The sequence below is a fragment of the Primulina eburnea genome, chromosome 2 (genome assembly GCF_022965805.1).
Source record: "Primulina eburnea isolate SZY01 chromosome 2, ASM2296580v1, whole genome shotgun sequence".
NCBI classification, from domain to species: Eukaryota; Viridiplantae; Streptophyta; class Magnoliopsida; order Lamiales; family Gesneriaceae; genus Primulina; species Primulina eburnea.
Window position 1 is genome coordinate 11,321,444 of NC_133102.1, and position 144,179 is coordinate 11,465,622.

At 37.2% G+C, this 144,179-nt stretch overlaps 6 protein-coding genes and 1 non-coding gene across 16 annotated transcripts; 4 read left to right on the forward strand and 3 right to left on the reverse strand.

Moving 5' to 3' along the window:
* Nucleotides 1–3,800: 3,800 nt before the first annotated feature.
* LOC140822964 (periodic tryptophan protein 2-like) lies at nt 3,801–101,375 on the reverse strand. 5 transcript variants are annotated; one of them, XM_073184005.1, is made up of 8 exons: nt 100,099–101,374; nt 99,531–99,782; nt 99,337–99,429; nt 98,776–99,147; nt 98,238–98,582; nt 97,667–97,894; nt 97,367–97,563; nt 3,801–3,817 (listed from the first exon to the last, which is right to left on the reverse strand). In XM_073184005.1, the coding sequence occupies exons 1-7, from the start codon at nt 101,287–101,289 to the stop codon at nt 97,393–97,395; spliced, it is 2,652 nt and encodes an 883-aa protein (XP_073040106.1). In that variant the 5' UTR covers nt 101,290–101,374; the 3' UTR covers nt 3,801–3,817; nt 97,367–97,392. The 5 variants fall into 5 exon arrangements, 4 of the variants coding, with proteins under 4 accessions (XP_073040106.1, XP_073040105.1, XP_073040104.1 ...); XR_012116080.1 differs by lacking the exon at nt 3,801–3,817 and adding an exon at nt 96,476–97,027 and having other exon boundaries at nt 97,156–97,563; XM_073184004.1 differs by lacking the exon at nt 3,801–3,817 and adding an exon at nt 96,476–97,027 and having other exon boundaries at nt 97,361–97,563.
* Nucleotides 5,974–6,079, forward strand: LOC140824857 (small nucleolar RNA R71). Its single transcript, XR_012116476.1, has one exon. It is a non-coding gene; the product is annotated as a small nucleolar RNA R71 (small nucleolar RNA).
* Nucleotides 35,062–36,853, forward strand: LOC140824584 (transcription factor MYB1-like). Its single transcript, XM_073186155.1, has 3 exons — nt 35,062–35,373; nt 35,462–35,591; nt 36,393–36,853. The coding sequence occupies exons 1-3, from the start codon at nt 35,223–35,225 to the stop codon at nt 36,754–36,756; spliced, it is 645 nt and encodes a 214-aa protein (XP_073042256.1). The 5' UTR covers nt 35,062–35,222; the 3' UTR covers nt 36,757–36,853.
* On the forward strand, nt 81,902–82,496 carry LOC140824110 (uncharacterized). Its single transcript, XM_073185710.1, has 2 exons — nt 81,902–82,243; nt 82,359–82,496. The coding sequence occupies exons 1-2, from the start codon at nt 81,902–81,904 to the stop codon at nt 82,494–82,496; spliced, it is 480 nt and encodes a 159-aa protein (XP_073041811.1).
* Nucleotides 85,211–90,241, forward strand: LOC140822963 (uncharacterized). 2 transcript variants are annotated; one of them, XM_073184001.1, is made up of 2 exons: nt 85,211–85,501; nt 88,804–90,241. In XM_073184001.1, the coding sequence occupies exon 2, from the start codon at nt 88,855–88,857 to the stop codon at nt 89,548–89,550; it is 696 nt and encodes a 231-aa protein (XP_073040102.1). In that variant the 5' UTR covers nt 85,211–85,501; nt 88,804–88,854; the 3' UTR covers nt 89,551–90,241. The 2 variants fall into 2 exon arrangements, with proteins under 2 accessions (XP_073040102.1, XP_073040103.1); XM_073184002.1 differs by having other exon boundaries at nt 88,810–90,241.
* On the reverse strand, nt 87,177–88,018 carry LOC140824111 (uncharacterized). Its single transcript, XM_073185711.1, has 2 exons — nt 87,905–88,018; nt 87,177–87,824 (listed from the first exon to the last, which is right to left on the reverse strand). The coding sequence occupies exons 1-2, from the start codon at nt 88,016–88,018 to the stop codon at nt 87,177–87,179; spliced, it is 762 nt and encodes a 253-aa protein (XP_073041812.1).
* Nucleotides 101,376–111,276: 9,901 nt separating the features above from the next.
* Nucleotides 111,277–114,707, reverse strand: LOC140822965 (cytochrome c oxidase subunit 5b-1, mitochondrial-like). 5 transcript variants are annotated; one of them, XR_012116081.1, is made up of 7 exons: nt 114,399–114,705; nt 114,211–114,287; nt 114,049–114,099; nt 113,297–113,402; nt 112,684–112,750; nt 112,498–112,577; nt 111,277–111,593 (listed from the first exon to the last, which is right to left on the reverse strand). XR_012116081.1 is itself a non-coding variant. In XM_073184008.1 (7 exons), the coding sequence occupies exons 1-6, from the start codon at nt 114,547–114,549 to the stop codon at nt 112,545–112,547; spliced, it is 495 nt and encodes a 164-aa protein (XP_073040109.1). In that variant the 5' UTR covers nt 114,550–114,707; the 3' UTR covers nt 111,277–111,593; nt 112,498–112,544. The 5 variants fall into 5 exon arrangements, 4 of the variants coding, with proteins under 4 accessions (XP_073040109.1, XP_073040108.1, XP_073040112.1 ...); XM_073184008.1 differs by having other exon boundaries at nt 113,275–113,402; nt 114,411–114,707; XM_073184007.1 differs by having other exon boundaries at nt 113,275–113,402.
* Nucleotides 114,708–144,179: the final 29,472 nt, after the last annotated feature.

The window sequence follows — 144,179 nt, forward strand, 5'->3', positions numbered from 1 at the left end:
ATGTCCCCTACCAATGAAACATGGTACTCACATTGCAGATACTAGTCTCCAACTCGAGCGGCCTATATCCTTCTTAGTGGCGGCTGAATCGACTAGGAACCGTTTAGAATATACAGTATTACAAATATGAGTTTCATGATACTCATCATATGAGCATCTCATATTCTTTCTACTATTTGTATATTCAAGGGCTTTATCTATGCAGCTAGCATGGGTATACAGATAAAGATTTGCCAAAGTAATAATTTCAAATATTATTAAAATAAAGACTGCTTATACATAGAGTTTCATTGTGAACACTCGGCCAACACTTGGCTCGACGGGCACCTACTCTAACAGGCGGCCATTGCCTCGTAGAGAGAATCGTCAACCGCGGCAGTCCCCAAGAGTTCATTGATTGTAGTCGAGTCGTACGATATATGTTTTCCCCGAACAAACACCCTACCATCACGTGCCTCGGGGGCATTAGCATAGAATTCACGCACCACCGAGACTACCGCCGCATGAGGTTGATCACAGAATTGGTCCCATCCACGCTTTCTCATATCGACAAGAATACCTAATTGGCGGTCCTCATATTGTTTCCGAACCCCCCGCTCGGCTATAGGATTCCTATGAATTTTAGCATGCTCGTATCGAGCCCTAGCCTCCACACTAATAAAACGATGTCTATCAAACGCGGGAGACGATGAAGAAGAGCCGGGGTTACCTTTTGGTCTTTTAGGAGCCATAGGAATGGAAGGATGGAAGAGGAAGACGATGGCCGGAGCAAAGACCCGATTGATGAACTAGGCGTGTGTTCCTACGAAGAAGAGTCGCCTTGCCGAGGTTTGGAGAAGAAATCGACCACCTGCACACAAAAATTGAGGGAGAGAGTGAAGAGGAATTAGGGATTTTGAGGGTAGGGGCGTGCAGAAAATGAAAGGGGGAAAGGGGTTCGCGACTTAAAAGGCAGTCGCGCTCGAGCGGTAAAACATTACCGCTCGAGCGCCGAGTCCTCGGGAAAAAAAATTTCAGAGGCAGATGTTCGCGCTCGAGCGGTAAAAAATTACCGCCCGAGCGCCAAGCTCTCTGGACATTTGTATGAACTTCGCGCCCGAGCGGTAATAAATTACCGCCCGAGCGCCGAGCTCTCGGGACAATTCACACTTTTTTTTTTTGGTTTGTTTTTTTTTTTTTTTTTAAAAAACATAAAATTACACTAAAATCAAATTGAATGCAAGATTAAGGAAAAAAAGAATAGTTCTCAATTTATAGTCGAGAGCTTGACTGTCTGTCCGTCTCAGTTCAGATGATCTTGGAACCGTGTGATTCCAAGTTGTGGCTCAACAGTGCCACCCATGTAGTGCTTGAGGCGCTGGGCATTGACCGTGAATGTCCCGTCCTTCCCATCTTTCAATTCGACAGCTCCCGATGGATAAACTTGCGAGATCACGAATGGACCGGACCATCGCGACTTCAATTTACCGGGAAACAAGCGCAACCGGGAGTTGTAGAGCAGAACACTTTCACCCACTTTAAATTCTCTCTCGATGATTCTCTTGTCATGAGCCTTTTTGGTTTTCTCTTTGTAAGACAGTGCAAGATCATAGGCCAAATTTCGGAATTCCTCCAACTGGTCCAATTGAAGCAACCGCTGTTCACCTGCATCAGTAAAATTAAAGTTTAGCGCTTTTGTGGCCTAGTATGCTCGATGCTCTAACTCAACAGGTAGATGACATGCTTTACCAAACAAAAGCCCATACGGTGTAGTGCCTATAGGTGTTTTAAAAGCAGTCCTATACGCCCAAAGAGCATCATCTAACCTCACCGACCAATCTTTCCTACTGACACCTACTACTTTCTCCAAAATTCGCTTAATCTCACGATTCGACACTTCCACTTGACCACACATCTGTGGGTGATAAGGGGTAGAGATTTTATGTGTGACACCATATTTGCTCAAAAGTTTTTCAAAGAGTTTGTTGCAAAAATGAGTGCCACCATTTCTAATGATTGCTCGTGGTGTTCCAAAACGGTTAAAAATATTTTTCTTCAAAAATTTTAGAACCACTTGAGCATCATTAGTGGCGTATGCTTCCGCCTCTACCCACTTAGACACATAATCCACCGCCACCAAAATGTATTTTTTCGTGAAAGAACTGGGGAACGGTCCCATGAAATCTATCCCCCATACATCAAAAACCTCGCACTCAATGATATTATTTAAAGGCATTTCGTGACGGTTAGAGATGTTACCTGACCGTTGACATTTATCACAATGTAGCACATAAGAACGAGCATCTTTAAAGAGGGTTGGCCAATAAAAGCCACATTCGAGTACCTTAGATGCCGTCCTTGTTGGTCCAAAGTGACCAACTATCTCACGGTCATGGCAATGGTTGAGGATCTTATAAAACTCTTCCTCAGCAACACACCGTCTTATCATGGAATCTGCACAAATCTTAAACAAGAACGGTTCCTCCCAAAAATAGTATTTCACGTCAGAAAAGAATTTCTTTCGTTGGTGAAAAGATAGGTTCGGTGGAGGTGTGCCTGTAACAAGAAAGTTGGCGAAATTTGCATACCATGGACAATTTCTCACCTCAAATAGTTGCTCATCCGGGAACCAATCATCGATAGCATGATCAACAGAATCATTACAAATACATTCTAATCTAGACAAATGATCTGCAACCACATTCTCAACACCCTTCTTATCTTTTATTTCTAAATCAAATTCTTGCAACAATAGAATCCACCGAAGTAGGCGTGGTTTTGCATCTTTCTTAGCAAGTAAATGTTTCTGTGCAGAGTGGTCAGTGTAGACAATGACTTTAGACAAAACAAGATATGCATGAAACTTGTCAAGTGCAAACACTACTGCAAGTAACTCTTTTTCGGTGGTAGCATAATTCAATTGTGCCTCATCTAGAGTCTTACTTGCATAGTATATAGTGTGGAATACCTTGTTCTGTCTTTGGCCGAGGACAGCACCTACCGCAGTATCACTAGCATCGCACATGATCTCGAAGGGTATATCCCAATCCGGTGCTACCAAGACAGGAGCCGTCACCAAGCGCTCCTTCAACTTCTCGTATGCCTGCAAACAATCAGAATTAAAGTCAAAAGGTACATCTTTCATGAGTAAAGAAGATAGAGGTTTGGCAACTTTAGAAAAATCTTTGATAAAACGCCGGTAAAAACCGGCGTGGCATAGAAAACTTCTAACTCCATTTATGGACGCCGGAGGTGGTAAGTTCTTAATCACTTCAACTTTCGCCTTGTCCACCTCGATTCCGTGCCCCGAAACCTTGTGCCCTAGGACAATTCCTTCTTGTACCATGAAGTGGCATTTCTCCCAATTAAGCACCAAGTTTGTCTCCTCACATCTCCTCAACACTACCGTCAGATTCTGCAAACAATCATCAAAAGAAGAGCCAAATATCGAGAAATCATCCATAAAAATTTCAAGAAAAGTTTCTATCATATCATGGAATATAGCGGTCATGCAACGTTGAAATGTGGCAGGGGCATTACATAGACCAAACGGCATGCGGCGAAAAGCAAAAGTGCCGTAAGGACAAGTGAAAGTGGTTTTCTCTTGGTCCTCCGGCGCAATCATAATTTGGTTGTACCCCGAATACCCATCCAAGAAGCAATAAAACTCATGACCCGCTAACCTCTCCAGCATCTGATCAATAAAGGGAAGGGGAAAGTGGTCTTTACGGGTGGCATCATTCAATTTTCTATAATCAATGCACACACGCCATCCCGTAACAGTCCTAGTGGGTATTAATTCATTATTTTCATTTGTGATAACAGTAATCCCACCTTTCTTTGGCACACATTAAACAGGACTTACCCATGCACTATCAGATATAGGATAAATAATACCTGCATCGAGAAGCTTAATCGTTTCAGCTTTCACTACCTCTTGCATCTTAGGATTCAATCTTCGCTGAGGTTGCACAAGAGGTGAGTACTTCTCTTCCATCAAGATCTTGTGCATGCAGACTGATGGATTGATCCCTTTGATATTCGCCACCTTCCACGCAAATGCACCCTTGTGTGCTTTCAATACTTCCAACAGTTTGTCCTCCATCACATCTATCAAAGCAGCAGAAATAATGACAGGTAAAGTGTTATTCTCACCTTAAGTACACGTACTTGAGGTGTGGAGGCAATGGCTTCAGCTCAAGTGTTGGGGGATCCTCGATGCTTGACCTTTGAGGGGTCAAATCTCTTCGTTCTCCCAGATCTTCTAGTCGCATCCTCATTGGCCTTCTCCATGGTTGGTTGGCATTAAAGTGTGCCACAATTTCGGCTCTTTCCTCATCCAATTCCTCTTCTCCCAGTTCAGTATCGCTAGTGGCCTCCAAAGGGTCCCTAAGAGCATTCTGCACATAGTTAGACGCAAGAGAGTCAAACGCATCAATTCTAAAACAACTATCAGAATGCAGTGTGTGCTTAAGTGCATTAAACACATCAAAAGTAATCTCTTCGTCGCCCACTCTCAATCGCAACTTCCCTTCTTGCACATCAATCAGTGCCTTGCCAGTCGCAAGGAACGGTCTACCCAAAATCAGAGGCATCTCCTCATCCTCATCCATATCAAGCACCACGAAGTCCGCAGGAAAGATAAACTTGTCCACTTTCACTAGCACATCCTCAATCACTCCGCGGGGGTACTTGACAGACCTGTCAGCCAGTTGTAAAGACATCCTCGTCGGCTTAGGCTCTCCTAATCCGAGTTTCCTGAAAACAGATAAGGGCATCAGATTAATACTTGCACCAAGATCACACAACGCTTTACGAAAAACAACATCACCAATCATGCAAGGGATAGAAAAACTCCCTGGGTCTTTTAGTTTCGGTGGGATTTTGTTTTGCACCAAAGCAGAGCAACTCTCAGTCAAGTTCACTGTCATGTGATCCTCCAATTTTCGCTTGTTAGCTAAGATGTCCTTCAAGAATTTGGCATAACTAGGCATTTGCATTAAAGCATCGGCAAAGGGAATATTGATATGCAATTTTTTAAACACCTCAAGAAATTTACCGAATTGTGCATCTAGTTTTGCCTTTTTCAATGCTGCAGGGAAAGGCGGGGGGATAACAATCTTAGGATGTGCCGTGGGTGCTGGTGTAGAGTTAGATGACTTACCTTTTGACGCCTCAGCATGCTCATCCGATACTTGGCTTTTCTCTTTCTCTCTAGGCTCCAAAATCTTTCCACTCTTCAACTCAATGGCCTTCACTTGCTCTTTTGGATTAGTTTCGGTGTTGCTTGGCAAGGTGCCCGGCTCTCGATTTGCTATCATCTTGGCCAATTGCCCAATCTGAGTTTCGAGCCCCTTAATCGACGCATCTTGATTTTGAAGTCTAGTTTCAGTGGATGAAATAAACTTAGACATCATTTGCTCCAAGTTGGACTTTTCTTCTCTAGGAGGATCGGATCTGTACATTGGTTGTTTGCCATATTGTTGTCCTCCTTGCGGTCTAGTTTGACTGTTTTGACCGCCCCATGAGAATTTAGGATGTTGCCTCCACCCAGGATTGTATGTGTTCGAATAAGGGTCATGCCTTGGGCGGTTTTGGACTCCCACTTGATGCACAGGTGCTCCTTCGGGCACATAGAATGGATTGTCATCTTGACAGTCTTCCACATAGTGCTCACCCCCACATTTCTCACAGAATACCTCTTGCAAACGCATAGCCGTGCCACCCATGTTCAAGCCATCCAGTTTCCTGTTTAAAACATCAAGTTGTGCAGTAATAGCAGATAAATCAGTTACCTGGTGAATCCCTGCATTTTTCAGCTGATTGTTCCTGTCAGATTGAGGGTGATAACTGCTAGCAGCCATCTCCTCCAGTAGCTCATACCCTTCCTCGGCAGTTTTTCTCAATAGATTTCCACAAGCAGCAGCATCTATCATCGTACGATTAGGAGTAAGCAAGCCATAATAGAAGGTTTGAACGACTAACCCAAGTGGCAACTCGTGATGTGGGCATCTTCGTAATAGATCTTTGAAACGCTCCCATGCCTCATATAGTGACTCTTGATCGAACTGAGCAAATGTTGTGATGTCTGCCCGCAGCTTCATGGTCTTCGATGGAGGAAAGTATTTGATAAGAAACGCTTTCGCCATGTCCTCCCATGTAGTGATCGAACCTACAGGTAAACAATTCAACCAAGCTTTAGCCTTATCACGCAAAGAGAAAGGAAATAAACGCAGTATAACAGCATCATCAGAAACTCCATTAAATTTAAAAGTATCGCAAATCTCAAGAAAATCCGCGATGTGTGTGTTTGGATCGTCCACAGCAGTTCCTCCGAATTGGACTGTGTTCTGAATCATCTGGATTATAGCTGGCTTGATTTCAAAGTGATTTGCCCGCACAATAGGTCTCACAATGCTAGGGCGTGCACCATCCAAAGAAGGCTGGGCATACTCTAACATTGGTATGCGGCGTGGCATCTCAATATGTCTCTCTTCACAGCGCTCCTCCTCATGCTCTTGCTCGTGTCTCTCCATCAGTTCCTTCAGTCTTTGCTGCTGTCTTCTCCTGCGAAAAGTTCTTTCAATTTCAGGGTCGAACTCAAGCTCCACGTCAAGTGACTTTGGCATGCACTAGACAAGATACCTGGAATAAAATATTGAGTGTTAGCTCAATAAAAATAAAATACACTAAAGAAAATAACTAAAAATATAATTGTAGATTAACAGTCACCGGCAACGGCGCCAAAAACTTGGTCGAGCAAAACTTGTATGGTGAATTCCCCACTAAAATATGATTTTGTATGCTCAAAAAGTGATCGCAAGTGCACGATATCAAGTAATAATATAGTGTATGTGAATACGAGTATCGTTCCACTGAGGACTGTATTTAACAATTATTGTTTTAGTTATTAAAACTTTAGCGACGAAAGGTGATTGATTGTGTTATAACTACTAAAATGCAAGAAAATTAAATAACCAAGTTCAAAGATTAAATGATAAAATATGAATGCTAAATCAATTGGTTAAATTTCAAATGATAAAAGAATTTGTTGGGAATTCTGGTTCACCTATCCCTTATTAATTAATTTGTTCGATTGTGTTCTACGCTTCCGACAGGATTTCCTATTCAATTTAACACACTCTCTCGAGCTATGCCAAACTAATTCACTCAATGAAGTAATTAAATGTCTTTAATTATTTATCAAGAATGAATCGCATTTCGATTAATGAAACCCCCTAGTTTTCGACCCTAAGGACTATGACTATCGGCACGTATCCAATTTCATACATCTATGCAAATTGTAGATCCGCGAATTATACTACTCGATCCTATCAGTACTAGTTATTCTCTCGAACTCACTCGTGATATAAAATAGTCGTTAAAGTCAGCTACGCTCAACGACACAATGAAAATCGTAGAATAATCAAGGATAAATCACAAACCGAAATATAAATTAACCAACTAAAAGTTTGGGGTAGGATCCCCTTTAATCCCAACAAATATTGAGTTTAGCTACTAGAATTCATCGTAAAAATAAATGCAACAATGTTTAAAACGAAATAAACTAGATTAGAAATACTAGGCGAGACGAAATCTGCGAAGAACGGTGCTCGGAATCTTCAAATCTTCAATCCAAGCGCAAAAGTCCTCTCTAAACTCGATGACGGCTCTCCAATTTTTGTCTGAATATCTCTGAATAATCCCCCCAATTCGTCCCCAAGACTTACCATATCGTTCCCTATCATCAAATCAGGCAAGAAATCGCGAATAACACTTTCCAAAAATAGGTGGCGCTCGGGCGGTAGAAAAGTACTGCTCGAGCGCCACACTCTCTGTAATTCTCCTTGGCATATGCAGCATTCACGCTCGGGCGGTAGAAAACTACCGCTCGAGCGCCGACCTTTCTGTCGAAGTTCCTTTGGGGCTTTCATCTCGCGCTCGGGCGGTAGAATTTCACCGCCCGAGCGCCAATCCTTCTGTACAAGAACTTCGGCATTTCTCTTTTCGCGCTCGGGCGGTACAATTTCACCGCCCGAGCGCCAACTCCTCTGCCCTTTTTGTCTTGACTTGGCACTTGGCTCCGATTTTTGGTTGTTCCGGCCTTTTTTCCTGCAAATTAATCACGCCCGAGTGAGATAGGATAAAATGCAAATATTTACTCTAAAATGAACAAAAAGTAAACGAAATGCATACATGCACCATGCAAACACAACTAAACCAATGCAATAAAACACGTAAAAACGACACATATCAACCAGACCTTATTTGACACTCATACTACCATGACCGAACCCTAGACAAGCTACTGGAACCGCCTATAAAGCCCATGCACTTGCAAACCCCTCAATCATAGCCTATATGCCTTGCGCCCCCAAGCCTTTCTCTACAGCATATTCCTCTTAAAACCAGCCTTTGATCTCTCAGCCTACAACTCCAACTCAGCCCCCTTAGGACCCTTGGACATTCCCTAACAGCAGCTAGCAGCCCCACCCTTCGAGGAACCCGAAAACCGAAAACCTAGCTTTCCCTCAAACCCCAAAGCGTGCAGCCCTCTCCTAGCTTGTGTCCAGCCCGTGCACAGCCCATATAGAACCATCCTCCAGCACCTTTAGGTCTCCTAGACATGCTCGAACAACATCTAGAAGCCTTGGCCATCAAAGATCCCAGCCGAAGAGCCCTTGCCCACAAGGACTCTATTTTCGTTCAACCCTTAACTCCTCCATGTCCAGCCCTTGTGTAAGCTTGTCTAGGCCCTTAAACCTTTGAAATTCGTCCTTTCCCATATCCCTATGATGGCAGCCCCTTCATGCACCATTAACATGGGTTTTGATTCTTAATAACATGGGTTTTTTTGGCACAACATGGCATAAAAATGAAAATAATACAAGGGTTCATATTTTTTCATGCAAACATACATCAAACACATAATATGATGTGATAGATGAGAAAAGGAGATTAAGGCGTGCATTTGAATTTATTACGCACGAAAATACTTGGCGATACGAGGAACGTTGGCGGAGAGGCGACTTTTGATGAATTTTCCTTCAAGCCGTGAGTTTCCTCCTCCAATTTGTGTGGTGTGTGGGCGTGTGGTGCGTGAGGGGGAGTCCTAGTATGATTAGGGGGTGAGGGGCATGGGTTTATGGTGCGGTTAGGGAGGTTTTTGGCTTTCTATTTTAATTAAAACACATAGTATAATCCTAGGCCCATTAACCTATTATAATAGACCCAATAAGCCCATTAGTTAATATTTAAAATATTTTATTCAGAAAAGTTTGTGAAAATAATGGTCGGGTTCTCGAAAAGTCCATATTTTGTTTTTATCAAAAACCTATCGCTGGTTTAAAATACAACTCGGCGTATAAAAACACCTTAAAACACATCATTTTCAAAAATTCTATTTAAAATACACCCCACATTAAAAAAATAAAAATAATTATTTTATAAAAATATTTTCCCTTATATGGTCCTCGGTCTCCGTTCCTAGATCGCGTCTTGAATAATCTTTAAAACACAGTTTTATGCATTCTAAAGTAAACCCTATTTTTAAACATGTAATCATGCATATCATTATTAATTCATTCCATTAAAACCATTGAATTAGTCATTTTTCATTTTTCCTAGATTTGCATGTAGTTGAGTTACGTTATCGTATTTTTGCACCTTACATTAACCATATCCTACTGGTTCTTGCAGATACTATTAGTGATATCAAAAATAATCATGTGGTGATGCTATTAGGTGCTTTTACCATGATTTGAGGAATTCAGTCAGAAATAAGTTCTACCATTCTTATGATAAATGGTTTGATGCATAGAATCAGACTGATTAGCGCAATCCCGTAAGGGACACATGTTGTCTCGAATCACATACGTTGTGAAATCACGACTAGTTGTAACCCTAAAATCATTTCAAGTCACATAAGTATTGATTTTTGTGTTCCCATGATTATAGTTAAATTCAAAAAGTTGAATTTGGTGATTGTAGTTTGATGAAGAACAAACATTAAGCTTATAAAAAAGTTTGTGAGCGGATCTCATATTTGGAAGCTGTGAGGGTTATCAGGACTGCTAAATTAGCGAGGAGAGTGTGATTGCCAAAATTTTGTTAATGTATTCCAAAACTTGCAGTTGTAAAAATTCGAGTCAGTGGATGATTGACTTCGACAAGTTGAATTTGACAAAGTTGTTTTCCAAAAGTTTGACTTTATGTCATTACAAAGAGTTGTTTATTCTCATCATATCGGTGAGTTTTGATATTTGATTGTGATTATGACAAAACCACAATCGTGGACTAATTGATGGATTATGTTTGGAGTATCCAAGTGAAACTCTAACTAGTAGAAATCTTAGTTAGGCAAAATACCAAGTAGGAGTTCCGACTCATTGGACTAGAGTATCCAAATCAAACTATAACTAGGAGTTTTGACATGCTGATTTATATTGTCTTAATTAAACATTATCTAGATTAGATTGTATTATCTAGATAATAATCTAGATCTCGTAGTTTGTCAAAACTATTAGCAAGATTTCTAATAGGATTATATTGGATCCATGTTATCATTAAATATGATATAACATATCAAATGTTGATGTTAGACTATTTTCTCTCTCCTCCCAACTACACAGATCGATCATCACCTTGTATTCTTTAACCAAGTCTCGGTCGTACACCACATCTCACCGTTGTACGTCTGTAAAACCATCGTGCACTTTTATTCACAATGCACAAATTTTCTAGTGCAAACTAGAATAGGATCGTAGATGTCAATCATCGACTTGATTATTGGCGATTGAAGATCAATATATTCCATTTAATTTTAAGTAGAGATATACAACAAGAACTATCTCTGCTGATCTCAAAATAATTGGAGCCAAGTGATTTATTCACTAAAAATATATACGATAAACACCTTATTGTTGGAATTCAAACCATACGATTGCCCAAGCAATTTTGAATGTCAAAATAAAATTTTAAAATTTCCGCTATGCTTTCGGTACGAGAAAACAATGCGAAAAAATGGTACACCAACAGTTGTATCTGAGCCTAGGTTTCTCTATTTTTTATGGTTTATATATTTATTATATAAATCATATTGAATTAATTATTTCTAATCACATAAGAAAAATATTTCGAAAATAACAACACCCAAGAAAATAGATTATTTTTTAGATTAAAAATTTGTTTGCTGCCCGAAACTGTTCAAGCAGTGCATGCAGGCAGCTACTGTCTTTCTCTCATATTGTAGCCGGATATTGCATAAAACTTGATAAAAAAAAATTCTGGTTCGGACAAGGCTTTTCTTTTTGCTCTGCCTTAAACAAGCTTTTCGATGAGTTCAGGCATCTTATGACATGGAGCTGCTTGAAAAGTTCGGGTAGCATAAGGTGCATGCTAGGGGGTTGCCCGAGATGCTCGAAAAATCAAACATGCTATCTCTTACTAGCTTGTTCATTCTTATTTTTTGGGAAATATGTCGACTCTAGCATGTCATAAGTGTGATTGGTTAAAACTATCTTGTTTTTTTCTGTTTGTTGTTGAAAATTTGTTAACTTGGACATTTGCTTACCATTTCCAGTAGATGAGCCCACTAGAAAAACAAGCTTTTCTTTCTTTACGGTGGTTTCATAAGTCGTATGCAATTTTACTAGCTCTTCAAAGCTAGCTTCTAGCTTATTCATATTGAAGTTCAGCACAAAATCATCAAATGAGGAATGAATGACAAAAAGGAGATGTCATCATGGAACTCGTCAAGAATTATTAATTCCAAACCACCACCTTCTCAATAAGCCAAATCATATGTATATAAAGATCATGGACCAAGGCTCCATATTGCATGCATGTAGCATGAGTTCATTGATAGTAGATAGCCTGACTGTACGAGTCTGAGTACCATACAAATCTTGCATGTGCATGTAAATGTTAGCAGTGTGTACAAATTATTCGAATTACCTCTACAGTTCATTTGAGTTAAAAGAAAACATAAAACACTTGGCTTGTAGATCATATTCCTATCATCTCTCAAACTTCATCAGTTGAGCAGGACTGATATTTCAAGTGTCCCATCTGGCGAATACTTGGTAATTATTTACACATCTCTTACCGATGTGAAAAAAAGTTAATTTTCTTAGCCACTCTTGATAGTTAGGTCCGATTAACTTATTACTGTTGTCATCTTTTTGGGGATATACGCTTGAAACTATGGAAATGTTGTTGAACAACATCAAACAAAGAAAATGAATAAAACCCTATATGAGATATAGATGTGAAAGCCTCCCAAATATTTTTACCTAAACAAATAGGGATGTCCTACTTAAGTGAAGAAAGTAGTGGGACACAAATTGAATATTATATTCATTTTGTGCTACTTTGTTTTCTATTATTTCTATTATCCTAGGAAACAAAGGTTTTGTTTCAAAAAAGGTCACCTTCTTAGATAAAGAGATTCTATTGGATAGAAAATGCAAGATAATCGAACTCGAGGAGATTAGAGAAATATCCATTCCTGATATAGTTAAGCCACACCGATCAACCTATTAAAAAAGTACATGATCCTAATATATCTGAGAGGATCTCGAGAGCACGTGTGAGGTATGGTCCGCTTATTAATTAAGGAAGGCCGAGATAAGCCTAACCTTAGATGTGATCCAAGAAACTTCAAAAAAACAATATCTAATGTTGATTCATCCAAGTTACTTGAAGTCATGCAATCTGAGATTAACTTTATGTATTCAAACAGTGTTTGGTCCATAGTGTATCCACCTGAGGGAATTTTTCGCATATGACGCAAACTGATTTACAAAAATAATCTAGGGCGGATGAGAATGTATTGACCTTCAAGGCTAGCCTTGTAGCTTAATGATATACTCAAAGGAAAATAATCAACTATGAGGAAAAAAGTTTCTCCTGTTGCAATGTTCAAGTTCATTAGGATTCCACTAGCTATAACAATATGGTATGACTATGAAATATGAAAAATGGATGTAAGGACAACATTCTTTAATGGTAATATTAAGGAAGATTTACATGTTTCAACCTGAAAGATTCATATGAGTAGGAAGTGAGCATAAGGCATGCAAACTTCATAGATTGATACACGGTTTGAAACAGGCATCGAGAAGTGGGAAACCAAGATCCGATAACTCTATCAAAGATCTTAACTTTGTTAAGAATCACGATGAACCACGTGTGTACAAGAAAGCTAGTAGGATTGATGTGACATTCCTAATACTTTATATTGACGACATTCTACTTACTGGGAATGATGTAAGATTGCTGCAATCAACTAATGTATGGCTAGCATGTAAATTCTCCATGAAAGATGTAAGTAAAAAATCCTATATATTATGCATACAGATCTATACAGATATATTGAATATGGTACTAGGGCTCACCCAAGCCATTTATATTGTTATAATACTAAAATATTCTCTATAGAGGATTCCAATAGAGGATATCTACTAATATGTCATGATGTGACTTTATCCAAGTCTATGTGCTCTAAGACTGATGAGAAGATAGAAACCATGAAAAGCATTCCCCACTTGTCAACCATTAATAATATCATGTATATTATGATATCTACACAACCTTATATAGGTTTTGCACTGAATGTAGAAAGTAGATATGAATGCAAGCTGCATAGATAAAAACCTTGAAATACTATGGTAGAATGAGGTCGTACATATGATGACGATCATGAAACGCATTTAAAAGTTATTATATTTTTTAAACTTATTCCTAGCTGAATCAGCCGTCTAAAATAAATATAAAGAACGCTTGAGTTTCAGACTGATACTATGTTCACTTAAAATATAGGGTTCGGGTCCAGCAAGTTATACTAGCACGAATGCAGACCTTGAATTTACTCTGACCTGAAATCACAAATAAGACCATTATAAAGGAGTGAAGGGTGTCCCGGCGTAGCCCTTCTGACGCTCAAGTCAGGTATTGAGAATAAAATAAGAGAGGAGCTAGGGACATTGTTAGGAATCAATATAGTGAATGAATGAATTGGACGCTCAAACTTGATATTTATAAGAGCGTACATGGGATCCATCATGGGCCACTCACCTAGGTTAGGAATGGGCCGGGGGTCCAAAGTCTTGTCTGGGCCTGATCTTCATGGGCATATCCATAATGTATCACCAGTCTTTCCTTCTCAAGTTGAACTGAATCCCTGGTTCAAAGTTTGATTAATTGCGTTGTCCTTGGTTTACAACATATGAGTTGTGCATTCTTTCCGTACTGCTCACTAGTCATAAAAAATTTGGAAACAAATTGAAACACCTTCCCATTTAGAAGGGCTAGATCTTGATTGGGCTCCCCTATAAATAATCATCCACTACCCACTTTATTCTCCTCTCTACACTCAATATTCTCTCCTCCCTTCATTCACTAGCTCTCCCTCGCCTATGCAACACCCATGCCTAGCGCCCTTGCATAACCCATGCCCCTGTCTCACCTTCTTCCCTCCCGTGCACCTCACCCTCCTTCCTCTTGCCCGCTCGCAAGCCTCGCCCACCCGCTTGCTTCTCCCGTCCATCACAGCCATCGCCCTCGTTAGCTTCACCGCAGTCTCGCCCCATCCTCGAAGCATGCACCTTTGCCCCTGCACCAGATCTCGCCTTGCCCCTACACCAGCCTCCATATCCCCTATAATCAGCACCCTCGCCTAGTGCATCCCACGCCCGCTGTCGCTTCCTCTCCGCCTCTCTTGCCCTCGCCCTCGCCCTCGCCCTCGCTTCGCCTCTCGTCCCCAATAACTAGCCCCGCCCATGTCTCTCCATCGCCTCACCTGCCCACGCCTGTTGTGTCCTCGCTTCTCGCCCATGATAGCCAACCCTTACCCTTCTCCTCCCTGGCCTCACGTGCCCACGCCCGCTGCTCCTTCTCCTTCCTCTCCCCTCACTAGCCCCTTTGCCCCACGTCTCGCCCACCTTCTCCCTTGCGTGGTCTAGCCCTAGCCCACGCCCGCCCCTCTTTCTCCCATCACCTCGCAGCTTCACCTCCTCTTTCCTCTCAAAGTGCCTCGCCTCCTCGTCATTTTTTCTCCTCTCCCCACACAATATTTTCTCCTTCCTTCACCAACTAGCTCTCACATTCTGCTTCCTATTTTCCCTCATCTTCAAAATCCTCTATTAGGCTTCAGCCATAGTAGGAAAAATGTGAACTTATCGGTCTCCACTCTTCAAGTTCTTCAGCTTCATCTTCAAGATCTTATTTTGAGTAAAATGTGAACCATCACTCTCCACACTTCATACTCTTCACTCTCATCACGTCAAGGTCATCTACTAGGCTACATCCTTCACCCTCACCACCTCAAGCTCCTCTACTAGGCTTTGAACCCTCACACTCCATACTTCAAACTCCTCACCCTCCCCACTTTAGGCTTCTCTAACTGGGGTCCAAACTTCACCCTCGCCACCTCAAAGTCATCTACTAGGCTCTAATCTTCACCCTCACCACCTCAAGCTTTTTATTAGGCTCCAACCTTAATAGTAAAATTACGAACCCTCACCCTCCATATTTCAAGTTTTTCACTCTCACCGCCTTAAGCTCATTTACTAGGCTCCACCCTTCACCATCGCTACCTCAAGCTTCTCTACTAGGCTTCGGCCTGTTAGAGTAGGTGCCCGGCAAGCCAACTCGTGGCTCTGGTTTTATTGACTCTAATGCAAAACAATCTTTATTTTAATAATATTTTAAGATTTTATTCGATCATGACATTATACTTTATCTGTATACACATGCAAACTGCATAGATAAAGTCCTTGAATATACAATAGGTACCATGAGGTCTGCGTCACAACGTAAGATCATGAAACTCATTAGGAAGTGTACCGTATATTCTAAACAGGTTCCTAGTCGAATAAGCCGCCTAAAACAAGGATAAAGGTCGCTCGAGCTTGAGACTAGCATTTGTGGTGTAAATGCCATGTTTCATTGGCAAGGGCATGGAGATGTCCATTCACACAGATGAGTGATCATATGATGATGCACTGAACAACCCTCCTTGGACTATCCAAGTGGTTCCCACTTATCGAGTGGAATAGTCCGCAGTTATGGTTGTACATCATTAGTCCTTTGACCCGGGACAATGTAGGGGCTATATGTACTAGCATGCACTTTGATCCGTATACCGACTCCATTGAGGGTCATCAGGTGGCGAGGTTGGGTGTAGTTTCGAAATACGTAGGAGCAAATGCATTGTAGTCGGGGATTCACCGTTCGCCTATGGGTGAAGATATCCTATGTGATCTGATGAGTTAATAGTGCAAGGAGTCTCTGGCCAGAGCAAGAAATGTGCTTTAGGAAAAGGTGTTTTCCTAGTTGCACATGCCATGCCACTATTAGTACTCAAAGATAAATCACATCGTTATCGAATTCATATGCAACTCTCGATATACCAATGGTTGCAGATTCGATCGGGATATATATGTGTTGAAGGGACTGTACTGTACGCTAACCATGACTAAAGGTTCTTGCAGGCACTATCAGTGATACCTAGGGGATCATGGAGCGATGCTACTAGACGCTCTTACCATGATCCGATGGGTGCAATAAAATATAAGTTCTGACATTCTTGATCAAGGAGTTGATGAAAAGAATGGGGTTAACTAGGGTAAACCCGAATAAGAATAAATGTTATTCTGAATCACATGGAGATGTGAACTCACCGCTAGCTGTATCCCTAAACTATTGAGGGTCACACAAGTATCGGATTTCGTGTTCCCATTGAGATAGTCAAATTTCAAAGAGTTGGAATTTGACGACTATAGTTTGATGGAGATCAAACAAGAAGCTTATAAAGGAGTTTATGAACTGATTCCATAGGATGGAAGAAATGGAAGTTGGCATGATTGATAAATAAGGAAGGAGAGTGGAACTGCCTGTTTTGTGAATGAGTTAACTAAAACTGGTAGCTGCCAAATATGGTAACTGCCAAATATGGTAAGTTCTAAATTTGGTAAATGAAAATTTTGATCTTCGAAATTTTCAATTTTCATTATATGAACAAGATTTGTATCCTTGGTAAATCGGCGCTCTCGGATTGTCGATTGAGGTTATGATGAGTTCGAAATCATTTTTTTATTAAATTTGAAATTTACTAATTAAATGATTGTGTTAGTAGTGGTGACTACTAACATACACAAATTCTCTTAAATATTTTAGAGGAGTCTAGAATTAAATTAACTAATGAGTTAGTTTATAAATTAAATAATAGTTATTTAATTTATAAACTTGTGCATTTATATATTTTATATGGTGATATAAAATATGTGTATATGATATTATTATATCATGTATTATTAAAGGTTAATAAATACATTATATATTAATAATATGAGAGTTTAAATATAATAAAATTATAAGAGTCCTTGTGGGAAAGGGACTCCTAATTAGATTAGGAGTCTCATTCTATAAATACAACATTAGGGCTCATTGTTGGATGATGAAGTTTTGCACACAGAAGAAAACAAAAAAAATTCTCTCCAAAATTCCTTCAAAACCCACGGCCACTTTTTGGAAAAAGGCAAGTTGTTTTTGCTTAATTATTTATTAAGAATCATTAATATTTGTTAATGATAGATTAAGAACCAATTAATGTTTGTAAATGTTTCGGCCACTTCCCTTGTTCCATCGTCGCGCACTTCATCTCCAGATTTTGTACATTCGGAGGATACAGTCTCAACGCACAAATCGTTTGGATTTTCTAGTGCAAACCAAACGAGGAAATTAGTTTTCGATCGTGGACCTAATTAGGCGATCAAAGAAAAAGAGCCGTTCGTAGTGATTTACAAGAAGGGCTATATCCGTTTAAACATCGGAATAGTTTGGTGTCCACCGTTAAGAACGCATAGGTATAATTCTAAACACCCTATGGATGTTTTTAAACACACGACGCCCAAGAACAAAATAATTTAAACTTCCGCTGCGTCTTTGTTGCGAGAATACGATGTCCCAACAGTGGTATCAAAGCCAGGTTATTCCCAATCGTGTGTTTTAATTAAATTGTGTTGAGTTTATTATTTCTAACCGCGTAAGATTTTTTATGAAAAACGCCCATATATAAAAAAATTATTTTTGAAAAATCTGTTTTTGAAAAAAAAAATAATAATTTTGCCGCGCGGCGTGCCCCCAACGCGCGCGCGCGCACGGCGCCGCACGGGCCTGTGCGCGCGGCCAGCGCACATCCGCGCCTGCCAGCGCCCGATTGGATCGGGCAGCGGGCTGCTCGAGAACGTCTCGGGCCCCGTGCTGGGTCGTGGGCTTGAATTGTTCGAGCCCGGGGGTGATTTTTTGATTTTTTAAAATTTTGGGTTAAACTGATATTTTATGAAAATGAGGACGATTTTACCCCTAATTTATGGTAAAAGGTGTTTTACAAGAAATTTAATTATTTGAAATTAAATAAAAGTGTTTATTTAATTTGATAATTATGGAGGTTAGTGATAATTCACGAGATACACTTATTGATAGTATGTGATATTATCGGATTTATATAATATATGATATTATATATTAAAAGGATGATCAAGAGCCATAACCAATTTGCTAGGTGTATGTTAGGTTTTTACATGTTGTAATTTTTGATTATTTGATAATTAAAAGTGGACCTGGTTTATGGTCCGTTCTCACCCCCTAAATTTGTATCTCAATGTGCCATGGATATTTAATGTCAATATTAGAATTAGTGGGAGATCAAGTTTTGAAGACGGTGGGCCCGAGATCCTCGAAAGAGTTTTGAAGATCGAAGACATGTAAATTTTGAAAGCTTATGTAATAGCTGCATTTGCATCCCTGCATTTCCTTAGGCTATGGACATGGATCCGTATGTGGCTCGTACGGATCAATTAGCTCTCGGTTATCGATCATCCTTTATTATTATTTATGATGTATGTGATATATTATAAATAATCAGTATGTGCGTTATCATTAATACAATAACAAGAGTTGCAAGAATCCGGCAATCATACAAACAATCATGGCACGAGTTTTAAAATTAATGATGAGTCAAATTTTTAAAATTAAAATCCCTCATTTTGGATGAGATCCAAAATTTAAATCAAGTCAATTAAAATGATAATTATAAGAAAGTTTAATAATTCCTGCCTTCCATCAACGGTGGTTGCATGATGAAAGCTACCCACGGTCAGTGTCTGGCTCATATTATTGGGGAGACCTGGACGCCGGAAAGCTGTGACTTCCACTGACATATTTGTTGTGAACTACGTGGAACTCCCATGAATTCGGCTCATATTATTGGGGGATCTCATGACGACCGTCCACTAAGGTTCAACATTGATGGGCCGGACTCGACACGTGAAGAGAAAAGGGATCATATTATTGGACCCTCCTCAAACATGAGGCAAAATTGCGTAAGGGTCGCAAGGAGTTGCAATTGAGATATACCTTTTGGAAGTTATGATTGGTTGATATTATTAGGGATCATAATTCAGAGGGTGGTGAAAATGTCAAAATAGTAGGGGACAATTCGTAAAAACAAAAGTCCATATTTTACGTCTTACAAATTATTTTAAAATAGTCGGTAACGTTTATTCTATTTCTATATCAGTATATTTATGATTTCGTCGCGTAATTCATATCTGTTATTAAAACAAGATAACCAAACACTAATTTTCAAGATTGGCTGGGAAAATTGTTCTAAATTTGGAGAAAATTGCATACACACTAATGTCAGTCTTGCTGAACTGACAAAGCGTGCGAGATGGTTGGACCATAGTATCAAGCTAAAGTGTAATATGCTCACTTCTATATCAAATGAACTGTAGAGATAGTTTGAGAAAATTTTTAATGATGTTGACATTCAAATACACATGCAAGAGTTGCATAGTGCATGAAACTCGCATAATAATGCACGCCACTTTCAAGGAACACATGACTACACGCATGCAAGATGGGGCTCTTGCCAATGAGCATGGTGTAAGTATGATTGGGTCTATTGAGAAGGTGGTGGGCCTGGAATTTGACAAAGTCCGATAAGTCAGAACATATTTACTACACTGCAAGAAGTCTGGACATAAGATATTATCTGGGCCGGAAATGTTTTGGCAATGATAAGTGAATGTCCAGGTAAACACAATTTCAACAACAACCAAAAGAAAACAAGATGTCTAAACTAAGCACATTTGTGACACGTTAGGCTAGGACATATTTCCCAAAGAAGGATCCACAAGATAGTGGGAGAGGGCATGTTTGACTCGTCAGACATAAACTCTCTAGAGACGTGTGAGTCTTGTCTGAAAGGAAAAATGACTAAGGCCCCTTTCCTAGGGAAAATGGAACGTGCACATGATCTGTTGGATTTGATCCATACAGATGTGTATGGCTCGCTAAGTGTTAGCATGAGATTTGGCCATTTCTACTTCATTACTTTACCGATGACCATTCGAGGTTTGGGTATGTGTATTTAATGAAATACAAGTCAGAAGTCTTTGAAAAGTTCAAAGAATTCAAAGCAGAAGTAGAGAAACAATAAGAAAAAAGTATTAAAACACTACGATTAGATCGAGGTGGAGAATACTTGAGTACTGAATTTCAAGACTACCTTAACGAGAATAGGATTCTCTCATAGTGGACTCCGTCTGCCACACCCCAGTTGTATGATGTGTCAGAACATCGTCATCGGACATTGATGGACATGGTCCGATCTATGATGGGATTCACTGAGTTGCCGCCTTCCCCTTGTGGATATGCACTTGAAACAGAGGCAAGGTTGTTGAATCAAGTCCATACAAAGGCAGTGAATAAAACTCCATATGAGATATGGATGGAAAAGCCGCCCAAATATTCTTATCTAAGAATATGGGGATGCCTTGATTATGTGAAGCAGGCAGTGAGAGACAAATTGGATAGTAAAGACAATTTGTGCTAATTTGTCGGATATCCAAATAACTTTATTGGATATTACTTATATTATCCCAGTGAAACAAAGGTGTTTGTTTCAAGGTATGCCACCTTCTTAGAGAAGGAGTTTCTATTGAATAGAAAAGGCAGGATGATAGAACTCGATGAGATTCGAGAACCACATACTACACAAGAAGCATAACCCACATCCCAACAGCCAATCAAAGAAACACAAGCTCTTAGAAGATCCGAAAGGATCTCGAGGTCGCCTAATAGGTTGAGTCTGCTTCTTGAAGAGGGCCAAGATGAGCTCATTCCTGGATGTGATCCATTAAATTTCAAGGAAGCATTGTCTGATGCCGATTCATCTAAATGGCTTGAAGCCATGCAGTCCGAAATAGACTCCATGTATTCGAACCAAGTATGGTCCTTAGTAGATCCACCTAAGGGAATTGTTCCTTAGGATGCAAATGGATTTACAAAAGGAAACTTGGAGCGGATGAGAAGGTGGTGACCTTCAAAGCTAGATTGGTAGCAAAAGGATTACTCAAAGGCAAGGTGTTGACTATGAGAAAACCCTTTCTCCGGTCGCAATGTTCAAGTCCATTAGGATACGGCTAACCATAGCAGCATGGTATGACTATGAAATATGAAAAATGGATGCGAAGACAGCGTTCCTTAATGGGGAGATTAAGGAAGAGATTTACATGTCTCCACCTGAAGGATTCACATCAGTAGGAAGTGAGCATAAAGTATGAAAACTTCAGAGATCCATTTATGGACTCAAACAGGCATCAAGGAGATAGAACCTCAGATTTGACAACACTATCAAAGAGTTTGATTTTGCCAAAAATCCCGAGGAACCTTGTGTATACAAGAAAGTTAGTGGGAGTTCAGTGACATTCGTAGTACTTTATGTGGATAACATACTACTCATTGAGAATGATGTAGGGATGTTGAAGTCAACTAAAGTAGGGTTAGCTGGTAAGTTCTCCATGAATGATATGAGTGAAGCATCATATGTATTAGGAATACAGAAATATAGGGATAGATCAAAAGGATGCTAGGGCTCATTCAAACCACATATATTGATGCCATACTGAAGAGATTCTCTATGGAGGAGTCCATGAGAGGATATCTCCCAATGTCTCATGGTGTGAATCTATCCAAGTCTATGTGCCCTAAGACTGATGAAGAGATAGAAACCATGAGCCGCATTCCATATGCGTCGGCCATAGGCAGTATAATGTATGGTATGATATCTATTCGACCTGATATTGCATATGCACTGAGTGTTGCAAGCCGATATAAGTCGAATCCCGATCTACTACATTGGAAAGTAGTAAAGGACATTCTTAAGTACTTGAGAAGAACTGAGAATTTGTTCTTTGAACACGGGAGTGGAGAACTAAAATTGGAAGGCTACACTGATTCTAGCTTCCAATTAGATGTGGATGATTCGAAATTGACCTCTGGATTTGTATTCAAGCTCAATGGTGGTGTTGTCTCTTGGAAGAGTTCCAAGCAAGACACCACAGCGGATTCAACCACTGAGGCCGAATACATAGCTGCATCGGATGTAGCAAAGGAGGGTGTTTGGATGAGGAATTTCATCCAAGAGTTGGGTGTCATTCCTCAAATAGTTGATCCAGTCCCGGTATACTGTGACAACACCGGTGCCGTAGCGCAAGCGAAGGAACCGAGGTTTCATCAGCGATCCAAACATATACTGAGGAAATTCCACATAATCCGGGAGATTGTGGGAAGTGGAGACATTTCGGTAGAGAGAGTCGCCTCCGCAGATAACGTTGAAGATCCACTGACGAAGCCCCTGCCAGGACCATTGTTTGAGAAGCATCGCGAAGCAATGGGTCTAAGATCTATGGGTAGTTGGCTATAGGGCAGGTGGGAGATTGTTAGAGTAGGTGCTCGGCAAGCCAACTCGTGGCTCCGGTTTTATTGACTCTAATGCAAAAAAAAATTTATTTTAAAAATATTTTACGATTTTATTCGATTATGGCATTATACTTTGTCTGTATACCCATGCAAGCTGCATAGATAAAGTCATTGAATATACAATAGGTACCATGAGGTCTGCGCCACAACTTAAGATCATGAAACTCATTAGGAAGTGTACCGTATATTCTAAACAGGTTCCTAGTCGAATCAGCCGCCTAAAACAAGGATAAAGGTCGCTCGAGCTTGAGACTAGCATTTGGGGTGTAAACGCCACGTTTCATTGGCAAAGGCATGGAGATGTCCATTCACACAGATGAGTGATCATATGATGATGCACTGAACAACCATCCCTCGGACTATCCAAGTGGTTCCCACTTATCGAGTGGAATAGTCCGCAGTTATGGTTGTACACCATTAGTCCATTGACCCGAGACAATGTAGGGGATATACGTACTAGCATGCACTTTGATCCGTCTGCCGACTCCATTGAGGGTCATCAGGTGGCGAGGTTGGGTGTAGTTTCGAAATACGTAGGAGCAAATGCATTGTAGTCGGGGATTCACCGTTCGCCTATGGGTGAAGATATCCTATGTGATCTGATGAGTTAATAGTGCAAGGAGTCTCTGGCCAGAGCAAGAAATGTGCTTTAGGAAAAGGTGTTTTCCTAGTTGCACATGTCATGCCACTATTAGTACTCAAAGATAAATCACATCGTTATCGAATTCATATGCAACTCTCGATATACCAATGGTTGCAGATTCGATCGGGATATATATGTGTTGAAGGGACCGTACTGTACGCTAACCATGACTAAAGGTTCTTGCAGGCACTATCAGTGATACCTAGGGGATCATGGGGCGATGCTACTAGACGCTCTTACCATGATCCGATGGGTGCAATAAAAAATAAGTTCTGACATTCTTGATTAAGGAGTTGATGAAAAGAATGGGGTTAACTAGGGTAAACCCGAATAAGAATAAATGTTATTCTGAATCACATGGAGATGTGAACTCACGGCTAGCTGTATCCCTAAACCATTTAGGGTCACACAAGTATCGGAATCTGTGTTCCCGTTGAGATAGTCAAATTTCAAAGGGTTGGAATTTGGCGACTATAGTTTGATGGAGATCAAACAAGAAGCGTACATAAGATCCATCATGGGTCACTCACCTAGGTTAGGAATGGGCCGGGGGTCCAAAGTCTTGTTTGGGCCTGATCTTGATAGGCCTATCCATAGGGTATCAGAGACTATCATTTGTGATGTTGAGTACCTTATTTCAATGTTAGGGACATGAGGATATCCAATCATACATGATGAGTGCTCATATGATGTGTTACTGAATAACTCTCCCTCGAATTTTCCAAGTGATTACCATTTATCTAGTGGATAAATATGTGATTATGGTTGTAAATCATTAGTACTTATTAACAGAGACAAAATAAAGTCTCTACATACTATTCCTGCACTTTGACACATTTACGGGCTCCGCGAGGCACATCAGATGATGAGGTTAGGTGGAGTATCGACATACATAGTAGCTAATGAATTGTATTCGAGGATTCACCGCTCACCTATAGGTGTAGATATTCTATGTAATCTGATGAATTAATAGTATAATGAATCTCTGACCAGAGCATGAGATTTAATTTTTAGGTAAAGTGGTTCTCTAGTTGCACATCAGATGCTACTATGAATACTCAAAGATACATCGCATCGTTATCGAATTCATATGAAACCCTCGATGCAATAAGGATATATGAAATAAAAGGATCATATTGTACGTTAACCATAACCGTCAGTTCTTCCAGGTATTGTCAATGATACCTAGGGAATCATAGAGAGATGCTACTAGACGTCTTATCATGATTTGATGGGTGCAATTAAAAATGAGTTCCGACATTCTTATGGTCAATGGGTTGATGCATAGAATGATGTTAATTACGGTAAGCTCGTATAAGGACACGTGTAATCTCGAATCACATGAGTTGTGAATCCACAACTAGCTGTATTCATGAACCATTGAGGTAAGACAAGTACTGATTTCTGTGTTTCCGTTTATCAAATTCAATTAGTTGAATATTTTAATTGTAGTTTGATCGATATCAAACATTTAGCTTATAAATTTTTTTTAAACGGATTCTATATTTGTAAGTTGTGAGAGTTAGCATGACAGCTAAATTCGTGAGAAGTGTACGACTATATAATTTTATGAATGTGTTCCAAAGTTGACAGTTGCAAAAAATTTGAGTCATTGGATGATTGATTTTAACAAGTTGGCTTTGACTTAGTGATTTTCAAAAAGTTTGAATATATATAATTATAATGAGTTGTTTACTCTCGTTACATTAGTGATATCTGATCGTCGATCGTGATTATGATATACGATGGTAATGGGTTGTATGATAGATCAAGCTTAGAGTATCCTACTTATAGTCTAACCATTAGGAGCCATAGTTAGGCAAAAAATCCAATAGAAGTTTTGACTCATTGGACTGGAGTATCATATTCAAATATAACTAGGAGTTTTGACATTTTGATTCGGAGTGTCCTATTCAAATATTATCTAGATAATATTGAATTATCTTGATAAGATTACTTTGTCTAGATAAGATTATATTATCTATATAAGACTCTAGAAATCATAGTTGGACAAAACTACTAACTAGATTCCTGATAGGATTTTGCTAGATCTATTGTAGTGCCCAAATTCAGTACACGTATAATCCATACATTTATTTAATTATTAAAACATTTATTTAATTTTAAAACGAGCCTTAGTAGTGCACGATTTATTTAAATGTATTATTTTAAATTAATTATGTTTATGTGATGCACGTTAAATTTTTTTTCGAGTTTCATGTTTCAGGCGATTATTCGAGGCGGGAACGAGGAAAAGACCGGTGACGATTTTCGGCAATTTAAAATGCAGTATTTTATTTTATTTTATTTACTTAAGGATGAGGCGATTTAATGATTTATTGAGTTTTAGCGTTTTTAAGCCTAAATCATTTAGTTAGTAATTTTAAGAGTTTAAAACTTTTAAAATTTGTATTTTTGTGTGTTATTTGAATTAAGAAGTTTATTTAAAATTAGTGTGTATTTTACTTTAATTAGGGGAGACTTGTTAAGTTAGTGTTTTAATTGGTGACTAATTATTTAATTAAGCATTATTTTAATCCCCTAATCTAGCCACACACACACTACACGGTTTTCATACTTTTACACACACCGAAACCGTAAAACACATAAACACTACCACAATTCAGATTTTTATTATTTTTGAAGAGTGCGAAACCTAGGGTTTCTCCATCTAAGAAGCGGCCACCCCTCTCCTTCACACCTCCCAGCAAATTTTCTTTAATTTCGTTGCAAGATTTTAGCGCCACGTTCATCCCGGATCAATCCTCGCACCATCTCCGCTTCGGTATCGTCGTCACGGTATTTTTAAATATCAAAAGGCACGTATAATCTTTCATTTGCTGCATCGATCATGTCATATTATGTGTTGCGTTGTTTTATGCGTAAACATATATGTGTGACATTCGTCGTTTGAGCGGAAAATGGTTTAGATCAGTTTTGAAATAATTTTAGATCTGAAAACTCCTTTTTGCTGTCATTTTTAAAACTGCGATTTTTCGATCGTGATTTTGAGAAAACTTTCAACATGAAAATTGTATAACTTTTTGATACCTTCAATTTGACAGTAAATTCGAAATATTTGGATAAAAATTGAGTGAGTTATGACGTTTTTCGTGGGACTGCTCAAACTGCATTTTCAGGATATTATGTATTGATGCGTTCTTGAGGTTTAATTGTTGCAGGCTTCATTGGGGATCGAAGGGTGAACGTTTCTGTGTCTAGTTATGTTTAGCATGTTGTTGGGATGTATACTGAGGTGTCGTTTCACGTCGTTAGGCTCTTGAGAGAACGAGTAGCCGTGCGAACCATTTTCTGTCGAAAGTTTGTTTAAGGATTATTGAGTTATTTGGGATATGTGGTTGTTTTGGGGGCAATCGTATAGGCTCGAGTCATTGATGTAGTATCCTAAGATGGTCTCGTGATGTCGACTAATTATCCGTACAATCGAGTCTAGGCTGTTAAACAAAACCTGTTCAGAATTTTCGGATGTTGGCTTGTTCCGCAGGTACTCGTACCCACGGACGGACCCTGGCACGAGGTCCGTGCCTTTGTTTCCTCCTTAGTGCCATTTTTGCGCACGGACACGGACCCCCTCACGGACCAGAGCACGGGGTCCGTGCCTTTTAAATCTTTTAGGTGTCAAATTTGTCCAAACACACGGAGCCCCACTCGGACCTAGACACAGTTTCCGTGCCCTCCTTTTTCTGCACGACACATTTTAGCCCACGGACGACCCGGACTTCTACCTGGAACTAAGCACGGGGTTCGTGTCCTTCATATTTTGGGGAAAATTTATTAGCATGTTTGGGGTTTGATATCATGGTCTAGTGCAATGATTTACAAGGTCGAGTCATGGGAATTTAAGAACATCCTAAGGAAAGAAATGAACTCGTAAGCAAACATGATTACCTACGTCTAAGTTATGCAAGTTAAGCATTTGAATTCAAGTTAGTATGTGCAGCAACGGCCCCAATCGAAGTCCAACGAATCCCTCAACGCCAAGTAAGTATGTTGACGTGCAAGAAAATTATTTTCAAGTTTTTGAAGTATGCTAAATGTCTTGTGATCAATGTATATATGAGGTTGGAAAGCGTTAAATCATGAACGGGGACCAACCCACCCCGTTAAAGCAGGAACGAGTTTAGATAAGGATTGGAAAGCGTTAAAGCATGAACAGGGACCAATCCACCCGTTAAAGCATGAATGGGGATCTCATGTATGCGACAGTGGGTTTGCCCCTGTCATCCTAGTACTGTGGTTTAGTCTGATCAGGAAATTATGTTATGGGCCACTTGCTTTGAAACATATCTCTACGCAAAATAATGAAGTTCATGTATGTTTATGTATGCACAAGTATGCAAGCATGTTTATGAAAGTTTTCACGTTATGACACGCCTATGATATGTATGAATGTTCAAGTTCAAGTTCAAGTTTCAAGTATATATGTTCTATTTTAAAGTTGCATGTAGTTTTATTACGTAGTACTCGTTATCTTCCAGTTTATACGTGTTGAGTCTTTAGACCCACTAGACTTGATCGATGCAGGTGAGGATGTTAATTAGGAGACTGACGGTGGGGACCGAGGAGCAGGCTTAACTGAGCGGGAGGCTAACCCGAGGACCGTCATGTTTTACGTTTTATGCAAATATTTAATAATTTTGTCAAACTTCAGCTTTCAATTATTTTGTTGCTACAACTCGTGAGACGTACAGATTACTTCTTTTAAAGAATTTTGAATGTTCACGTTTATTTAAGAAAATTTTTAATTTTTCCGCAAATTTTAAGTAGTAAAAAGTAAGGTACGTTACATCTAGGATATCATTGAATATGAGATAACACATTAAAGGTTGATGCTAAACTATTCACTCTACTCCCAACTACACCATTTGGCCATCACCTTGTATTCTCGGACCAAGTGTTGCTCGTACACCAACTATCACCACCGGACGTCCGCCGCAACGCTTTCATGCTCCCGCTGCATCCCCATTGTCGTCGTACGTGCACTGTAATTCTCGACACACAAATCTTTTAGATTTTCTTGTGCAAACTAGAAGAGGATCATAGATATTAATCATGGACTTGATTATTGGTGATTGAATAAAGAAGATTCTAGTTTATTATTCGTATGGACATACAACAAGAGGTATCTCCACCAATTTAAGAATAATTGGAGCCAAGTCATATATTGACTAAATATATATTCGATAAACATCCTATTAAAATTATACGATTGCCAAAACATGATTTTGAATATCAAACAAAAATTTAAACCTTTTATTGTATATTGATTATGAGAAAAAAGTACACCAACATTTCAACATGAAATTTTAATAATTAAAAAAAACCATAATGTTGAAATTCGATTATCTAAATCACTAGCTATTGTGAGATCACATTGAATAAAATTATGAACAATGAATTCTACTTTCATATATAAATGTCAATATATGATTAAGAAAAGTGAAGTTTCTTTATCAAAAAATTGTTATACTCATATAGTAAATAAAGATCGTCTTGTGTATGTATTTGAAGCACTACTCTATATATATATATATATATATATATATATATATATATATATATATATATATATATATATATATATATATATTTGAGACCCTCTTAAAATATGAACCCTGAGTCGACCGATTTATGAGACTAACCTCAAGTACGGATAAGTTAGGCAATAGGCAAGAAGAAGCAAGGAACCGTGAAGAAGTAAGTCTTCATAATATAATATGTAGATGGTAAGCAAACGAATGAAAATATTTTATAAAGCCTACAATGTAATTGTTTTTTTAAAAAAGAAATAATGCTTTTGTGTGGTTGTGTGGTGACAGACTTGAATTATTGTTCTTGGTAGAGCAAATATTTACGGATATTTGGTAAGTGTATTTTGAGTATGAGTATGTAATACCCGAGAATTTTCATCCCGGTAATCTGTAATTATTGATTTATGATTTGATATGATTACGAGGGGATTAATCGGGATACGATTTGACTCAGCATGAGAAGATGTATGTGCGAGGACAGTGCCTTTCGCGCACATGCCCGACGTGGTGCGCACATGCGCAAAAGGGGCAGAAGACCTCGCGCATGAGGGCACGCATATGCGCGAGTTGTGCGATGAACCAAGTGCAATTCCAGAGAACCTCGCGCATATACGCCGAGCAGGGGCGCGCATATGCGCGAGGTGCTGTGTAGATGACGCGCCGAGACATATGGTCTCGCGCATATGCGCCGAGTGATGTCGTGCATATGCGCGAGACGTGTTTTGTGAAAGGACGAGCCACGTAGCTTTACCATGCAACTGATGTATATAATTTGCAATTCCCTTCATTTCCTTCTCAAGAAAACCGAGAAAGGTTCAGGGGAAAGTTGTGAAAAATCCCTACGCCTTTTGTGAAAGATCCGTCCGTCAGAATTTGAATCCGACTTCAGTATTGAGTTCCTATCGACGCAGGCTACAATGGGACGTAAGTTTTATTGAGTTTTGGTATCATTTGAAAATATGATGTTGTAGGAATTTGATATGATTCATATATGATGTTCTTGACATGTTAGAAATCATATAATCGAAGTCAGATTGGAAAACAGACTGATTATGGAATTGTTATGATTTTCTGATTATAATGATTTGAAATCGGACAGATTTGAATTATGAATGAATTACAAATTGTATCGGATATGAGTTTTGAATTGTAATTGATGTATGTTGATATGGTATTGACGGGGATACTGAGATTGTGCCGTTATACCGTGATTTGAATTAAATCCAGATTAATCAGATTCAGTATTAAATTGAGAATGGAATATTGATATTATGGTTCTCGATATGTCGTTTCAAATTTACAGAGACAGTCTTGAGTTCAGAATGGTTATTGCTTCAGACCGAGACTGGAACGAAAGGTATAAGTCAATGTGATATCGAGATATCGACTCAAGTAAGATATACTTGAGTTTCCCTAAATCACATACTTATTGTTGTTATATGCACTGATTTGATTTTATATGTTGTTCTATTGATTTATAGGAAGCATGTATTAGACGAGTATTAGACAAGTGATCTTGTGACAGAAGTGCCTGATAGTGGTGGGATCACTACGGGCACATTGAACGATGTCACAAGATAGTGTATTGGCGATAGTGCCACAGTCTGTGACGGATAGGTCAAGACACTGGATGTTTGGTTATATCGACGTGGATAGAATCGGATTTTCTTCTATTACTGTTGATCGATATAGGAATGTCAACGTCAGGAAACCGGGATCCCTAGACTAGGATTGAGTCTAGTCTGAGTCGTGGAGTCACGAGTATGATTGATAGTTTTATATTGATTATGTTTCAGACTTTGATATATATAGGATATCTGCTTCATGCTTTATATTGATTATATGATTGCATGTTCGTTGATTTATACTGGGATTATATTCTCACCGGAATTATCCGGCTGTTGTCGTGTTTGTATGTATGCATGACAACAGGTGGGACAGGATCAGGGTCGAGGAGATGACGAGAGATCATGATTAGAGTGGAGACCACGAACTTTGATGTTGTTGTAGATAGGGTTTGAACACTTGATAGCTCACTACAAGAAAAGTGGGTTTCCGGAGCGTGCAATATGCGCCGCGGAAAGGTATCCGCAGCGTGCATTGCACGCTGCGACGCACGCTGTAAAGTCGAAAGCCGTCTTAAGTTTGACACTATTGGCGACGTGCGATTTACGCTGTGGTTTAGTTTAATAACGGCGTGCAGAGTATGCTGTTGATAGTTAAACTATTGGCATCGTGCATATGTACGCTGTTAATACAACTTTCTGCAGTGTGCACATATACGCCGTTAATAGTCATAAAACAAAAAAAAAATATAAGCGACAGTTTTCGACAAAACCGTCGCAACATGGCGACGGTGTAAAACCGTTGCTAATTTAGCGACGGTCTTAAAATGTAGCGACGGTGTTATAATTTCGCGATAATTCCAAAACCGTCGATAAATTTTGTGTAATTTTTTTTAAAAAAATTTACTTTTATAATTTAATACATTTTTATAAAAATACAATACAACTATAATAATAATACTCATGATCTTAATTAACAATTAAAAAATTAACCAAAAATTGAAACAAAAACAGGTATTTAAATCGAAACTTAAATCATGTAAGTAGAGAAAAATTTTAAGTGTTGTGAAGAAAAATGGAACGGAGATCGGGAATAAATAGAGAATTTACGATTTTTTAACGACGGTTTGTTACTAAACGGTCGCCGATGTAAGTCTATTAGCGACGGTTAATCGTCAACCGTCGCCGATTTGAATCGGCGGCGGTTTGTTCTAAACCGTCGCTAAATGTGGCCTTAAATCGGCTACGGTTTCTTGTAAACCGTCGCTAAATGTGGCCTTATAATCGTCGCAATTTTAAAATTAGCGACGGTTTTACTAAAGCGTCGCTAATTTAAAATTCGAACTCATTTTCTACAGCGTGCTTATAATATGCATGCCGTGAATAATACTATTGACGGCGTACGATTGATGTACGCCGTTAATTTCAGAACACAATTTTTTTTAAAAAAAATGATTTACTTTTTGCAGAACACATAAACTTGCATGCCGTTAATAATACTATTAACGGCGCGCCTTTATTGTGCGCTGTCGTTTATATAATTTATTAACAACACATATAAATGCAAGATGCGGATATTACTATCCGCAGCGTGCTTTTGATGCACGCCGTTCGTAATAATATCTGCAGCGTACTTTTAATGTACGCCGTGAATAGTATCAAGTTACTATCTGCAGCGTTCTTTTAATGCACGCCGTCCATAGTAATATCAGCGGCGTGCTTTTAAGGCACGCTGTTAATAGTAACGACGCACATATGGGTGCACGCCGTGAAAAGTAGTATTCGCAGCGTGCGTTTAATGCACGCTGTTGATGACGTGCTGCAGAAAATCATTTTTTTTGTAGTGGCTAGTTGTTGAACCTTAGTCTGTATTGAATGTATGTTGTACAGGACTTGTACCTTATTTTATACTGATATGTATATGAGGATGATTTACTTTACGTTCCGCATTTAAAAAAAAATTAGACCTTGTTTATTATAATTGATTAAATTTTCCCAATGACGATTATGAACTTGATTAGCGTCCGGGTCCCCACAAAGTAGGTCTTTTGTGAGACGGTCTCACGAATCTTTATATGTGAGACGAGTCAATCATACTGATATTCACAATAAAAAGTAAAACTATTAACATAAAAAATAATTTTTTCATGGATGACCCAAATAAAATATCCGTCTCACAAAATATGACCTGTGAGACAGTCTCACACAAGTTTTTGCCTTTGAATATTTGTTATATTGAATGTGTAGGATCGTGTGCTCGGCACCTGCTTTAAGCACAATATTCTCCAGGAGCTGCAATAGCTCGTGTTCTAAGAATGTTCATCGATGAATTAAATCGGGTTTGATATTAAATCAAGCGAAAAATACTCGAAGTAATCTTTCGTTATTTTATATCCTATGTAACTGAATAATTGAAAATAAAAGGAATCAGTTGTGACATATATCAGTTCAGTTATGGTGAAAACTGAACTGTAGGATGCTCTAGCTGATCAAATCAGTTTGAAATGAGAGTTAAAAATTTAAATACACAAGATGTTAATGGATGTTTGGAGACTTTAACTGCTCCTATGTCACCCCTTCTACCACTTCGGGTAGGATCCACTAGAAGACTTTGATTTATACAAATGATTTGTACAAATCTACTCAGTTTAGGAATTACCCAACTACCTAATTGAACTCGTAGACTAGACTGAAGGCAGCATCTTCCAGCCAACACTTGTTTAACGTCTATGTGTCAAAGACTACATAAACAAGTTTATTGTCTTTGTGCAAGACTATATTTGAGTGGTGGTGTGTGTGTGTGAACTGATCTCTGATTACAACATGAAAGTGTTCTCAAACACTGAAGGAATTGTGCTTCTAATCTAAGCTGATAACACGATGAAGTGTTCCTTCTGGGCTGATTGCTTCTTGTAATCTGATATGCAATATGCGTGCCATTTTTATCTGTATCTGCACACACTTTTTTTTTTATATTGGTCTTCACTGATCTTCTATTTATAGGTGGAAAACTGATCGTACAGTGAGACTCAATAATTGTATTTTTTGCAGCTTGAATGCGTTCTTTGATATTCGTGTCTCGATTTTTCCGACATCTATGCTGGAACATTTTGTCTTTAATTGTTTCTGCAACGTTCATTATTGTACCTTGATCGTATAACAGCTTTTGTATCGTTGTGCGTAGCTGGAATCCACTTAGGTAAGCTTGTCTTGATCTACGACTGATTGATACCTACCTGATGCGCCTAACTGGTCATCTGAACTAATATTCAGTTGGGCTGGTAAAATCAGTTGACTCGTCAGTAGAACTGATTTCACTCTTTCAGTTGAACTGGTCAGCTGAGCTCTTAATCAGTTGAGCACTTCATCAGGTGGCCGGGCTTTTGAAGATATTATGTTGAACTGTCCATCAGCTGGACAATCAATGGAGCTGTTCTTTGATATATCAGTTGAGCTGATTCAGTTTGGGCAATCAGCTGGCACTTTCAGTTCGCATATGTTAGCTTCAATTTTGGCTCGTTTAACTGATCAGTTCGAAGCCTGATCAGTTCCAGCTTCCTGCGTACTTAGATAAATCATTAGAAACAAAATAACAAGTTTTTTATCATCAAAATCAAGATAACGAACATAAAATGTTCCAACAGAAATTATTTAAAACTAGAAATATATGAAACAAGTATGCAATAGGAATGTTTTGGGCCTATAATGGCGTTATCCCTTGATGATACACAAAATATAATTTATTAAATCTGTCATTACGATAAAATATTTGAAGTAATTTGAAATCAACCCGTCTATATTACAAGCATGATGTGAAAAAAGCATAAATGTGATTTATGGAGGAGTTAAAAGAAACTCGTTATTGGGCTAATTAAAGATTTTTTCTATCTTATTTTAATATTTTATTTCAATCATTGATTGCGATTACTGTAAATTGTATCATTAATCACGTGAAACAGAAAATTTGGAGACTTCTGTCAAAAGTACAGTCTAGAAATAAAAATAATGGGCTAGGTACAATCGAAAAAAATATGTAACATGCACAATTATATTACTTTATGATATTTTATTTATAATAAAAAGAAAATTATATTTTAATGATCTATATTTGTCTTTTTATTATTTGATCTTTTATGTTGCCAAACATTAATTTTAATTATTTTTATTTTTTTACAATTTTATTCTTTTTATCCGAATGTATACTGATATGTATATTGTGACATCAACTATTTTTGAAACTAATAACAACATATAATAATATAGATTATCAAAATAAAAAAAAAATACAATTTTCTCTCATTTTAAAATATAATCAACTAAAATATATGCTTCTATCTATTACAATAAAATATCTCATGCACCAAACAAAAATATTGATGTGATTCATGGAGGAGTCTTCAAGAAACTCGCTGTTGGGCAAAGGCTTTTTATATATATATTTTATTTCAATCATTGATTACAATTACTCTAATTGTATCAATCACGTGAAAGTTTGAAACAGAAAAATCAGAAATTTATGTCAAATCTATAGTTCGTACAGACTATAAAATAAAAAACAAGAGCTGCGTAGATTTTCTCATTATCATCCTTAGATATTTCCTGCCTTCATCACACATACGTACTGAACTTCATAAAGAAAGATTAATCCAAGAAATGCATTGCAGTAGGAAAGCAAACGCGGGGAAGAACACTAATCCTAGTGGAGTGAGGAGAGGTGCGTGGAGCAAAGAAGAAGATGGACTTTTGAAGAAATGTGTAGAAACTTTTGGGGAAGGCAGGTGGCATTTAGTTCCTCTCAGAGCAGGTAAAAATAATCACATGCATGTAAATTTGTTACACAAATATTTCAGACCATCGAAGAATTTCGATTTGTCTGGTTCTGTGATTTGCAGGTTTGAATAGGTGCAGGAAGAGTTGCAGGTTGAGATGGGTGAATTATTTGAGTCCAGATATTAAACGGGGTTATTTTACGACGGATGAAATCGATCTCTTGTTGAGGCTTCATAAGCTTCTAGGAAACAGGCAAGTGTTTATCCATGGAAATTGACATCACACACGCACGATTAATATGTCATTCATGTATTGGATGTTATAAAATATGTTCGAAAATGATATTTTATTGATGAATAGAAATATATACAAAGAGTGAATAATATATCAAAATTATATATATACAAAATTTTGTCCTCTTGGTATATTCAGATTACTCATTTACCACGCAAGCTGTGGCAGCCCCCCAAAAAAAAAAAAGATATCAGAAACAAGAGCATATGACAGGCATGCATGAAGCAACGAATGTTATGATTAATTGGCCTTCTTAATGTATATGTTTTCCAATTTTTAATTTACCTTCTTGTTGAAAGTTTCTAGTTCTGACATTGGTTTTGGTTTCTGTCACTCAGTTTACTGTTTCACTTCAAACCTTTTAATTTTAACATTTTTTATCGGAGTGTTGACGTGACAACAAAAATAATGATTTATGAAGAAAATGTTGATGAAACGATAAATATTGGCAACTTGTATGATGTCGGGTCAATATTCCAATGAAAAAAGATAAAAATAGGAAAAAAAATACAAGATAAATGACTAAATATGTGGTGTCGGCATTACTTAATTTACGGGATATTGGCATTACAAATTGTACTCCACCTTTATATTTGTGAAGTATTTAAATCATAAAAGTGGAGTGTGAGAAGCAATTCCTCTTATTTAATTAAGTTGATCAATATATACACGTAATTATAGGAAAAAAAAAAAAAAAGAAGAGAACTAGCAAGTTGTTTAGTCTTATCTTTTTTTGTTAAATATAGAATTTGAACGCAGATGGTCGTTGATTGCTGGTAGGATTCCAGGGCGAACTGCAAACGATGTGAAGAATTATTGGAACACACACATCATGAATAAATCAGTCGAGATCAAAACCAAGATTATAAAACCAAAACCGCACAATCTGGCGAAATTGGCCCTATCAAATAAGAAGAAGCAGCAGCAGCAACCATTAATCAGTGAAGAAACGCCGCAGCAAATTAATTTACAGTGCTGTGGCATTGGAACGACCCCGCTTTTGATTCAAACTGGAAGATCAGATGCTGGAGACAATTGCTCTAATCAAATCAATGGTGGCGATGAGCTAAATGAAGAACTCTCCATGGATATTTGGAAACTCTTAGGATTTGATGATGTTTGAGTGTATAAAATTCATTTAAATTGTCACTTTCGGCGAAAATGAATATAATAAACCAGTTTTTTCCTAAAGTCAGGGGATCAAAACACATGACTATCACAAGCTGTAATGAACATGTGAGAGAAATCACAGCATGCATATGACATTAAACATGACGTATATACGCCTCTATGTCGGCTTTGGTCGAGATTTGAAACAAAGTTACAAGAAATGACTTGATTATTGTGGCACAAGAGATGGAATTTGATTTCTTGGACATATATATAAATTAATCTTAATAAAAAAAATAGAGGAGGTGTAATGCCCAAATTTTGATATAATATGCAGGCAGTAGTTGTGATGGTTCTTGGCTTTACGTTATCATATGAATGGTAATGATGTTATAGAATGGAATAGATAATGGATGGTAGAATCAAAGGTGGAATTTGAGCTAAATAGTTAATGGATCGGAAGTGCAGAAACGGTATGAAAAATGTGGCAGTAGTTGTGGTTTTTAGCATAATGTTTTGTATATTGATCCAATTGATGTGAGGCCACTTCCATTACATATTTAGCTCAAATTCCACCTTTGTTCTACCCATCCATTATCTATTCCATTCTATAACATCATTACCATTCATACCATAACGTAAAGCCAAGAACCATCACAACTACTGCCATATTATATCAAAATTTGGGCATTACAGGAGGCACACGTGTTTTTGAAATATTAAGTTCATATCAGATCACTCCAATAGTCAGAGCCTATTTTACTGTGGATATTATTTATTTTATTTGATTTATGAAATATTAAAATTATATTACGTTTATATCTAAAAGGCTTTTCATATCATTCTTTTCTTGTTACATAAATCAGCATTTGTAACCAAAATTAGAAAATACATTGTCGCAATTTTATTTATTTATAATTTGTCTGTTGTTTAGAGTCCTGATAATGTAGTACGTACGTAGCTTTTATCAAGTCGATGTTATTTTTCGCATGTTGTTTTATTTAGGACTTAATGGATTATTTCTTTGTTTTCTCACGTTGGTAATTAGCCCTACGAATGAGCCTCAGGTTGTAAATCTTTTCAGGTTCGATCTATGCTACATCAGGTGTGCTTATGACATCCGTGTCAGGTTTGGTGAGTGAGTGATTTATACCAACATTGAGAGTTTGAAGGTCGAGTTTGGAAAGGGAAAAAAAGAGTGATATAAAGTTGATAGTTAGAGATGACAATGAGACGGGTATGGGGTTTAAGGTCGAGTTTGGAAAGGAAAAAAAAGAGTGATATAAAGTTGATAGCTAGAGATGATAATGAGACGGGTCTGGTCAAACCTCAGACATTCCTTGTGATGACCCAATTTTACTCCTAAAATCTCAACGAGTTCAAGCCAAGATATTTCAATATTGTCAACTCATAATACATCAAATTTTAGTTCAACACTAGCTCAAATCTTTCAACTCAAAAATTTCGGCTCATGAATCCGAATTTCAGCTTCATAAGCTCGAACCAAGCTCAATTGATGTAAGCCAAGAAAATTCCAATAATTCAAGCTTATGAAGCAAAAAAACCCTCAACTCAAGTACCGTAACTTTAGCTCCATTAAGCTCAAAATTCATCTTTCATCTGAGCTAAAATTGGACACATTTATGATGTAAAAAATGACTCTGCATCTAACCTCGGTGTCCCTTGGATTCAAGAAAACTTTGACCATAATTATTATTTGAATTTGGCTTCAAGAAATGTATTAAATATACTCTTTCAGATGGAAATTTCGGCCTATACAATATGCAAGTTTTTTTTGTCATCCAGATATTTTTTATGACCACAAAATCTGATCTCCACTGTTCTAAATGTACGACATGATGTTCTCGATAAGCTCTCCAAATTAAACTCAAACCCATGGTTAGATTTATGTAAAAAACCTTGGCAAGAAGACTGCGTATACGGTTAGATTTATGTAAAAAAACCTTAGCAAGAAGACTGCATATATCTTATATTTGTGAGAAAACAACTTCTATTCGTCGTCTATTTACTGCTTCAAATGACTTCAAAACTCATCTCCACCATTCAACATTCTTTGCCTTTTCATATATACGTGTAACCAAATTTCATCATGATCTGATAGTTAGATATGTCGCAGGCTTATGCGAGTTGACTAATTTATATACATATGGAAATCTGAAAATTTCTTTCACTCTCATTCTTTTGAGTATTCTTTTAGTGATTTGTGGTGTATCCAATAGAACTACACATTGTAGAAAATTTTCTAGATTCTCAACCAAGATTAGCCGACAGTAGTAGGTGACATCGCATGCACCACGCTGCCGAAGAGTTCAAAGAACTTCTCTCCAAATTCTAATATCACTCAAGTTCATTTGTAAATGTAAGTGGACTTATATATGTTTTAAAAAAAGATATATATGTTTAAAATTTGATCGAATTACTATATATTTTGTTATGCTTCTTTTTTTACTAGTTTTATTCTGAGATGAAATCTTTATGTATTGATTTGATTTGCTCATTTGTCATGATTTGAGTAATAGTGCATTGAGAAAACTTGTGAGAGAAAAGGCTTTAGATGGAACTCGTTTACGAGAAAAGGCCCCAGATAGATCGAGATAGCCCATGGTCATTATGATAATCAATATATCTTTTGTTATGCTTCTTTCCCTTTACTCTTATTCATTATATTCCGATGTGATACCCACTGCGTTGAGTAATTGGGCATGGGAAAGTTTGTGAGAGAAAAGTCCCCATAGAGAACCTATATACGGGAAAAAAATCCCAAAGGAAACCCAAGATTGGGATAGTTCATGGTCATTATGATTAAAAAAAATGCCTTCAGGGTTATATGTGATTATCTTTTGAAATTATATGAGTATATGATATGATCTTCTATTCCAAATTTGTCCTCCGTTCTGCAGTTCGACCTTTTTAAGATTATATGTATAATTTGTTATTCTATTATTCGATTGGCCCATTTGCTGATTGTTTCACGAAACATTTGCTCCCTTACTTTCCTCCTAAGATAAGAATAAAGATCAGGTGGAGGAGAATGAACAAAACATGTTTTGGGACTGGTGAAGAAATCCAAGATATGAAGATCAAGTTTATTTTTTTAAATTCACAAGTTTCTCTTTTTAAGTTCATTTGTAATTCGCTTCCGCTTTTCGTACTTTTTTTATTGCAAAGAGAGCTTCCGCACTCTTTGGTTTATGCATTACGAAGACAATAATCTTTTATGAAATAGACTGGTTTCGGCTATTTGATTTGCTATGAGGATTATTATTTTCAATTTAAATTGTTAAACAATGTTGGTTTCATACACTCCAGTCTTCGAACGTGACAATTACGTAGTTTCAGAGTCGCCAGATTCATATCTAGCTGGATTTTTATAGACAAAATTTGACAATGTCAGATAGTGCAATCTAATCCGAATTGGTCCAACGAGTAAAACTCTCCATGAAAGTTCTCTTCGTTAATTGTGATGTCACCCTCTAAATCACGAAATTCAATTGTATAGGCCTTCAAAATCGTTTCTTTGTCGTTTATAGTAAATTATGATTTGCTTAAAAATTCGAATGGAAAATTCAAATTTCAACTCCGTAAACTGTTATGTAACCCTTATGACTCGTATATTTTGATCCATATGAAAATTCCAAACTTACTATTTTTGAAAAATTTCTCAAAAAATCTCGTGTAAACCGAATTTGTACCAAATTTTTACCGTAATCCTCATTTTCATTCGATTTATTCAAAGAGATGGTTTCCCCCTGTATTCATGCTCAAGTCACTCATTTGATGCGACATCTTGCTATCAACAACCAAGACTGGGAGATTGCAACCGTTAAGCTCAAAATGGTTAAAGAAAGACAAGAGAAACAAGAACACATTGAGGCCAATAATCTACTCCAGATCGATGTGCAATGTATCATTCATCACCTTGACCAAGCCGAGAGCCATCTCGCTCTAGCCCCAAGCATTCATCTCATGTTGTACATCTAGTCGCTATTAACCGAGATTTCTGTAGTGAGATCAAGTAGGACTTGTTTCCCGCTCTCGTCACAAGCTTGAAAGACCTCGAAAGCAAGTAAGAATGCTACATCACCAAGATTCATTGTGCTATGGATAGAGTTCAGGAGAAAAATATTATTTGCACCTTGTTGTGGATAACATGGAATAAAGAGTGTAAGAAAATTTTCGAGATCCTGAATAAGAAACTCATTTCTAAACCAGTATTAGTACTACTAGAAGAATGCAAGAGTTTCATCATTTACAGAGATGCATCAAAAGGAGGAATGTGATGTGTGATCATGCAAGATGGATGAATAATTGCCTACACTTCAAGGAAATTAAAACATTATGAGAAAAATTACCTAACAGATGATTTTGAATTTGTCGCGGTAGTATTTGCGCTAAAGATCTAAAAGAACTATCTATATGGTCACAAATGTGAATATTTACCGATCACCAAAGCCTCAAATAAATGTTCACACAAAAAGAATTAAACATGAATCAGAGGTGGTGGATCAAACTCTTGAAGGATTACAACTTAATGATAAACTGTCATTTGGGTAAATCAAACAAGATAGCGGATGCCCTAAGCCAAAAGAACATAAGGAAAGTGAACTTAGATTCTCTTTCAGTGCAACCCTGACTTAATGAATCAGTCAAACTAAATAAATACCTAGATCTCTCCTTGATAAAAATAAAGGAACAACTCAAAGAGACGAAATCTCAAGAATTCCAGACTAATGAGAAGGGAATTATGCGAATGAAAAGGTGTTTGTATGTACCAGACATCGAAAATATTTGACAAGAAGTGATGTCTGAAACACACAAGTCAAAATTTTCAATCAACCCCAGTAGTACCAAGATATATCGAGATTTAAAGAACTTTTAGTGGAATGGAAAGAAAAAAGATTCGCTTTTGTCTCTAGATGCCAAATTTATCAACAGGTCAAAGTTGGTCTTCACGATTTGCAGGAATCCTACAACTACTACAAATACCAGAGTGTAAATTAACTTTGGGGTAGGATTTCCAAAGTCGAGCAAAATCATGATGGGATTTGGCTAATCGTAGAAAGACTAACAAAATTTACGCATATCCTATATGTCCGTATGAACTATAATTTGGAGGAAAAGCTGATATGAAACGACCCTACTTCTAAAGTCAGTTATTTTACATTAGTATTTTTTTCTAAACCATGCATAATTAATTCATCATAAATAGGCTAGCATAAATAATCAAATAAACAGAATTCCATAACATACAAAACCATTCATGCAAAATAAGCAAATAAAGTAATAAAGTCTAAAATTCAACTCATTAAATTCTAGCATCATAACAGTCAATAAATAAAAACGATAATCCATAAAATCATCAAAATTCTTTAACATATGCGAAATTTCTAAGTCCTCGGGTATGCACAACGCTTTCCGGGTGACTCGATAGTCCGCTTCTCATGACTCAACATCGTCATCACAAGCAATCATTCAAATCTAATGAGTCTAATGACTCAGCATATTCAAACCTAATATAGCAAGTACGTAAATATACACTCACATGCATAAAAATTAATTTTACTAAAAATAGATTTTTCCATGTAATCGTGAAACCTTAAAAAATATGCAAATTTTTAAACGATGCTTACATATGAACATTTTCCATTTAAATTATCATTTTTAGGTGAAATCCGATCCTCGAAAGTGACAACATTCATTAGATCGATCAATCTATAAACTATAGTACTAGGCCGTCGGGTTCTACATCCACTTCTTCGACGATATCACTGACTATCATAAAAATAACTTGCTCGTTCAATTTTTCAACGGATCCATTATCATTGAGATTCTCGCCCCTGTTTTCGACGGTTCACTCCCTTTTCATTGCAAGTTCACCGTTCCCGTTTCCAACGGATCCCTTACTACTTTTTTGTCACGATCAATTCACATTCCTCAAAATATTTTCCTTTTCTTTATTATTTCGTAAAACATTCATGACTTTCCATATTCTTTTAAAATTTCCAAAAATATTCTTCACATCGTTCATATACGTCGAGATTGCTAGAAATAGCAAATACGTTAAAACTAATATATATATATATATATATATATATATATATATATATATATATATATATATTATATATTTCATAGATATACTTTACAACTTCTAAAAATACATCCTTCATGATGTGGAATTGTTTTAGGAAGTTGCAAACCACCATCGACTTCCCTCGAACCAACCGCTCACGATTCAACGCTATACGTACCCGGACGACCTTACACTTTGACTCAAGGAGACGACTCGATTTCAAAACTTTAAAAACACTCAAAAATATCCAGTAGCTTGCTGGAAATTTAATCTTAGGACCTATATTTCAAAAACGAAGCGATTCGCTTACCAAATGGCTCATTTACCACAGTTTTCGCGTTTTTGGTTAAACAAATTACCAAACTACCCTTCTGACTCGAAACAACCCAAGACCATACCTTTTATTAACATCCTAAAACCCCATTTAAGCTGCTGGAAGTCCCCAAGCCCATGCCAAAATCGAAAGTTGGATTAACTTTTTAACCAGTTCGGACAATTGACGACCCCGAACGGACTACGGCTCGGAACGACCCCGAACCAGGCCCCAGACCCCTTTCATAGACACTGAAAAAGACCATGATCATTCCCTTTCGGACACAGACCAGACGCCCTAAGCTCCAAACCCATCACAACAGTAGTCCACCGAATGGCTCTTCGCAGGCAGCCGAGGAACAAACGCTCCAGCGGCTATGGCTGACCTTGACTCGAATTTTCGCTCACACTAGACTCTCACCAGGAACCCTAATACACATCCCAAGCCCCTAGACCAGCCCTTGAACCGACCCCTTAGCCCTAGGAAACCCCATACACCAAAACAGCACCACTTGTGCATGTTTGTGGTGTTTCGGATACAGTTTTCGACCGACCCAAACAATCTCTGACCGAACCATCCCTAGGCCATCCTAGGATCCCTATCCTTCTCTCACAACCATGGATAGAGTCCCATGTTGTCCCCATTGCCGTAGGAACACCAAAGCCGCACCTTTCCCTTCACGGCCATCACGCGTTTTGCGTGCAGGGCTGGACACACCAAAGCCGCACCCTTCCCCTTCACTTGTGGCTTTCCATTGTGACTTTCATACCTTCAAACCTCCTCTTAAATGTTTAGACCAGCCCTTGAATACCTTGGTTTGCATCCCTACTTCAAGAATTCAATAAACATCGAAAATCTTATATGGAAACGTTAGATACACAAGCATGAGATTAAAAACAATCACTTTTATAAGTTGTTCACACACATCAGCATACATGCAATAATATGGATTGAATGGTGCTTGAAAATGGGTTTGAAAACATGGCTTGATATTTTATTCTTACGAATACGGTAGACAGCGCGACGAAAGACGAACGGGACACAAAACTTTCCTCCTTCCCTTGCTTCAGGACTCTAGTATGTGTGAGTGTGTGCTGCCAAGTGAAGTGGTGTGTGGTTATTGGGTGGGGTAGGGTAGTATTCTATTTAATTAGTTATTAGTGGGCTTAAGTTTACTTAATATGCACTAATTATTTAATCATATCTTTATTAATCTAGGAACATTAAGGAATTAACTAATCCCATAATTAATCCAATAAAAAGTACCAACAATTTAAGAAAATATTTGGTGCCGCTCGTTTTTAGTATCGCACGCCCAAAACTACTCGTTTTCTAGCAAATGTTCGTTATCGATTAAATTCGTCCCTTACTATATAATTAGATTGCCGTTTTCCTAATTTGGACATACTAAATCTAGAGTTTCTATTTATAACTTTCTAAAAATAGAAACCTTATCAAAATCGTCCCCGGTTCTCTCGTCTTTGTCGTACATTGCGTATTCGACTATAGAAAGTTCACATTCATAACATTCGATTAAATAATCATTAAACCATGCTAATACTTAAACATGCTTGTAGACCACTTATTTAAATAAATTCAAATAAATTTTCATGAATCCATGTGGTTAGTGCGTTCGGGTTTTCGGGCTTTACAATTCCTCCTCCCTTAAATAGAATTTTGTCCTCGAAAATTTTCTAGTATTTGATTATTGAAAAGTTTAGGCTCACTCATTCACTTCATGCTTAATCCGCTTGGCTTAAATTTTGCGATCTATCACGCGTTCGCTGCATACTTTTATATGCTATCTTCTATTTTTGTACATTTATACCAAATTTCTTGATCACAAGGAAATCAAAATTTTAACTAACTCTACATCCTCTATCAATTATAAATCCTTAACTACCTTAAAGTTATTTTATCTTCCTAGAGATTACTTTAATTGATTGACTTTATCTTAGGTAATCCTGATCGTATAATTTAATTTCTCAAAATATATTCCTATTGCCAAACCCAAATTTTCGCATTTTAGCCATCCAAGTTTTCGGATTCATACAGCTAAGCCCCTATTTTTTTGAATTATAGAAAATCACCCTCAATATTTCCGAAAACTTGCAATTAAGTCCTTCAAATTATTATAATTCAGTCCCTAAGTTCATGATTCCTAAAAATTCAACCCACAACATTACTTCGACATTCTCTTCCTACACAATGTAGAATTCGAAACAAGCAGTCCTCAATCACCAAGTTTAATTTGCCTCAACTTAATCTTAGGTAGTGCAAAATTCGAGATATAGAAAAACTAAATTCTTCTCATGTCTCTGAAGCATAATTGGATATACCGTCTAAACAACGAAACCAACATGCATTTAAAATAAAAGGCATCTAACATTTTTCTAATAAAATAAAGTACTTCTAAACAATTAAATAAATAATAAGATAATAAAATTTTAAAGCAATAAAACTCATAGACATTGAGGCGTGATTTCTCAAGCCCCTCGACAGCATCAGACATAACCCTTTTAAAGAACCACCGCTCTGATAACAACTGAAACAACCCTACTTCTAAAGTCATTTATTTACACTAGTTTTTGTTTTTGTCTAAACCATGCATAATTAATTCATCATAAATAAGCTAGTATAAAAAATCAAATAAACAAAATTCCATAATATCCAAAATCATTCATGCGGAATAAGTAAATAAAGCAATAAAAGTCTAAAATTTAACTCATTAAATTCTAGCATCCTAACTAAATAAAATCGATAATCCATAAAATCATCAAAAGTTTTCAACATTTGCGGAATTTCTAGGTCTCCGGGTAAGCACTGCGCTCTTCGGATGACTCGAAAGTCCGCACCACGACTCAACATAGTCATCACCTGCAACCATTCAAACCTAGTGAGTCTAATGACTCATCACATTCAAACATAATATAGCAAGTACGTAAATATACACTCACATGCATAAAATTAATTTTACTAAAAATAGATTTTTCCATGCAAACGTGAATCATTCAAAAATATGCAACTTTTTAGATCATGCTTGCATATGAAAATTTTTCACTTAAAATTATCATTTTTAGGTGAAGTTCGATCTTCGAAAGTGAAAACATTCATTCGATTGATCAATCTATAAACCATAGTATTAGGCTGCCGGGTTCAACGTTCACTTCTTCGATGATAGCACCGACTATCATAAAAATAACTTCACCATACAATTTTTCAATGGATCCACTATCATTGAGATTCCCGCCCCTTGTTTTCGACGGTTCACTCCATTTTCATTGTAAGTTCACCGTTCCCGTTTTCAACGGATCCCTTCCTATTTTTTTGTCACGATCAATTCATATTTCTCAAAATATTTTCCTTTAATTTATTATGTTGGAAACTAAATTCTGGAGTTTGACAAAATATGAACCAACTGAAAATTCAAACAAACTGATCAACCAACTGATACGCGCAAGTACATTCAACAACTGGACTTAATAACTGAAATCAACTGACTGATCAGTTGATATATTCAGCCATATGCTAAGCACTCTTCAACTGAACATGTCTCGGGAAAGACATTCAACCGACAAAGAGATATTAAAGCCGCACATTAATAAAGACAGCTTAGAAAAACGCATTTTGGCAAAAGCAGTTAAGACACCACATCACAATAAATGAAGCAAACAATGTCCAAGGAATAATCAAGAAGAAATCAACGGATACAAAGATTCAAATTCATCTCAAGTTACCGTTGGAGAAAAGAAGCTTATAAATATGACAGAAGAACAGGTGAAGGAGGTAACTCGATTAACAAGCTTACTGTCACTCAGTCAAAATCTTAGCTCACTTTTACTTGGTATATTCGTAGCAGTTAAGGCTACAATTTGAGCTCACTAGTAAGTTGTAATAATCGTTGAAATACGATAGTGCTAAGATCAGTTACGCACTGAGAACATTCTGTTAAACTAAGAGTTTCAGTTTTTGGCAGTGTTAAGTCCAAACTGAAGTGGGTCAGTACAATTCTTGTATTTGATCAAAGTCTTTTAGTGGATATCCTATCCTTGAGATAGAAGGGGTGACGTAGGAGTAATTAAATTCTCCAAACATCCTAGAAACAACCATTGCCTACTTTATTTCAATTTCGTATTCTATCTTTCAGTCAGTTATTTTCCGCAACTACTTTAGTTTAACTGATTGTCATTGACCAACAAGATTCCGAGAATCAGTTTGTCACAAAACTGAACTCAAAATTAGAAAAGATTAGTTTTAACTGTGAGTGTTTATTCAACCCCCCCTTCTAAACACTCTTGATACGTTAATCGATCCTTTCAAGTGGTATCAGAGCGGTTGAATCTTGTTCTTGAATACTTTTGATCTATAAACTTGCCAGCATGATTTCATTCAACAAAATTCCTATGTTCTCCAGAGAATAATTTGATGATTGGAAAATCAGAATGCAGGCTCATTTAGCTGCACAAGATGACGACATGTGGTATGTCATAACTGATGGGCCCATGAAAATTCTAAAAACAAATACAGCACTTGCTATAACAGAAGGGGCACCGCAAAGAATAGAAAAGCCCAGAGATGAATGGACAACTGAAGATAAAAGAAAAGTGAATCTTGATAATATGGCTAAAGACATTCTGTACAAAACGCTGGACAAAGTAACCTTCAGCAAAATAAAGATGTGTAAGACATCCAAAGAAATTTGGGAGAAGCTGATCCAGCTGTATGAAGGAAATGATCAAACCAAGGAAAATAAAATTTCTGTTGCTACTCAAAAGTTTGATAACATCAAAATAAAAGCAGGAGAATCAATGCACGAGTATGATGAAAGAGTAAGCAGTGTCATCAATGAGTTAAATGCACTTGGAAAAGTGTATACCAACAAAGAGATTGCACTAAAGATAATGAGAGGTCTTCCCAAGGAATGGGATGTCAAGACCATGTCAATGAGGGAGTCCAAAGATCTAAACCAGATTGAGCTTCATGATTTGTTTGCTGATTTAAAGGCTTATGAGTTCGAGCTGCAGACCAGAGAAGGAGAATCATCTACCCCTGCAGCCACAACTGCTCTAGCTGCTGTCAGAACTGAACCAATCAGTTCAATCGAAAAATCTGCTGATCAGTTGAGTAATGATGCTATGTCATTGTTCATCAAAAAATTTGGAAGGTTCATGAGAAATAATCAAGGGAACTTCCAGAAGCCATACCAAAGGAACAATTCCAAAGATGAACCAAATGCCTGCTACAACTGTGGCAAATCAGGCCACTTTATTGCTGATTGTCCTAAACCGAAGAAGGATAGTCAAGGTTCAACTGATAGAAGAAAGAAATCATATGAGCATAAAAGAAGACCCAAAGAAGACAAAAATTCCTTCAGAAAGAAACATGAAGTACTCTAAGCTGAAGAAAAAAAATCCAAATGGGCAGAAACTGACAGTGAGGAGTCAGAACCAGAAAGCTCATACATCTCCAGTGATGATGAGGAAGTCAAGTGTTTGATGGCTAATGATGCAGAAGAAGAGTCATCTAGCCAACAGGTATTTGATTTCAGTTCAACTGATTTTACACGAGAAGAACTCATTCTAACACTACATGACATGGTAAATGAGTATCAGAAGCTTGCATCATCATTTGAAAAAATCAAAGCAAAGCAATCTGATCCCACAGACAATAAAACCAAAACTGATGAATCGGTTGATGGGTTGAGTCTAAAAAGGGAGATTGCTGAGTTAAAAGCATAGATAAATAAAAATCAATCATTAATCTAGAAGTTGATGCTTGAAAACTCAAAACAGACTGAGCTCATTCAGTCTTGGAACAAGTCATCAACTGCACTAAGTGAGATGCAGAATTCACAAAAATCAGTTTCTGATAAAACTGGTTTAGGGTTCAACACTCAAGGAGAAATGTATCCAAATGATACTCAACCAAAGCCAAAAATAGACAAAGGAAAATACATTAACTTTGTCAAAGCAACAGTGGTACAAGAACAAATTGTACCCAGTAAACTGATTGAGCAAACTACTAAGAATATGAGTAAGACTAGAAGATATGGGATTGGTTATAGCCAAAAAATTTCAACTGATTCACAAAGTTAGTCATCAAAAAGGTTTCATAAGAACTATTCAAATAGCTATTTCAATTACTATAACTGCAAGCCAGTTCAGAAGAGATATAGACTGAATAATCAGTTGAATAAAGCTAAATCAAATATTGTATCATCTGTACACTACACACCAAGCACACAAAATCCGAGAAAAACCATTTGGAATACAGCTACTGGAAAGTCTGTTAGACTAATCCAAGTATGGGTTCCTAAGGGACTAATCAGTTCAGGATACCATGTTATATTATGTGTGTGATTGCAGGTAACAGGTACAAATAAGAACTCAATATGGTATTTGGACAGTGGTTGTTCGCGGCATATGACAGGAGATGCAAGTGTGCTATCTCAACTGATCAAATACAGTGATCCAAACATCGGTTTCGGAGAAAATTCCAAAGGTAGAACTGTGGGTAAGGATAATCTTATCCATGGTAATTTTACTTTTAAAGATGTTCTATTAGTAGAAAACCTGAAGTATAACTTGATTAGCATCAGTCAGTTATGCGACAGTGGATTCTCAGTACAATTTGACAAAAATTTATGTTCAGTTAAAACTTCAACTGATATAGTCATACTAACTGGCAAACGTTGTGGAAACACATATAAAGTCAGTTGGAATGATCAAACTTATACACCAGTTTGTTTTATTGCTTCCAATTCATCTAAAAACTGGTTGTGGCACAAGAGACTAAGTCATCTAAACTTTAAATCTATTGTCTTTTCTGAGTAAACATGAACTTGTAACTGGTTTGCCCAAAATAAAATTTTCAAAAGAAAAACTTTGCTCAGCATGTCAGTTTGGAAAACAAGTAAAATCTTCTTTTAAAAACAAGGGCTGTAAATCTTCATCCCGATGCTTAGAACTATTGCACATGGATCTCTTTGGTCCTATACCAGTCATGAGTTTAGGGGGAATGAAATACACCCTGGTGATTGTTGATGATTTTTCAAGAATTACTTGGGTTATCTTTCTCAAATCAAAAGACCAAACTGCTGCACTACTGATCAAGCTTTTCAAAAGAATTTTAAATGAAAAATCAGTTGGAATTGATCGAATCAGATCTGATCGAGGAACTGAATTCATCAATCAAACTCTTTCAAATTTCCTAGAAAATGCTGGAATCAAGCATGAGCTCTCAGAAGCCAGAATTCCTTAGCAAAATGGTGTAGCTGAGAGAAGAAATCGGACCCTTAAAGAAGCTGCTAGAACGATGCTTGTTGATTCTGTTATTTCTCAAAGATTTTGGGCAGAGGCAGTAAACACTGCGTGTTACACTCAGAATAGATCAATGATTAATAAAAATCATATGAAAACACCATATGAGATCTGGCATGGAAGAAAAGGTATAATTACTTATTTCAAAATATTCGGCTGCAGATGTTTTATTTTTGATAATGGTAAAAATTATTTAAAAACGTTTTATGCTAAATCTGCAGAAGGAATATTTCTTGGATATTCATCAGTTAGTATAGCTTATAGAGTCTTCAACAAGAAAACCTTAAATGTTGAAGAATCTGCTCATGTTGATTTCGATGAAACTGAACTAACTGATAAGCCAACTGATCAAGTTGAGCTAGTTGATTGATTTACAGATATCAGTTTGGAGGATGATGATGAAGAAGACAATCATATTAATCAAAACAATCTCCAAACACCCGAACCAGAAGTGTCAGATCAATCAGCTGAACCAGAAGCCATTCCTAATGATCAGTTGATAGAGCAAACTGATGAAATTCAGTCATCAACTGAAGAAATTGTTGATACAACAAATACTGAGTACATATGGAGAAAATCACATCCACCTGAATTGGTAATAGGAAATCCATTTGATCCAGTAAGAACTCGCAATCAAATACTAAACTTATTTATCTATTCAGCTTTTGTTTCACAACTAGAACCAAAGAAAACTGATGAAGCTCTTGCTGATCCTAACTGGGTAAATGCAATGCAAGAAGAGCTAAATCAGTTCACTCATAACAATGTCTGGAACTTAGTTCCAAGACCAGTTTCAAAAACTGTTATAGGTACAAAATGGGTGTACAGGGACAAACGGAACGAGGATGGTTCAGTTGTGCGCAATAAAGCGAGACTAGTAGCACAAAGATATAGGCAAGAGGAAGGAATTGATTACGATAAAACATATGCACCAGTTGCAAGACTGGAGGCAATCAGAATATTCCTTGCCTATGCTTCCTTCAATAACTTCAAAGTCTATCAAATGGATGTCAAAAGTGCATTCCTAAATGGTCAACTACAAGAGGAAGTATATGTTGAACAACCCACAGGTTTTGTAAATCACAACTTTCCTGATCATTATATTATTTGAACAAAGCCTTATATGGTTTTAAACAAGCTCCCAGAGCTTGGTACGAAACTCTTTCAAAATTTCTAACAGATCATGATTTCTCTGTTGGATCAATTGATAAGACCTTGTTCAAATTTGCTAAGAATGATCACATTTTATTAGTTCAAATTTATGTTGATGATATCATATTTGGGGCAACTAACCCCAAATTATGTGAGAAATTTGCTAACTTGATGCAGGAAAAGTTCGAAATGAGCATGATGGGTGAACTAACATTCTTTCTTGGACTACAAGTGAAGCAACTGGAGACCGGTACATTCATTAGTCAGACTAAATATACAAAGGAGCTGCTGAAGAAATTTTGCATGGAGCCATGTTCAGCTGCAAATACTCCCATGAGCTCATCAGTAAAATTGGACACTGATCAAGGGGGAATATCAGTTGAGGCGACATTATATCGAGGTTTAATAGGCTCATTGCTGTACCTAACTGCCAGTCTCCCTGATATTGTATTTGTTGTCTATATGTGTGATAGATTTCAAGCAAATCCTAAGCAATCACATTTCTCAGCTGCTAAAAGAATTTTGAGATATCTTAAGGGTACACAAAATGTTGGGTTATGGTATTCTAAAGAATCTACTTTCAATTTAGTTGGATATTCAGATGCAGATTATGCAGGATGTAAGCTTGATCGTAAAAGTATAAGTGGATCTTGTCAGTTTCTAGGAGACAGACTGATCTCTTGGTTCAGCAAGAAGCAGACATCTATAGCTACCTCAACAATTGAAACAGAATACCTTGCTGCTGGTAGTTGCTGTGCACAAATGATCTGGATCCAGCAACAACTGAGAGATATGGAGTAATTACAAATGATTCGCCCATATTTTGTGACAAGACAAGCACAATTTCCATCACCTATAATCCAGTTCTTCACTCAAGGACAAAGCATATAAGTGTCAGACACCACTTCATTAGAGATCATGCTTTGAAGAAGGACATTAGACTGGAGTATATATCAACTGAGCGACAAGCAGCTGACATCTTCACCAAACCATTACACGAGACTAAGTTTTCTTACTTTCGCAATATTCTTGGTTTAATTGATCTGGCTTAAAATTATTACTAATGTTGCTTTACTAATAGAATTATCTGCAGAAAATAAGAACACAACAAATTGAAAATAATACTTTATTAAGAATACCATCGATCCCAGTTTACAGAAGATATCATAGAACCAACTAAATCCTGCCATTCTCTAAACCAATTATTCAACTCATAAATTTGGATTCTAGAAAATGACCTAGTTGTAGAAATCTTCTCAACCACATGCCATTCCTTCCATAACATTGCTTCTAAAAGACATTTGTCATCAATCAGATCTGTAACATGCCTAACTTCAAGACGATCAATGTATTTTCTTGTTGTTGCTGCTTGAGCACGAGTAGGAACAGCACCACTATTACTTACCCTCTGCAAATCATGAATCTTGAACCATGTTGACATCACTTTCATCAAGACATATTCTTTCATTGTCTTCTTCAATTCTTCTAAATAAGGACTTAATTGCTCATTAACTTGAATATGCGAACTACTGAATGCATCAGAGTTACTTGAATCCGACATATTGAACTGTTATTGTCTCACATTTTATTTCTCTCGTCTTACTTATAGAAAAGTGACATTAAATGTTGAAGAAACCAAAGAGTCTCAAGTCAACCGAAGCGTTTTTCCTATTTTACCCAAACTTTTTATCAGTCGTTAATTATCAACTGATATCAGTTTTTCATCCATTACTTAATGCTTAACTAACTTCAGTTCATAGTCAACTTATATCAGTTTGTCTTTCATCAGTTTAGATTCGCAATTCATGTATAACAACTTATGGAATTTATCATTTGCAGAAAGAGAAGAACAAAGATAAGCACATATAAATACTTCATTCAACGATAAATATTTGCTTGGATTACATCATTATATTTTTCTTCTACAACAATTATCCACATTTCAACCAAGCGGATAAAGGGCCGGGAGATGTCTTGACAAAGCTTTGACAATCAGCTATGCGCTTCAGGATTTTCAGCTCCTTTCGAAGCATTAACTGATAGATATGACCATCCTTAAAGACATCTACCCACACAGCTATGTTTAAGTGCTCCCGCACTTTTCTCAACTCTGCCACCAGTTTGGGAGTAGTAGCCTCTCCAGTATTATACAGGAGCTCAAGCCTCTGTAATTTTTCCCAGTAATGAAGACTCTTATAGAAGACTTCATCTTCTGTAGCAGCCTTCCTATTCTCCAGAGAAAACGGCAAAGCACTCGAGCTACTCGCATCTGCCATTCTTTCTGTCTTGAATATTTTCACTAATATGATTGAAACTAACCATGTTACTCCTATTTATAGGCGAAAAATCATGGAAACTGAAGGGCCATCAATGTTTCAGCAAATGACTATCTCTCTAATCTTTAAATTTATATCGTCAATTTAATTATTCTATGCAACGATTAAGGGGGAATATCAGTTTTTAAGAAGTTAACTGAGAAGACAATTGTTTGTGAACTCTCAACTGAAATGAATTAGTTTCCCAACTGATCGTTCAGCTGGATATTTTACAAATCTTCTCACATAAGTTAACAAATTTAAAACTTATTATATTCCAAATCAACTGACGTAACTGCAGTTTCATAACGTGGCCTATTTTGAACCGTTCATTTCTTTTTCACAAATGCCCACAGCACACCTACACATAGTTTTACTCAAAAATTTAATGGACTGACACGTGTCCCGAATTTGAACACTGTACTAAGCCCGCTTCAATTCAGTTTTCTTCTTACGCATACAATCAGTTTCTAATACCATACTAATTCCAGAGCTTATCATTTACGAAATTCAGATCATTTCATCTGTTGAAATGTCGAATCAAATCCCAGCTTACATGTTGAACGCTATGGCCATTGATTTTGACTCAGTTTTATCAGTTCAAGAAGCTGATGTTAAGAACGTTTTTCTGAAGATTGAATCTGCTGGTCTCAGGATGTTTTTGGGACAATCTTCGCAGAAAATATAACCCAAGGAAATAAATGAATTCTATATGAAGGGGTTTGTCACTGCTGATTGAAGCATCTCTGTAACTGTCAATAATCAGCTATTGATCCTATCTGAAGAAACCTTCGGAGAAATTTTCTCTTTGCCAACTGATGGGTACGTCAACGTCTCTGAAATCAAAAGATCTGATATTGAGGAAATGCAATCTTTGCTGTCTGCTGATGGGCGGAAAATCAAAGTTTCCGATCCAAAGAAAGAACTGAAATCAGAAATTCAATTACTAGCCGACATTGTGGCAAAGGGAATATTGGCTAAGGCTGGATCTTATGCTGCCCTTACACTTGAGAAATTCCAGGTGATGACCATCATCATGGGAGAAAAGAAAGCCAACTGGAGGCATATTATTTTCAATATTCTGAAGAATATGCTTCAATCAAACAAACAGTCAAGAGGCTTTGCCATCCCAATCAGTTATCTTTTGAGACTAAAGGGATTGGTAGCTGACAATGCTGGAACATCATCAAAGTTCAAAGTCTTCACTACTAAAAACATCTTGCCATCGAAAACCAAATAGGAGATTGGATCGCAATCACCTGCTCCAAAATCAGCTAAGAAGGCCAAAACTTTGGCCCAACTAAAAACTGCAAAACGAAAACTGATTCTCAGTGAATCAGATTCGGAGAAAACTCCTTCTCCTAAGCTTGTCAAGAGACCGAGGGCGCAAAGAACTAAACCAATAACAGCAGTGGAAGTCATTCCAACTGAGAAAATTACTCAATCAGCTGCCCAACAGCCTATTCATGCTATCCATTTGAAAGTAGTCACACCTGATGATTCAGTTACTAAAGAAAAGGCACCCGCTAAGGTAAGAGCTCCTTTGACTCTTGTAAATCGACCTACCATTTTGCCTCGGGCCAGATCTAAAGGTGTTATATTGAGGGAACCAGTGGAAACCCCTCACTCTGGTTTGGATATTCCTCACATTCTCACAACTGAAAAAGGAATGGCAAGCTAGTTGAAGAACCAAGACCATCTAATGCCATCCAAACTCACACTGACCTAGTTTGGGAACAAGTAAATGCATTTGCCACATCAAAACTAAAATCTTTTGATAGTTGGAAGAGTTTTAGGACTGAAATTTTTGCCAAAGAGCTGAAGCACAAATCCCAACTGAAAAAGTTTATTACACTTGAAGAGATTGTGCTGAAAATAGTCAAAGCTGCTACTATTGGCCAGGCATTGGAAAGGCAAAAATATTTCTTTGATCAAATTCGAGCCAAAAAGCTGACTAGAATGATTGCAAAGCTGAAATCCAACTACAATCTCACAGGTCCAACTGCATATAATGATAGAGTTGTGTTCACCCAACTGGACACAGATCTCAGTAGTCTACAAGGTGAAATCAGATTTTGGGAACAGGATCAGGAATTGATTATTCCTGACAAATCCTCCAATTCAAATGCAGAAAAATATTCATCCTCCTCCCAACAGAACAAGCCATCTCCACAACTGGCTCCTGAAGAGCCAGTTCAGGATAGGCCTCAATCTTCTCAGGTTGAACATCAGTTGTATTCTGAAACTGAACTATCTTTTGCAAACATTGATAAAATCATTCAGGCTGTAGCTCTGGAAGCACAGCTAGAAGAATACATTCTGAATCAGTTGCTCCTTAAACTGAACAACCAGAACAAGAAGTTCATATATCATCTAAAGAACCAGTTGAGTCTCTTGTTGCTGAAAATAAAGAACAATCTGAAGAACCCATCCAAACTTCAGAAAAAGAACTAACTTAATCGGAGAGAACTCAATTAATCATTGAGAATTTTCCACCTGAAGAGCAAGCCCTGGATTTGGAGCAAGAACAACAAGAGGTACAAACTCTTGTAGTTAAAACTCAAAATGCAGAAAAAGTCATTGAATCAGAAGTCCCTGATCTTACAATTGCTGAAATTGGAGTCCAGAACAGAACTCTAGTAATTTCTGGCATATCATCTAAAGATCAAACACAGGGAACATCTGATCAGTCACCTCCTCTTCAATCCACAGATATGGATCTTGTTCTTGAGGAAATACAGAATATGCAGCACAATATGCAGCAAATGCTCACCGAAATAAAGAGAATTCAATCCACACAATTTTCTCATACTGTCAAATTGGATTCCTCGATTGAATTTAATACAGCAAAACTGAAAGCCATCCAAGCCAACATGGAGTCTCTTACCCAAGTTGTGGATGAGATGAAAAACAACAGAGGTCTAGCTCAAAGTCTATTTACAACTCAAGATATAATCAGCAAACGAGTTGAGCGATTGGAAACTTCTGTTTCTAATAAAATGGAACTGCTGCAGACTTTCTTACAAATTGCTGCCTCCAGTATCTCCTCAGATGTCAAAATTATGTCCACTGACGTTCGAAGATTTTCTATGAATATGGATGAGTTTGGCAAAAAGGGGGAAGAAATCAAAGAGCATCTTGAGAAACAACAGAAGAAACCATCTTGTTAAAAAGAAGTTAATCAGATTATTAGATTCAGCTGTTATTAATTCAAGACTTCTATCAGTTCAAGAAATTCAATTTCTTATCTTTTCTACAATGAGTTCAGACGTTCAGTTAATATTTACCAAGTTTTGTCAAACACCATAAAGGGGAAAATTGTTGAAAACTAAATTCTGGAATTTGACAAAATATGAACCAACTGAAAATTCGAACAAACTGATCAACCAACTGATACGCAAGTACATTCAACAACTGGACTTAATAACTGAAATCAACTGACTAATCAGTTGGAAACTGATCAGTTGATATATTCAGCCGTATGCTAAGCACTTTTCAACTGAACATGTCTCGGGAAAGAACAATCAACCGACAAAGAGATATTAAAACCGCACCTTAATCAAGACAGCTTAGAAAAACGCATTTCAGCGAAAGCAGTTAAGACACCGCATCACAATAAATGAAGCAAACAATGTCCAATGAATAATCAAGTAGAAATCAACGGATACAAAGATTCAAATTCATCTCAAGTTACCGTTGGAGAAAAAAAGCTTATAAATATGACAGAAGAACAGGTGAAGGAGGTAACTCGATTACCAAGCTTACTGTCACTCTGTCAAAATCTTAGCTCACTTTTACTTGGTATATTCGTAGCAGTTAAGGCTACAATTTGAGCTCACTAGTAAGTTGTAATAATCGTTGAAATTCGATAGTGCTAAGATCAGTTACGCACTGAGAACATTCTGTTAAACTAAGAGTTTCAGGTTTTGACAGTGTTAAGTCCAAACTGAAGTGGGTCAGTACAATTCTTGTATTTGATCAAAGTCTTTTAGTGGATATCCTATCCTTGAGATAGAATGGGTGACGTAGGAGTAATTAAATTCTCCGAACATCCAGAAACAACCCTTGCCTACTTTATTTCAATTTCGTATTCTATCTTTCAGTCAGTTATTTTTCGCAACTACTTTAGTTTAACTGATTGTCATTGACCAACAAGATTACGAGAATCAGTTTTGTCACCAAACTGAACTCAAAATTAGAAAAGACCAGTTTTAACTGTGAGTGTTTATTCAACCCCACCTTCTAAACACTCTTGATACGTTAATCGATCCTTTCATATTATTTTGTAAAACATTCATGACTTACCATATTTTTTTTAATATTTCCAAAAATATGCTTCACATCGTTCATATACGTCGAGATTGCTTAAAATAGCAAATACATGCAAATACGTTAAACCTTCTAAAAATAGCATATATCATACATATACTTTAAAACTTCTAAAAATAACATTTTTCATGATGTGGAATTGTTTCAGGAAGTTGTAAACCACCATCGACTTTCCTCGAACCGACTGCTCACGATTCACGCTATACGTACACAGACGACCTTAAAATTTGACTCAAGGAGACGATCGATTTCAAAACTTTAAAAACACTCAAAAATATCCAGTAGCTTGCTGGAAATTTAATCTTAGGACGTATGTTTCAAAAACGACTCGATTCGCTTACCAGATGGCTCGTTTATCACAGTTTTCGCGTTTTTGGTTAAACAAATGACCAAACTACCCTTCCGACATGAAACAACCCAAGACCATACCTTTTATTAACATCCTAAGACCCCATTTAAGCTGCTGGAAGTCCCCAAGCCCAAGCCAAAAGTGAAAGTTGGATTAACTTTTTAACTTACGCTCAATTGCCCCTTTTTTTGACACGTTAGGACAATTGACGACCCCAAACCAGGCCCTAGAAACCTTTCATAGACACTGAAAAAGACCATGATCATTACCATTTCAGACACAGACTAGACGCCCTAAGCTCTAAACCCATCATAACAGTAGTCCACCGAATGGCTCTTCGCAGGCAACCGAGGAACGCAGCCGAGGAACAAATGTTCCAGCGGCTGTGGCTGCCCTTGACTAGAATTTTTACTTACACTAGACTCTCACCAGCCCTAAGACATGTCCCAAGCCCCTTGACCAGCCCTTGAACCGACCCCTTAGCCCTAGGAAACCCCACGCACCAAAACAGCACCACATGTGCATGTTTGTGGTGTTTCGGCTACAGTGCACGACCGACCCAAAAAATCTCTGATCAAACCATCCCTAGGCCATCCTAGGATCCTTATCCTTCCCTCATGACCACGGCTAGATTCCCATGCTGTCCCCATTGCCGTAGGAACACCAAAGCCGCACCCTTCCCCTTCACGGCCTGCACGCGTTTTGCGTGCAGGGCTGGACAGCCCCCTTGCAGCTTTCCATTGTGACTTTTATCCCTTCAAAACTCCTCTTACATGTCTAGACCATCCCTTGAATACCTTGGTTTGAATCCCTACTTCAACAATTCAATAAACATCAAAAATCTTTTATGGAAACATGAGATACACAAGCATGAGATTAAAAACAACCACTTTTATAAATTGTTCACACACATCAGCATACATGCAATAAAATGGATTGAATTTAAAATTGGTTTGAAAACATGCCTTGATATTCTTACGAAATATGGTAGACGGCGCGACGAAAGATGAACGGGACACAAAACTTTCCTCCTTTCCTTGCTTTCTCTATGTCTCGGCCCGTCGTAGGACTCTAGTGTGTGTGAGTGTGTGTTGCCAAGTGAAGTGTCATGTGGTTATGGGGAGGGGTAGGGTAGGATTCTGTTTAATTAGTTATTAGTTTTCTTAAGTTTATTTAATGAACCATAATTATTTAATTAAATATTTAATAATCTCGGTCCATTGAGGAATTAATTAAGCCCATAATTAATCCACTACGGTGCGTTTGGTTGCCTTGATTAGGTGGGTTTATTTTTTTAACACACCTAATCACATGTTTGGCAGGGATGATTATTTAACCAACTCAATCATTCTTATGAATGATTAGGTTATATTAGGTGTGATAAAATAATCACTCCTCACCCCCTAGGATTATTTATCCCACTTTTAATTCATCTTATTTTTCCAATTTTACCCTTCGCCTAAATCCAAACTCACCACCACTTCCCTACCCCGACCACTGTTTCCGACCGCCGCCGCCGACCGACCACTTCCGACGCCGACCACCGCCGCTGCTACTGCCTACAGACGACACCAACAACCTCCTATCGCCGACCGCCGCCGACTGTCGTTTCCGGCCGACGCCGACCGACGCCACCGCCGACCACTCCTCCACCTGTCGTCCGATTGCCGGCCGATAGCCGAAACGCCACCGCCGCCGTTTCCAGCCGGCTGACCACCGCCACAAAACTAGAAAGACAATTTTGTCAATTCATCAAAATATTATTATTTATCTCATTCTTAAAAATCATACCAAACATAATATTATTTTATCATTATCTACTTCAATCATTCTTTTTATCATTTCTCTCTTAATCATTTCATTATTTTATCCCTCCAACCAAACGTAGCCTAAAAGTCACAACAATATTTAAGAAAATATTTGGTACCACTCGTTTCTAGTATCACATGCCCGAAACTAATCATTTTCTAGAAAAAGTTCGTTACCGACTAAATTCGTCCCTTACTGTAAATAGATTACCGCTTTCCTAATTTGGACTTACTAAATCTAGAGTTTCTATTTATAACTTTATAAAAATAGAAGCCTTATCAAAATCGTCCCCGGTCCTCTCGCCTTTGCTGTACATCGCGTATTCGACTATAGAAAGTTCACATTCATAACATTCGATTAAATAAGCATTAAACCATGTCAATACTTAAATATGCTTCTAGAACACTCATTTAAACAAATTCAAATAAATTTTCATGCATGCATGCGGTTAGTGTGTTTGGGTTTTCGGGCGTTACATGATCACCCTGTACATGGATATCATTGTGAGATTACCTGGTGTTCCAATGAGCGTTTTTGTACGATAGAGATCCAAGATTTGTGTCCTGATTTTGGAAAAGTTTCGAGAAGTCATGTGAACTAAAGTCACTCTCAGCAAGGCTTATGATCCTTAAACTGATGGACAAACTGAGAGAACAATACGAACTCTTGAAGATATGATGAGGGCGTGTGCCCTATACTTTAGAAAAAATCGGATTGAACATCTACCCTCGATGGAGTTCGCTTATAATAATAGCTATCACATCAACATTGGAATGGCCCTATACGAGGCTCTGTATGTATGAAAGTGTAGTTTACCACTACATTGGGATGAGGTTGGAGAAAAATCTATCACAGAACCTGAAATTGTCCAAGCAGTTGTGGGTAAAGTATTTATCGTCATGGAAAGACTCAAGGCTACACAAGATCGACAAAAGAGCTGGGGCTGACTTCAAAAGAAGACCGCTAGAGTTCGAAATCGGTGAAAAATTTTTGTGAGTCTCAATCATGAAGAAGTATTCCGATTAAAGTAAGATACGAAGTTGAATCAAAGATATGTCGGACCATTCAAGATTTTAGGAAAAATAGGTACCCTAGCCTACAGACTAGTTTTACCGCCAAATATTTCAAGAATCTACAACTCTTTCACATTTAACAGCTAAGAAAATACATTCCAGACACGAGCCATATTCTTGAAGCCAAGCCACTTCTGATAAATAGAAAATGGAACGAAGAACTGAAATATGAATAATTCCCTATCCATACAGTGGAAACCAAAGACAAGGTACTGAGACAGTTCATCATTTAATATGTCAAAGTACAACGGTCTAACCATACCGAAAAAGAAGCAACCTAGGAGTTAAATGAAAAATGTCCATCCAGTACCCTTATATTTTTAAAGATCAAACAAACTCAGGTTTCGAGGACAAAACTTCAAATAAGAAGGAATAAATCTGATTACTCGAATTTTTATACGTAAAATCTCCATGAGCTAAAGCCAGTATATTTCAATATTGTTAACTCATAATAAATCAAACTTTCAACGTCAACACTAGCTCAAATCTTTCAACTCAAGAACTCGAATTTCAGGTCCATTAGCTCCAACGTAGCTATAATCAGCAAGCCAAGGAAATTCCAATACATCTAGCTCATAAAGAAACAAAACTCTCAGCTTAAGGGCCCTCAAATTTAGCTATACTAAGCTCAAAAATTGAGCTATATTCTGAGCTAAAATTGGACACGTTTATGGAGTAAGAAATGACTCTACATATAACCTATGTTACTTTTGGATTGAAGCAAACTTTAACCACAATTATGGCTTGAATTGGGCTCCAAGAAATGGATTAAATGTCAACCCTTTCAAATGAAAACTTTGGCCTATATAATGCTAATAGTTGGATGAAAACATGCACACCAAACTCGAGTAGCAATAGGATAAATTCGAGCCACAAAAAATAGTTATGTTCGTCATCCTGATACTCCTTCCAATGAACCCAAAATCCGATCTACACGGTTCCAAATGTACCACACGATGTTCTTAATATGTTATAAAAATTCCATCTCAACCAACAGATAGATTATGCAATACAATCTTGGCAAGAAGATTGAAGATTTTATGCGAGAAAACAGTTACTTCTGTTCGTCTTCTAGTTACTAATTCAAATAAAATCAAAATCCAATCTCCATCGTTTACAATTTATTTCCATTCCATATACACATGCCAACTAATTTCATCTTGATATGATGGTTAGATATGTCGCAAAGGCTTCTGCGCGTTGACTAATTTATAGACATGTGGAAATCCAAAAATTTCTTCCACTCTCATTCTTTTGAGTTCTATTTTGGTGGATTGTGGTGTATCTAAATAAAGCGACACATTGTAGAAATGTTCAAGATTCTCGACCAAGAGTAGCAGACAGTAGTATGTGACATGCAGACACCACATTGTTAAAGAATTCAAATAATTTCTCTCAAAATTCTGAAATCAGTCTAGTTCATTCGGAAATGTAAGTAGGCTTATGTATGTTTTAAAAAGTAACATATATTTTAAAATTTGATTGAATTACTATATGTTTCTCTATGCTTCATTTTCTTTTCTAGTTTCATTCTGATTTAATATGCTCGTTACGTACCACTCTGATTTGCTCGTTCATCATGATTTTCATAACGACGCATTGGGAATGATTGTGATGGAAAATCCTTAAAGGGAACCTGTTTACGAGAAAATGCCCCAGAAAAATCCAAGATCGAGATAGATCATGGTCGTTACGATAGTCGATAAATGCTTCGTTCCCTTTACTACTGCTTGTTATGTTCCGATCTGATACCCTCTTCGTATATGGAGTAATAGCGCAAGGAAAATCCTATGTGGGAAAAGGTCCCAAAGAGAACCCATATATGAGAAAAGCCCGAGATGGAACTCAATATCCGGATAGCACATGGTCATTATGATAAGAAATGCCTCTAGGGTTATATGTGATCATGTTTTCATATGATATGAGTGTCTAATATAATCTGTATATTCCAATTTTGTCCTATGTTCTGCAATATGATCTTTTTAAGGTTATATTATATGTATAATTTGTCTGATATTCGATTGGCCCTCACTTGCTGAGTGTTTCACAAAACACACATCCTCTTACTTTATTTCCCATATAAAAATGAAGATTAGGTGAATGAGGATGAACAAACATGTTTTGGTACCGATGAATAATTCAAAGATACGAAGATCAAGTTTCTCATTTTAAGTTTATTTGTAATCGCTTCTGCATTTCGTACATTTCTTTTTTGTAAAGACAACTTTCGCACTCTTTGATTTATGCATTGTAAAGACAACTATCTTTTATGATATAGACTTATTTGACTATTTGATTTGCTTCGAAACTTGTCTTCAATGTAAATTTTTAAACAATGTCGGTGTCATACGATTCGCTCTCAGGAAATGACATTGCTCGCCCCATCTCGAAACCTGACTGGTCTAATTCTTGTTGGACCCATTAAAATTTATAAAATAATATAATTTAATCACTACACAATAAAAAGCTTTTAAAAATTAATAAATTGTAAAAGTTATTTTTCAAATTTGTATTAATAATATTTATGAATAAAAATATTGAATAAATTAAAATGTATTAATTTATATTCAACTCATAACAAAAAAAAAATATTCATAATTATATATTTTAACATTAAACATATAATAATAGAATAAAATTATTTCAATATTAAATATTATGATCTAAAATTAGAGATTAATGTGTTTGTTTTTAAATATAATAAAAATTAAAATAGATTATTAATAATATATATACAAATATGATCGAACTCTGCCACCATCATCATTCGAGCTTAGCTCAAGTCACCATGCTCTCGGCTGCTCGGGTAGTCCATCATCTGTGTCTTTCCTGAGTAGATAAGTATGTTTTGATCAGTTTCCGACCTTAAATCTATTAATAATGGACCCTTATTTATGTAAATGGACACGAATAATAAATCTTCCGAGTCTGATATAAGGGGGGTATCTGTAAGATCCAAAACGCGATAATGTAATCCAACCACATGCAAATTTAGGAAAAATGGAAATGCGTAACTAAAATATTTTAATTACATTAATAAAATGTGGTAGGTATATCTACATGTTTAAAATATGATTTTTTTTATTAGAACGCATAAAACAGTGTTTTTAAGGGTTATTCAAGATGCGATCGAAGAACAGAGACCGGAGACTATAAATGAGAAATATTTTTATTAAATGATTATTTTTAATGATTTAATATATATGGTATATTTAATATGTTATTTTCGAAAATAGGGTCTTTTGAGGTGTTTTTACACGCCGAGTCGTATTTTAAACCGATAATCAGTTTTTTGACGAAATAAGGATTTTCTAGAGGCTCGGTTATTATTTTCGAAAACTTTCCTAAACGAAATAAATTTCATACATTCTAATGGGTTGAATGAGCCCATTATACAAAGGTTATTGGGTCTAAACCCCTACCCAAGTATTTTATTTAAAACAAGCTTCTAAACCCTAGTTTTCTACACTAAAACTCACGCCTCACACCTAAGACTCCTAGGGTTTTGCTTCTCGCTCTCCACTACACACGGCCACACACACACTAACTTCAAAGGCTTTCACGTGAATCGGAAGAGGAAAAATGCAGCAAGTTCCCCGTTTCTCCGCCAATGTTATTCGCATTTCAAATTGTTTTTCGTGCGTGAAACACGAAAAGACACGCCTTAATCTTTCTTTACTCATTGTTCATACCATATTATGTGTTTTATACATTTTTGCATGAAAAATATGATACTCTTCCAATTATTTTCGTTTTTATGGCATATACTTGTTAAAACTTTGATTTTAATGCTTTTAAATCCATGTTTATGTTGCACAAATGGGCTGCCATGATAGGGCTATGGGAAGGGACGTTTTTCAGCATGATCAAGGGTCCATAGAGGCTTGGCTAAGGGCTGGACAAGAAGGGTAAAAATGTTGAACGAAAATTTGGGTTGTGGAGAAACTAGGGCACGACTTTAGGGTTCTTGAAGGGTGCGGCCGCTAGCTATGTTTGGGGCGTGTCCAGAGGCCCCTGTGGGTCAAGTGATGGTCCTAGACAGGTTGAGGGAAGTCTGGTGCGAAAGCTAGGGCTGAAACATGAGAAGGGTGTCGTGCAAGACTTAGGTTTATGGGTTGAGGGCTGTGGTCGTGCGTGTGATGTAGGTGGTACGAATTTGGTCGGGCATTACGTTTTAAATCTTGAGAGGAGATCCAGACAGCTGCGTTGCCAAGATCTTACTAATAAGATTCGAAGCTTCAAAGAATTCGGCATGCATAGCAATAAAGTTAGAAGACATTTCAATGTTATTCAAGTGCTAAATTATGAAGAGGATGTCAAATCAAGACCCCGGACCCGAGAGCTCCGTGCTAGGGCAGCAAAACTTCGCGTCGAGCACGTGCCTGGCGCCCGAGTGGCAAAATGTCGCGCCTAAGCGCCACACTTACTGTACAAGATGGCGAGTTCCAGAACCCTACGCGCCCGAGAGGTAAAATCTTACCGCCCGAGCGAGCCAGTCTAGAATACTCTGCGCTCGAGCGGTAGAATCTCGAGTTCGAGCACGCGGCGGGAAAAACCTAATTAGAGTCCTAGTTAATTATGTAACTTATCTTTTGATATCTTTTAGATTTGTAAACAATCACCGATTTTATTCATTGTAAACAATGAATCTTGAGTTTTAATCATATTTTATGAGTTTTTATCTCAAATTTAAAGCTTGGCTTTGCATACACCTTTGTGTGTTTCTCAAATCAAATTTATAAAAGTTTAATACTTTGTGGAGTTTGTCGATTGTTCTTCACTCGGATTGTCAAAGACGAGTTCTTTGAAGGTTCGTTTGAGATCGATTGTTATCATCATTAATATTTGTTGCTAAGTTATTCGTGATTTAGAGGTGAATATTATAACAATTGCTTGTTTCAAAAAGATTGGGACAACACGCCGTTCTTTGTTTCGTCGAATCGGGGGCGTGACTCTGTTTTTGAGCGCTATTGCTTTTCGTGATTGAAGAATCGCATCATTTGAATATATGTTTAAAAGGAATAAAATTTTCATTTCATATTCATTGCATGAGCTATGTGATATTGAGGAGTATTGTAATGGTTTGATAATTGACATAATGCATGATTATATGTGTTGGTTGCATATGAAACGACATGTTAAGTGTGATTGTGATACATGTATTACATATGGGAGAATGACAAGTCGACTGTATTCCTATGTCATGCATCGGTTATATTTTATTCCTAGTGAGCTATAGTTGTACACTTGAAAGTCTGGTATAATTGATGATTAGGTCTAAGAAGAGGATGGACTTAATTTTTATGATGCTTAATAAAATATTATCATTATCATTTCAGAAGAAAGAAACGGAAGAGGGAAGAAGAAAGGAAGGAGGAAAAGAGAAGAAAATAGAAGAAAAATCTATACCCCTTTCCGAAAAATTCCAATAAATAACCAACTATTCACCTTATATCTTAAAACAATATAGCAATGGAGGTGATGTAAAAGGAGCGATCAAGAACAAGAAAATCAAACCAAGATTTTCCAAAAAACGGCAACGGAATCCCGTTTCAAGCTAGGTACTTTTCGCTCATCTTTCTTATAGCTACACACCAAACTAGAGGTTGACTTGAACACAAAAGTTATACCTCTTGTTGCATAGATAAGGTACATACCGTCCGTCGTCCCAAAATATTGACGGAACTAACATTTTCGGAATGCCGGAGTACATTAGTTCTTCATAAAACGATATTTAAATCTGGTATTGATCGGATAGGAATTTAAAAATACTTTCAACATAAGAATTAAAGATGTTACAAAGTTATATAAGCTGGAAAAATCCGGCCGCGCGTGGTCGCCAGAAGGCCAATCACGCGTCGGAACGGTACACGCGCCGACATATCGCCGTTTTTTCGGTGGCCGAACCTTCCTTGTGATATTTCCAACTTTTTGGCGAACTTTCGTAATGTTTAGAGATATTTTCTAATTAATATGAATTTTGCGAACTTAAGTAAAATCAACCGGGTTAAATTTTGAACAAAAATAATCTGGAAATGATCCACTATTACTTAAAAATCTAACATATAAATATCATTCATAATATATTTTTAGGACTTGCTCCAACAATTCGATTTACTAATCAAGCCTAAACTGTAAGTGATCATATGAAGAAATTCCTATTCATTCTTCTATTAAAGCCTTTGGCGTTTGGCCTTCCAATTTGAATAGCATTTATTTAATGTTCAAATATCATTCACAGTTCATTTCGATTACTGATATATTTTCTTGCATATTTATGAATGGATTGATATATCATTAATGAATGGAGTCATGGATAACGGATTTCGGCCTGGAAATTGCGTCCACTGGACAACGTGGCTTCGGCCCGGAAAGTGAGTCCAATGAACAACGGGTCAAAAGTTCCGGGTATATGGTTCATCTGAACAACGCGCACCGAATATTTCGGTCCGGAGAATGGTTCACCCGGCTCGTAAAATGATCTTATAAGTGCTCAATTAGAGCCACCAATGTTAATTTATATAATTTTCATTTATCTATTAATCTTAGTAATTTTAACATTTCTTAGCATTCATAACATCTAATTTGTTATGCATATTACTTAATGCCTAATTATTATGAAGCGGTATTTTACTTTGTTTAAAGCTAAATGCTAATTTAAACTCACTAAGTCCTCAAAGACTTAACTCTCTGTTTCTTTTCGTCTATTATAATTTCCAGACACAGTAACCCTAGAATTGGAACATGAGGAAAATAACTGTAGCTGAAATAAGAGCATTTGAAAGTTGTGATGATCTGTTTATAAATAAATGTTTAACTTCCACTGTAAAATAATTGTATATATTTGAAATAAGAATGTAAATATTTGTATATAATCTTTTAATAATAGTAGAAAATATTTAAATTTTTATCTACAATATTTTTTTCCCTAAGCAGTTCAATAAAGAAATATTGTAAAAAATGTGGCACTTAGTAAGGGAATAATTATGAATTCCTAAATTGGGCGTCACAAAGGTGGTATCAGAGCCAAGTTTCTTAGAGTCTAAAAACAAGAGCCAAAGGTTTATTATAATGTCATACGTTAATCTTTATGTTTCCCTCATAACTGCAATGTCTCTTTTCAGGATGACGGAGATTAGTGGGACATCAAGAAATAAAAAAACTATAATCATCAAACAAATGGAGGAAAAAATAACAAAATTAATCAAAGAAAACTCGGATTTGAAATGCCTAGTAAATATGTATCGGGAACATTTTGAAACCTTTGAAACAACTGAAACATTTCATGGATTTATCGAAGAACGGATGAGGGCTGATAATCTAGCATATCAGGGAGAATTCGGGTAATGTACTATATGAAAGAGACCGCACTCTTATATATTTACTAGATATGCATGAATTCTATGACCGATGTTTGATTAATTTCTTAAAAAGAGTATCACACCCTTCGATCTACATTGACCACTTAATCATGCATGGGCGTGAACTGGTTTATCAATCTATCCAAGGAATAGAATCTGGTGTTATCAATCCATCTTACACAAATCTAGATAATCAGACCACAGCTCCTCCCATCACTAACACATTCGAAACCGGAGGTAGTAGCTTGACTAAAAATATTCCACAGTACGTACCAGCCCCTTTTGTAGAATATCCTGGAGTCATGAACACAACAATAGATCAAAACCCATGTATGATAAAAGATTATCTGTTGCAGTCACCGGAATTTGTGGGGACCCGGCTCTAACTCAATTGTATTTGGGATTAATTGGATCTTTGCTAGAAAATTTGGGTCAAAATTTTACTTTTAATATCAAAAAAAATTGTATATAAATCATACATCAGTAATATCTCTATTTTATTTCAACAAACGTAGGTACATGTCTTGTTCCATTACAGTAATACAACTAGCTAGTGTTTATAACACATTACATATCAAATGTAAAACTACTAATTTATCTTCTACGCCCGAATTCACCACGCTATCCAATCTCAGTCACGCTCTCCTTGACCCTGATTATGTCCCACCTGTTGTCATGCACACATACAGACACAACAACAGCCGGATACTCCGGTGAGAACAATCCCAGTATAAAACATATATACATGCATGTCATGCAATAATATAAAATTATAATACATGAATCGACATATATGACACATTAGTGAAGACAGATAAAACATATTTGACTCTTATTCTTTGACTTCGACTTATATCTAAGTCTAGGGATCCCGGTGTGAATAAGGCATAACAAGTCTCCCACCTACTATCCCAATCGAGGCTGGCGGTACGTCTTATTCCTAGACTTCGGCCCTGTCTGTATCGAATATCTACAATCGGAGTCGATCTTCTCCTATGCCTCGATACTACCAAACGTCTAGAAACTTGGCATATCTGCCAATGACTCTCCTATCTCAATGCTTTTATATAAATCAATATAAAGCACAAACATAGCAATGTATAGAAATCTAGTATGTGGTTTGTGGGAAACTCAAACCGGATCTGATTCGAGTTATATTTCCCCATTCAAACATTGAATTATACCTTTCTTGTCTTAATCTCGGTTGAACAAGTCGAAATTTTGAAATCTCGATATCAAATCTATCAATACCAATCTGAAAAAACATATATAGCATGTACCATATCAATCTCCAACTCAAGGTAGGATATGTGTGCGGATCAATATGAAATTTCATTAACTTTCGACGGCATAACGGCGTAGTCTCTATATACCGATAATACCAACACGAGAATTATATCATCAGCTCATAACCATCACAATCTATACATCATAATCTCAAAATCTGCATATTCTCAATTCAACACATGCTGGAAAATGAAACGATAGCATATGATACCCGTTCTTTGATCCGTTTTCGATTCTACGATGTATATTATCTCGAGAATACATTGTAGAACTCAAATCATAATTTCCCTAACATCTCAATTTTAAAACATGCTAAAATGTAGTAATACTTACATCCTTTTGTAGCTTGTATCAAGAGGAGTACGGAACCGAAGTCAGATCGAAATTCGGGTGGTTAGATCTTTTACAAGCTAATTTCTTAGCTAAGAACATTCTTGAGGCTTTCATGGAGGTTTTGTCTCGTTCCTGTATGTGCAAGGGTGAAGAAATGAAGACTCAGTACTTATATTGCATGGCAAGGGACACATGGCTTATTTTTCAAGTTGCACGTCTCACCGCGGGTGCGCTCGCCTGCACCGCGAGTGCGCTGAGCACACTGGATCACATCCAACAATTCAGAAGACACGACCGTGGGTGCGCTAGGTCTTGTACTGCGTGTGCGCTGACTCTACTGTACCAACACCGCGGGTGCGATCATGTTTCTGGTGCGGTTGCGGTGTCTCTTTGCCACTAAACTCAACTTGCAACGTCGCTTCTTCCTGTCTGTTCTTCCATTCCCTTATTCATAATACATGACAACTCAAAATTATCAAACTAAAATCTCGGGTATTACATTTCTCCCCCTCTTAAATATGAGTTCGTCCTCGAACTCGCAGGCAATCAATCATAGCATGCAAAAGAAGCAATATAATCAAAAGCTGAATAAATACTCACGTCATGGAAATAACTCTGGATATCTCTGTCTCATTTCTGATTCTGTCTCCCAAGTCGCTTCTTCAGTGCCATGATGATTCCATTGGACTTTCACTAGCGGAATAGTCTTCGTTCTGAGCTGTTTTTCTTTCCAATCAAGAATCTGAGTTGGCTGTTCAATATAACTCAAAGTGTCATCAAGCTCGGCTTCATCAGGCTGAATGACATGAGAAACATCAGGCATATATCTATGCAGCATCGATACATGAAAGACATCATGTATCCCAGATAGAGAAGGAGGAAGAGCAAGTCTATATGAACGATCACCAATCTTCTCAAGAATCTCGTATGGACCGATGTATCTAGGAGAAAACTTCCCACGTTTACCAAATCTGACAATCCCTCTGAAAGGAGAATCTTCAAAAATACTCTGTCTCCTTGTTCAAACACTAATGGTCTACGTCTAACATTCGCATACTTGGCTTGTCTTACCTGAGCTGTCTTCATTCTCGTCTGAATTAGTTTCACTTTCTCAGTCATCTCTCAGATCATATCAGCCCCCAGTTCTGGTACTTCTGATATAACATCCCAATACAGAGGAGATCTGCACTTTTTGCCGTATAATGCTTCAAACGGTGCCATCTCGATGCTCGTCTGATAGCTGTTGTTGTACGAGAATTCACAAAGAGGTGGTGAATCTTGCCAACTAGTGCCAAAATCTAGCACTACAGCTCTCAGCATATCCTCTAATGTCTGGATAGTCTGTTCTGACTGTCCATCGGTCTGAGGATGATATGCAGTACTCAGGTGCAATGGCGTACCTAAAACCTGCTGCAAACTGTGCCAGAAATGTGAAGTGAATCGGGGATCACGATCTGATACGATAGATTTCGGCACACCATGCAATCTGACCACTTCTCTGACATAGATATCTGCCATCTGATCATGTCGGTACGTCATTCTATACGGAATAAAGCATGCTGATTCGGTCAATCTGTCAATCATGACCCAAATCGCATCACAGCCCCGGGATGATCGTGGTAACTACGTAACAAAATCCATGGAAATGTGATCCCATTTCCATTCAGGAATAGATAAATTTTGAAGTAAACCTCCGGGTTTCTTCCTCTTGGCCTTCACCTGTTGGCAATTCAAACACTTAGATACAAACTCTGTAATGTCTGATTTCATCTGTTTCCACCAAAACTGTGTCTTTATATCGTTGTACATCTTTCTGCCGCCAGGATGAATACTGAACCGACTACGGTGCGCTTCTGACAATATTTGTTGTTTCAAATCTGAAACATCTGGCACTACAAGACCGTTATTCACATATAAAACATGATCAAGTACCTGATACTCTGACTGATGTCCTGATCTAACCATCTCAATCGACTTCTGAACATTCTGATCATTTTTTTGTGCTTCTTTAATGCGAACAATCAAATCTGGTTCCACTTGAATCGTAGCAAGTCGTAATGGTCTACTATCTGTATCGAATACTAATCCAGAAAAAAAACAATTTTCAATCAACTTCGAAACACCTATCGTCGACAAGGATAGAGCACATACCTTTTGACTCAAGGCATCCGCTGCTACATTAGACTTCCCTGGATAGTACTTAATTTCACAGTCAAAATCTTTCAGTAAATCTAGCCATCTACGCTGTCTCATATTCAACTCTGACTTTGAAAACAGGTATTTCAAGCTCTTGTGATCAGAATAGATTTCAAACTTTTCGCCATAGAGATAGTTTCGCCATATCTTCAGTGCAAATACAATAGCCGCAAATTCAAGATCATGAATTGGGTAACAAGTCTCGTGTGGCTTCAACTGTCTCTAGGTATAAGCAATGACATGTCCTCGCTGTATCAGAACACATCCTAGCCCTCTGTGAGATGCATCACAATATACAACGAAAACACCAGTACATGAAGGAATAGTCAGCACTGGAGCACTGGTTAATCTTTTCTTCAATTCTAGAAAACTGGACTCACAAGCTTCTGACCAAATAAACGGAGCATACTTCTGAGTTAGCTGTGTAATCGGCTTTGCAATACTGGAAAAATCTCTGATAAATCGCCAGGTAATAGCCTGCCAGACCCATAAAACTGCGTATCTCTGGCACAGAGGTCGGTCTAGGCCAACTGATCACTACCTCGACTTTGCTCGGGTCAACAGATATAACGTCTCCAGATATGATATGCCCCAAAAACACAACCTGTCTCAACCAGAACTCGTATTTCGATAATTTAGCGTATAATTTTTCTGTTCTCAAAATTCTCAGCACAGTTCTCAAATGTTCGGCATGCTCATTCATGTTCTTGGAATATACCAAAAAATCATCAATAAAAACAATAACAAAATCATCCAGATATTTCTGAAAGACACGGTTCATCAGTCCCATGAACACAGCTGGAGCATTCATTAACCCAAAAGGCATGACAACAAACTCATAATGTCCATACCTGGTTCGGAATGCTGTCTTCGGTATGTCTGCATCTCTGACACGGATTTGGTGATATCCAGATCGTAGATCGATCTTGGAATAGACAGAAGATCCCTGCAACTGATCAAATAAATCGTCGATACGAGGCAAAGGATATTTGTTCTTCACCGTTGCTTTGTTTAGTTGGCGGTAATCAATGCACAATCTCATCGAACCATCTTTCTTGCGAACAAATAGCACTGGTGCGCCCCCCAAAGAGATACAATCGGTCTGATATAACCTTTGGCCAGTAAATCTTCGAGATGTTCTTTCAATTCTTTCAATTCAATAGGTGCCATTCTATAGGAAGCTCGAGATATAGGAACGGTACCTGGTATAAGATCAATGCTAAAATCTACCTCTCGGACTGGAGATAATCTTGGAATCTCGTCTGGGAATACATCAGCAAATTCGCATACTACTGGGAGATCTGTCAGTGCTGGGCTCGATTTCCGTAGATCTACTGAATAGACAAAGAACCCCTCTGCTCCTTTCTATGAAAATCGTGTCATCGTCAAAACAGATACTAATGGAATCCAAGATCTGGAACCCTTACCGTAAAATTTCCACTCGTCAGCCATCTCTGGTCTGAACCTGACAATCTTCTAGAAACAATCTACAGTGGCTCGGTACTTGGTTAACATATCGATACCGACAATGCAATCAAAATCAGACAACCCAAGCACAATGCAATCTAAGTCAATCTCGTGACCTTCGAACTGTAGCATACAATGTCTAACCGAAGTCACGGATATAAGACCACTTCCCAACGGGGAAGAAACAGACACTACCATATTTAATGATTCGACAGGCAATGAATGTAATAATGCAAAACGCTCTGATATGAATGTATGAGATGCACCCGTATCAAGCAATACATAGGTAGGATAACCGCAAAGAAAATAGTTACCTGCGACAACATCGTCTGGTGCATCTTGGGCCTGCTCCTCTGTCAATGCAAACACCTGAGTTTGCTGTCTAGAAGACTGGCTCACTGTCTGGCTACCTCTGGCTCGGGGCTGGGTCTGTGGAGGTGTTGGCTGAAAAGAATGGACAGATGATGCTTGCTCTCAGGCTGAGGTACTGATACAGATGATCCTGCACCTTGGAATCTCTGTGAACCTCTCTGTGGACAGACTTTGGCGAAATGTCCCTGCTGTCTGCACATGTTGCATCGACCCATCACACCCTGACACTGCTCGATGGCATGTCTGCCTCCACAAGAACTGCAATATACTCCTATATACTCTGTACTCTGGCCAGAACCCTTCTGCCGTGACCCACTGGAGCTCCACGAACTGCTCCCTCATCTTTTGAACTGTTTGCCTTTCACTTTTAACTGGTCTTTCCTCCCACTACTACTACCACCACTCTCAAATCTGGGAGGGGGTTGAACTGAAATTTGTGGCGGTCTCGGAGTCGGAGCAGCATACGAAAGTCCTCGTTGCTTAATCAGACCCGCTTCCGCTCTGTTGGCTCTGTTCAAGGCATCTGCAAAATTGTTGGGTCTGCCGGTATTCACCAAGGTAAAGATATCCGGATTCAAGCCATTGATAAACTGATCTGCAACGGCCTCGTCACTCTCTGCGACGTGAGGAGCAAATCAGAGCAATGTCGAAAACTTTGCCACATATTCCTCGATATTCAGATGTTCCTGTTTTAGATTGGCAAACTCGGCACCTTTATCCTTTCTATAGGATACGGGAAAGAAGCGTTGATAGAACTCTGTTTTAAAAACCTTCCAAGTGATCTCTGTGCCACGATGCTCCAATGCTCTTTTTGTGGTAAACCACCAGTTCTTTGCGACTTCATGCAGTTGATGCCCAATTAACTTCACTCGGCGTTCATCGGTATATTCAAGAGATTCAAATAACATCTCAATGTCATCTAACCAGCTTTCGCAATCCATAGCGCTCTCAGTACCTTTCAATGTCGGCGGTTTGAAGGATTGAAACCGTTTCAATAGTGTCTCCATCGGTGTTGCAGTAACATCCATCGGATCATTAGAAGTACTACCTTGTTCAGGTACCGGACGTACAGGCACTGTTGCTCTTCGAGAAGGCATATCTGATTATCAAACGGATTAGTACACAATCTATACAATCTGTCTCAATCCTCCTCTGATCATATAACTCTGATCCAGATTCGGTTCTGATTCATCTTTGCAAATACATGATGTAATCAACTCAGATAACAATACAATATGTAATACTGAAGCAATAAATCATGCTAGCACAATAAAAGCAAGGAAGAAAATTCGATCTATCCCCGGTAACTCGCTTCTAGTTCAGCCTAAAGGATCTATTGCTCTGATACCACCTGTTGTGGGGACCCTGGGCTCTAACTCAATTGTCTTTGGGATGAATTGGATCTTTGCTAGAAAATGTGGGTCAAAATTTTGCTTTTAATATCAAAAACAATTGTATATAAATCATACATCAGTAATATCTATATTTTATTTCAACAAACGTAGGTACATGTCTTGTTCCATTACAGTAATACAACTAGCTAGTGTTTATAACACATTCCATATCAAATGTAAAACTACTAGTTTATCTTCTACGCCCGAAGTCACCACGCTACCCAACCTCAGTCACGCTCTCCTTGACCCTGATTATGTCCCATATGTTGTCATGCACACATACAGACACAACAACAGCCGGATACTCCGGTGAGAACAATCCCAATATAAAACATGTATACATGCATTTCATGCAATAATATAAAATCATAATACATGAATCGACATATATGACACATTAGTGAAAACAGATAAAACATCTTGGACTCTTATTCTTTGACTCGACTTATATCTAAGTCTAGAGATCCCGGTGTGAATAAGACGTAACAAGTCTCCCACCTACTCTCCCAATCAAGGTGATGGTACATCTTATTCCTAGACTTCGGCCCTGTCTGTATCGAATATCTACAATCGGAGTCGATCTTCTCCTATGCCTCGATACTACCAAACGTCTAGAAACTTGGCATATCTGCCAATGACTCTCCTATCTCAATGCTTGTATATAAATCAATATAAAGCACAAACATAGCAAGGTATAGAAATCTAGTATGTGGTTTGTGGGAAACCCAAACCGGATCTGATTCGAGTTATATTTCCCCATTCAAACATTGAATTATACCTTTCTTGTCGTAATATCGGTTGAACAAGTCGAAATCTTGAAATCTCGATATCAAATCTATCAATACCAATATGAAATAACATATATAGCATGTACCATATCAATCTCCAACTCAAGGTAGGATATGTGTGTAGATCAATATGAAATTTCAATAACTCTCGACGGCATAACGACGTAGTCTCTATATACCGACAATACCAACACGAGAATTATATCATCAGATCATAACCATCACAATCTATACATCATAATCTCAAAATCTTCATATTCTCAATTCAACACATGCTGGAAAATGAAACGATAGCATATGATACCCGTTCTTTGATCCGTTTTCGATTCTACGATGTATATTATCTCGAGAATACATTGTAGAACTCAAATCATAATTTCCCTAACATCTCAATTTTAAAACATGCTAAAATGTAGTAATACTTACATCCTTTTGTAGCTTGTATCAAGAGGAGTACGGAACCGAAGTCAGATCGAAATTCGGGTGGTTAGATCTTGTACAAGCTAATTTCTAAGCTAAGAACATTCTTGAGGCTTTCATGGAGGTTTTGTCTCGTTCCTGTATGTGCAAGGGTGAAGAAATGAAGACTCAGCACTTATATTGCATGGCAAGGGACACATGGCTTATTTTTCAAGTTGCACGTCTCACCGTGGGTGCGCTCGCTCTGCACCGCGAGTGCGCTGAGCACACTGGATCACATCCAACAATTCATAAGACACGACCGCGGGTGCGCTAGGTCTTGTATTGCGGGTGCACTGACTCTACTGTACCAACACCGCGGGTGCGATCATGTTTCTGGTGCGGTTGCGGTGTCTCTTTGCCACTAAACTCAACTTGCAACGTCGCTTTTCCCTGTTTGTTCTTCCATTCCCTTATTCATAATACATGACAACTCAAAATTATCAAACTAAAATCTCGGGTATTACAGAATTTGAATTTCTTCCTGACCTCATGTGGGAAAACTTTGTATTCGGAGTAGATGAACTTGTTCCAATGACTATCTTACCTAAAAGTGAAAATGTTAATGAGCCTAGTTATGAACCGGACCCAGTTGAACCACATACATCACTGCCGAATACGGATCAAAATGTTACCATGGGAACCACAGGCACAAATGAAGGCACGAGCCATACAATTTTTATAGATCTCTCAGATGACGAGATATGAAGAAAATGAATATTTGGCACTAGTAGATAACTAGTATTAATAATCATCATCTTTTGTAGGTATGATAATTATCAAATTCATCGATTTTTGTAGGCATGATATATGACCCAGTTTTCTAGTTCTGTTTCTATTATGCTTGGTTATTGTAAATATTTGAAACATGTCTTGTTTATAAACAAAACCGACTGTTTACCCTATGACATAACTATGTACATTTATGATATATATATATATATATAAATATAGTGCAAGATATGTTCATATTTGATATTTATGTGTTTAAAATGACGTCTTCACAAAATAGTACTCAATCTAGAATAAGACAAGAAATTCTCCCTCAAGATGACCACAACTCGGCAACTAGTGAAAATTCTAGAAGCGCTCAACACAATCCCCCCCAAGAACAAAACGTACAAAATATGTTTGAAATAATGCATAGCTCAAGAACATCACATTGAGGCAAATGATCGAGCTCTTGAGAGATTTTTGAGATTCAAAACCGCCAAAGTTTGAAGGAAAACCAGATGCGTATCAAGCAGAATCTTGGCTAAGTAAAATCATCAAAATATTCTCTATTCTCAATTATTCTGAAGAACAAAAGGTGAATTTTTCCACTTACTTATTTGAAGAAGCAGCTCACAACTGGTGGCGTACGGTGGAACATAAGTGTACAAAGAATCACACCCCAAAAACGTGGGAAAATTTCTGCAAGAATTCGAAGGTAAATATACAACTCAAGTTATATTAAATACCCGAGAACGTGAATTTATGGATTTAGTCCAAGGTGACATGACCGTAGCTCAATATGAGGCAGAATTCCACCGTCTTATACATTATGCACCACACTACATGGAAGATGAGGTAAGAAAAAGAAAAAAATTTGTTCAAGGATTAAATCTAGATATTCGTTGGGCAACATTGTCCACAGAAGTTGCCAGTTATGTTTATGTTGTCAATCAAGCTCTACGAGTAGAAGAAGACATCAAGGCACTTCTTAAAAAAGAAAAAGAAGAAAAGAAAATCAGGAAGCCCAACCTTTTTGAAGATAACAATCGCAAAAGAAAATTTGAAAAAAGAACACAACCAATCAGGCAAGGAGAAGCTGTCAAAAGAAAAGTTCCAAGAAACAACAAAAAGTGTGGATATTGCGGATTACCAAATCATGAAGAAGAAAAGTGTTGGAGAAAGGTGGGAAATGTCTTATTTGCGGAAGTGAGCAACACTGTATTCAAGATTGTCCAAAAAGAACGCAGAAGACTCAACCCACAACAAAGCGAAAGATACCTGCTCGAGCCTATGCCCTCTTAGGAAACAAAGAGGAGGAAGTTGACCCCACTGTAGTCGTAGAAGGTATTGTTACCATATTATCCAGTTCTGCAAAAACTTTATTTGATCCAAGAGCTACTCATTCTTTTATCTCAAAAGTTTTTGTACATAAAGTACCCCTGTTATCTGAGCAGCTACCATATAGCTTCGAAATTAGCTCACCTTTAGGGACAACAATGATTACTGACATCATTTACAAAAACCGTCACTTAAACTCTCAAGAAAAATAATATCTAGCAGATTTGATTGAATTACCTATCAAGAATTATGGTATTATTGTTGGAATGAACTGGTTATTTAGACACCAAGCCCAACTCAATTGCTACACAAAAGAAGTTTATATTCAAACTTCTCATCCAATCATTTCCAAAGCTAACCATACCATGGGAATAGTATCAACAGCAGAAGCTAAGGCTATACTAAAAGACAACGGACAAGGATTTCTAGCTTATTTGATAAATAAGCCAAAGGATCAACTCAAGATCTCAGAAATCTCAGTTGTACAAGAATTTCCAGATGTTTTTCTTGAAGAAATCAATACTTTACCTACTCAGAGAGACGTAGAATTTTCCATTGATCTAATACCTGGAGCACAACCCATATCTAAAACTCCATACCGAATGGCACCTTCAGAGTTAAAAGAATTAAAACTTCAATTACAAGAGCTCGTGGACAAGAAATACATCCGGCCTAGTACATCTCCATGGGGTGCTCCTGTATTATTTGTCAAAAAGAAATATGGAACCCTAAGGATGTGCATTGATTATCGAGAACTTAACAATATTACCATAAAAAACAAATATCATCTACCACATATCGAAGAATTATTTGATGTCTTACAAGGGTCTCAAGTATATTCAAAACTTGATTTGCAACAAGGATATTACCAATTGAGAATTAAGGAGGATGACATCTCCAAAACGGTTTTTAATACCCGTTATGGACAATATGAGTCTGTGGTAATGTCATTCGGATTAACCAACGCTCTTGCAGCTTTCATGTATATGATGCATCGAATATTTCAACCATTCTTGGACAAATTCGTTGTCATATTCATAGATGATATTTTGATATTTTCAAGAAGTCATGAGGAACATGCTCAACATCTACGATTGATTCTCAAAATTTTGAAAGAACATCAATTGTATGTTAAATTCAGTAAGTGTGAATTTTGGCTAGTAAAAGTGTCATTTCTTGGCCACTTTATCTCTAAGAAAGGACTGGAAGTAGATCCTGCAAAAATAGAAGCAATATCTCGCTGGAAACAACCAATCAACATCATAGAAATTAGAAGTTTTCTCGGCCTAGCAGGATACTACCGAAGATTCATTAAAGATTTTGCGAAAATTTCTGTTCCCCTGACAGGCTGACACAGCTAACTCGCAAAGACAACCCTTTCTTGTGGAATGATGAGAGTGAGAAATTTTTTGCAAATTAAAAGAAATTCTTACTAGTGCACCTGTATTAGCTTTACAAGAAGGGACAGAAGGATTTGTGGTTCACACAGATGCCTCAAAAGAAGGCTTTGGATGTGTATTAATGCAAAACGATAAATTTATTGCATATGCCTCTAGAAAATTAAAGAATCACGAGTTAATTATCTCACTCATGATCTGTAATTAGGAGCAATAGTGTTTGCATTAGCAAAATGGAGACATTACTTGTACAGTTCCACTTTTGATATTTATACAGACCGCAAAAGCTTTAAGTATTTATTTACTCAAAAAGAGCTGAACATGAGGCAAAGAAGATGGATTGAATTTTTGGAATATTACGATTGTTCAATTCTTTATCAATCAGGTAAAGCTAATGTAGTGGCTGATGCTTTAAGTAGAAAGATTAGCATGGCTTGTTTGGAAATGAAAGAATAAGAGAATGGTTACACATCCATTCACATGGGCACTTGGGCAGATTGAGAATCGAACCTGAATTTCATACCAGAATTAAGAAAAATCAAGAATTGGGCCAAGAAGTTTCAAAACTCTGTACTGATACAAATTTCGTCACCAATTCACAAGGAATACTATTCTATCATGACCGTATTTGTGTGCTTAGCTCAATGAAAAAGGAAATAATGGAAAAATCACATCAATCTCGGATCAGCATTCATCCATGAGGATCTAAGATGTACCAAGAGATTAAAAAACACTTCTGGTGGAAAGGAATGAAACGAGATATTGCAGATTTCATTTCACAATGCCTATCTTGCCAAATGATAAAGGATGAACATCAAATACCAGCAGGTCTTTTGCAACCACTTCCTATACCAGAATGGAAATGGGATCAAATAACTATGGACTTTGTGACCGGATTACCCCATCTCCCAGGAGGTTTTAATAGCATATGAGTGATCGTTGATTTCTTAACCAAGTCAGCACATTTCATACCCATAAGTCACAAATATGGGGTGGAAAAACTGGCTGAACTCTATCAGAAGGAAATTATACGGTTACATTGTATCCCCAAGTACCATAGTATCTGATAGAGATCCGAAGTTTACGTCAAGATTATGGACAAAACTTCAAGAATGCCTTGGTACTAAATTAAATTTTATCACAACAACACATCTGCAAACTGATGGTCAGTCTGAACGAACCATTCAAATATTCGAAGACATGCTTCGCGCATGTGTGCTGGATTTTGGGGCAAACTGGGGAAAACATTTGCCTCTAGTTGAATTTTCATACAACAATAGTTATCAATCCTCAATAAAAATGGCACCATATGAAGCATTATATGGAAGAAAATGTCGCTCTCCTCTTAACTGGGATATGGATGAATGGAGAGGCATAAAGAATGGACAAGAACGAGCAATGAGGCCTAACATTATACAAGAAGCTATTGACAAAATGCAACTTATCAAGCAACGGATACAAACAGCTCAAAGTCAACAGAAGAGTTATGCAGATAAGAAGCGGAAAGATTTGAAATTTGAAGTCCGAGATTATGTATTACTAAAAGTATCACCAATAAAAGGAATCAAGCGTACTGGAAAGAAGGGAAAGTTGCATCCTCGATTTGTGGGACCCTTTGAAGTTATAGAACGAATAGGCACTGTGGCTTATCGTCTATCTCTACCCAAAAAATATCTATGGTATACATAATGTATTCCACGTATCACAATTAAGGAAATGCAAAGTAGACTCATCCCAATTGATTGCCCACCAACAGATAGATCTGGAAGAAAATCTAGCATATGAAATACAACCTGTGAAAATTTTGAACCAAAGAATAAAGGAACTTCGTGGTCGACCAATTCAGTTGATAAAAGTGTTATGGAAAAACGACAACATTGAAGAAGCAAAGTGAGAAACAGATAAAGATATGAGATGTCAATATCCGCATTTATTCCAATAACTCTTAAACCTGGGGACCAGATTTTTAAAAGAGAGGATGTTGTGACACCCCAAACACAAAGGTGCATAAATGCATTAGTATGACTAAATTTTATTATTTTTATTTTTTAACCACACTATTTTTCGGTACAAATTTTATTTGTCCAAAGTATCTAGAAATATCTTAAAATACATCACAATACAATTAAAAATTTATCAAGTACCATGAGGTTCTCATTCCAAAACCAAATACCCAAAATATAATAAAATATTATAATTAAGCTCAATATATATATGTTAAGTAATTAAGTACAATAATCATTAAGTTCAATGTAAGATAATTTATGATTAGTTTCAATACATAGGTTTAATGTAATATAATAATTAAGATTCAAAGTATATAAGAATATTAAGTTTTGGATAGACATAATCTTTTCTATTTAATAAATAATAAAATTAATATAGATAAATATGAATTCACGGCTATATATAGCTGAACTCTTTTCTCATTTTCAATTCACCGAGAAGAAAGAAACGGGAGAGAAAAGAAGAAAGGAAGGAGGAAAAGAGAGAAGAAAAATCTATACCCCTTTCCGAAAAATTCCAATAAATCACCAACTATTCACCTCATGTCTTAAAGCAATATAGCACTGGAGGTGATGTAAAAGGAGCGATCAAGAACAAGAAAATCAAACCAAGATATTCTGAAAACGGCAACGGAATCTCGTTTCAAGCTAGGTACTTTTTGTTCATCTTTCTTATAGCTATACACCAAACTAGAGGTTGACTTGAACACAAAAGTTGTACCTCTTGTTGCATAGATAAGGCACATACCGTTCGTCGTCCCAAAATATTGACGGATCTAACATTTTCGGAATGCCAGAGTACATTAGTTATTCATAAAACGATATTTAAATCTGGTATTGATCGGATAGGAATTTGAAAATACTTTCAACATAAGAATTAAAGATCTTACAAAGTTACATAAGCTGAAAAAACCGGCCGGGCGTGGCCGCCGGAAGGCCTATCACGTGTCGGAACGGTCGGTGCATGTACCTCACGCGCCGCCGTATCGCCGTTTTTTCGGTGGCCGAACCTTCTTGGTGATGTTTCCAACTTTTTGGCCAACTTTCGTAATGTTTAGAGATATTTTCTAATTAATATGAATTTTGCGAACTTAAGTAAAATCAACCGGGTTAAATTTTGAACAAAAATAATTTGGATATGATTAGCTATTATTAAAAACTTTAACATATAAATATCGTTCATAATATATTTTTAGGACTTGCTCCAACAATTCGAATTACTAATCAAGCATACACTGTAATTTATCAGGTGAGAAAATTACTATTCATTCTTCTATTAAAGCCTTGGGCGTTTGGCCTGGAAATTTCAATAACATTTATTTAATGTTCAAATATCATTCACAATTCATTTCGATTAATGATATATTTTCTTGAATATTTATGAATGGATTGATATATCATTAATGAATTGAGTCATGGACAACGGATTTTGGTCCGGAAATTGTGTCCACTGGACAACGAAGCTTCGGCCCGGAAAGTGAGTCTAATGGACAACGGGTCAAAAGTCCCGGGTATATGGTTCATCTGAACAACGCGCACCGAATATTTCGGTCCGAAGAATGGTTCACTCGACTCGTAAAATGATCTTATAAGTGCTCAATTAGATCCACCAATGTTAATTTATGAAATTTTCTTTTATCTATTATTCTTAGTAATTTTAACATTTCTTAACATTCATAACATCTAATTTGTTATGCCTATTACTTCATGCCTAATTATTATGAAGCGCTATTTTAACTTATTTAAAAGCTATATAATAATTTAAACTCACTAAGTCCTCAAAGACTTAACCCTCTGTTTCTTTTCTTCTATTGTAATTCCAGACACAGGAACCCCATAATTGGAACATGAGGAAAATAACTGAAGCTGAAATAAGAGTATTTGAAAGTTGTGATGATCTGTTTATAAATAAATGTTAAGTTTTGCTATAAAATAATTGTACATATTTGAAATAATAATGTAAATATTTGTATATAATCTTTTAATAATAGTAGAAAATATTTAAATTTTTATCTACAATATTTTTTTTCTAATGGTAAAAATAAAGATAACAGTTCAATAAATAAATATTGTAGAAATGTGGCATTTAATAAGGAAATAATTATGAATTCTTAAACCGGACGTCACATAGCTACTACAATAAATTAAATATGGATACTCTATGTTCGAATTTATAATAACTTATTTATGTAGTAGATAACTTATAAGATTTTAAGATAAGCATATATTTTATGTCCAATTAGATGCAGTTTATTAAACTTCTTCCATTTGAACACCAACACAATCTTTTCCTAACTATTTTCACTTTTATAAATTCATTGTACTTTAATATTTTTTTTACTTTTTTAAGCACAATTCTAACTTGAAATAATAATAGTATGATCAATATCTAAAAGAAAATAAAAAATTAATATACTCATCATATTTATATATTTTAAAATTAAATTATTAAATAAGGCTTATACAAATATGAATACATAATTAGTTTCTCTGAAAAAAATATAAATATGTTGGACTACAAACCTGAATAAGATACGTAAGAGGTGTCCTACCCTGTAGTATATATGAAAATATATAATTTCTTCTTTTCCGTATTTTTTTTTCCTTTTAAATAAATTACTATAAAAGAACCTCCTTTCGTCTTACAGCGTCGGTCATATTTGGGCACTGGTTTTCTGCAGCTATCAAATCCTCCGACCGGACGGTCACTTTCGAATCGAGTCGGTTCACGGGTTCATATGAATTTCCGATCTCTCAAAGCCCTGTGCCCTATTACTTTACCTCGTGTTAATTCTCTGCAAGTGTAAATCTGAGAAATTTAATCGCCGCACGGAATTGTTTTGCTGGTGTTATAGTCGGCGGAGGTCGATCACTTTGCGATTTAGTGTTTGAGGTACTTGATTTCTGGTTTTTTGTTTATTTAGTGATTTTTTAGTTCTTCGGGGGCCTAATTGTTTGTGTAATTTCTGTTTTCGGTGGTTTGATTTGGGTAATTATGTGTGAATTCGGGTTTTGATTTCTTATATGGAGAAGATTTTTGAGAGTTTACTCGTCATGATTTGTTCGTGTTCGATTCTGGTATCTGTAAAGTCAATATACTGCGTTGATTAGAATTCTGAAAAATTAATTATCTTTTTAAAGAACATAATGAAACGAAGTTAGCTGTGATTGGTTTCCGGTGACCGAATTTTTAAGAAATTTTATCCTTTTGTTTTTAGTTGAATGATATCGGAATTAACATAAAGTTTCATCGAAGAACAAAAATCACCAGATCTGTAATATTAGATAAATTTTAGAAAGAAAGATTCTTTCTTTTCTGTTGTAAATTATTTGTCTTGTTGACATGGATAAAACCTAGGTTTTCAATTTAGCAACGAGATTCTTTAATCCACACAAAGCACAAGGAAAATTTGAATTACACTTTTTTTTTCTTGGTATTTCTCTCATACAGAGGTTATGCATTAGGGCATCTCCAACCCTATTCTCCATTTTTTCATTCTCTATACTCCAAAATGGAGTATTGCATTCTCTATTTAAAAAATCTTCTCCAACCCATATTCTCTAAATTTTATAAATTCTTTATTTTTTATATTTTTTATTCCAAATTATTTAATATAAAAATAGTAATTATGTAATATGATATTAAACAAATTAAATTAAATGTGACTCATTTTTTTAAAACATAATTCATTTATTTTGACATCAAATTTCAAGCCGCATACAACATTAAAACACATACATAGATCGATATAAAATTATCCCACTATCCCATTACTACCCACTAAAGTATTTGAATGACATCCACACTACCCACTATCCCACTAACATCTATCCTTCTATAAAATACTCTTTCATCCCTAATTCATTCTCTCCAAGCATAATGAAGTCATCTCGACGTGGTCCTGGTTTCTCAATTGAGGAGGACAAACTTCTTGTGACAATTTATCTCGACATCTCCCAAAATCTTATTATTGGCATAAACCAGTCAAATGATAGCTTGTGGTCTCGAGTGGCAGCCAGTTACAACGAGCAACTCACTAGTCCGTCAACAGAGCATCGTACTATGAGGGCCCTTCAATGTCGATGGTCCAACATAAGTAGGGCTGTCCAAAGTTTTAGTGGATGTATTCGTCAAGTGGAACTTAGACACCAAAGTTGGTGCATCGGAAAATGCCATTCTCCAAAATTGCAAATACACCCTTTAACTTTTTTTTATATTAATTTCATATATTTTAATGTTTATTCAATACTTTTACTAAATCTTAATGATTTTTTGGTATTATTTAATTTATTTCAAGTTTTCTCATTTTTTATTATTTATTTATTTATTGTAATTGAATTATTTTGATGAAAAAAACAAATGAAAATAATAATTAAATAAGATTGTGAAATGATACATTACATGTTTTTTTCAACACAAATCGAATTAGTTAACTTGAGATAAATTAAACATGCATACACATTAAAACATAAAAAACAGTTCACATTAAAACATATAAAATAGACGATCATAAAACAAACCAACAACTTAAAACAAACACTCACAAGCAATACACATTGACATATTTTTATTCCACTGCAATGATGACTAAACAGTAGTACTCTCCTAGATCGGACCCGGATGGAGAAGTTCCGCCGAAGAACTGGCCAAACAGATTAGAAGATCCGTCGGCTCCATCACCTTTTGCTGCTCTTTTCTGCCAAATGTTTTGTTGTTCTTTGAGCAAGTATGCACGGAATGATTCATCAACAGACATAGGGTTCATCCGTAATATTTTATTTTCTTCTTTCCAAGCCAATAGAGCGTTCCTTTCTTTCTGAACATCAATGAGTTGTTGTCGATGGGTCTCGGCATTCTCCATTGCAGTCATCATTTTCTCACTGCATTTGGCCATGGTGGAAATATCGTTTGAGTAATCTTCAGTGGCTTTTCTTTTGGCTTTTGCTTTTTTTATGCCGATTGGTCGCTGAGTACTCCCTGATGGGCTATCTTCATCTAGGTTTACATCAAACCCAGATAGTCCCGGAAAATCTGGTGTTGGGGATTCTGTGTTGGGTGAGTAGTCAGACTGGGAGGAGTTCATACAGTTTGATATGAAACCAGGTAAGGTAGCGTTGGATGACCTAAACTTCTCCTGGTCTTTTAGTAAAGACCGAACATGATCCAATCTCCATGTTGACCCAGATTGCTTAAATAATTCTTTTGCTTCTTCAAGCTTTAAAAACGTGTTAGTTGTATGTTATTTACACACTAAAAATTAAAATATTTAAAGAATATTTGAACATTTGTACTCACAATGTCTTTCTCCGATGCACCACTTTGGTGTCTAAGTTCCAATTGACGAATACATCCACTAAAACTTTGGACAGCCCTACTTATGTTGGACCATCGACATTGAAGGGCCCTCATAGTACGATGCTCTGTTGACGGACTAGTGAGTTGCTCGTTGTAACTGGCTGCCACTCGAGACCAAAATGCTATCATTTGACTGGTTTATGCCAATAATAGGATTTTGGGAGATGTCGAGATAAATTGTCACAAGAAGTTTGTCCTCCTCAATTGAGAAACCAGGACCACGTCGAGATGAATTCATTATGCTTGGAGAGAATGAATTAGGGGTGGAAGAGTATTTTATAGAAGGATAGATGTTAGTGGGATAGTGGGTAGTGTGGATGTCATTCAAATGCTTTAGTGGGTAGTAATGGGATAGTGGGATAATTTTATATCGATCAATGTATGTGTTTTAATGTTGTCTGCGGCTTGAAATTTGATGTCAAAATAAATGAATTATGTTTTAAAAAAATGAGTCACATTTAATTTAATTTGTTTAATATCATATTACATAATTACTATTTTTATATTAAATAATTTGGAATAAAAAATAAAGAATTTATAAAATTTAGAGAATATGGGTTGGAGAAGATTTTTTAATAGAGAATGCAATACTCCATTTCGGAGTATAGAGAATGAAAAAATGGAGAATAGGGTTGGAGATGCCCTTAATCTTTAAACCCTCTCATGTTATGCAGTTTTTAGAATATTTTGTTTGCTGGGTTCGGCTTGTGTAGACATGTTAATTTATAACTAAACTGAATTTTTTGAGCTGTCTGAATTGTAGAGAAATACAGTATTATTGTTTCTTTTATGCATTGAAACGATGAACAATTCATAACTAGCTTCTTCATGAAATGAAGCCTCAGCCAGTTGCGGCTAACTAAATTCCAAAAAATTGCTCCACTTCTGAAATGCCAAAAGATGGAAGGGCATCTTTTGACCGGGCTAGAGTATCTCCTTATTCTTGCAGCTTGAAGGACACAGGTGGAAGCTCATCGCCTCTTGTTGGGGATGAAAGAGAATGGGAAGAAGCCCGATGCCCCATTTGCATGGAGCATCCACACAATGCTGTCCTGTTACTATGTTCCTCCCAGGAGAAAGGTTGTCGCCCTTTCATGTGCGACACGAGCTACCGACACTCAAATTGCCTTGATCAATATCGAAAGTCATTTTCATCTTCAACGTCGGCAGGACAGAAGTATGACCTCATTTGCCCCCTTTGTCGGGGATGTATCACAGGATGGGTTGTCAAAGAGCCTGCAAGGAGGTTCATGAACTCGAAAACAAGATGCTGTTCTCTAGAAAAATGCAATTTCAGTGGAAATTATACCGAGCTAAGGAAGCATGCTAGACTTGAACACCCCTCTGATCATCCATCAGAAACCAGTGCAATCCGGCAATCAAACTGGACAATGTTGGAGCGACAACTAGATATCAATGATGCACTTGTGTACCAGTTGGATTTTGAAGATGCTTGGGATGGGTGGCCTAGCTGGGATGAGTTGGGGGATGCTGATTTTTGGAGTGATGGAACCTTTTTCGATTTCCCTATGGAAGAAATGCCTGATTTTGAAGCTGACGTGTTTGGGAGTCTACCTCTAATCTGATTCCACTTTGTTCACATCTCTGGAGACAGAGATGAGCGATTCTGATTTCTCAGGAGAATACGACAGTCTTCATTGGAGATCAACGGCAGACAATTCAAGTCCAAGCTCTAACAATCAAAGTAACTCGTTGAGTTCAGTTCCAACATCGATGTATAACAGAGAAAATAATCCAACCATTTCCGAGCCCAGTCAAACATCACTCAGTCAAAGAGGGAATCCCTTGTTGATTTCCAGATCAACATTGAGCTATCCCATAGAAAACAATCCAACCATTTCAGGGTCGAATCCTAGGTCAAACAATGGAGGAGGAAATTCCTTCTCGATTTCAAGGTCAATAGCAAGGTATGATAGAGAAAACAATCGTACCAATTCAAGATCGCGATCGAGTTATGAAAGAGAGAATTACATTACTTATTCAAGATCGAGATCAAGTTATAGAGGGGAAAATGCGTCAATAAATTCAAGAACAAGCAGTCGCACCGAAGAAGACGCCCGTTTTGCAAGACGAGCTGGATTTAGGGACTTTCCTGCTGTTTCAAGACAACGGTCGCCTTGAAGAACAATCTAAAATTGTACCAAAAATGCATCTTTTGTTGTTTCTTCGAAATGGGATTTAAGTTCAGGATGTATTTCATTTGGACACGTGTAGCTTTTGGTTTGGTTTCTTCATATTGAATTCCATTTGGTATTCATGTAGTCCATTGACTTCTTTTTATTAGGGTTCGAATTTATATACGGAATGGAAATATATTTTCTTTATTTAATTGATATAATTTCTTATCTTAAATAATTTCCCTAATATTATTTATTTCTTGTTGATTTGATTGAGTATAATATTTAATTATGGTTTTGTCTTTCTAGATAATTATGTTAAGATTTTATTGTGATATAATATCTTCCTTAAATTTAATTTCTTATTGATAATATTATGTGGAATATTGAGTTTGCCTTTTCTAGATATTATATTTATGATTATGATTTAATGAGATATGGTATCAATGTTTAAAAAGAGTTTATTTCTAATTAAACTCTCACATTCCTTGTGAAATAGGTTTCCTTGAAGAATAAAAGTCCACATCTATAAATAAGAGATCAAAGACATTGTTGAAGCTCTCTCTCTCACTCTCTCTTCTCTCTCTTGTGCACAAGGCTTCTCGATTATTCATACACGCACTTTGGAGAGAGCTCTTGGATTGATGATTCATGTATACTTTTAAGAGAGAGCTTTTTCGATGTATATGGTTTTCACTCTTCGCTTGGAGGTTTTCATGAATGCATAACTTATGCACTTTTGCACGTTCAGAATTTCAGAGAAAACCTTATTCAAGAGACGTGCTGTGTTTGAAGAGTTGTGACAGGGTGTTGCCGTGAATGTTGGGAACATCTCCAGACAATATCTGGGAAGATGTTGGCCAAAGATTGCTTCTCTTGGATCTACTGTTTGGCAACACGTTTTTGCTTTCTTGTTTTAGTTTTATTCTGGTTGTTTGTTTTTAGAAAGCATTTGTTTTCTCAACTTGTGTCATAATCACTAGTGTTAGGTTTTTGTGCAAACATTGTGGTTTTCTAGTGATTAATTTTTGCCATAAGGCACCGCACAAGTATTTATACTTGTGCATATTTAATCTTGTCCATTTATTTATTTCAAGTCAATTTGTGTTGTAAAATATAATTTTCCGCTGCATGTAGATGTTGTCCGAGATGTTGTAACATCTGGCACAACATTTAATTCTGACAAAACACAAATTCACTATTTCACATCATATTCTGAGATTCTTATTATTTGTGATATCTGTCGGACAAAATAATCCTTACAAGTGGTATCAGAGCCAACTCTTGATATACTAAGTGCTGATTCTGGTTTTTATTTTTTTTGACAGACATATTTAATGGACACATCACTTGCAAACAGAGCACTTCGACCACCAGCTCCTAAACCTCCTGTCCAACAACAGTTTCGACCAAGGAATGAAGAAAAACGCTGGTTGCAAGTGAATCCTTTAGGTGTTGCCACACCTGGCCGCAACATCTGCAAAAATTCAGTATGTTTGAACTCCACAACTTCTAGAAATTTAAGTGGTGATGATGGATCAGATACTGATTATGAAGAACTCACTCTTGAGAGTGTGCAAAAGCTGTATGAAGAGCTGTTTGAAGATTGGACCAAGACAAACAAGTTGAACTCAAGTCTCATGAAGGAGAACGTTGAACTAAAAGCCGTAGTTGCCAAACTTGAAGTACTTTTGAGCAAAAAGGATTCGGAACTTGGTAAGACCAAAGAAGAGCTTCAAAAGGCAACAGAAACTTTGTCCAAATTCAATTCAAATACATCCAAGCTTGAATCCATACTTTTGATGGGAAGAGATGACAAGAAAGACTTAGACTTCAAAGATAATGTGTTTGAGATTGGTGAATCTTCCAAGTCGACTATCTTTGTGAAGGGAAAGGATGATACATCTATACAACCACAATCCAAACCGCCGATCAAAAGATCTCCTTCAAAAAGACAACATGTTGAACCTGTGCCTAAGAAAAGAAAACGCAGGTATGTATGTCATTATTGTTTTAAGCCTGGACATATCAGGCCATACTGTTTTAAACTCAAGGATGACTGCATGAATCGAAAGTCGAGCAGGATGTTACCCCGAATGTTGTCCAACATTTCCCGCAACACCTCCCACCATCGACCTACAGTAAGACAAATTTGGGTATCAAAGGTAAAAACTCACTGTAATGTTGTCTATACTTCATTGAAAACTAATACTGCAGATCATTGGTACTTTGATAGTGGAAGCTCACGCCACATGACAGGTTCAAGAGAACATCTCATCGATTATGTTGAACAAAATTGTGGTAGAGTGACCTATGGAGGGGGAGCTAAAGGAAAGATTGTGGGAAAGGGAACTTTGAATGTGGAAGGAGTACCAAAGCTCCACAATGTGCTTCATGTTGAAGGATTAAATTTGAATTTTATAAGCATAAGCCAATTGTGTGATGATAATTTGCTTGTTAAGTTTGATAGACATGCTTGTGAAGTTTTTGATGAAACTGATATGTGCATTATGACAGGTACAAGGTCTTCGGACAATTTCTACCAAATAGGTGAAGAACTTTCATGCAAACATGCAGAAGTTAGTGAACTCGACCTATGGCATCAAAAACTTGGACATGCTAGTTTCAAAACCCTGAAGAATTTGAGTATACGAGGTATGCCTAACCTATCATCTAGTACACCATATGTTTGTGGAGATTGTCAAAAGGGTAAGCAAACTCGCGTGTCACATCACATGTTTCCCCACTTTGGGACAACACGTTGCCTCGAATTGCTACACATGAATCTTATGGGTCCTGTAGAAGTGGAAAGTTTTGGGGATCTCAAAAAGAAAACAGCTGAAGATGATGTGGATGAGTTTCTGGAAATTCCAATATCACTGGAAAATGCAGATGTTGTCCCAGATGTTGCAACATCTGACACTGAAGTCAATGAAGCCGCGGACGAAACGAATAATGATGATGACGCAGTAGATGATGGGCAGAATATTCCAAGTAAAATTCAGAAAAACCATCCATCATCTCAAATAATTGGAAGTATGCATGAAGGTGTCCAAACTCGAAAGAAAGAAAAAGTGGATTACCGAAAGATGGCTGGACTTATTTGCATGAGCTCCTTATACTCACAGATTAAGTGAATATCTACTGAAAATTGGCTTCAAACGAGGTGAGGTAGACAAAACTCTTTTTATTCAGAAATCTAAAGGTGAGATTCTTTTTGTCAAGCTTTTGTTTATGATTTCTCACAATTTTCATGGGTCAGTTTCATTAGAGAGAAATCGGATACTGTGTAATTCTAGTACAATTGATATTTCAAAAAAATCCAGTAAACACTCTCGAACAAAACACATTGACATTAGACGTCACTTTATTCGAGATTTAGTAGAAAAAAGATTGATTCGAATTGAATTTGTTGATACAAATAACCAAATGGCTGATATATTCACAAAAGCATTAGTTTTTTTTAGACTCTCCACCCTTAGGAAATCTCTCAGCATGTGTTCTGCCTGATCATTCATAGATGTTGTCTCAGATGTTACAACATCTCGGACAACACCCAACATGCATGTGCATTTCTAGAACTTAGACATACTGCATTTGCATTCATACTGTTATATGATGTGTTATCACAATGTTGCATAAATCTTCTGGTGCACTTACAATTTCTTGCTCTATCTAAACTTAACACACTTGGATATGCTTAACAATCTGATTAAATCACAAAATAGTTGAAGGATGATCATGTACTCCATGACATTGTCCCATACGAAAAATGACTTGAAAAGATTGAGTACAAAGAAAAATCAATTATGCATATGCTCTGTTATCAGAAGAAAAGATGGGAAAAAGCTACCTAAAAGAGTACAATGAAGACTGTGTTTTTAGTGTGGGAGCTATCTTTTCTGAATTTAATACAAAAGGCAAAAATAGAAGAAAATGGAAAAAGCTACCTAGAGGAGTCCTAAAGAAGACCGTTCTTCTAGTGTGGGAGCTACCACTTCTATGATCAGAAAGTTGATAAGTCTCTAAGTGTGCAGAAAAATCTAAATATATCTTGAAATTGGACGTGTTGTCAGAAGATGTTGCCAACATTTGTGACAACATTTCATTTGTGAACATATCTCATATTTGTTTTCATGTTTCTAGTTTTGTTACATTGTGTTATTAGGCATAAATAGGTCATGCATAAATATAACATTGTGAATATTGTTGGTCAAGAGGGTATTCATATTTCAATTGAGAAAATTCGATGAAAATCCGGATTTTGCTAGAAATCCAATATTTGTGATTTTTGATGGTTCAGTGGTGTTAATTCGATGTGTGCTTCTGGAATTTTTTTGAAATGATTCTTGACGCAATTATTCAGTAATTTTGGACAGTGATTACGGGCTAAAGCTGATCTTGTCTCTTATGAGAACTTAGTTTTTGACTGTCGTCCAGCTATTGAGGTAGATGTCCATTCTGGACAAAAAAGGGGAGAAAATGCGACTCAAACTCAAGGGACTATGATTTGAAAGGCTCAAATGAATTGAAAGGATCAAATGATACATTTGCTTGATTTCGTTTTTAATGTTCTGCTTTGTTAAGGTTTGTTGCCCTGATGAGTTTCTGTTTTAATGAACTGTTAATGATTTTTGCAGGTGTATTCTCAGGTGTTGCCAACACAACGAACAACACCCGTACCAACTTGATTTTATTCAGGGGGAGAAAAATTCTCATATTAAGGGAGAGTTAACTGGAGTTCAACTGAGAAATTGAGTTTGATTTGATTTTGTCCAGAAAGACAAAAAGGGAGAGATTGAAGGGAAATATATTTTTTTTATTTAATTGATATAATTTCTTATCTTAAATAATTTCCCTAATATTATCTATTCCTTGTTGATTTGATTGAGTATAATATTTAATTATGGTTTTGCCTTTCTAGATAATTATGTTAATATTTTATTGTGATATAATATCTTCCTTAAATTTAATTTCCTATTGATAATATTATGTGGAATATTGAGTTTGCCTTTTCTAGATATTATATTTATGATAATGATTTAATGAGATATGATATCAATGTTTAAAATGAGTTTATTTTTAATTAAACTCTCACTTTCCTTGTAAAATAGGTTTCCTTGAAGAATAAAAGTCTACATTTATAAATAAGAGATCAAAGACATTGTTGAAGCTCTCTCTCACTCTCTATTCTCTCTCTCTGTTGTGCACAAGGCTTCTCGATTATTCATACACGCACTTTGGAGAGAGCTCTTGGATTGAGGATTCACGCATACTTTTAAGAGAGAGCTTTTTCGATTTATATGGTTTTCACTCTTCGCTTGGAGGTCTTCATGAAAGCATAACTTATGCACTTTTTCACGTTCAGAATTTCAGAGAAAACCTTATTCAAGAGACGTGCTGTGTTTGAAGAGTTGTGACAGGGTGTTGCCGTGAATGTTGGGAACATCTCCAGACAACATCTGGGAAGAAGTTGGCCAAAGATTGCTTCTCTTGGATCTACTGTTTGGCAACACGTTTTTGCTTTCTTGTTTTAGTTTTATTCTTGTTGTTTGTTTTTAGAAAGCATGTGTTTTCTCAACTTGTTGAGGAAATTGATTTTTGTCATAATCACTAGTGTTAAGTTTTTATGCAAACATTGTGGTTTTCTAGTGATTAATTTTTGTCATAAGGCACCGCACAAATATTTATACTTGTGCATATTTAATCTTGTTTATCTATTTATTTCAAGTCAATTTGTGTTGTAAAATATAATTTTCCGTTGCATGTAGATGTTGTCCGAAATGTTGTCACATCTGACACAACATTTAATTCTGACAAAACAGAAATTCACTATTTCACATCATATTCTGAGATTCTTATTATTTGTGAAATCTGTCGGACAAAATAATCCTTACATATACTTTTCAGAATATCCATCGGGCAACGAGCTCTTCCCAAAAGCCATCCGACTCACTCATTTTTTTTATAAGCTCATAATTTAAAAATAAAAAACCTATTATGTGATAATATAAATTGACTCAATATAAATTATTATTTGTGGATTTTTCTTATTACACATCACTAAAAAAGTTAGTTAAATATAAGTTTTTATTATTATTTATTGGTTTCTTGATAAATTTATTTATAAAATTTATTAATCTTGGGTCTCATGATAAATTTGTTTCTAACATAAATTTATTTATTCTAGGCCAAGTACAAACAAAAAAACAGTTATTTATCATCTAAATTTATTATATATTATAATAAATTGACACAATATAAAAGTTATTCTGACTCATGAGAATTGTTCAGATATCAAGGAAGATTTATTTTCGAAGTCGACATTCCCGAAATGCTCGTCAACAAAAAAAACAAAAAACAAAAACTGCAATTGATGTAATGAGAATTGAATTGATGTTTTCCAAATGCTTACATTGCTTATAAAATCTTGTTGGCTATCTCGGTTAATCGGAAGTTGTATTGCCTAAATATCCTACCAAACATAGGATCATTTCTAGGAACATCCATACAAAACAAATGCAAGAATTTTCGTCTAACAGAAAAAAACAAAAAAGTCTTTAATATAACTTCCGCCAATGTCATGAATCAACCAACTTGCCTCGCATATTCAGAAAACTGAAGAGTAGAACAACAAAATATCATTCGTCTCGTGTGATTGAAACCACCTCTTTAGCCGGTCCAAATGATCGAACAGTTGCAAGTTATTCTACAACATCTGAAGTCCGATGAGATCCGCCCAACAAATCAATTCTACCAGGTACAATGGTTTTGCCCTGTAAAATCTTTAAAAGAAACAAAGCCAAAACTCGTTGTGGCTGCCATTCTTTCTTGAGGCATCCAGTTTCATCAGGTTCAAGCTATGTAGTATGCGTTTCAAAAACATCTCGTATAAAGAATTTCAAACATTTGTCCACAGTAATCCCTGTGAAATGAAGTGGGTTATTTTCCAGATCAAGTTGTCTATGTATGCTCAAAACCTTAAAATGTAAGATGATTCTGCAATTTTGGATTCAGTGTCGGATTCAATTGTAGTTACTACTTTCTACTAACCAAAAACAAACCGCAACTCCTTCGGTTTTAACTTCAGTGCATGTTTCGAACAGAAACATGATCAGGTCTAGCTGGTGGCATTTATGGCCACACAGAAGTGTATTCTTTTGGAGGTGGGATCACCTATCTTTATGAATCAGGGTGTACCTTAACCCCATCATGAAATATTAAGCTTAAAAACAAGGAAATGAAAACAAATTCTCACCATCACTGGAATTGAGATCATAGGGATGACTTTTATCTCTTTTTGCTAGTGGAGCATAAATATCGAAGCATATACTCGTTTGAGAAACAAGTATCGGACAGATCTGTATGCAACCGAGTAATTGCATTTTGCAATGTTCTAAGAGCAGGTCGCACGTTTGTGAAATTCTGCTGAATTACGGTGCCATGGAATTTGCACAGTTCCTAAAAAAAGTCAAAAAATGTCACAATTTGTTCTGCAATGCAAATTTCTGTTTCTTCATTTGCAAGATAAATATAGATCGATTAATGGTAGCTTTTGTGTAACCTGGCACCATCTAAGAATGAACTCCAAATGTGGACAATTTTCCAGAAGATCTGCCAGTGCTTCCACTAATCTCTGCAAATATTTGGCAGGGACTGACGAGGCAACATCTGATATATCTGCTGGGGCGACTGTGAGAATACACTTCTTTATTAGGGTATCTTCGTTCATACGCAGGCTGAGAAATAATGCTCTTTTCGGCTGATCGTCTTTCAATGCATCATCAACTGCCTACCCACAAAAGATAGGCAGGGATCAGAAAAGTCAATGTTATGGGAGTATTTCAAAGGACCGACATGAATTGCAGTTGATTTTCAGTACAATATAAAGAAATGGGACTGAATTAGAGTGCAGATTAATCTACTAGTGAGCTTTTAAAGCCACTAAGAATTCTATCCAATTCATTTTGTAGGTTATCAAATTAAAACCAAGACGTTCAACTATATTTTGATGTTCAAACAATATTTCCTTAATAGAGCTCGATGATTAAGTTTGAACAAATCGAGCTTTTATCCAAACTAGCTTGAAGTTCATTTTTCCAAATCTTGAGATCAAACTTGAATGTTAAACTAACCTCAGGAGTGACATCCATGTCAAGATCCGTGGGGTCAAATATGAATGTATCATCCATAGAATACAGCAACACCCCTTCTGTTGTTGCTGCTGCCCAACTCCGGCCGGTTGGAGCAATTCTCAAGCATTTTGCTCTAATAACGGGTCTTCCATGGTTTGGCATCGAACCAGGTAAATCATACGCCAATCTATCTCGTGTTTGCTTATCCACGCCTTCCTCTGTGTCACTATTATCATCATCAATCAAATCCAGTGGACCTGCTTCGGTCATATTTTTCGAGTTTAAGAAATCAAGAACCCCATCTAGTGATAAATTGTGTGTGATCTGGAACCTCCGCAACAGGACCTGATACGTTAATAAGAATTAAGTGTCATAATATGATATATATATATTTAATAGAAAGAGCTAACTCATGTCGTTTTGTTACAAATAATTTATCACAATCATGTTACTGAAAAACATAAAAGAAAATTGCAACAAAATATACTATTATCCTACAAAAGGTCCAGTAAAGCACATGGCTTGAATTAAAACTGACCTGGTCAGCTGCATCGTACATACAAACGTATTTACTATTTCCCCCAGCCAATATATAGCTACCATCAGAGGAATAACACAAAGTTGTGAAGTACTTTCCGGCACTTGAGTTTGCAGCTGACCTTCGATCTGTCATCAGACGCCCACCAGCAATGTCCCTACGCCCTTCAATTGTAAACATTTCCAAGCCTTGCATAGGATCCCAAAAATGAATTTGACCATCCAGCGTGCTACAAGCCATCTGTTTACCATCAGGACGATAAACAACTGTAAGAACATCATGTGTATGATCAAATTTTTCGATTCCACCTTTTCCTTCGAAAATGTCCCACAGGCGAACAGTTTTATCCCACGAAGAGGAAGCCAAAATAGCCTGCAAGGTAACTAGGAAACTCTTAATACAGATTAATAACCAACAATCTATCTCGTTCTAAGCTCCAAAATGCAATCAAAGAACATTATATATGCACATCTGAAATTTAAGATTAATGATGATGTAAATGAATCGTGACAGATGACAAAAATGATAGATTAGAAAAAATGTCTTCCACAAAGAATTTACCTGATTGGGAGAAAACATTAATCCATGAACAGGACCCTCGTGGCCGCTTAGAACTTCCAGTAGTCGTGCATCCTTCATGGACCAAACAAATATCTACAGGTATTTGCCAACTACCATTTTATCAGTAAAATATATGAAGTCATATGACTCGTATCATTGAAAATATCAAGTTCAAAAATAGGAGTTATCAAGACCTCAAATGAATCGAGAGTTCCAGCACAAATGATGTCACCACTCTGATCTGATGTTAAAGAAACAAACTGCTTTGGTGTAGGGGTCACAAATATTTTAAAGTTGCGATAGCGGAACAGATCATATGCACGAACAGTCCCATCCAGAGATGCACTCAGGAGGCAATTCTTGCTAGCCATGAAATGCAGCGCAGTAACAGCATTATTGTGTTCAGAAAATGTGACAAAACAGAAGCCTGATGAAACAGTCCACACCTGTACCAACAACTTTTAAATTTCTGATTTATGTCGTGGAAATACCAGAAAATAACAATACACAAGACACTTTAAAAAATTTATATTAATGCCTTTGTCCTTGGGAAAAGTTTGATCTATATATAAAGAAATAGATACAAAGACACAATGGAGCACAAATGTATAATCTGATTGGATTTCAGATCCATGCCTCAACAACACTACTCAGTTTGCAGGAGCAATTTGTGCTCCATTAACAACAACAACAAAATATAAATAATTATAGTCAATTGGTTGTCTTACCAACAAAATGAAAAATAAATTGTGACGAGCTTGCCTTGATTTTGTTATCATCTGCTCCAGTAGCCAAGAGCTGCGAATCTGATGAATAAGCAAGGCAATTGACATCAAAATAATGCCCTTGTTGCTTCAGTATATAGCTCTCTGATTTCCACTCCCACACAAGCAACTGACCAAGCTTGGCACACCCGAAGGTTAACCAATTTCCCAGGCCGTTGAATATAGCTGTAGTGATCTTCTCTCTCGAAACAGACAACAAATGGATGCACACAAAATCAGGCATGTGATATAGAGCAAAGACCCCATTAGAAAGCCCTACTACCACCATATCAAGCCCCCGATGATAATCGCACGATGTTACCTTTGCAGGAGCCTGCATTAGATAATCCTTTTTCATCAGTTCCCATTTCATTTTATCCAATAAAACCCCATTCCCTCCATCAAATTCATCGTCGTTCCCATCAGTTTCTTTCCTTTTCTTCAAAACTGTGTCATTCCCACTTGCCAAATTCTGCTCCTGCCTCTGCTCTGGTGTCCCTGGAGAATCCAGCTCTGCTTCACTAAACCCCCATCTAAAAACCGCTCCATCCCGTGATAAGCTATAAACACTAGCTATTCCATTCGTTTTCTTATCCACTCCAAAGAATGCGCCCACAATGACATCCCTATGACCTAAAAACAGAAACGGCTTCTTAGAGTCACTCTTCTTCACCTTTTTCAAACAAAAAAGTCTCAAAGTCAAATCTTTGGACCCAACAATTACGTAATCCGAGTCAGGACTCCAATCCAGACACGTAATTATATCATTACAATCTGCAAATGTTCGAATCAACTCGAATGGAAAAAATTCCTTCTTAAAACCAGGAGACCGCCATATCTGGAGTAGCTTTCCCGCAGATACAGCTATGAATCTCCCGTCAGGGCTGAACTTCACAACGTATATTCGGTGTTTGAAAGATAGGCGATGAAGGACAACCCGGCGGGAGAGGTTTATAAAGAGGCAGCGGTTGTTCTCGTCGACGGTGAACACGAACACACCATCCGATGAGGCGGCGATGTGACGTAGGTTGGTGGAGGCCTGACAAGGGAGGGTTATGGTCTCGGATTTCAAGAGGTCTGTGACGGAGATTCGGTTACCAACCGGTGAGATGAGCAAGGTGTTGTTAACAACGACGACGTTTCCACCGCGGTAGGGAGCGCCAATTGGGTTTTGGAACCTGTAATTCATGTCCGACTCACTGAGGATTCAACGAATTTGGAAAGGGTTTATGCTCTTAAACCCTAATCTCTCAGCTGCAGTTCAACACCAAAAAAAACAAAAAGCGTGCTTGTCAAAATGCGCCATTTAAAGATATTTTTTTTATATATATATATTTTAAAAAAAAACAAAAAAATTAACCAACTTAACGTAATGGTCTTTTCTCATTGCATGCTAAGTTGCTAACGAGGCTACGATATTCGCCGGTTGGTTCGATTCAGTTTACATAATTTTATTTCGATTTTTGGATTTTCAGGTTAAAAATATATAAATTGATATTTAAATTTTTTTTACTTCAATTAAATTTTATTTTAGTAATTTCGATTTTTGGATTTTCGGGTTAAAAATATATAAATTGATATTTTAATTGTTATACTTCAATTAGATTTGATTTTTACTAAACCGTCTGGTTGTTTCTATTGAACAATTATTTAAATTAGCAATTAAAGTATATTTTAAAATATGATATATTACGTTTTTAGTTAATTTTTTTAAAAAAAACCTCTAACTATTAACTTTAAATTGTCACTTAATATCATTTTATAAAATGTATGATCTATATAAAGTTTGGTTTAACATTTTTATCCAAAATAAAAATATCGGTTTTGTATTTACTCTATATGAATTTGCAATTTTTTTGGTTTAAACCAAGGTTTAACACATTTACTAAAGACTTGATTACAATCTTTTAATTGAGATCCTAAATCAATTCATATTCGAACAAAAATGAGTTTTCAATATTCAATCCAACTAAGAGGGTGTTTGGCAGAATTTATAAGATCTAAAAAACAACTTATAAGTTGTTTTAGAGTTTATGAACTCTCATAATTTGTTTGATAAAAAAATTTGCAAATATCTTATAAACTGTCGATAATAAGATGTTGACCGTTTATAAGCTGTTCTAGAAAATTTTACCCCGGATTTTTTTTCAAAAACTATCTTATTTTTATAATTGAGTTCTCCAAAATTTTCTTAATATACATTCTTAAATGGGGAAATTGTCAAAAACTCCCTATTTCCATTCTCAACCTCCTCTTTACTCCCTACCCCATTAAAACTTTGTTTCAACTCCCCATATCCCTCAAATTTCCAAGTTTACCCTTATATATTTATTTTAAATAATTGATTTCTTTTTTGTAGTAAAAGGCCCATCATGCTTCCGTAAAATAAATTGAATCTTTTACCTTTTTGACTAGAGTACCACCGGGTTATATCCACCGTTTTTTACGAACTGCTCCTCACAGTCCAACCACACGATCGCAACCGATGGTTACTAAGCAGATTCCTTCAGCAATACTTAGCACAGCTCTAATTCGTTTCCTACCTTAGAGCGTACAGCAAAAGATCAATTTTTGAAAATAATACATGATAGGGGCTAAGAGCAAAGATCTCTTTTATTCAAACACAAACATTTATTTATTACATAGTAACCTCCTGTAGAGGAGGAGAAACTTGTTTTAGCTACTTATCGTAGCTGAACTCTTGACACACATAAAACTTGAAAGAAAATATTACAACCTTGTATGAAAGAAATGGAGAAAATATTTGATGATCTTCACTTCCTTCTTTCTGCCTTATTTATAGAAGGCTCCTTCGGATTTGAACTTCGGATTTCAAATCTTCATAAGCCTTTACAGCTTGCATTGGGGACCATTTGGTGGTTGAGGGGTCCCTGTCTAGATTATTAATCTTGACATCAACTTCTCATCCTCCTGTATCTCTTTTAGATACCATTGACGATGAGTTTCCAGGATATCGGCAGTAATTTCATCTTTTTTATACTCTTTGAAATGATTTACTAACCATTTAAGAGCTTCTGCCTCTTTCCTCTTGTATGTTATTCTTCTTTTCAAAACTTTCAAGTATACACGATACATTTTAAGTTTTGGTTCTGGTGTGTTAACTGGTTTCCTTTCTGTCCTTATTTATGGATGAATTTTCGGGACCAGTTAATTTACTTTTATTCATTGGATTCCTTTTAGATTGGTGTCCAATGCTTGCTGAGTCATCCACCATTTGTTATTGATGGTCTATTTGTCTTTTACCACTAATTAGTGGTTGTCTTGTTTCTTCCACTCACATGGTAGTGGTCCTGCTTTTGTAGTGGAGGGTCACATGTCCCTTTTAATTTTGTCGAGGAATCTTTGGCTTTCGGCTTCCCCGAGGAAATCGTGAATGTGGTCCATCCCCACTTGTACTGGTTTCGGTAAAGTGTTTCCGATCAGATCTCGGCTTGAATCCTTTACCAAATTCCGGTTCCTTCTGGTTTTGGCATTCTGGACAGATGTTTTCAGACCATCTTCCTACATGTGCCATATTACAGAATTTCCGACGAGTTTCTTTACTTGCCGGCAGCTTGCTATTCCACAAAAGATTTCTTTTCTTTTCAAATAGATCTTCTGCAAAACTTGTTGTTTTTCCTGTCATGGTATTTAACAGGAATGATCTGTTCCCTGAATGATTGTAGAATTTGAACGGAAACTTGACTTTGTCCATCTCAGTGAGACAGACCCAAATACCCCAAGCTCTTCTGGTAGAAATGTCATCTTCAGTTATTGAAGATACTAGGGGTGTTTCTTCTGTCGGAGGGTCCTTGATAAATTTCTGGATATTTGAATCTGGCCTCCTTAGCTTGATGAAATGAAAGGCTTCGTGAGAACCTTTCCCTGCTGGTTCTGGTGCTGCACTAAAGAAGTATAGCTCCAAAACATCTCCTCTGGACAAATAATCATTGTTTGCCCAAGTCTCGTGAACAGCTTCCTGGATCCACTTTGGTAAACCTGAGATTTCCGGAAAGCTGGGTGATGTAGTATAAACTGAGGCAAGAGCCCCAAATTCATACCAAGCTTTAACCTCCTTGGGATATGAATTAGGTTTCATCCATACCCTTGGATATTTTCCTGAAACATCAACCCTATTTGTAGCTGGGTTAATGCCAATACGTGTTTTTAATTTCTCCCAATTCTGCTGATAAACCTGGAATGGAGAAATTACACCTTCATTAGTACCAACCTTAGCTTTGCCTTTGTCAATTCGAGGCCTAAGGTTGATCTCTCCCTCTTCAATCCCCGAGGTGAAGGGTTGACTTGAGGACTCAAGATAAGGATCAGGAGTCTCAATTTTTGTTTCAGCCGACTCATCTCGTGATGATCCCGACTTAACACTTGTGCAAGGGGTATTTGAATCCCCCGCTACAGGTATAGAGTCCTGTACTCGAAAACTCTCCATTTGAGAAACCAGTGGTCTCTCAATGCCCTGGAGGATAGGCCTTTGCGTTACAGACCATAACTGAGTATATGCCTGTAAACATCCTGTAATTCGATCAGAGACAATTCTCTTATCAGCTTGTTGTAGCCTTCCCGCAACTTCTGCGTTAACAGCTAACTTGTTGAACTCGGTTTGAAGCATTTCAAGGTGTTCCCTCAAATGCCTCTGCATCTTGATAATAGCATCAATGTCAATGCTGTCCATCTCTTGTTAAAAAATCTGCAAGAATATTTTCATGAGATTTTATTATCATAATATCAAAAATATAATTTTGACATAAAGCTTGCCATCGTAATAATCTAGCCTTCTCCGGTTTAGACTCAATTCTATTCCTCAAAAAGGCTTTAACTTGAGTGTTATCAACTTTCAAAGTGAATTTCTTTGCAAGTAAAAATAACGGCCATTTTTCAAAAGCCCTTTTTACTGCATAAAATTCCTTTTCGTTGATATGCCATCTTATGGCTTCTGTGTCTGAGAATAACCCACTACAATATCTGCATGGTTGTTCTCCATCTGGTGTGAGCTTTGTTAATACTGCAGCCCACCAATGATCACTGGCATCGGTATATAATACCAGATCATCCTCGTCTTGAGGAATAGCCATCTTTGGAAGATTTTTGCAAACCTTCTTTAAATGGATAAGTCCCTTTGTGTGTTCGTCTGTCCATATAAATCTAGCATCCTTTTTCAATAATGGACTGAACACCTTCCTGTGTTTTGCTAGGTTTTTAATAAACATCCCAGCAAAATTAACAACCCCTAAAAAACTTTGAAGTTGTTTCTTGTCTTTGAGATTCTCTGGAAAATTCTGCACCTTTTCTACTATGTGTTCTTGCAGAATTATTCCTGATTCATCGATTTCAATTCCGAGGAATTCAATCTTTCTTGTAGCAATGACTGCTTTCTTTTCAGATAAAACCAGTCCTTCTTTCTTGCAAACATTAGAGAAAATCTCCAAATGTTTAACATGTTCATTCATATCTTTGGATGCTATTAGAACATCGTCGATGTAAACAAACATAAACTTGAAATAATCTTTGAAAAGATTATCCATCTTTCTTTGAAATATTTGGGGTGAGTTAGCCAATCCCATTGGTAATACTTCCCAAATATAATGTCCTTGAGGTGTGGAGAAAGCTGTGAATTTCTTGCTTTCTTCCTGCATCCGAATCTGATAGAATCCAGACTTGCAATCAAATTTAGAGAATATCTTGGCATTGCGAATGCAACTAATCAAGTGTTCTCTACTAGGTATAAAATACCCATCAAACTCCAGAATCTTATTAATTTCTTGATAATTAATAACCAATCTGGGTTTTCCTCGTTTAATTTCACCATGGTTTCTTACCAGAAAACCTGGACTGCTATATGGTGACATACCTGCTTTGATTAATCCAAGGTCCAAATGTTCCTTGATTATAATCTGCATATCCCTCTGATCAATGATGTTCATTGGGATGGGTTTACAACGGACAAATTCATACTCTTTGCCTTCCTTGATCTTAAGGCAAGCCCTGAGTTGATTTCTGTCCCACCATGCCAAGGGATCTTCGTTATAATTTTCTTTGATCCTCTTCTTGACATCTTCCAGTGATACCTTAGATTCAAACTCTACTTCATTTGTGTGTAGAGTTATCTTAAGGCATTCTATATCTTCTGGTTGGAGTTCCTTATCTGCTCTTAACTGGAGCATTGTTTCTCCAAACCGTCTTGAATCCTTCATTTTTGGGTTCAGAAGTTTTCCTGAATCACCACGCTTGCTGCGAAACTGGATTGGCAATTTTCTGTAAAATGCCTCCCTAAGTCTCTGGACTATGATTTTGTGGGCACATGGTGTTGTGAACACTAATCTTCTAGTCTCATTTTCTTGTGTATAGGACTTGAACATTTGTAGGAAATTATTTCCTAACAATATGTCAGCTCCTGTATCATGAAAATAAATTGGTGGTGTCTTTACCTTGTACCAAGGTGTTTGTCCAGCACCGCCAATCATGATTTCAGTCATCTTAATCCCTTTACATAAGATTAAGATTCTTCTGGAAAAATCTCTTCCAGCAATCTTGGGTAACTCTTCTTCCAAATTATTTGGAAAAACTCCTCGTTTTGCTGTACATATTCCAGCACCTGAATCAATATATGCAGCAAAGTATTCTGCCTTATATTGTTCATACAACATTCCTACTGGAATGTATATGGAGAATGGACTTGTGGTAATTGGATTTTCCACATTTTATCTTCTGCCATAAACTCCATTCCATACTCTAGACGTTTCCAAGGTTTATGTTCCTCGAGAAACTCTAGCCCAAGAATCAATCGTTCTGATTCTTTTCCTGGAATTCCTTGAATATGAACCTCCAATTCTCCGATATTAATCAGTCCTTGGTAAGTTCCTATCATCGGTTGTTCCAAATAGTATATTGAATTACAAGGAAATTGATTCCTTTGTTTTGTAATATCAAATACTATTTCTACTTCCTTCCAACCTTCTGGGCATCTGAGTTTTCCTATTGTAGAAAAACTTTTCAACTCCTGTTGGGTTTCTATGACAGGCCTTTTATCCCATCTGTAACTTGTAATTCTATCTCCTTGAAAAGATAGTCTTCTTGGTTCCAGTCTAAGACTTTGATTTCTCTGTAGAATCGGTTTGTCTTGGATCTGGATATCTGTTTCCTGTATTAAAGGAAACTCAATTCTTTCTGGATAAATTGCCTGCGCAACTTTTCCAAATATCTCAGGTATTTCAATAAACTCGTTTCTAATAAACAATTCAGAATGATGTGTATTAGATAGAGCATATGAAATCTGATAGGTAATAGAATATGGTCTATTGCCTTCCTTCATCAACCTTTTTTCCTTGAAGTTCTGATGTAATGTCAAGGCTCGGCTGAAATCTCGATCTGCCAGGTTGTAGGCTATCCTTGGATAGATTACTCCTACAATTTTTCCTGCACAGAGGTTTCCTGAGATTGTTCCCAGTACTGAATCTTGTAGATTCCCCATTCTTTTATCGCATATGGCGATATCAATTGGTGAATCTATCCCTTCTTTGAAAGTAGCCTTTATCATAATCTGGATTGCTCCTATATGAATCCAGGACATAGTCCTTGCTACTTCTATCTTGAGTTTTTGTAATTCCTCCTTTATTTCTTCGGAAGGAATTAACTGCATCTCCATTTTATTTCCTGTAAGTTCCATTGGGATTGCCATTTCCCTTCTAGAAACTTTATAGATTAGATGATGCTTTCTGTTTCTTAGGCCAAGACTTCCTAAGAACTTTTCTACCTGTCCTGCAGAGAAACCTTGATATCTCTGTAGACTCGGATTTTCTCTCATGATTCTTTGAACCATGTTATGAGATATTGTTGTCTGGCTAAAAAACCCAGACAAATCTTCATGTGTTTCGTGTCGAAACACCTCGTCTTCAGTCAGATTCCGATTCTGTTCCATCAGATTCTTCCTGACTTAAGACTTCCTCTTCTTCATATATACTCTCATCTGAGGCAATGTCCTCAAATTGGTATACTTGAATGAGATCTTGGTAATAAACTGCTTCTTCAATATCCGGAGTAGGATCAAAACGTTTAATACCTCTTTTCTCATTTTCTGGACAATTGGTCGAGATATGACCTCTTGCTCCACATGTCCAGCAATTACAATCCCTGAAACTTTCATTGGCTCTAGTATGAGCTCTTCTGAAAGTTTTCTTTGTAGGTGTTCTTCCTGTGCTTCGAGATGAACTTGATGCCTGGGATGATATCCTACTTCTTGATGGTCCGCTTCTTTGTCCAGATTTATAAGATCTGGCTTTCTGTCTAGACCATACGGTTCTTGGTTTCCAAGAACTTCTTCCACTTCGTGCATAAGGATGAGTCCTAAAACTTTTCCTTTTATGTTTCTGTGGTTTACTTCCAATAATTGTTGGAAGATCATTTTCCTTACAACACAAAGGAGTTCTTTTGTTGATACCCCTTAGTCGTTTGTAATTCTTTTGTAATGCTGCCATGTGACACCATTCTGCTAATTTCCCTTTAAGGAAAGAGGCTCTTCTTGCCAATGTATCTGGATTACCAGGTACGTATTCCCCTATGAGCATTTCTCTCCACGGGCTTGGCATTTTTGCGAAGAAAAGCTGCATAGCTATATCTTCTTCGACTCCTGAATTCCATCTATATTTGGTGAATAACATAATGTATTCATCTACCAAACATATATCATGTAATTCAAGACTATACAGAGCTTGCGTATATTTTTTCTTTTTCTCTGTATCTTGACTATTGAAATAGTCTACCCCTATAAAGTGTGCTTTGAATAGGGTAGCCATTTTTCCCGCGATCTCACTAAGAGATTCTCCAACTAGGACTGACTCTTTCATGTCTGCTGAAGTCATGTCCCAAGCAATTTTTACTGATCCCATAAGACTCATTTCCAAAAGTTTAATGAATCCTTCTTTGTTGAGATCAAGTGTTCCTGCTGCAATTCTCATAGCAGATGTCCAATCGTCTATGAGATCTTCTCTGTTTTTGAAGTCCAATACATCAAGGTTAAGCATAACCCCGTAAGGATGTATAGGATCTAAAACAGTTTTCCCATAGGGTGTTTGGTGCAAAGGGATTTGAGTTCTCCTTGCCCTTGTTCCCGCTGGGTGTGCTCCTCCACCAGTATGGAAATCAGTCTGAGATTCCCTCATATTTATATTATGAGATCCCATACTTTCCCTTGGTGGTTCCTGGGAAGATGACCAGGTTATTGCAGGTGGTGTTTCACCTACTGCTGTATTCATCTTTAGATCTACAACTTTGAGATTTGCGAAAGATTCCGCAAGCTCTTGTAGATCCTCCAAACCAATCCTTTCTAGAGTTGTCATCAGATTAATTTCTTTTCTGAGACAGATTTGATTAGATTGATCATCTTTTCTTCTTCAGTTAAAGGTTTTGACACCACTCTGGCCTTCCCTTGTTGATGTAACAAAGGTTCGGTACCAAAGGATGGTGGTAACCAGCCTCCTGAAGTTCTTCTACTAGAACTTGGTTGTTGTTCTAGTTTCTGTATTCTTGTTTGAATATCCTTTAAGATCTCAAGAATTTCTTCTTGTTTCTCTAGGACCTTTTCAATCCTTTGAGGTACATAATATAGCATATTGCCATAATTTTGTACCGTTTTCTGTATTTCTCTAAGATCCAGAGAGAGCTTAGAGGAGTCTGGTACTATCTCCAGAAATTTATTATTCTGAATCATAAATTTTTACCTGAGGGTGCTGTTGCTTCCCTTCGTAGATCTTCTGTTTATACAGATCCATTGTTCTCTGAAGAATTTCTTCTGAGTAAAATTTGAAGTATGTTTTTACGGTTCTTTAAACCTTGTAAACGCATACCTTTCGTTCTGAGTTCAGTGAAGCATGTACTTCGCTGTAATTCTTGTTCTAATTGAATTATTTCTAGGGAAATAAGTTCAATTTCGAGCTGGATGGTAGTCCCTGGCATATTTAACAGATCATTGGAGATCTGGTCTTTTCGGCCTGTAAGAGTCTACCTTTTGTGTATGCAAGGTTTTGCAAACACTGCTGTCTAACATCAGGAGATAAATTTCCTTTGTTCTCCTGCTTCTGATATCTAACAATAGTTAGATAAACTTGTGTATATTCCAAAATATTGGAATAGTTCTTGTAAATTATTCTCATCGAACTAAAGTTCGGATTCATAATTTTTTCGAAATTCTCCTTCTCATACATTTAATTACTAGTAATAATAAAATTTTCGTGTTTGAAATAAATTAACCATGCTCTGATACCATTTGGAGAAGCGCGGAGGATCAATTAAAGAAAATAGAGAATAAGGGTAGTTTTGTCAATTCTATAGGTTTAGGGAGTTAAAAGAGAGTTTTTGATGGCTAGGGAGTTAGGAACAAGTTAAGTTTGGGTTTAGGGATTTAGGAGCAATTTTCCCTTCTTAAATCTCTATTTTATTACTGTTTTTTTTATCAAATTTAAAATACAATTTTGTTCTATTTTTTTATTAGGAAATAAAAACAAAATTGATAATATTTTATAGAGTAAATTATTAACTACAATATTTTTAATCAACATTTATTTGCGTACAATAAAAATAATATGAAATATTTTTTATCCAAAGAACATAATTTTTCCTAAATATAAATACAAAATAGATTTATTTTTTAAGTGTTAAAATTATAAAACTATTTTCATTATATATATATATACATTAATTTATAATATTATCATTTTAGATAATTTTGACAATAAAAAAATCTTATAATACTAAACGAATTAATAACTTTAATTTGTTTAAAACAAATTCATCTAAATACTATAACAGTTTATTTACAAAATAAGCTATCACAACTTATAAGATCTTAAAACAACTAAGAAAATGTAAAAGCTTATAAACTTTTAAATAAATTTAGTCAAACATCGACTAAGTTGAAAATCGGATTCATAGCAGAAGCTATTTAATCAAACTTTGGATTTTATTACACACTAAACCCTTGCATAAGAATGATAGTCAACTCATGAAATGACGGAGATTGATACTTTTTCAGATTATTTCTGGGAGGAAAAGAGCATACGAAAAAGGGACTTCACAGAACATTGAAATTGGCAACTAATGAACACTGTAAAATGGATGAATCCAATTTTTTTTTTTGAAATATGAAGTTAGTTTATGGGACTTAATAGAACAATGAAATTGGCAACGAATGAACAAATAGTTGTCACCATTATTTTGTTTGGATAGTAAAGGGTGAAAGTCCATATTTCCTATGGATGACTGGTACCATCAACAAATGGAAACAAGTTAAAATGAAGCCTAAAACAATTGTGACCAGCAGATTCAATCAAACCTCGTAAGGCAGTTCAGATGTGGAAGAATACTCTAGATAATCACCCGTCAGGTCACCAGATCTTATTCTGGCAGTAACATAGATGACTTTGTTTAGTGATGATGGTCCTCTCCATGACCATCAGGAGGTCCGCCGGGCCCAACCACTTCCAACTGTCAATAAAAAGAGCTCCATTACACTTCGATAGAAATAAGAAGAAAGCTTTAAAGAAAGAGATGACGCGGATTAGTCATAAAACGAGTCATTCATTCAACATCAGAGGCAGACACATTTGTTAATTTTTAAATCAGATAGAATCCTCATTCTCCTCAATGCAGTCGACGCTTTGAGAACAAAATTGACATTGAAAAATTAGAAGGGTGGTGGAGTGGAAGCTATCATGTTGAATAACTAGAAGAAAGTAGAGAAACTATAACTAGAGAAAGGGCAATCAATGTACTGTAATTTCAAGAATAAACAAAATTCCAGGTTCGATTTAATTAAAACCAATTCCAAAAGATTTTATTTGCCACTACCTAAGGATCAGTATGCTTTAAAAAATGCCAAGTAGCTTAATATACGAATATGAAAACCATCTCAGGACAAACCAAGTACTCTCTCTGACTATTCTCGATTACAGTTAACAACATCGTCAAAGATATTATCTGACATTGCAAAGGAAAATCATGTGCATATTTACAAGTAAAGAAATATTTCATATACTTTTAGATCAAATTTACAAGGTATCCAACTATAGTCACGCGACCAATTAATATTTATGCACATTAACAATTTATCACCTCTGAAAATCAGTTCCTATAAAAGTATCCACACTGCACGTGTATGTCAGTGAATTTCCACAAGATATCTTAAAAAGGAAGCGAGGACCCTCTACTACACATGGAAGAACTAAAAGAAGAATGAATGATAGATTTAAAAGAAGAATGAATGATAGATTTCTCAAAAATCACGACTACGCATATATCTTTCAATTGATATGAAATTCGGTAATTTTCCATGTTCACTAAGTAATATCCATGTATCAATAGTCAAATTTTAAAAGGTAGCTTTACTTACAACAAAGTACTGTGAGCATACTGGGCATTCATGTGGTCTCCCCTTCTCTAACCAGAACCAAACAACGTCGTGTTCGTCCTCTGTTGAATTTTGGAGTGTATAACAAAAGTTCGAAATAAAGTCTAAACTAAATGGACAAGAAAGGAAAATGATTTCACATGCAGAAGAAAGCAGATGAAAACTAACCGCCTTCAACTCCAGGGCATCCCACAATTCTTTTGTCATAATAAGACTTGACCACAGCAGGTTCTTCCTGCAGGCAAATAACAACAAATTGCTATTAGAAGATGTTCATGCAGATGTAGAGAGCATCACTTTACAAAAAATTTAATTGTAAGACCTCCATTGAAATAAAAAAGTACATATAATTGATTGAACTGCAACAACGCTCAAGTCATATCATATTCAAACTTTAATTGATTAATACGAGTAATGTCTCTCGTTCTCTCTGTCTCCCTCTTGCTCTCTGCTGGGTATCAATGGGGAGGATGAGATGTCATCGCAGTAAGAACCAATAGATTAATAATTTACACAATGGCACATCATGCTCATTCAGATTTCTTAACTAGGATGAACAGTATTAACGGCAAGATCCACGAGCTCAAAAAGTACATAATGAATTTCATGCTCAGACAGACACCTGGTTCATAGCTTTCAAGTGGCAGCCCAATTACATTAATCTGCCAGTACCTTCAGTTACATGCACATAGCTCCTATATATGAATCTCAAGAGTACTCCTAAGCCAAGAAAATGAGAGAAACAAGAAAGAACATAACAGGCATGTAAAAGCCTTTGTACTATTATTCACTGTGCTATGATGCCTAGCAGTGCAGAAGCAACTCAAACACTCTGGGCAGCGCCTCTCTTGTATTACCAGCATAATTTTTTTCATCAAATACACAAGCTACAAGAAATTCATGGAATCAAATTATCAGATGAAAAACCTGGAATGTTAAATTAAATACAAGTCCTTAGGATTTAAGAATTTCATCACAGGAAAGGAAGACAATGTTTTCTGTCACAAACCTAACAAATAATGCACTCCAGTTAATCATCAAACTCTACAATGAGCTCTAACAATCATAGGAAAGCAAGTGTTCTCAAACCTTAACTGGAAAATGCCGAAACTCAGCAATGAACTGGCTTCTTTTGATAAATTAATGGACAAAAATAGTAAAGAAGATGAGCGTAAAAAGGAACATGATATGGAATTAGATCTCAAACCTAACTTTCCTAGCACTAAACACTTGACTCGTCTGTTGAGGCCAAGCAATTTAGCGAAATTGAGTTAAGGGTGTGGAGTCAAAACAAACTCCTGAACGGCATGTCATACACAATACCATTACTCATACCGCATAACCATGCAAGCATCAAATTATTTATTTTTTAAGCAACCATATCATACATTTCACCACACACTCTTGTAGCCTGTCGCTGACAACATAGACAGTGAGTAATTAATTACAGGCTAATCAATAGCTCAGGGTATATACTATTTCAGATTATTATCAACCCGTAATAGCAAGTTAAACGAGATAATATACACTGACCTTTGTTCCATACGGACCAGAAGGGTAGTTAATTTCGAGAACGTCCTTTCCCTAATCAAATAAATGCGATAAACCCAAGCACATATTAATTAAAACACAAAAAATTAACTCAAATAATAACGAAACACCCAAGAAATAAGCCGAATTCAATAAAATACTCACTGTAAGCGCGGCTTGGAGCTCCTCACGCTCATGACCAGTAGCAATCGGCATTACATCGTCGACTGTTATCGTTGCGCCTGCACCCACGCGTCAACATCTCATTTTATTTCAAGCATCACAAAGATCGTAAGATTTAAATGATGGCACATAGCCGAAAAGAATACGACGATTATGGTTTACAAACGCACTCGGAGCAGTACTTAAATGGCGCGACATGACGAAGGCAGAACGGTGGAGATTCTTCGGAACTGCAGAAGAACCAACGACGAATCCGACGGGTTTGGGATTAGATCGGGCGAGGGGAATAGTTCGGAGCTGATGTGAGAGCCTACGCCACATATTTATTGGGCAATGATTCCGATTAGGGCTTCGGTGTGATCTTAGCTAGCCTCCGTTTGTCAGAATTTGGAAAGTACTGAAAAATTAGAGAAACAAAGCGGCGTTGAAGAAGAAGTCCGTGGTGCTGTAGTTCGAAACGGTTCAACACAAAAAAAATAAAGTTCAGGTGTGGGGTTTTCGGTTTCGGGTGAGATCGAGTCGGATCAGTCTATATTTTATATCATAAATTTTGAACATTTTTTTATTTTTTAAATAATTGTTTATTTGATTTAATAAATATTCTATATTTTTCGACAATTAGACTCTCAAATTTAAATCATATATACAAGTAAAATTTTGTTATTATATTTTTAAATTAAAATATTTTTTTTTAATTTAATTAATTTTTTTTAAAAAATTCAACATCGAGTTATATGGGTTGATGAATTGATCGAATTGATTCGGGTTGAGAATTTTCGGGTTAACTCGGGTTCGGGTTGGGCAACTTTTGAATAGTATTGTTCAACCCGACCCAACTCACCCGAATTGACATCTCTAGCTGTAGTCGAATAAATCCAGTTTATTATTATTTTTTAAAATCTTGATTTATTTTTTATTTTTTAAAAAATATCTCCCTCACGTGTAAAATCTCAATATTTTTATTGTTAAATTTGTATTTTCCTATTCAAATGTAAAAATATTAAATCAAGATTTACTATTCAAGTTCATAATTGTTAGGACAAAGAGAAAAAAGAAATTATTTTAGTGAGATGTTTATTTATGCCTCACGAAGATGATATAGTGGTAAAATATTTGGAAAATAATGTAACAGTCATAAATTCAAATCTCAATTAAAGATAACAACTAATGAGAGTCGACAAAAAGTGTGTAAAATATGGCATCCTCCGCCAAGATTAGTTAAGCAAATCCCAGATATATGGGTACCAAAAACAAGTTATTTAATTAGACAAGTTAGTAATCTATTAATTTAAAAATCTATTTTTACCCTACATTGACTTCATATTAGCCATAATTTTTTTAAATATTAATTTAAATAATAATAAAATAAATTAAACGTTTATATATGGGTAAATTGCTCATAAATCCCCAAACCCAAAATCAACTTTACCCAAACTCCCTACACATCAAAAACTTTCTTTAAACTCCTTAATACCTTAAAATAGACAAAAATATCCTTATTCCTATTTTTAGTTTAATTGATTCACCGCGCTTTCAAAATGGTATCAGAGCTTATAAAAAGCCCCGAACCTCTATCGTGTGATATGACACAAAGCACGACTCTCCGTAGGGGATAACCTAGGCTCTTCTACAGAGTTTGAGGTTAGCAAACTGATAGGTATCTTTGTGGGTGTCACCTCGTCATTGATCATATGATCCCTCATCTCCTTATCCAAAAGCCGGAGCTCTGAGTTGAGGCACTGTACACAAATGGTATCAGAGCGAAATGTTAATTTAATTCAAATACAAATTTTATTATTACTAGTAACTAATTGTATGAGAAGGAGAATTTTGAAAAAATTATGAATCCGAACTTAAGTTCGAGAAAAATAATTTACAAGATATATTCCAATACTTTGGAATATACACAAGTTTATCTAACTATTATTATATATCAGAAGCAGAAAGGGACGCAACGGCACCCTCAGTTAAAATTTCAGGTATACTTATAATTCAAGAAAATAAGTTTCTGGAGATAGTACCAGACTCCTCTAAGCTCTCTTTAGATCTTAGAGAAATCCAGAAAACAGTACAAAATTATGGCAACATCCTATATTTTGTACCCCAACGAGTTGAAGAAATCCTTAAAAACCAGGAAGAAATTCTTGGAATATTAAAGGATATTCAAACAAGAATTCAGAAACTAGAACAACAACCAAGTTCTAGTAAAAGAACTTCAGGAGGTTGGTTACCACCATCATTTGGTACTGAACCCTCGTTACACCAACAAAGAAAAGCTAGAGTGGTGTCAAAACCTTTGACTGAAGAAGAAAACATGATCAATCTAATTTAATCTATCTCAGAAAATAAATTTATCTGATGACAACTTTAGAAAGGATTGGTTATGTCTTGCGGAATCTTTCGCCAATCTCAAAAGTTGTAGATCTAAAGATGAACACAGCAGGAGGAGAAATACCTGCTATAACCTGGTCATCTACTCAGGAACCACCAAGGGAAAGTGTGGGATCTCAAAATGCTAACATGAGAGAATCCCAATCAGATTTCCATACTGGTGGAGGATCACACCCAGCGGGTGCAAGGACAAGGAAAAGTCAAATTCCCTTGCACCAAACACCCTACGGGAAAAATGTTTTAGATCCGATACATCCTTACGGGATTATGCTTAACCTTGATGTATTAGATTTTAAAAACAGAGAAGATCTCATACACGACTGGTGATAAGTGCAATTTATTGTACTTTTATTAATTGTTTTTAACTTGGAATTTTGTGATTCTTGAGCAGGTTTTATGTGAATTGTTGTTGTAGTTTGGAAGCTTAGAATGAGAATTTGGAGTAGTAAATTGTTTAATTGGAAAGTGCAAAAGATAAAAAAGGCCAAAGCTCCAGCGCACCCGCGCTAACAAAAAGACCGCACCCGCGGTCAATGTTCAAGAATTTTTTCCGAAGCTGTACCGCACCCGCGGTCACTGAATTTCGAAGATGGAAGTTTTCCCCGAAACATCAGCGCACCCGCGGTGCCATCTTTACCGCACCCGCGGTCTTTGACAGACAAAGTCCGGAAATTCTGAAATTTGGTGTGATGCGCATGGGAGTTGATGACTTTTGTGTTTTGCGTGCAAAGACTTGTCTAGGACTATAAAAGGCTTCTATTATTCACTATCTAGGGTATTGGGGATCCAAGGGAAGAGTAGTTGTAAGACCGTGTATCGTATTATCATAAATCATGTGTGATTATCGATAATTAATGAAATTGTCATGTGATTATGTATTTGATGTATATCGTGACAAGGAATTGAGAATTGAATATTGAATATGAATTGACGTTGTAAGAGCTCGAGTGGAGAGGCTGGACGCTAATTTAGTACAAACATTAAAATTTGTACAGAACGAGTGGCGCCGGGCGGTAGAAAATGACCGCCCGAGCGCCAAGGTAGAAATTATGTATGTTTGGGCAGAACATGCCGCGCCCGAGCGGTAATGTTTGACCGCCCGAGCGCGGTGCAATTGACACTCGGGGACAGAATGTCTCGCGCTCGGGCGCGAGAATTCTACCGCCCGAGCGCGAGAGCGGTGGAAAGATAAGAATGAAATTGCTGTTCGATTTCTTCATTTCATTTACGTAGCTTCGAGAGAGAACGAGAGCTTCTGATTTTCTTTCGTCCAAATCGACTTCGAAACGCCGTCTAAACGCGAAACAAATTATATATTTGTGATCGTCGCGTCGAGGGCTTCAGACTGAGGTAATTTTCTTCCGGTTCCAGCAGCTCTAAATATCAAAGTGCTGGAATAGCATGTATTTGAAGTTGAATTTCGGATATGTAATAGCATAACTGACAAGAAACTTATAATCGAAGTCGGAATTGAATTATGATATGATTTTGATTTGATATGAATTTTTGAAGTTTCAAATGATATTTGAAACTCATATTAATTATTTTGGAGTATGTTATTGATTGAAATGAGTATTTTATTGATGTAGATAAAGTATTATACCGATATCTTCAGGCTACATCAATTGGAACGAAGAATTGAGGTATGTTACGACCGGGTAACATACGACATGTATCTGTATTATATGATATATGATTGGATTGATTGGATTGGAATACGTGTCTATGTGCCTATTTGATGATTTGATGTGGCATACATAACATTGAGATTTGAGTATCGATGTATAAAATAAATGTTTTGTTAACACACATTATTTGATGCATACATCGATACATGACATACACCTTGAGCTATGATCCTTGGATACCTTGATATGATTGGATTGGATTCCGGGGTTTGTGAACACAATTGCTATGTTGGTATTATATGACCCGTAAAACATAGACATTTATGGCCCCATATGATTGGATATGAGATGTGGAATTTGATGGCGCTTTGCCGACGCTATCATACGTGTATTCCCATATCGGCCGGTGTGCCAGCTCGAGCATTGATTTGATAGCGATTCGATTGATTCTGACATGTGCTCAGTGGATGGGCATTTGACTTGATACCTCCACGACATACATGCATTGCATACCATATATCATTGTTTAGATATTTGTGGTATATATGATTGGTTGTTCCATACATAGCTTTGCTCACCCCCAAGGGGGGCTGTTGTTGTCGTGTGGACAATGGCAGGTACTCTAGGATATCAGGAGACCGGAGAGGGTACTTCTAGAGGGAGCCACAGCTTGGGCTGAGGTTTTATTTTTATGTTTATGTCTTGTTCCCAGTATATATGTCACACCCTTACTCTATACTTGACATGATTAATGATACTTATATTTGTAATCAAAATAAGGTTTGAATGATATAACTATAGTATGAAGTAAATCAAACAAGAGGCATCACTTTGATGGTCTATAAAAATTTTGGCATGATGTCCCTATATTTTGTATACACCAAAACTCAAGAAATACTATTCATACACATTTATAAACATATTCTCATATACCAACATACTTTGTATCATCATACATAACATGGAACTTGTTTCAAACCCTCATATAAAATTTACTACAATACATATGCGGAAGCTATACAATAAGAAGTCCCGGTTCTTGTCGAGGTAGGGCACGTCACAAGCATCCATTGGCGAACCGGCATCCTATGTCTGTTCACTACCTGATCCTGTAACCCATGAGCTACGTGAGTTTATAAAACTCAATAAGTTGGCACTTGTACGTATCAATATGCGTCGAAAGAATATACATATCAAGTCGTGACAACAATGAAACTTTAAACCATGTCATATCATAGCATATATTCATGTTCATTTTTGTACTTGAGCCTCATTAGTTGACCTGTACTACTGCGCTTGCTTTATTATATAGCTACTACTGTGTTGGACGTCAGGGAGCAACCTTTGGCAACCCCACGCCCCATGAACATATATTGGCCAATAGCTTTGGTGGACTTAAAACCACCCATGATGTCAACAAGCTCTATATCATGTAAATCAGTCCTTTTTCTTTCAATGTTCATGTTCATGTTCATAACATATCACCCATCATCAATATTCATGAGTTCCTTACATATTTAATACATAACAGTGGAATATGGTGCTATGTTTTCATCAATAAGATACTAACAATGTACATATAACAATAATCAATGAGAAGTATTTGAAATCATAATATTACTCATGTATTACTTCAAGAACATGCCAACTTACAGTCCAATCGTACGAATACGTGTTTGAGACGATGTATTCAGTTACTATTGTTTAGACTAGGTGAAAATCACTCCTCTACATGTAGGACAACTAAAAGAGAAGAAAGCTTACACTTCTATGATGTTCTTGTGATGGAGAACTAAGATCTATCTTCAAATTGATGAAGGAAAGGAAGAAGAGAGCTTTTGGAGGAAGAGTTTCTTGGTTTACTTCGAGCTTTTGCTGATAAAGGAGGGGAAGAACTAAAGAAATGATTCAGAAAGTCGAAACTTATCTTCTTATATGCAAGGCGGCGCTCGGGCGGTCATAAATTACCGCTCGAGCGCGGAACTTTCTGTCCGAAACAAAAATTCCAGAACCATTGGCGCTCGGGCGGTAATTTCTTACCGCTCGGGCGCCACCTATTCTGCTTCTGTGCACTTCTTCATTAACGATCGCTCCAGAAACGTCTCTTCCGTTCATAATCTGGAAAAGTGCTAAACTAGGAAGTTGTAGCTCTATGTCTTGGCTTGAATCTCCCACTGGTTTCATGTCATTTGGAGGTCTGAGTAAAAATTTATGACCATTCTCCCAACATGTGTCATTGTAGGAGTGACGATACACACAACCCACTTCGGGGCGCTTTTGGCTTGTCTTCCACAATGATTTGGACAAAACTCAAAATTAGAAAGTTGTAACCTTATATCTTAGCTTTCTAATGGTTATGGCCTCACACAATTTGGATCAATACTCAAATGATTATGCTAAAACTCGTACGAACTACCATATTTTCATCTCATTTCCCACCACTTCTATTACACTATTTCTACGTACCCATCTTACTATCACTATTTAGACATATTATCAATCTCAAAACACCATGAACAATATAAGAATCATGTTCAATCTAATATCGATACCTGAATCATCACGTGGAATCTAACGAGCTAAATAACTACATAATAAACGACATAAACGCATTATTATCATTTGTACGAGTAACCGGGCAGTACAATTCTCCCCTCCTTCAAAGAATTTCGTCCTCAAAATTTGACGTACCATATAGTTCAGGATATCTCTGTTGGATCTCGTCTTCTCGCTCCCAAGTTGCTTCTTCAATCGCATGATTGCGCCATAATAATTTCACCAAGGGTATTTCCTTGCCTCGTAACACTTTTGATTTCCTATCGAGGATTTGGACCGGTCGTTATTCATATGAGAGATTCGATGCAAGCTCCAATGGTTCATAATGAAGAACGTGAGAAGGATTGGCCAAATACTTTCGTAGCAAAGAAACATGAAAAACATTGTGAACATTTGACAAGTTCGGAGGTAAAGAAACTCGGTAGGCTCTGTCTCCTATTCTTTCCAAGATTTCAAATGGACCGATATATCTTGGACTCAATTTTCCCTTCTTACCAAAACGCAAAATTCCCTTCAATGGTGATATCTTTACAAATACATGGTCACCAACCTGAAATTCCAATCGACGACGTCGCACATCAGCATAGCTTTTCTGTCGACTCTGGGCAGTGTGCATTCTTTCTCTGATCTTGGTTACCAATTCAGCTGTCTGTTGTACCAATTCAGGGCCTAATAATTTCCTTTCTCCTATTTCATCCCAATGTACTGGAGATCGACATTTTCTACCATATAATGCAGTATATGGTGCCATTCCAATGCTTGACTGATAGCTATTGTTATATGTAAACTCAGCCAACGGTAGTTTACTGTCCCAACTACCTGAGAAGTCAATAGTACATGCCCTCAACATATCTTCTAAGATCTGATTCACTCGTTCTGATTGTCCATCAGTTTGAGGGTGGAAGGCTGTGCTGAATGACAATCGAGTTCCCATAGCATGATGTAAACTCTTCCAAAATGCAGATGTAAATTTTGGATCTCTATCAGATACAATGGACACTGGGATGCCATGAAGCCTCACTATCTCCTTGATGTATTCTTCAGCATATTGATTCATCGTGTATGTGGTCTTCACCAGAAGAAAGTGAGCTGATTTTGTAAGTCGATCCACAATAACCCATATAGCATTGAACCCTCTTTGAGTTCTTGGCAAACCAAGAATGAAATCCATCGTGATGTGTTCCCATTTCCATTCAGGAATGGGTAGTGGTTTCAGGAGTCCTGCTGGTCTTTGATGTTCAGTTTTGACCTGTTGACAAGTTAGACATTGTGCAACAAATTGAGCAATGTCCCTTTTCATACCTGGCCACCCAAATAATGGTTTCAAATCCTTGTACATTTTTGTGCCTCCTGGATGGATCGAATAGGGAGTAGCATGAGCATCAATAAGAATGTTGGTTCTGATCGCTCCTTGCTTTGGCACACACAATCTCCCTTGATATGTCCATATTCCTTCCCCATCCAATTCAAAGTTCAAATTTCCTTTTTCTTCATCTCGTTGCCTCAATTGTTGTAATTCATTATCTGTGTTTTGTTCGACCTTAATCCTGTCTGCAAGCGTTGGTCGAACCATAAGAGATGATAGCTGAATTGCAGCTCCCTTTGGAATAACATCAAGCTTCAAGTTCTGCAAATCCCATAGGATTTGTTCTTGTACTTGCATCGCAGCAATAGAACTGGACTTTCGACTTAACGCATCTCAACAACATTGGCTTTACCTGGATGATAGTTAATAACACAATCGTAATCCTTCACCAATTCCAAGCAACGTCGTTGTCTCATATTCAGTTCTTTTTGCGTGAATAAATATTTCAAACTCTTGTGGTCCGTATAAATTTCACATCGTTCGTCATACAGATAATGGCGCCATATTTTCAATGCAAATACCACTGCTGCCAGTTCTAAATCATGTGTTGGATAGTTCTTTTCATATTCTTTCAATTGTCTGGAGGCATAAGCAATCACCTTCCCGTGTTGCATCAAGACTGCTCCTAAACCTTGTTTCGAAGCATCTCTGTACAATACAAAATCTCCTGATCCTTCTGGAATAGCAAGGACCGGTGCTGAAGTCAATTTTACCTTTAACTCTTGGAAACTGCGATCACATGCTTCGTCCCATACAAATTTCACATTCTTTAGAGTTAAAGCAGTCAAAGGCAATGCTATCTTAGAAAATCCCGCTATAAACCGACGGTAATAACCAGCTAGCCCAAGAAAACTACGTACCTCGGTAACAGTGGTAGGTCGTATCCAGTTATTAACAGCTTCAATCTTACTTGGATCCACTGATATGCCTTCTTTTGAAATGATATGACCCAAGAATGATACTTGTTCAAGCCAAAATTCACATTTCTTCCATTTTGCATATAAATGTTTATCCTTCAAAGTCTGCAAAATTAATTGCAAATGTTCTCTATGCTCCTCTACAGTTCGTGAGTAGATGAGAATATCATCTATAAACACAATCACGAACCTGTCTAGAAATGGCTTGAAAATTCTATTCATTAAATCCATAAAATCTGCTGGTGCATTTGTTAGTCCAAATGGCATTACAAGAAATTCATAATGCCCGTACCTGGTTCGGAAGGCAGTCTTTGAGATATCATCTGATTTAACTTTTAATTGATGATATCCTGATCGTAAATCAGTCTTCGAAAAGATAGCAGCTCCTTGTAGTTGATCAAACAAATCATCAATTCTAGGGAGTGGATACTTATTTTTGATTTTCACTTTGTTCAACTCCGATAATCAATGCATAGACGAAGAGTACCGTCTTTCTTTTTCACAAACAAAACAGGTGCACCCCGACGGTGAAAAGCTCGGTCTGATAAACCCTTTATCAAGCAACTCCTGTAACTGTTCTTTCAATTCTTTCATTTCTGTAGGAGCTAATCGATAAGGGGCTTTTGAGATCGGATGAGTTCCTGCTACAACATCAATTACAAATTCGATCTCTCTATCTGGGGGTAAGCCTGTTACATCATCAGGAAATACTTCTGGAAATTCACAAACAACATCTGTATCTTTTAATTCACGAACAGGTGGATCACTAGTTAACACAGATGCTAAATATCCTTGACACCCCTTCTGTAGTAATTTACATTCCTTCATACAAGAGATTATCCGAAGAGGTAAGGATATACCTGCACTTGCTACGGTGAATGGTTCAGCTCCTACTGGTGCAAACTTGATCATCTTTATGCCACAGTCAATAGTAACTCTGTACTTCGAGAGCCAATCCATTCCCAATATCACATCAAAATCGATCATTTTCAAATCAAACAATTCAGCATACATCTGATGACCTTGGACATATATTGGACACCCTCGCACAATCTGATCTGTCTGTAATTCTTGCCCGGAAGGTAAGGCTATGGCGATTTGTGTCTCTGTTGTACTTGGTGTAATGCCCAGTCTCTTTACAAATGATTCCGAAATAAAGGAATGTGTGGCTCCTGAATCTAGTAAAACAATAGCAGTAATACCAGAAATCAAGAACATACCGGTGATCATCGATGTATCCGCATCCACTTCTTCTTTGGTCATGGAGAAAAGGTGTCCCTGTACTTTCTCAGAACTTCCTGGACAATTCTTGGCGAGATGTCCTGGCTTCTTGCAACGATAACAGACATTAGAACCCTGCATACACTCCCCGCCATGGAGTTTGCCACATTTAGGACAAGGTGGCCTGTCCTGTTCTTTACGTGGAGGGGGACCCTTGCTACGGGGTTCCTCTGGTTGAGCACCTTTGCTATCGGTCTTTTTGTCTTGTCCTGTTCCTTGGCTCTTTTAAAAGTACTGTTGCCTTCGCTGATGCCTATCTCTGTCAATGTCTTGCTCATCCTGTTCAGCCATAAGTGCTCTTTCCACTATCTCCCCATACGTAGCAACTTTCGACATTCGTACATCTCTTTTAATTTCAGAGCGAAGTCCCCGCATGAAATGTTCGCCCTTACTGGTGTCATCTTGTGCAATATATGGTACATATTGGACTCCGGCCTCAAATTGTTGTATGTATTCCGTCATTGACATGGTCCCTTGCTTCAAATTTAGGAAGTCACTAGCTTTCTTGGCTCGTACGTCTTTACTGAAATATTTGTTATAAAACACAGTTTTGAAAGTTCCCCATGTCAATGGTCCAACCGGTAATGCCACTTTTGCACTTTCCCACCATATTCTTGCATGTTTTGTTAAGAGAAAGATGGCACAAGTCACTTGGTCAGCATCATCCATATGAAGGTACGAGAAGATGGACTCCAATGACTTAATCCACTCTTCTGCTACTGCTGGATCGGTGCTTCCCATGAATTCCGGAGGATTAAAACAGTCTAAAACGATCATATACGTCTGTTTTAACAGGCACATGTCTGTGTACTATGGCTTGAGCTTGTGCGTGTTCATGAGTAGTCCGTTGCATCTCCAGTAGCTGCTGGATTTGTTCACCATGGACTTTTGCTTGATGTTGGAGTAATTGAGCGAAGTCATCTATCGGTCGTGGCGCACTGCCCTCACCTTCGACTGTTGGGGCCTTGCCCTTAGATGACTCTCCTTCATGTACTTTACGTTTTGGTGGCATCGTCACTTATCTTAACCTACATGTAGGATACATAGACACATAACTTAGCATAAACTATGAGATACAAAGATACTTACTTGCCGAGTTCTCCATGTGGATGAAGTGCAGTGTCTTCCCTGTCAAAGAACCGTGGGCTCTGATACCATAAAAATGTCACACCCTTACTCTATACTTGACATGATTAATGATACTTATACTTGTAATCAAAATAAGGTTTGAATGATATAACTATAGTATGAAGTAAATCAAACAAGAGGCATCACTTTGATGGTTTATAAAAATTTTGGCATGATGTCCCTATATTTTGTATACACCAAAACTCAAGCAATACTATTCATACACATTTATAAACATATTCTCATATACCAACATACTCTATATCATCATACATAACATGGAACTTGTTTCAAACCCTCATATAAAATTTACTACAATACATATGCGGAAGCTATACAATAAGAAGTCCCGGTTCTTGTCGAGGTAGGGCACGTCACAATCATCCATTGGCGAACCGGCATCCTATGTCTCTTCAATACCTGATCCTGTAACACATGAGCTACGTGAGTTTATAAAACTCAATATGTTGGTACTTGTACGTATCAATATGCGTCGAAAGAATATACATATCAAGTCGTGACAACAATGAAACTTTAAACCATGTCATATCATAGCATATATTCATGTTCATTTTTGTACTTGAGCCTCATTAGTTGACCTGTACTACTGCGCTTGCTTTATTATATAGCTACTACTGTGTTGGACGTCAGGGAGCAACCTTTGGCAACCCCACGCCCCATGAACATATATTGGCCAATAGCTTTGGTGGACTTAAAACCACCCATGATGTCAACAAGCTCTATATCATGTAAAATCAGTCCTTTTTCTTTCAATGTTCATGTTCATAACATAGCACCCATCATCAATATTCATGAGTTCCTTACATATTTAATACATAACAATGGAATATGGTGCTATGTTTTCATCAATAAGATACTAACAATGTACATATAACAATAATCAATGAGAAGTATTTGAAATCATAATATTACTCATGTATTACTTCAAGAACATGCCAACTTACAGTCTAATCGTACGAATACGTGTTTGAGATTATGTATCTCGCTCCTATACTGTCAAATATATCAATAATTCAGTTACTATTGTTTAGACTAGGTGAAAATCACTCCTCTACATGTAGGACAACTAAAAGAGAAGAAAGCTTACACTTCTATGATGTTCTTGTGATGGAGAACTAAGATCTATCTTCAAATTGATGAAGGAAAGGAAGAAGAGAGCTTTTGGAGGAAGAGTTTCTTGGTTTACTTCGAGCTTTTGCTGATAAAGGAGGGGAAGAACTAAAGAAATGATTCAGAAAGTCGAAACTTATCTTCTTATATGCAAGGCAGCGCTCGGGCGGTCATAAATTACCGCTCGAGCGCGGCACTTTCTGTCCGAAACAAAAATTCCAGAACCATTGGCGCTCGGGCGGTAATTTCTTACCGCTCGGGCGCCACCTATTCTGCTTCTGTGCACTTCTTCATCAACGATCGCTCCAGAAACGTCTCTTCCGTTCATAATCTGGAAAAGTGCTAAACTAGGAAGTTGTAGCTCTATGTCTTGGCTTGAATCTCCCACTTGTTTCATGTCATTTGGAGGTCTGAGTAAAAAGTTATGACCATTCTCCCAACATGTGTCATTGTAGGAGTGACGATACACACAACCCACTTCGGGGCGCTTTTGGCTTGTCTTCCACAATGATTTGGACAAAACTCAAAATAAGAAAGTTGTAACCTTATATCTTAGCTTTCTAATGGTTATGGCCTCACACAATTTGGATCAATACTCAAATGATTATGCTAAAACTCGTACGAACTACCATATTTTCATCTCATTTCCCACCACTTCTATTACACTATTTCTACGTACCCATCTTACTATCACTATTTAGAAATATTATCAATCTCAAAACACCATGAACAATATAAGAATCATGTTCAATCTCAATATCGATACCTGAATCATCACGTGGAATCTAACGAGCTAAATAACTACATAATAAACGACATAAACGCATTATTATCATTTGTACGAGTAACCGGGCATTACAATATATGTATATGTATCTATATATCGGGGCATGTCCCGAGGATATGAGTTGTTTGTATGTGATTGGTTTTTGATTTCGTGTGGGCATGTTTTTTGATATGATATTAAATACTATTTTTAGTATTCAAGTGAAATGATTTGGGCTCATTGTAAAGAAAATTTAAACTCGTTTTCCGCTGTGATTAATTAATCCTAATCAGATTGCATTGTAATAACGATTAGGAGCTAAGGGCCCCACACTAGATGGTATCAGAGCATAGCTGGGAATGCTCTATTGAGTCTTGTGTACACTTGAATAGGCACAAATGAATTGTGCGTATGTGTTTGACTTATTTGTATTACTCGCTCTTATGTGATTTGATTTGAGTAAGTATCTGATGAGATTGATGATATGAGGTGATGAGATTATGAAATTGATATGAAATTGTGATATTCATCTTTTGATTTGTAAATGGATCCCACAAATGAGACTGCGAGTAGCAGAACTGAGAGGATTGTTGGGCAATTTGAAGGGTTGTCCATGGATGTTGTGATGGCTTGATTCCAGGATCTGAAACCACCGAAGTTCTTTGGCACTGAGAGTGCAGAAAGAGCTGAGGCCTGGCTGAAGGATATCGAGCACTTGTTTAATATTGTTGAGTATTCCAAGGCTCGGAGACTGAAACTTGCTTTGTATCAGCTGAAAGACCGAGCTAAATCTTGGTGGGAAGCCGCTGAGTTTGGATTGAAAGAGGCCGGGACTGAAGTCACATGGGATGTCTTCAAGGCCCAGTTTTTGGAGCAGTATTCCCCTCCTTCTTATTATACTGCTCAGGAGAATGAATTCAATAATCTGCAGCAGGGAACGATGACTGTTGTAGAGTATGCTTCGAAATTTTCTACTTTACTGAAGTATGCACCTCACGTAGCTGGGAATGCGAGTGCAAAATATAATAGGTTTGTAAATGGTTTACATCCTGTTTTGCATACATATGTTGTTTCTGGATTACCTACCAGCTACGAAGAGGCAGTGGAACGAGCCAAGGCAGCCAAGGCTGGACTTAGGCGTGGAGGTCCACAGTATACTCCTCCACCTCCGGTGTCAGCTCAGCAGCCTACTTTGCGACCGAGGGCTAAGAAGTTTAAGAAGACTGGTTCTGCTTCTTCGTCTTCTTCGTGCTCTAGTGGATAACAGAGAGGGAGTCCTGTGATTGCTCCCTATTGTAGCCATTGTGGGGGTAAACATACTATCGAGCAGTGTCGAGGTATGTTTGGTACTTGTTATCAGTGTGGGCAGGAAGGCCATTTCTCTCGAGTATGTCCGAACAGAGGTACGACTTCTGCTCAACCCCAGCCAGGATTTAGAGGTGGCCCTAGTACTATGATGAGACCTGCTGTTCCTGTTCCTTCTTTTCAGCAGTCGAATGTCCCAAGATATCGAGGACTGGGTGGTCAGAGTCCCCAAGTTCCTCTTCAAGTGAGAGTGTGCGCCATGACTGAGGATCAGGCGAGAGAAGCTCCTGGTGGCGTAATTGCAGGTATTTGCACGCTTTGCGATTATCCTGCACGTGTTTTATTTAATATAGGAGCATCTCATTCATTCATATCTCATGCATTTGTTGCATTTCACGATATTGAGTGTACCCCGTTGTATGATACTTTGTCGATAGCCACGCCAGCAGGGAAGATTATTTTGTCTGATAACGTTGTGCATAATTGTGTATTGATATACGAGGATAATGTGATATTTCTGAATTTGATTGTCCTCCCAATGCACGACTTTGATTGTATTGTTGGCATGGATATCTTGATGACGAATTGAGCTACTGTTGATTGTGGTCATGGAGTGGTTCGATTTCGACCGATTGATGGACCCAAGTGGAATTTTTATGGCAAGGGTTCCCAAGCCAAAATTCCATTGGTATCTTCCTTGGAAATGTCTCGATTGTTGACTAGCGGAGATGAGGGTTTTCTTATCTACGCTATTGATATTTCGAAGAAGGAGTCTCCTTTATCTGAGATTCCAGTTGCGAAAGAATTCTCGGATGTATTTCCCGATGAGATTCCTGATTTTCCTCCTCATCGAGAAGTTGAGTTTAGTATTGATCTTGTGCCGGGGACTGTGCCTATTTCTAAAGCTCCTTATCGCATGGCACCATTGGAATTGAAAGAATTGAAAGAACAATTACAGGATCTTCTCGATAAGGGATATATTCGACCGAGTGTATCACCTTGGGGAGCTCCAGTTTTATTTGTTCGAAAGAAAGATGGTACTATGCGAATGTGTATCGACTATAGGCAGCTGAATCGGGCTACTGTGAAAAATAAGTACCCACTCCTCGTATTGATGATTTGTTTGATCAGATTCAAGGTACTTCTGTATACTCGAAGATTGATCTTCGTTCTGGGTATCATCAAGTACGAGTTCGAGACGAAGATGTGCCCAAAACTGCTTTTCGTACGAGGTATGGCCACTATGAATTCTTGGTTATGCCTTTTGGTCTTACGAATGCTCCTGCTATTTTTATGGATTTAATGAATCGGGTCTTTCGAGATTATCTTGACCGATTCGTTATTGTATTTATCGATGATATTCTTGTTTATTCGAAATCGAAGAAGGAGCATACTGAACATTTGAGACTAGTACTTCAAACTCTTCGTACTAGTCACTTATATGCTAAATTGTCCAAATGTGAATTCTGGATGGACAAAGTGGTATTTCTAGGCCACGTCATTTCGAGAAATGGCATATCTGTTGATCCTGCGAAGGTCGAAGCTGTATTGAATTGGCCAAGACCTACGAATGTTCCTGAGATCCGTAGCTTCATGGGTTTAGCGGGATATTATCGTCGTTTTATTGAAGGATTTTCGAAGATAGCTAAACCTATTACTCAACTGACACAGAAGAATCAGCGATTCATTTGGTCAGATGAATGTGAAGCTAGTTTTCTTGAATTGAAGACGAGATTGACCACAGCACCTGTGCTTACTATTCCTTCAGGTATCGGAGGATTTGTGGTGTGTACAGATGCGTCTGGTAAAGGTTTGGGCTGTGTTCTGATGCAACATGGCAATGTGGTTGCTTATGCGTCTCGTCAATTGAAATTTCATGAAACACGTTATCCTGTTCATGATCTGTAATTGGCTGCCATTGTGTTTGCTTTGAAGATTTGGCGCCATTATTTGTACGGAGAAAAGTTTGTTATCTATTCGGACCATAAGAGTCTGAAATATCTCTTTTCTCAATCTGATTTGAATATGAGGCAACGCAGGTGGATGGATCTCCTGAAGGATTTTGATTGTGAGATTCAATATCACCCTGGATCGGTGAATGTTACTGCGGATGCCCTGAGCCGTAAAGTTCATGATTTTGTTCTAGCTTCTGTTTATGTCATGTACTTCTGGTTGGACTTTTCACTCGAATTGGAATTCTGTCATTGTTTCATCATTGCAAATTGAGCCGAATTTGATATCTAAAATTCGAAAGGCCCAACGAAGCGATGCTCAGATCCAAAAGTCGAAAGAACTTGTATCTGCAGGACATCAGTCTGGATTCCAGATTTCTTCTGATGGTTCTTTACGACTTAATGGTCGGCTGGTAGTTCCTGATGATTCTGATTTGAGATCTGCCCTTCTTCGAGAAGCACATTGTAGCAGATACAGTATTCACCCTGGAGGCCGAAAGATGTATTTGACATTGAGACCTCAATTCTGGTGGAAACGTATGAAGAAGGACATTGCTGAATTTATTTCGAAATGCTTGGTCTGCCAGCAAGTGAAAGCCGAGATAATGAAACCTGGAGGATTGCTCCATAGTCTTGAAATTCCGAAATGGAATTGGGAACATATTGCTATGGATTTTGTGACTCATTTACCTCGTTCGCCCAAGGGCTGTGATGCTATTTGGGTCATTATTGATCGGCTTTCGAAATCTGCACATTTTATTTCGTATGAGCGGACTTATCCTTATAAGAGAATCGCCCGTTTATACATTGAGAATGTTGTGAGACTGCATGGTGTACCAGTCTCGATTGTATCAGATCGTGATCCCAGGTTTGCTTCTAAATTCTGGGGTAGTTTTCAGGAAGCGATGGGTACGCGTTTGGCTATGAGTACTGCTTATCATCCTCAAACTGATGGCCATACTGAGCGTACGATTCAAACTTTAGAGGATATGTTGCGTGCGATTGTGATGGATTTCAGAATGGGATGGCAAGATACCTTAACATTGGTTGAATTTTCTTATAATAATAGCTTTCAGATGAGTATCGGTATGGCACCGTTTGAAGCTCTATATGGGAGACGATGTAGATCACCGTTATTCTGGAATGAGATTGGTGAGAGACAATTGACTGGTCCTGAATGATACAGGAAATGAACGATAAGGTTCAGTTGATTCGGCAGCGAATGAAAGCTGCTCAGGATCATCAAACGAGTTATTCGAACAAACGAAGACGACCCCTGGAATTCCAGAAAGGTGACAGAGTATTTTTGAAAATATCTCCCTTTAGAGGCACTGTTCGATTTGGCATGCGAGGGAAGTTATCTCCTCGATATGTTGTCCCATACGAGATTCTCGATCGAGTTGGTGATCTTGCGTATCGATTGGCATTGCCACCAGCTCTATCTGCTATTCATGATGTGTTTCATGTTTCTATGTTGAGGAAATATAAACTTGATCCATCACATGTGCTTGCGCCTGATGAGGTTGAACTTGATTATTCTCTTTCCTATGTTGAACAACCTGTTCGCATTATGGATCGAAAAGAGAAGATATTGAGAAATAAATCGATTCCTTTGGTACGAGTGCGATGGACTCGACATGGTGTTGAAGAATCGACATGGGAATTGGAGAGCAAAATACGAGAATCGCATCCGCATTTAGTTGATGCTAGTCCATCTGTTCCATTGTATTCTATGTATTCTGATCCATTTACTGATTTTAGTTTTGATATGTACTATACTGGTGACATATATATATGTTTACCAATGTTATGTATATAGAGATGTTTGAGATTTCGAGAACGAAATCTTTTAAGAGGGGAAGAAATGTAAGGACCGTGTATCGTATTATCGTAAATCATGTGTGATTATCGATAATTAATGAAATTGTCATGTGATTATGTATTTGATGTATATCGTGACAAGGAATTGAGAATTGAATATTGAATATGAATTGACGTTGTAAGAGCTCGAGTGGAGAGGCCGGGCGCCAATTTAGTACAAACATTAAAATTTGTACAGAACGAGTGGCGCCCGGGCGGTAGAAAATGACCGCCCGAGCGCCAAGGTAGAAATTATGTATGTTTGGGCAGAACATGCCGCGCCCGAGCGGTAATGTTTGACCGCCCGAGCGCGGTGCAATTGACACTCGGGGACAGAATGTCTCGCGCTCGAGCGCGAGAATTCTACCGCCCGAGCGCGAGAGCGGTGGAAAGATAAGAATGAAATTGCTGTTCGATTTCTTCATTTCATTTACGTAGCTTCGAGAGAGAACGAGAGCTTCTGATTTTCTTTCGTCCAAATCGACTTCGAAACGCCGTCTAAACGCGAAACAAATTATATATTTGTGATCGTCGCGTCGAGGGCTTCAGACTGAGGTAATTTTCTTCCGGTTCCAGCAGCTCTAAATATCAAAGTGCTGGAATAGCATGTATTTGAAGTTGAATTTCGGATATGTAATATCATAACCGACAAGAAACTTATATTCGAAGTCAGAATTGAATTACGATATGATTTTGATTTGATATGAATTTTTGAAGTTTCAAATGATATTTGAAACTCATATTAATGATTTTGGAGTATGTTATTGATTGGAATGAGTATGTTATTGATGTAGATAAAGTATTATACCGATATCTTCAGGCTACATCAATTGGAACGAAGAATTGAGGTATGTTGCGACCGGGTAACATACGACAGGTATCTGTATTATATGATATATGATTGGATTGGAATACGTGTCTATGTGCCTATTTGATGATTTGATGTGGCATACATGACATTGAGATTTGAGTATCGATGTATAAAATAAATGTTTTGTTAACATACATTATTTGATGCATACATCGATACATGACATACACGTTGAGCTATGATCCTTGGATACCTTGATATGATTGGATTGGATTCCGGGGTTTGTGAACTCAATTGATATGTTGGTATTATATGACCCGTAAAACATAGACATTTGTGGCTCCATATGATTGGATATGAGATGTGGGATTTGATGGCGCTTTGCCGACGCTATCATACGTGTATTCCCATATCGGTCGGTGTGCCAGATCGAGCATTGATTTGATAGCGATTCGATTGATTCTGACATATGCTCAGTGGATGGGCATTTGACCTGATACCTCCACGACATACATGCATTGCATACCATATATCATTGTTTAGATATCTGTGGTATATATGATTGGTTGTTCCATACAGAGCTTTGCTCACCCCCAAGGGGGGCTGTTGTTGTCTTTGTGTGTGGACAATGGCAGGTACTCCAGGATATCAAGAGACCGGAGAGGGTACTTCTGGAGGGAGCCACAGCTTGGGCTGAGGTTTTATGTTTATGTTTATGTCTTGTTCCCAGTATATATGTATATGTATCTATATACCGGGGCATGTCCCGAGGATATGAGTTGTTTGTATGTGATTGGTTTTTGATTTCGTGTGGGCATGTTTTATGATATGAGATTAAATTCTATTTTTAGTATTCAAATGAAATGATTTGGGCTCATTGTAAAGAAAATTTAAACTCGTTTTTCGCTGTGATTAATTAACCCTAATCAGATTGCATTGTAATAACGATTAGGAGCTAAGGGCCCCACAGTAGTGGAGGCTAGAAGATTGAAGATCCAAGTGCATCATTCTTAGGAAATCTCTTGCACACTTCTGGACAGAAATATCTTGCACTCCAAACTCTTGTTCTAAGTTCTTCTTTCTTTATTTTTATTTGATATGTCTTGTTTAAGATTCATGTGTTGTTGTGTTGTTTGTATTATTATGAACTAATTCTTATTTCTAGAGGAAAGATGGAACAAGACTAGAAACCATGTGTTGGGATTTATGAATTATGCTATATAAGTTTTCCTTATTGTTCATTTGTATTTTTCTAATCTTAATGCTTTCATTTTACTGGCCATATCTTGAATGATTCTTATGTTTATAATTTATCACTTGGAAAAGGGAATTTATAAACAAGAAAGGGAAAAATATATCGATGGTATTTATATAGTTCGGGAGGACATATATTGCTATTGAAGCCATTAAAAGAAGTTATTTCTTATTGTGTTATTTAATTATAGATTGTTGACGGGGACGTTACAATCCTTTGTTAGATAATTAGTATCTACTTAGCACTCGGGAGAGGGAGTAGATAATTATAGAATTCTTGGCTAATGAATAAGAAGGACATTTATAATATAGCTACACAAAATAACACATGGTGGATAGTTGCGTGAAATCGGACCTCTAGATCTTTTATTCCATTGTTGTTTACTACTATTTGGTACTATAATTAAATTTATTTTCAATCTAGTTATTGGTGCAAACAAATCTGTCAATTGATTATTCTAAATAAAGTCGAGACTATTTCAATTACAAGCACTAATATAAGTTTAGAAATACATTCCTCGTGGGATCGACACTTGTACTCAAAATTCCATTTTACTATAACTTGATGTCGTGCACTTGCGAGCAATTAAGAAAACACGCAACAAGTTTTTGGCGCCGTTGCCTGGGGAGTGTCTATTTTAAATTTATATTAGTATTGTTACCAATTAGTCTTGATTTTAATTTAGAAATGTTTTTATTGTATTACATTAAACATTGATTTGTTTCTTATCTTTGTTTGATAGTGCATGCGAAGATCGCAAAATCTTGACTTGCTTATCTTTGATCCTGAGATCGAAAGAACCGCAAGAAGCTTAAGAAATTCAAGAAGAGAAGAGATTCGAGCAATGGCTGACAACAGAGATAATGAAAATCCACCCCCTGCAATACCCATCAGAGATCATTTTAGGCATGTACTAAATGCTCATTACTCGGGCATAGCACGAGGAACTATTAATGCAAACAAATTTGAGCTCAAGCCTACATTGATAAACATGGTTCAACAGAATCAGTTTGGGGGAGCCGCTACTGCAGATCCTCATCTATATCTCAGAACATTCCTTTAAATTACTGACACGGTAAAAATAAATGGTGTTTCTGATGATATAATTCGATTGCATTTGTTTCCTTTTTCTCTTAGAGATCAAGCAAGAAGATGGCTCCAATCGCTTCCTTTGGGGAGTATCACTACATGGCAGGAGTTAGCAACCAAGTTCCTTGCTAAACATTATCCACCTGCGAAGTCTGCGCAGTTGAAGATTGAGATAAGTACTTTTAGGCAGATTGACTTTGAGCAATTATATGAGGCATGGGAACGGTATAAGGAGTTGTTGAGGAGGTGTCCAAACCATGGTTTTCAAGATTGGGTACAGATTGAATTGTTTTACAATGGTTCGAATGGACAAACAAGAGGCATTGTGGATGCAGCAGCTGGTGGAACTGACATTTGCCAAATCACCTGATCAAGCATATGATTTGCTTGAACAGATGACCATTAACAGTTATCAGTGGCCATCTGAGAGGTCAGGAGTAAAGAAGACAGCTGGTATCTATGCCGTGGATCCTATCACATCACTAACCGCCCAAGTATCTGCATTGACCACACAACTAGCAGCCATGAATAAAGTGAGCATACCCGAAACTGAAGGTCCTTCCGTTGTTGCTGAAGAAACTCATTCTCTTGAAGAAGCCCAATATATCAACAACAGAAACTTTGGTGGATTTGGAGGATATCGAGGTAACCCTCCTCCTAATACTTATCATCCAGGCTTGAGAAATCATGAAAATTTTTCTTATGCAAACAATAAGAATGTGTTGAATCCTCCTCCGGGGTTCAATACATCAAAAGGGGAGGGAAAGCCTTCGTTTGAGGATTTGGTAGGTACATTTGTGGCTGAATCTGGAAAGAAGATGGCTAGAACTGAGTCTCGGCTTGATAGCATGGAGACTCACATAGGAAACATGGGTGCTACAATGAAATCTTTGGAGACGCAAATTGGACAGTTGGCTAATGCTTTGAGAGATCAGAACAGGGGTCAATTTCCGAGTAATACGGAAGTTAATCCAAAAAAACAGTGCAAGGCAGTCACTTTGAGGAGCGGAACAGAATTGGAGGTTCACAGTCCCAAGAAGATGGTCGAAAGTGAGAAGTCAGTGGAAGATGTTGAGTTTGAGGTTATAACAGAGAATAAGGTTGAGGACTCTAAGACAAAAGTTGTACAACCTCCTGCATTTAAGCCTGCCATTCCATACCCTCAGAGGTTCAAAAAGAAGAGTTTAGATGTTCAATTTGCAAAATTCCTTGATATTTTTAAGAAGATACACATCAATATACCATTTGATGATGCGTTGGATCAAATGCCCAACTATGCCAAGTTCATTAAAGATGTGATGTCTAAAAAGAGGAAGCTGCAAGAGTTTGAGACAGTGAAGTTTACTGAGGAGTGCAGTGCCATCCTACAAAAGAAACTACCGCAAAAATTGAAAAATCCAGGGAGTTTTACTATTCCTTGCTTTATTGGTGATTCTCATTGTAGTAAAGCTTTATGTGATTTAGGAGCAAGTATTAATTTGATGCCATTTTCTATTTTCAGGAAATTGGAGCTTGGAGAAATTAAACCAACCACTATCACCCTACAACTTGCAGACAGAAGTCTTACGTATCCAAGTGGGATCGTCGAGGATGTATTGGTAAAAGTGGATAAGTTTATTTTTCCTGCAGACTTTGTGATTCTAGATATTGAAGAGGATAATGATGTTCCATTAATCTTTGGGAGACCGTTCCTGGCAACTGGAAGGGCATTGATAGATGTGCATAAAGGTGAACTCACCTTGAGAGTTGGTGGAGAAGAAGTCATTTTCAATATCTATCATGCAATGAAGGGATCAAATGAGGTAAGTACTTGTAAAAGCATTGATGTTATAAACTCATGTGTATCCTTTGACTGTGCAGGAAATAGAGACCCTTTGGAGAGTTTCTTGGTTGGAGCTGCTGAAGCTGTTAGTAAAGACGACTGGGAAGTGAAAGAGCAACTGGTGGCTCTTGAAGTATTGCATAAAGAAAAGAAAACGGATGTGTTGATTGAGGAGTTGAACGTCGAAGAGAAAATAGAGGTAATATCACCCTTTCCTGATTTGAAGGAACTGCCAAGCCACCTATGTTATGCATTCTTAGGAGAGAAGTCGACATATCCGGTAATCATACTTCCTCCATTACTATTGATGAAAAAGATAAATTATTGAGAGTATTGAGGGAATATAAAACTGCCTTGGGATGGTCGATTTCTGATATTAGGGGAATTAGCCCCACTATATGCATGCATAAAATTTTAATGGAGGAGTAGTATACTCCTTATGTGGATCATCAGAGGAGATTAAATCCGGCAATGAAAGAAGTTGTGAAAAATGAGGTGCTTAAATTGTTTAATGCTGGTGTGATATATGCTATTTCTGATAGTAGTTGGGTGTTTCCTGTACAAGTTGTACCGAAAAAGGGTGGAATAACTGTGGTTAAAAATGAACATGATGAATTAATATCTACTCGTACTGTAACTGGTTGGCGAGTTTGTATGGATTATAGAAAATTGAACAATGCCACCCGAAAAGATCATTTTCCATTGCCTTTTATTGATCTAATGCTAGATAGACTTGCTGGTTATTGTCATTATTGCTTCTTAGACGGTTATTCAGGTTATAACCAGATAGCTATAGCACCAGAGGATCAGGAGAAGACTACTTTTACTTGTCCCTATGGCACGTTCGCTTTTAGAAGAATGCCTTTTGGGTTATGCAATGCACCGGCCACTTTTCAGAGGTGTATGATGGATATATTTGCAGACATGGTGGAGGAAATCATGGAAGTCTTCATGGATGACTTCTCGGTATTTGGCTCTTCATTTGATCACTGTTTACATAACTTATCCCTTGTGTTGCAGAGTTGCCAAGAAAAGAACCTAGTTCTTAATTGGGAAAAATGTCACTTTATGGTCCAAGAGGGCATTGTCCTGGGACATAAAGTATCATCTAAGGGATTAGAGGTGGATAGAGCCAAGGTGGTTGCAATTGAAAAACTTCCTCCACCAAAAAACATCAAAGGAATAAGGAGCTTTCTAGGACATGCGGGGTTTTATCGGAGATTCATTAAAGATTTTTCTAAGATCGCTAAACCCTGATGTAATTTGCTTGAAAAAGATTCCACATTCATATTTGATGATGATTGTTTGCAGGCTTTTGAGAAAATCAAGAGGGCATTGGTGACAACACCAATCATGATAGTGCCGGAATGGAAGGAGCCCTTTGAGCTGATGTGTGACGCAAGTGATTATGCCGTTGGTGCGGTATTGGGCCAAAGAAGAGAAAGGATGTTTAGGTCAATCTATTATGCAAGCCGTACTATGGATGTTGCATAGAAAAATTACACCACGACTGAAAAGGAGATGCTTGCTGTAGTATTTGCCTTCGACAAATTCAGGCCATATCTGATCGGCACAAAAGTAATTATTTTTACTGACCATGCAGCCATTCGTTACCTATTTGCCAAGAAGGATGCGAAACCACGCTTGATAAGGTGGATACTGCTATTACAAGAATTTGACTTCGAGGTCAAAGATAAGAAGGGAAGTGAGAATCAAGTGGCTGACCACTTGTCAAGACTTGAGCTAGAGGATAGGAAAGAAGAAGGAGCAATACAGGAAACATTTCCGGATGAACAACTCTTTGAGGTAAGTTCGGTACTCCCTTGGTTTGCTGACATTGCGAATTTTTTGTCTTGTGGTATTCTTCCTCCAGATCTGAACCACCATCAGAAAAAGAAGTTCTTCCATGATATCAAATTTTTCTTCTGGGATGATCTTTGTGTGTATAAGAGATGTGCTGACCAAGTGATTAGGAGATATGTTGACGGTGTCGAAGCACACCAAATTCTTGAGCTATGTCATTCATCCGCATATGGTGGACATTTTGGAGCGACACGAACTGCAGCTAAGGTATTACAATCAGGTTTTTTCTGGCCTACTTTGTTTAAGAATAGCTATACCTTAGTGGAATCATGTGATAGGTGCCAAAGGTTAGGAAACATCTCTAGGCGTCACGAATTGCCACTGAAAAATATTTTGGAAGTGAAACTTTTTGATGTCTGGGGCATAGATTTTATGGGACCTTTTCCCCCTTCTTTTGGTCAATCTTATATATTATTAGCTGTAGATTATGTTTCGAAATGGGTGGAAGCAATCGCCACCAGTACTAATGATGCTCGTGTTGTAGTTAAGTTTGTGCACAAGAACATCTTCACCAGATTTGGAACACCGAGGGCCATCATAAGTGACAAAGGTACGCATTTTTGCAATAAAATTTTCAACTCACTTTTGGCTAAATACAGTGTGAAGCACAAAGTGATACTAGCATATCATCCTCAATCGAATGGACAAGCTGAAATATCCAACCGGGAAATCAAACAAATATTAGAAAAGACTGTCAATACAAACCGGAAGGATTGGGCTATGAAGTTGGATGATGCACTGTGGGCTTATCGGACCGCATTCAAGACGCCTATTGGGATGTTCCCTATAGGCTGGTTTTTGGTAAAGCCTGTCACTTGCCGCTAGAATTGGAGCATCGAGCATTCTGGCAGTTAAGAAGTTGAACTTTGACTTGAAAGCATCTGGCGATGGCAGAAAACTACAGTTAAATGAAATGGAGGAGTTCCGCAATGATGCATATGAAAATTCCAAGATTTACAAAGAGCAGACCAAGAAGTGGCACGATAAACTCATTGTATGAAGGGTGCTCAAACCAGGACAACAAGTACTATTGTTCAACTCCCGTCTGAAGTTGTTTCCTGGTAACTTGAAATCGCATTGGTCAGGTCCATTTTTGGTGGAGACAGTGTACCCTCATGGGGCGATTGAGCTAAAATACAGTGATGGGAGGACCTTCAAGGTGAACGGACAGCGAGTTGAGCCATACTATGGGACTGAAGTAAGGCACCTTGACAACATTTCTTTGGGCGGATCGACTTGATGTAGACTGATGGTAGTCGGGCTGAAGACGTTAAACCAAGCGCTTATTGGGAGGCAACCCAAATTTTTGTTTCTCTATTGCCTTTCATTTTCGGTTTTGCTTTTATAATTGTATTATTATTATTTTTGGTTGTGTACTTTTAGTATAGTGTGTGCTTATATCTTCCCAAATCTAATGAATCCCAATTGTTTTCTTTTCAGGACTAAAAATTGGAGAATAAAAAAATTTTCCCGAAGGAACACCGCACCCGCGGTATATTCTTAGGCGCACCCGCGCTTGTGGTGTATGCAAAATCAAAAGATTCCCCGAAGCTACACCGCACTAGCGGTATATTCTTGAGCGCACCCGCGCTAGATTTACCGAAAGCACACCGCACCCGTGGTCTCTATTATAGCGCACCCGCGGTCGCGGAATATTGAATATCAAATATTTCCCGAAGGCAAAGCGCACCCACGGTCAGTTCAGATAAAAATTATAAGAATTCCCGAAGGAACACCGCACCCGCGGTCCCTTGCACAGTGCACCCGCGGTCGATGGTTTTAAAAACAGAATGGGGCAGAAATTTTCATAATCGAAGAACACCTCTCTCAAAGTTTCCTCCTTCCCTTCGAAATCCTTTCTCAAGAACACACTTTTCACCCTCAATTTTTGTTATTCCTTCAACAAATTTACCACTCCAACCGAAATAGCTTCACTCATTCCATCAAATATCACTTTTCTTTCCACAAAAATCAACATCAAACCTAGGGTTTTAAAGGGGCTTGAAAATTTCATTAAGTATTGATTGGTGCTTCGAATTTGTTCTTCAAAGATACATTTGAACACTCAAGGTGAGCAAATCTATACTACATTCGCTTTGAATTCGAAATTATTGGTGTTATTTGCTATGGAAGGAAATTACATTTAGTGAAGTACATTCTTGATATTGTGAATATTCTTGATTGATTGTTGTGTATATTGTTGAGGTGTGGATATTGTGAGTATTTAGTTTGGGGGAGTGCAAGAATCATTAAATTTTGTGAATTGGATTGAGGAGAAGTTGGTGATTGAAAGGTGTTCGATAAAATGCCTCCAAGAAAAAAACAATCCAAGGGTGCATCATCATCTGCAAATTACGATGAAAACAGGTTTTGGGATGAGAAAGCGGAGGAGAACTATGGAAATTTTTTGAACAAAAGCATTGTAAAAGAAATGGGATTTGATTTGAGTTTTCCTCGATCCGAAATTGGATTAATGCTTACTGCTCGGCATTGGGAGGAGTTTGGCAGACAGCCACAAGATGCTGTCATTTCGTTGGTGAGAGAATTTTATGCTAACCTCAAGGTTAGGCATGATCAATTGAAGGTGTTGGTGCGAGGAAAAATGGTAACTTTTGATGCACATACGATCAATACGTTATATGGTATCCCTCCAGTAATGCACGATGAATATGAAGAATACCAGACTGAGCATGTTGATTATAATAATATTCTTCAAACAATTTGCATAGAGGGAGCAGAGTGGAGAATGAGGGATGATGTGCATGTCAGCCTAGCAAAGTCTGATCTGAAAAGTGTTGCCAAAGATTGGTATTCTTTTATTTCTGCTAGGATTAAACCTATCGAGCATACCACCACTGTCATCAAGGAGAGAGCTATCCTTACTTTTTGCATCATGACGTGGAGGACAATTGATTTAGGTCAATTGCTTCAGAGTTCGATGCTTGATTATGCAAAAGGTAATTCTCCTAGCGGACTCCTCCACCCTTCTCTTATCACTGCATTATGCCAGAATACGGGAGTGACTTGGGCAATGAATGAAGAATTGTTAAAGCCAAAAAATGTCATTGTGGTAATTCAACCACAAAGGGCAGTCAGAGGTGAACACGCTGCGGCACGTCGAGCTGAAATGGAATTCAACAGAAGAGCTGCAGAAAGACGTGCCCATGCTCAAGCTCAAGAAACACAACCACAACCAAGAAAATAGGCGGGATAGATTAACTCAGTTGGAAGAGGAGATGCGCCAACAACGCCAAGATATGGATGAGTTTCGGTTTAGGACCGATACATTTATAGGATATATGATGGATTTTACGTCTGTCTTGGCTCAGCAATTTCCATCAGCTTCTTCCTCTGGTAATCCATTTCCACCTCCTCCACAGTGGCTACCCATATACCACCCGCCGGAGTTCCAACCATCCCAAGATGACGCAGATGATGAGGATGGCGAAGACCATTGACGGTCGTTGCCCGAGGTATGTGTATTCCTCTAATTTTCATGCTTATTTACATCGAGGACGATGCACATGTTTTAGTTTGGGGGAGATGTTGTTTATTTTATTTTATTTTATGTGTTTATTTATTTATTTAGTGTAATTTGAGTGTTTTATTTACTTTTGAGTTGTTTGCTTGTGTGTTTGTAGTGTTTTAGTGATGAAATATTTTTTTTTATGGCCAATGATGAGAAAAGAAAAATGTTGCATTAAGAAGAAAAGTTATGCATTACATTCATGTTAATCGATCAATTTGAAAAATTTAGAGAACAATCATGAGATTTGGTAAGTTTGAGACTTATAATTTCTATACAACTCTATGATTTTCATTTGACATCGAAATAAATTTTTGCAAACACATATATGATTGAGGCATTCTTTGATTTTATTTGGGCCTATTTATATTGTTCATAAATATTCATTTGAAACCCTCTTGAGCCTATATGAGAAAAGAATTGTGTTCTTGAAATTTCTTGGAAGCCAGACACTTTTCTTTTGAATATATAAGTATTTGGTTGATACATTGAGACACCATTTTCACGATGATTAGATTCTACTTTGTGTTGGTGAATTGAGATTTTGTCTAGAACTATCCAAACATCACTCGAGGCGAAATACGGACAATTTATGATTTAGAAATGATTTAGGTGATTTTTGGATCGATTGAGCCGTTCAAGCCACCAAATAAAATTAATTTATCATTTGTCACCTCTTTGAGCTTATATGAATTTGAATGACACACGTAAATATGTGTAAAAGATCCCATTCGAATATTCTTTCAATTATCCCACATTTACCAACCTTTTGAATATCTTATACAATTATTTCCTACCTTTTCAAGGGAGTAAGAATTCAAAAGATTAAAGAAAGTGATATTCTCCTACAAAAAAGAAGAAAAGAAAAATGATGAATGATGTCTGATTGAAGAAGTTGGAGAAAAAAGGGAGAAAAAGAGATGAAATGAATAAAAAAATGGAGATAAAAGAAAAAGTGGAGTTTGCAAAAGAGATAAAATTCAACTTACTCCCTTATTTGAACTCCTAATCTTTATTTGTAGCCATGAGCCAAGGCCTAACATTACAACCATTGAAAATCCTATTAACCTAGTCATAGTTGTCTAATATACTAGTGGAGAGTGATTCGGAGGCTCTAGCTTATGGACAATCGATAAACACTTTCATTGAGTACAAATCTTGATCAATTTTACACACACCTCATTGCATCAAATATTTATTGGGTATTCCTTTCTTGAATGAACATTGCTTTGAACCCAATTTTTACCCGAAAAGACCTCTTGATTTGTGTTTGTAAAAATTGAAATCGATTGACAAAATTTTTG

Excerpts from the sequence above, each read along its gene's own strand:
- LOC140824584 (XM_073186155.1), top strand. The coding sequence starts at position 35,223 with ATGCATTGCAGTAGGAAAGCAAACGCGGGGAAGAACACTAATCCTAGT. Across the intron at positions 35,374-35,461 it reads TTTAGTTCCTCTCAGAGCAG|GTTTGAATAGGTGCAGGAAG; the intron begins GTAAAAATAATC and ends TGTGATTTGCAG. Across the intron at positions 35,592-36,392 it reads CATAAGCTTCTAGGAAACAG|ATGGTCGTTGATTGCTGGTA; the intron begins GCAAGTGTTTAT and ends ATTTGAACGCAG.
- LOC140824110 (XM_073185710.1), top strand. The coding sequence starts at position 81,902 with ATGGCACCATATGAAGCATTATATGGAAGAAAATGTCGCTCTCCTCTT. Across the intron at positions 82,244-82,358 it reads TTATAGAACGAATAGGCACT|ATAGATCTGGAAGAAAATCT; the intron begins GTGGCTTATCGT and ends GCCCACCAACAG.
- LOC140824111 (XM_073185711.1), bottom strand. The coding sequence starts at position 88,018 with ATGAGGGCCCTTCAATGTCGATGGTCCAACATAAGTAGGGCTGTCCAA. Across the intron at positions 87,825-87,904 it reads GTGCATCGGAGAAAGACATT|CTTGAAGAAGCAAAAGAATT; the intron begins GTGAGTACAAAT and ends ACGTTTTTAAAG.
- LOC140822963 (XM_073184001.1), top strand. The coding sequence starts at position 88,855 with ATGCCAAAAGATGGAAGGGCATCTTTTGACCGGGCTAGAGTATCTCCT.
- LOC140822964 (XM_073184005.1), bottom strand. The coding sequence starts at position 101,289 with ATGAATTACAGGTTCCAAAACCCAATTGGCGCTCCCTACCGCGGTGGA. Across the intron at positions 99,148-99,336 it reads TAATGTTTTCTCCCAATCAG|GCTATTTTGGCTTCCTCTTC; the intron begins GTAAATTCTTTG and ends GTTACCTTGCAG. Across the intron at positions 97,564-97,666 it reads TCATTCTTAGATGGTGCCAG|GAACTGTGCAAATTCCATGG; the intron begins GTTACACAAAAG and ends GACTTTTTTTAG.
- LOC140822965 (XM_073184007.1), bottom strand. The coding sequence starts at position 114,549 with ATGTGGCGTAGGCTCTCACATCAGCTCCGAACTATTCCCCTCGCCCGA. Across the intron at positions 114,100-114,210 it reads AGCTCCAAGCCGCGCTTACA|GGAAAGGACGTTCTCGAAAT; the intron begins GTGAGTATTTTA and ends TTATTTGATTAG. Across the intron at positions 112,751-113,274 it reads ACAAAGGCTTTTACATGCCT|GAAGAACCTGCTGTGGTCAA; the intron begins GTTATGTTCTTT and ends ATTTGCCTGCAG.